The 144,179-nt window shown below is 38.7% G+C and overlaps 4 protein-coding genes, 1 non-coding gene and 2 pseudogenes across 9 annotated transcripts in view; all 7 read left to right on the plus strand.

The window, feature by feature from the left end:
• Positions 1–17,810: 17,810 nt before the first annotated feature.
• On the plus strand, positions 17,811–28,716 carry LOC116587774 (annotated as a pseudogene).
• Positions 28,717–29,692: 976 nt separating this feature from the next.
• On the plus strand, positions 29,693–85,830 carry LOC116588442 (pantetheinase). Of its 4 annotated transcripts, none has more exons than XM_032339487.1 (9): positions 29,693–30,212; positions 55,415–55,558; positions 65,913–66,163; positions 67,459–67,589; positions 74,305–74,497; positions 75,325–75,616; positions 76,053–76,411; positions 84,204–84,374; positions 85,365–85,830. In XM_032339487.1, exons 3-9 carry the CDS (start codon positions 65,951–65,953, stop codon positions 85,545–85,547), a joined length of 1,542 nt encoding a protein of 513 aa, XP_032195378.1. In that variant the 5' UTR covers positions 29,693–30,212; positions 55,415–55,558; positions 65,913–65,950; the 3' UTR covers positions 85,548–85,830. The 4 variants fall into 4 exon arrangements, with proteins under 4 accessions (XP_032195378.1, XP_032195379.1, XP_032195381.1 ...); XM_032339488.1 differs by lacking the exon at positions 29,693–30,212 and adding an exon at positions 37,302–37,339; XM_032339490.1 differs by lacking the exon at positions 29,693–30,212 and adding an exon at positions 51,416–51,431.
• LOC116589575 lies at positions 70,068–70,172 on the plus strand. Its single transcript, XR_004285345.1, has one exon. It is a non-coding gene; the product is annotated as a U6 spliceosomal RNA (small nuclear RNA).
• LOC116589524 lies at positions 75,023–75,204 on the plus strand (annotated as a pseudogene).
• A 16,594-nt stretch (positions 85,831–102,424) lies between the features above and the next one.
• Positions 102,425–115,337, plus strand: TAAR1 (trace amine associated receptor 1). 2 transcript variants are annotated; one of them, XM_032339493.1, is made up of 3 exons: positions 102,428–102,505; positions 103,160–103,185; positions 113,734–115,337. In XM_032339493.1, exon 3 carries the CDS (start codon positions 113,839–113,841, stop codon positions 114,853–114,855), a length of 1,017 nt encoding a protein of 338 aa, XP_032195384.1. In that variant the 5' UTR covers positions 102,428–102,505; positions 103,160–103,185; positions 113,734–113,838; the 3' UTR covers positions 114,856–115,337. The 2 variants fall into 2 exon arrangements, with proteins under 2 accessions (XP_032195383.1, XP_032195384.1); XM_032339492.1 differs by lacking the exon at positions 103,160–103,185 and having other exon boundaries at positions 102,425–102,505.
• Positions 102,456–144,179, plus strand: part of LOC116588443 (trace amine-associated receptor 3) — a 55,940-nt gene continuing 14,216 nt past the window's right edge. Inside the window, exon 1 of the mRNA XM_032339491.1 lies at positions 102,456–102,505. The gene's annotated coding sequence lies outside the window, so the exon portion shown is untranslated. The remainder of the gene's footprint in view (positions 102,506–144,179) is intronic.
• TAAR2 (trace amine associated receptor 2) lies at positions 136,623–137,603 on the plus strand. Its single transcript, XM_032339494.1, has one exon. The coding sequence runs from the start codon at positions 136,683–136,685 to the stop codon at positions 137,601–137,603; it is 921 nt and encodes a 306-aa protein (XP_032195385.1). The 5' UTR covers positions 136,623–136,682.

A 144,179-nucleotide genomic window follows, 5' to 3' on the forward strand; every position in this document is an offset into this window, starting at 1 on the left:
AGAATCTTGGCATCCGTATTCATGGGGATATTGGTCTGAAATTCTCCTTTTTGGTGGGGTCTTTGCCTGGTTGGGGATCAGGGTAATACTGGTTTCATAAAGAGTCTGGAATTTTTCCTTCTATTTCTATTTTTTTTAAGGTTTTTTATTTATTTGACAGATCACAAGTAGGCAGAGAGGCAGGCAGAGAGGGGAAAGCAGGCTCCCCACCGAGCAGAGAGCCCAATGCAGGGCTCAATCCCAGGACCCTGAGATCATGACCTAAGCTGAAGGCAGAGGCTTAACCCACTAAACCACCCAGGCCACCCCTGTTTCTATTTTTTGAAACAGCTTCAGGAGAATGGTATTATTTCTTCTTTGAATATTTGGTAGAATTCTCCAGGGAATCAGTCAGGTCCTAGGCTCTTGATTTTGGGGAGGTTTTTGGATCACTGCTTCAATCTTGTTACTAGATATTGGTCTATTCAGGGTATAAATTTCTTCCTGATTCAGTTTTATAAGTTTATAGTTTTCCAGGAATGCATCCATTTTATCTAGGTTGCTTAACTTATTGGCATATAACTGCTGATAATAATTTCTGATGATTGTTTCTATTTCCTTGGTGTTAGTCATGATCTCTCCCTTTTCATCCATAATTTTATTAATTTGGGTCCTCTCTCTTTTCTTATCGATCTTATTGATTCTTTCAAAAAAACAGCTTCTAGTTTCGTTGATGTGTTCTACTGTATCTCTAGTTTCTATTTCATTGGCCTCTGCTCTAATCTTGATTATTTCCCTTCTTGTGTATGGGGTCGACTTAATTTGTTGTTGATTCTCCAGTTCTTAGGTATAAAGAGAGCTGGTATATTGTAGATTTTTCAATTTTTTTGAGGGAGGCTTGGATGGCTATGTATTTCTCCCTTAGGACCGCCTTTGCTGAATCCCATAGGTTTTGGACCAAAGTGTCTTCATTCTCACTGGTTTCCATGAATTCTTTAAGTTCTTCTTTTATTTCCTGGTTGATCCAAACATTCTTAAGAAAGGTGGTCTTTAGCTTCCAAGTGTTTGAATTCCTTCCAAACTTTTTCTTGTGGTTGAACTCCAGTTTCAAAGCATTATGGTCTGAGAATATGCAGGGAATAATCTTAAACTTTTGGTATTGTTTGAACCCTGATTTGTGACCCAGTACGTGGTTTATTCTGGAGAAAGTTCCATGTGCACTCAAGAAGAATGAGTATTCTGTTGTTTTAGGGTGGAATGTTCTGTATATATCTATGGTGTCCATCTGGTCCAATGTGTCATTCATTGCTCTTGTTTCTTTATTGATTTTCTACTTGGATGATCTGTCTATTACCAAGAATGGCATGTTAAGATCCTCTACTATTAATGTATTCATATCAATATGACTCTTTATCTTGACTAACAGTTGTCTTATGTAGTTGGCTGCTCCCATATTGGAGGCATAAATATTTACAATTGTTAAATCTTCTTGGTGGATAGACCTTTTAAGAATGATTTAGTGTCCTTCTTTTTCTCAGACTACAGTCTTTAGTTTAAAATCTAATTTATCAGATATGAGAATTGCTACCCCATTGGCATGAAAGATCTTCTCCATCCCTTCACTTTCAATCTGGATGTAACCCTAAGTTCCAAATGGGTCTCTTGTAGACAACATATGGATGGATCCTGTTGTTTTATCCAATCTGCAACCCTGTGCCATTTTATGGGAGCATTTAGGCTGTTCACATTGAGAGCCATTATGGAAAGATACATTTTTATTGACATCATGTTGCCTGTGAAGTCCTTGTTTCTGTAGATTGTCTCTGTAAATTTCTGTTCTATGGCACTCTTAGGTTCTTTCTTCTCTTATAGTACTCCCCCCTAGTATTTCTTGTAGTGTGAGCTTGGTGGTCACATACTCTTATACCTTGCCCGTCTTGAAAGTTCTTTATCTCTCCATTCATTTTGAATGTCAGCCTTGCTGGATAAAGTACTTTTGACTGCATGTTCTGCTCATTTAGTGTCCTGAATATGTCTTGCTAGCCCTTTCTGGCTTGCCAGGTTTCTGTGGATAGGTCTAATGTTATTCTGATGCACTTTCCTCTGTAGGTAAGGAATCTCTTCCCCCTAGCTGCTCTCAAGAGCTCCTGTCTAAAATTATGATTCACCAGTTTAATAATCAGGAGTCTTGAGGTCTTTCTAGATTATATGATCTTGGGGAGAGTCTTTCTGCCTCTAGGACATGAAATCTGGTTCCACTATAGCACCAAGAACCATAAGATACCTGGGAATAAATCTAACTAAAGAGGTAAAGGATCTGTACTCAAGGAACTACAAAACATTTGTGAAAGAAATTGAAGAAGACACGAAAAGATGGAAAACCATTCCATGCTCATGGATCTGAAGAATAAACATTGTTAAAATGTTTACACTGCCTGGAGCAATTTATACTTTCAATGCCATCACGATCAAAATTCCACTGGCATTTTTCAAAAAGCTGAACAGACAATCCTAAAATTTGTATGGAACCAGAAGAGACCCTGCATTGCTAAGGAAATGTTGAAAAAGGAAAACAAAACTGGGGGCATCACATTGCCTGATTTCAAGCTTTACTACAAAGATATGATCACCAAGACAGCATGGTACTGGCACAAAAACAGACATGTAGACCAGTGGAACAGAGTAGAGAGCCCAGATATGGACCCTCAACTTTATGGTCAAGTAATCTTTGACAAAGCAGGAAAAAAATATACAGTGGAAAAAAGACAGTCTCTTCAATAAATGGTGCTGGGAAAATTGGACAGCTACAAGTAGAAGAATGAAACTTGACATTCTCTTATACCATACACAAATATAAACTCAAAATGGATAAAAGACCTCAATGTGAGACAGGAGTCTATCAAAATCTTAGAGGAGAACATAGGCGGTAATCTCTTTGATTAGTTTTATGACATGAAAGATAATTCGTAAATTACACTACATACAAAGGGCTGATATCCAAGATCTATAAAGAAATCCTCAAACTCAACACACACAAAACAGATAATCACATCAAAAAGTGGGCAGAAGACATGAACAGATACTTCTCCAAAGAAGACTTACAAATGGCTAACATACATGTGAAAAAATGTTCATCATCATTTGCCATCAGGAAAATTCAAATCAAAACCACATTGAGATACCACCTTACACCAGGTAGAACAGCCAAAATTAACAAGATAGTTAACAACATGTGTTGAAGAGGATGTGGAGAAAGGGGAACCCTCTGACACTGTTGGTGGGAATGCAAGTTGGTACAGCCACTTTGGAAAACAGTGTGGAGATTCCTTAAGAAATTAAAAATAGGGGTGCCTGGGTGGCTCAGTGGGCTAATCCTCTGCCTTAGGCTCAGGTCATGATCTCAGGGTCCTGAGATCGAGCCCCACATCGGGCTCTCTGCTCGGCAGGGCGCCTGCTTCCTCCTCTCTGCCTCCTCTCTGCCTGTGTCTCTGCCTACTTGTGATCTCTGTCTGTCAAATAAATAAATAAAATCTTAAAAAAAAAGAAATTAAAAATAGAGCTTCCCTATGACCCTGCAATTGCACTACTGGGTATTTACCCCAAAGATACAGATGTAGTGAAAAGAAGGGCCATCTGTACCCCCATGGCCACAGTCACCAAACTGTGGAAAGAACCAAGATGCCCTTCAATGGACGAATGTATAAATAAAGAGGATATGGTCCATATATACAATGGAGTATTATGCCTCCAACAGAAAGGATGAATACCCAACTTTTGTATCAACATGGACAGGACTGGAAGAGATTATGCTGAGTCAAATAAGTCAAGCACAGAGAATCAAGTATCATATGGTTTTACTTACTTGTGGAGCGTAAGGAATAACACGGAGGACACTGGGAGATGGAGTGGAGAAGTGAGTTGGGGAAATTGGAGGGGGAGACAAACCATGGGAGACTGTGGACTCTGAGAAACAAACTGAGGGTTTTGGAGGGGAGGGGGATGGGGGGTTGGGTAAGCCTGGTGGTGGGTATTATGGAGGGCATGTGTTGCATGGAGCACTGGGTGTGGTGCATAGACGATGAGTGCTGGAACACTGAAAAGAAATCAAATAAAATAAAATGAAAAAATAAAATAAAACTATTTGAATGACTTTTACTAAAGGGTCCAAATTAAGGGTGCCTAGGTGGCTCAGTGGGTTAGGGCCTCTGCCTTTGGCTCAGGTCATGGTCCCAGGGTTCTGGGATGGAGCCCGAGTTGCGCTCTCTGCTTAGCAGGGAGCCTGCTTCCCCTCCCCCACCTCTGCCTGCCTCTGCTTACTTGTGATCTCTGCCTGTCAAATAAATAAATAAAATCTTTAAAAAAAATTTAAAAGGTCCAAATTAAAAACAAACAAACAAACAACAACAAAAAACAAAGCAAAAACAACTAGAAAAATCTCTTGCATGGTAGGATTGGGATCAGGGAAGGGAGAATATGGATGTCTTAGGAAGGCATCAGAGGTCACACAATGTATGTGTATTCTTAAAACCCTTTTATGTGATTAATTTGTCTTTAACAAAATGAAAGTTATATCTTATCTGGATTATAATAGAGATTATTTTTATGATTACGAGCCTGAGATACTTCTTCCTTGTATCTACTTCAGAAGGAAGGAGTGATGAAGGAAGGAAGGGAGGGCAGAAAGAAGGGAACAAGGAAGGGAAGAAGGAATGGGAGGGAAGGGAAATAAGCTCAGGTCCCTGAGGACTGGGGCTGGCTACGCAATGGCCTTGATTTCTTCTCTGGCTTAACACCAGAGAGAAGCATCTCTCAATCAGTGCTTTGGACACTAGGGATTCAGCAGTGAATAAACCAGGCACAAAACCATGCTTTTATGGGACACACATTCTTAGTCTTTAATAGGTAAGTTAGTGTCAATTTGGGTGAATTTTGTTCCTGATAGCATTTTCCTACTAGTAAATATTTTAAAATCATTCTCCTCTTCTAAAAATAACATGATGTTGGGGCACCTGGGTGGCTCAGATGATGAAGCATCTACCTTAGGCTCAGGTCATGATCCCAGGGTCCTGGGATCGAGCCCCACATAGGGCTCCCTGCTCAGTGGGTAGTCTGCTTCTCCCTCTGCCTTTCTCCCTGCTTGTACTCTCCTCTCTCTCTGTCTCTGTATATCTCTCAAATGAATAAATAAAATCTTTAGAAAAATAAAAATAAACATGATGTAAATCATGTAATAGAACAAAGGAAATTGTTACCTAATTTTTGTAATTTCATAAATGAAATGTTTATTGTATTGTGATGTTCCTCATAAGAGTTCATTTAGTTTTTTTCCCCCTATCAATAAAAGGGTAGAATTTTATTTTTTGAGGTTTTTTTTTGGAACTTGATATCAAATCTTATCAATAGTACATGTTGCACAATCCTTGTAATCCTTTCTGATTGTATTCTTTGAACTGCGATATTTTTTCAACAAAAATGTTCAGGCATAATATTCATAAGATTATAAAATAAGAGCCCACTAGCTGGTGGACTTTTTATGTTATATAAATGTTTTATGTTATATAAATTTTATGTTATATAAAATACTATAAATACTAAGTTAATGGTACTTTCTCTTTTAGAACTCACCAGATCTTGGCCACGATCACTTTCTCTCTTCAAATCTCTGTGCCAATTTTTGCCCTCATCACTCTGCATGTGAGTGCTCTGGATACTTTTATAGCTGTACTATATGAACATGCTGTTATATTGCCAAATAAAACAGAAACATTCATGGGGTGCCTGGTGGCTCAGCCAGTTAAATGTCTGACTCTTGATTTCAGCTTAGGTCATGAGAGTGAGCCCTGTGTTGGGCTCTGTTCTCAGTGGGGAGTCTGCTTGAGATTCTCTCTCTCCCTCTGCCCCTTCCCCCATAAATAAGTAAATAAATAAAATCTGAAACAACACAGAAACTCTTGTGTTTCAGTACAACGACCTGCTCCTAATGAATAAGAATATAGATTTCTAGAGGGAGTGATTAATCAGGCAGCTGGGTAGGTATTCTTTTTATTTCTGCTAATCAGAATTTGTGGGATGGAAAGAAGAGCTAGTAAAAGATTGAAGTGTTGAATTGTCTATGTTACATATGAAGAAATAATTTTGATTTCACTTGTTTTGAACAGAATGCTCAAATTATTGTGACTCCCAAAGATGTACTTAATAGGTGGAATTTACCAGGGAAACAGCTTTTTCTTATGTGGAGGATATCCTGGGACCCCGGATGAATTGCATTCCATGTCAAGACCCCCACGGATATTTTAACTATACTCATCGTTTGTGTAAAAATGCTGTAATTCTCTACAATGTGCATGTTCACTAGAGCAAAATAATGAATCCTGAATTATGACATAAGTGGCATACGGTATTGTTATATTTATCTCGGCATTTGCTTAAAAAAAATTGTGCTTATGGTTCTTTGAGAAAATTAATAAGATTGATAAACCCTTTGCCAGACTTATCAAAAAGAAAAGAGAAAGGACCCAAATAAATAAAATCATGAATAAAAGGGGAGAGATCACAACCAACATCAAAGAAATACTAACAATTTTAAGAACATATTATGAGAACTACACACCAGCAAATTTGACAATCTGGAAGAAATGGATGCATTCCTAGAGACGTATAAACTACCAAAACTGAGCCAAGAAGAAATAGAAAACCTGAACAGACCCATAACCAGTAAGGAGATTGAAGCAGGCATCAAAAATCTCCCAAAAAACAAGATCCCAGGGCCAGACAGCTTCCCAGGGGAATTCTACCAAACATTTAATAAAGAAGAATTAATTCCTATTCTCCTGAAACTGTTCCAAAAAATGGAATGGAGGGAAAACATCCAAACTCATTTCATGAGGTCAGCATTACCTTGATCCCAAAACCAGAAAAAGACCCCATCAAAAAAGAGAATTACAGACCAATATCCTTGATGAACACAAATGTGAAAATGCTCACCAAAATACTAGCCAATAGGATCCAACAGTACGTTAAAAGGATTATTCACCATAACCAAGTGGGATTTATTCCTGAGCTGCAAGATTGGTTCAACATCCACAAATCAATCAATGTAATACAATACATTAATAAAAGACAGAAGAAGAACCACATGATACTCTCAAAGATGCTGAAAAAGCATTTGACAAAGTACAGCACCCTTTCTTGATGAAAATTCTTCATCAATCAGAGAAAAACAATTATCATATGATCTCCCTTATGTGAGGAATTTGAGAGGCGAAGTGGGGGGTTTGGGAGGTAGGGAAGGAAAAATGAAACAAGATGGGATCAGGAGGGAAACAAGCCATAAGAGACTCTAAATCTCACAAAACAAACTGAGGGTTGCCAGGGGAAGGGAGGTATGAAGAAGGTGGTTGGGTTATGGACATTGGGGAGGGTATGTGCTTTGGTGAGTGCTGTGAAGTATGTAAGTCTGATGACTCACAGACCTGTACTCCTGGGGCTAATAATACATTATATGTTAAAAAACGAAAGAGGGGTGCCTGGGTGTCTCAGTGGGTTAAAGCCTCTGCCTTCGGCTCAGGTCATGATCTCAGTATCCTGGGATCGAGCCGCGCATTGGGCTCTCTGCTCAGCAGGGAACCTGCTTCCCTTCCTCTCTCTCTGCCTGCCTCTCTGCCTACTTGTGATCTCTGTCAAATGAATAAATAAAATGTTTAAAAAAAAAACAAAAGAAAAAAATTGTGCTTAGATACCACTTAACAATCATTTATGATTTAATAGCTTTTTTTTTAAAAGATTTTATTTATTCATTTGACACAGAGAGATCACAAGTAGGCAGAGAGGCAGGCAGAGAGAGAGAGAGGAGGAAGCAGGCTCCCCGCGGAGCAGAGAACCCGATGCGGGACTCGATCCCAGGACCCTGAGATCATGACCTGAGCCGAAGGCAGCGGCTTAACCCACTGAGCCACCCAGGCGCCCTATGATTTAATAGCTTTATTAAACTTGGAGAAAATATGTGAACAAGATATTTTTGGCAAGGATTAGAAGCTAAGGGGAAGAGAATCTCATGAAGTCAAGTAGTAAATTAATTTCTGAAGTGGACAGTAAGTTGTGTTTGGGAAATATTCCAAGGTCTCCAGTGAAAGTATCATACTTCAATCTCATGGAGCCTTTCTATTCTAAAATCTATTTCCTAGAAACAAAGACATCACTATGTCCATTCTTGTGAATTATAAGAGCTTATGCTTTGAAACTTTGTGTTTTCTTTTGCTTATAAAGCTAGTTTTCCTGGGACGCCTGGGTGGCTCAGTTGGTTAAGCAGCTGCCTTCGGCTCAGGTCATGATCCCAGCATCCTGGGATCGAGTTCCACATCGGGCTCCTTGCTCCACGGGGAGTCTGCTTCTCCCTCTGACTCTGCCTTCCACTCTGTCTGCCTGTGCTCGCTCTCGCTCTCCCTCTGAAAAATAAATAAATAAAATCTTCAAAAAAAAAAAAAGCTAGTTTTCCTGAGGAAAAATAATCTAGAAACTTTCTAATAATAAATACTTAATAAATGTAAGTGCATATTGGCACATACTCTCCTGTCACCCTCTCTTACTCTCTCATACTTGCATGCTTTTGCCATTTTTTTTTGTTTTGATGGAAGATTATGAATACCATACTTTTTCAAACATACCTGATTATTCTGACATTTCTATAAGGGTTATTAGGAAACAGCTTTTCTTAGCTCTAGAGAGACACAAAAAGAAAAATATTGGATGTTGTGATAGTAGACAGATAATTTTCCCATTTTTCTTGTCCTGAGTTGATCCTCTCTATGGCATTTGTAAATTTTCTTTTGTACCTGAAAGAGGTCAATATCTGGATGGTCTTCCTGCATAGAAGTTTTGAGAATTGGGGCAACTCTTTTATTTTTTATCTTATGGTAGGATTGAGTTCTGGATTTCCGGTTAAAAATAATGTATGTTGTAAATTTATGGACTAGTCAAAGATAACAGTAGCTATGGAAATTCGTGAAGGTTAGGGGAAAGGTTTTTACATATGGTTAGTAAAGAGCTCTGTCACAGCTCACAATAGAAAGAAGGAATTTTGACAGAAAATGGGACTTACATCATCACCCAAGATAATCCACATTTAATTCCCTTACCTTTTCATTCAGCCATTATTTATTGAGCACCTATGATGTGCCAAATACTATTCCAGAAATAGGAGATGTAGTGCTTAATAAAATGAAGTTTATGCCCCCTTCACCATGGCTTATGAATATTTAGTTGAGAGAAGATAGAGGTAAATAAATGCACTTATCATATAGAATGTTGTATGGTGATCCTAATAGATAGGTTTTAGATTTCAAGATGACAGGATTTGTTGCCAGACTGTGGGAGGATGAGAAAAAGACAAGCATCAGGAGTGACTCCCACTTTTTAAAAAAGATTTTATTTATTTATGTGTGAGAGAAAGCATGAGAGGGGAGAAGGTCAGAGGAAGATGCAGACTCCCCATGGAGCTGGGAACCTGATGCGCAACTCGATCTCAGGACTCCGGGATCATGACCTGAGCTGAAGGCAGTTCCCTAACCAACTGAGCCATCCAGGTTCCCGTGACTCCCATTTTCGACTTGAGCAACCAGAGACATGGAATTGCCATTTAGAGATAGAGAGAGTCTGGGATACAAATTAGGAAACCAACATTGCACATCTTGAGTGAGAGCTTCCCTTCAGACATCCAGGTGAAGGTTTCAACCTGGCAATTGCATATGCAAGTCTGGTATGAAAGGACAAAGTCAGGACTGGAGGTGGAAAACCAAGAGTTTGAGCACAGAGATGATTTTTTAGCACAGTGATGGTTGACCAGTGGAGTAAATTACAGAACAGAAGAGATCTAAGGTTTGAGATATAGGGAATTCCAATGTTTAGATTCAGGAGAGGTGAGGAAAAACCAGCAAAGGAGCATGAGAAGAGCCGCCAGTGAAAAGGGGAAGAGAGAGTGGGGTCCGATAAGCAAGGTGAAGTGTTTCCAGGAAGAGGGCGTAATTAACTGTATCACATGCTGCCGGTATGTAGGATAAGATCAAGTAAGATGTGGAGATCATCACTGGCATGAGTAAGAGCTGTCAGGTGGGAAGCTGATTTGATTGCTTCAGGAGAGAATGAGAGAGGACGAGCTGGAAACAGCAAGATGGACAACCCCTTCCAGGAGTTTTTCTGTAAGAGGGAGCTGAGAAAATATTTAGAGGGGCGTGTGGGTTCAAGAGAGGTTTTTATTTTTTTAAAGATGAGAAGTACTAGAGCATATTTGCATGTCGATGGAATGCTCCAGTGGAGAGGAGACCACCAATGATGTGGGGGAGTGAAATAAGGAATTGCCAGAGCAATGGTTACGATGTGGAAAAAATTCATCAAGTTTAATTTGTGGCTTTTAATTATGCTCTTTTTCATGAATTGTTTTTATATTGACTTGTAAATTGACTTACTGTTAGGTTCTTGCTATTGTTTGTTTCTGAATGAAGTGAATAAAATATTTTTTTAGGTTAAAATGTCTTCTTAACAATTGAGATGTAATTGACATATAACATTGAATAAGTTCAAGGCGTACATCACGTTGATTTGATACTATATATTGTAATATGTTTACCACCACAGTGTTAGCTAACACTGCTATCACTTCACATAATTATTATTTCTTTTTGGGGGTGAGAATAATTAAGATCTAGTCTCTTAGAAACTTTGAAGTTCATAATACGGTATCCTTAACTATAATCACTATGCTATGCATCAGATCTCCAGTACATATTTATTTGTTAGTTGCAACTTTGTACCTTTAAACAGTATCCCAATTCCTCCTTCCCCTGAGTCCCTGGTAATCACTATTCTATTCCTTTCTTTTATGAGTTCAGTGCTTTTCTAGATGCCACATATAAGTGATATCATACAGTATTTTTCAGTCTTTAACTTACTGAAATACCTTAATTAAAATTTCATTTGGCTAAGTGTCTGCTTTCGGCTCAGGTCATGATCCCAGAGTTCTGGGACTGAACCCCATGTTGGGCTCTCTGCTCAACAGGGAGCCTGCTTCTCCCTCTCCCTCTGCCTACTGCTCCACCTGCTTGTGTTCTCTCTCTCTGTCAAATAAATAAATAAAATCTTCTGTTTAAAGAGATTTTTAAAAAAGATTTTTCTAAAAAATCTTTAAAAAAAAATCTTTTTGAGGGGAGCCTGGGTGGCTCAGTGGGTTAAGCCTCTGCCTTCAGCTCAGGTCATGATCCCAGAGTCCTGGGATCAAGCCCGGCATCGGGCTCTCTGCTCAGTGGGGAGCCTTCTTCCTTCTCTCTCTCTCTCTGCCTGCCTCTCTGCCTACTTGTGGTCTCTGTCTGTCAAATAAATAAATAAAATCTTAAAAATAAATCTTTTTAAAAAAGATTTTATTTATTTATCTAAGAGAGAGAATGAGAAAGAGAGAGAGCATGAGAGGGGGGAGGGTCAGAAGGAGAAGCAGACTCCCTGCAGAGCAAGGAGCCTAGTGCAGGACTTGATCCTGGGACTCCAGGATCATGACCTGAGCAGAAGGCAGTCACTTAACCAACTGAGCCACCTAGGTGCCCCTAAATAAAATCTTTTCAAAACTAGTGTATCTTTGTCAATCAATTCTTAAAATGCTAGTAAATTTCAATTTCTTTTTAAAATTTTTATGTAGAAAATAAATGTAGAGAGAAATTTTAATAGTCTCATTCCCAAGCTTTGGCATTTCCTACTTTGCAGACCACTTTATTAAACTCTTGACCCTGATTATTATGTTAGACTGAGTTAGTTTTTCACATTTACCTGCAAGGAATCAAGGAGAATTGAATAAAACATTCATTTTCAACAGCAACTTTGAAAGCTGAGTAGGGGTCTCTAAAATTATTTTGGATGGAACGTGGTAAAGATGGAGGTGGCATTCCTCATCTGGTTAGCAGATACTTAATGTGCAGAATAACATGCACTATTCTTTGAATCCCTGATACCTAGAAACAAAAACGCTTCCTCAGCTTTCAAGGAGCTCATAGTTTTGGGGATTTACGTGAATGTATTTGGCTCCTAATTGGGCGGAAAGAGTAGGGACAAAGACAGACAGACACACACACACACACACACAGGAGTGGGGGATTAACGGGGGATAGACAGAAACAAAGACAGAAAGAGAGAAACTGCATTTGTCCAGGTTTTCCTTGGAAATCTACTTCCAGTCACCAGATTCATGCACTTCCTGTAGAGTTCCTGCTGTTGACTATAGCCAGATCACTCATTCTTTCTCTTTCCCTCAAAAAAATTTATGAAAATGTTTCAGACACACAGAAATTATAAAGGATTGCATAACAATCACCTGTGTACCCACTGCCCAGTTTATGCAATGAAGCAGGCTCCCCCTTGTATTCCCTTCCAATCATTCTCCTCCTTTCCCTGGTCCCTTCTCTGGATGAAATCACTATCGTAAGATTTGTCTAGATCATTCTCATGATTTCCTGGTAGTTTATTACATATATACATATTCCTACTTAGCACTATTTTGAATCTTTTTAAATTTTGTATATATGCATATTTATTGCACAGAAATAACATTTCTTATTTCTATATAAGAAATTGTGAGGTTAATCTACATAAATAAGCATCACTTTAATTTCATGCATTTTCACTGATGTACAGTGTGCAGTTAATGTGCTAGTTATCAATGTGCTAGTTATTAAGCTGTTGTCACTCAGCTCCAAACCCACACTTCTGCATTCTTCTGATGGTGCGCTAGGACTAGGCAAACCTGTTTCTCCTTTGCAACCTGGCTCCCTATTAGACTATGCCGATAGGGGCCATAGAAGAATACCAAAGGTTGGAAGAGAGGGGACAGGAATTTCTGGTTTGCTCACTATCAGAGTTAGCCCATCATACCCGGTGGTTATAGTTTGTTCCCATAGTGGATGCTCCTAATTATCACTTTGTTCCCATTCAGACAGAACCAGTGTCACTGCCTTCGTCAGCTATTGCCTCCTCCACAGATTAGAGTCCTAGGTCACTGGGGATCCTCTTCTAGGGATCTGGCTCTCAGCTCCAGCTGGAGAGCACACCCACCTCGGGGTCCACTGGGGGCTCCTCTGGAAGCTCCTAACCCCTAACAGCCTCTGTTCCCTCTGTTCACCGACACTGGGAGTGGTATCGGCTTTCTGCAGTTGTTCTCTTTGTTACCCAAGGGTTGCTTTCATGTCCTTCATTCATCAAGTACTTCTTTAACTGAATTCCTATGTTAAATTCTCTTAATTTATGGGTGTGGATTCTGCTTTCCTGTGGCATCTTGTCTGGTACATTGGTGAGAACAATATTCATGGGTCCTTTCTGTTGTTGATGAATATAGTGAGCATGGCTAGGATGGCTGCCGTGAGATCTCGGGTAAACTCCATGAGGTAGGAACAAACAATGTGGAGAGGAGGGCAGTGGTGGTTCCAGGCATCCCCAGCCAACAGTAAAAAAGCAAAAGGCCCATCATCTAACTTCCTCTGACCTGCCATATTCACTTCACAAGGACTGTGGGAACCATGAACTTGGGAGGCACATCTGTGAGAACACAGGCTTTGTGGCCACATGGAAGCAGGTATTTGTATGATTTCTTAGTAACAAGCTGAACCAAGAAGCAGCATTAGCTGACTCTGAGTCATCATTTTTGATGGACTTTGTCCCTGGACCTTTTTCTGTGGTCTAGCCTGTTTAACAGATGCTTAGGTTTTCTAATTTGGGGTTATTTATTTATTATAGTTATTATTACTATTAATTCCTATTATAAATGACATTTCTTTGAACATCCTTGCATATGTTTCTTTAAACTTAAGTCAAAGAACTTTTTGGATGTCTACTATATGTCAGGCAAGCCTTGAGCTGGATGGTGATAATGAATAGCGTGAAATTTCAGTTTCTTAAGGATCACAGTCTAGAAGAGGACACAGAGCATTGTTATCAACATCATTCATTACCATGGTAACCAAATTTGAATACTTAGAAAATGCCTCACATTGTGCTAAGTATTTTCAAACATCTCATTTATTTTTTTATTTATTTATTTTTTTAAATTTATTTATTTGACAGACAGAGATCACAAGTAGGCAGAGAGAGAGAGAGGAGGAAGCAGGCTCCCCGCCAAGCAGAGAGCCCGATGTGGGGCTCGATCCCAGGACCCTGAGATCATGACCTGAGCCGAAGGCAGCGGCTTAACCCACTGAGCCACCCAGGTGCCCCCAAACATCTCATTTAACACTGTATTAAAAGTCATAGAATGTGGGTGCTTGGGTGGCTCAGTTGGTTAAGTGACTGCCTTTGGCTCAGGTCATGATCCTGGAGTCCTGGGATTGAGTCCTGCATCAGGCTCTCTGCTCAGTGGGGAGTCTGCTTCTCCCTCTGACCCTCTCATTCTCATGCTCTCTCTCTCTCTCTCTCTCATTCTCTTTCTCGCAAATAAATAAATAAATAAAATATTTTTAAAAATCACCTTTAAAAAGAAAGTCATAGAATGATAATGCTATGATCAATATAAGGGCCAGGAATGGGTCCATTTTACACTGGAAAACAGCAAGGATCCCAGGGGCCAGCTGGGTAAATCAGTCAGGGCCTTCTAGGTAGACTTAGTCATGCGTACAAAGATGTGGAAGTACAGCATCCTATAAAAGAGTCCAATATATTGAGGTGGGGTGGGGAGGAGAGGAGTAGAGGAGTAAAGGAGGAAGGGGAAGGAGAAACAATAAAAATAAGAGGCAAGGGGGACCCCTGGGTGGCTCAGTTGGTTGGACAACTGCCTTCGGCTCAGGTCATGATCCCGGAGTCCCAGGATCGAGTCCCGCATCGGACTCCCAGCTCCACGGGGCGTCTGCTTCTCCCTCTGACTTTCTCCTTGCTCATGCTCTCTCTCACTGTCTCTCTCTCAAATAAATAAATAAAATCTTTTAAAAAAAAAAATCTTAAAAAAAAAAAATAAGAGGCAAGGGCCAGATCACTGACGCACAAAGGAAGTTCTGAAACTAACAAAAAGACACGTTGAAGGATTTTAGACTATAATACTATGACAAATTAAAGAGTTTTAAAAAATAACTTTGATTGTGGTTTGGAGGATAGAGTAGATGGAAATAGAAAGGGAAATTCTAAATGCGACGTGACCATAGAGGAGACAGTTTTCCTCAGGATAGTGGTGGCAGAACAGCCCTTGGGGACATGCTTGAGGAACAACAAGGAAACCAATACAACTGGAGCCACATGAACGTGGTGGAAATTACTAGGAGTTGATGTTAGAAGGAGCAGGAGGCTGGATCATAGTGAGGCTTGTAGGCATTGCAAGAACTTGGCTTTTTACTCTGAATGAAGTGGGATGCCATTGAAAGATTTTGGGAAGAGGAGTCACACAGTTTCATATTTTAATAGGACCATTCTGATTGCTGTTGAGCAAAAGTGGAAGTAGTGGTACCAAAACCAGGCAGGAGGGCACTGGAGTAATCCAGGACAGAAATGATGGTGGCTTGGACCAGGACTGCAATAGCAAAAGGTCTCCTGACTGAGCAGAAATGAAAAGAGAGACAAAGAGAGAAATAAGTATAACTCCAAGGGCTTGGGCTGAAAGTCTAGAGGACTAAAAGCCATTAACTGAGATCTGAAATCCAGGTTGTAGAAGAACTTGAACAATGTCAGCTTTTCCCAAATTTCAGTTAATCATGTCATTATGTCATGATCTCCATGATTTTTGCATTAACCAGACACTATTTATTACTTACTTGGTATTGAGATTGATGGACATTTTCCATGTTGCCTCATCCTAAACTCTACAATCTATGAGTTTATGAATCATAAATTCTCTTTATTCCCCAAAAGGTTTTATTTATTTATTTTTGAGAGAGAGAGAGAGAGAGAGAGAGAGTAAGCTCAAGCAGGAGGAGGGGTTGGGCAGAGGGAGAAGCAGACTTTTCACTGAGCAGGGAGCTTAATGTGGGACTTGATCCCAAGACCCCAGGCAGAAATTTAACTGACTGAGCCACTCAGGCACCTCCCCCCACCCTTAAAAGGTTTTATTTATGAGTCATAAATTTTCTAATAAGCATGGTATCTATAACTTTTTAAAAATATTTTATTTTATTTATTTATTTTAGGAGAGGGAGAATGAGATAGAGAGACAGAGCAAGCAGGGGGAAAAGCGGAGGAAGAGGGAAAAGCAGACTCCATGTTGAGCACGAGCCCGACTTGGGCTCCATCTCATGACAAGGAGATCGAGACCTGAGTCAAAATCAAGAGTTGGTTGCTTAACTGATCGAGCCACCCAGGTGTCCAAATCTGTAACTATTGAAAGTATTTATCTGTATATCTTTCAAAATCAACTTGCTTACCCCTCATGAAGCATGGACCACATTTGTAGAATTAATGTTTTATTTTTTAAAAAATTAAAAAAATTTCTTTTTAATTTATTTGACAGAGATCACAAGTAGGCAGAGAGAAAGGCAGAGAGAGAGGAGGAAGCAGGCTCCCTGCTGAGCAGAGAGCCCAATGTGGTCTCAATCCCAGGACCCTGGGATCATGACCTGAGCCAAAGGCAGAGGCTTTAACACACTGAGCCACCCAGATGCCGCTTTTTTAAAATTAAAAAAAAAATTTTTAAATTAGAATTAATGTTTTAAACAATAGAAGATTACTGGCTCTTTTGGAGTCTAAATGATGTAACAGGAGCTGGACTTTAGAGAAAATTCATTTGGTGGCTATGGTGGAATGAACAACTTTGGCCATTGTGGCATATAGGGAGACAAATTTAAAGCAAAATATGGCTTGGCATAATAAATCAGAACATGAAGAGATGTTTAAAGGAAATTTTATGATGAGATGTGGGAGCAAAGGGAGAAGATAATGTCAGAAACTTGGGTTAAATAAATGACAACTATATCTAATATCTTAAACACTTTTAGCTTTTTAGAGGCACAAGGAAACCATCTCCTGAAAATGAGATTTTGGGTGACGTAGTAGTACAAGTGTTTAGGGATGTGGACTTCACTTAAAAATGGGCACGTTCTATAAAGATGAAGAAATTACCCAAAGCCTAGCTTCTTGATTTTCAGCACACGAACACTACAACGTTAGCCAGGTTCTGGAGAGACCCAGACACTCAACTCAGTGGATGTTCATCGTGATTAAACATTTTATAATCTGTGTTTTACAAAACGGACAAATGCAATCTACATTTCAGACTATTTGATGGTCTTTCTAAGGGAAACTAGCAACTGTGGCTCCTGCTGAAATCCTTTTATAATGTGAAAGTTGAGAGTCACTGATCATGAACAAATGAACAGAATCACAAGCACGTATTTCTATTTTCCCTTGGTGTCTTGTGAGCTCTGTTAAAACTGTTATATTGCCTAGAGTCTGTCTCTGTCTGCTCCAGCCACATACATAAGTTCTCAACAAATGGTTGTTGTGATGGCTACCTTCTAGAAGAGTTGAGTATTGGCTCTACTAATGGAAATGTCGAATTGCCAGGAAAATGTGTTTTATTAAAAAAAAAAAAAAAGAGTCCAAGAGTTTTTTGGATTGGGGAGGACTCATCTGATCAGCTCATTAGTTGTACTTTGAGAGCAGAATGAACCTCTGAATCAGTGTCAGCAATAGCACTGCATACCTGGGTCAATCCAAATATGTACTTTCAGCTCTCTGTTTTCTTGTGCAATGTTCTTTCTTAATGTGTTGTGTAACGTATTTGTGAGAAAATACGAATAGCTGGTAGCAAGAGGGCTTTACCCTGAAAGTTTCTTCGGTGATACCACATATGAGGATCTGAACTTATGGAAGGTCTCTAAATTTTAACTATGATTATGTCATATTTTCCAAAATATGTGGCAATATTTGCCCTCTATCCTGAGTGTGGGTGCGCTGGACACTTTTACAGCTGCAGTCTATGAACGTGCTGTTATATTACCAAACAGAACAGCAACACCAGCTCCAAAAGAAGAAGCTTCGCTCCTGATGAACAAGAACATAGATGTTTTGGAGAAAGTAGTTAGGGTGTCTGTGTGGCTCAGTTGGTTAAGCGACTGCCTTCAGCTCAGGTCATGATCCTGGAGTGCCAGGATCAAGTCCCACATTGGGTTCCCTGCTCAGCAGGAATTTTGCTTCTCTCTCTGACCCTCTCATGCTTTCTGTCTCTCATTTTCTCAAATAAATAAAATCTCAAAAAAAAAATAAACTGGCCACCAGACAGATATTATGCCCTTGCTTGTGGTCGTTGGGGTACTGTAAAGGAAACTTGAAACTTGGAAAAAGTGTGGGTATTTCGGATTTATGAAGAACCTTTTTTGCTGTCACTTGTTTTGAACAGGGTGCATAGATCACTGTTACTCCAGAAGATGAAATTTATGCCTGGGTCTTCACAAGAGAGACCATTTACCCCTATCTGGAAGATATCCCAGACCCTGACGTGAACTGGATTCCATGTAGCAATTCCCCAGAGGTAATGTCATTACCCTTTGATTTTTGAACCCAAACTTGTGATACTGTAAAATACATATAACAAATCCATTAAGCTTGACTAGTTTTCTTGCTGGTAATCAATCTACGGCTCTGGACTTACAAGCCTCTAATGCCTCATAATATGTACCATCTGGCATGACGTGAGACGATGATGCTTGGTTGGTTATTTATTATAGTCTTCTTAATGAACGGTAGGTGCATATAGAGTTTTTATAATGTGCTTAATTGGGTTTCAATAAAATGAAAAAGTTATAATATCTGGGACCTCTGATCCCAGATAAAGGAAGTTCACCCATAAACACTTGCCTCCTTTGCAGGAATGGTAAAAAAGATAAATGAGCTTATGTTTCCAAAGAGCTTCAAAGCTCTATCACTATCATGTGCAATGTGATCAGTAGAGTGAGTGGGAATTGTGAGACCACAACCCACCACCTCCTAGTTGAGTGATGTTCGGCAGATACCTATGTACTTGACCTCTCTGTTTCTTTATCCATAAAATGGAGATAGTAGACAAGACTGTCAAGTGAAGTAATACACATAGAATCTAAACACTGTTGTGCTGTCACCAACATCAGCTGTCACTGTTACCTCTTTTTAACAAAAAGAACTGGATCTGCACATCTTTGTTTTCTTGTCTGAGAGATGTAAGTAATTATTAATAGCTGTAGTTTCAGCATGACTTTCTTAGGGAAAATCTGTATAAAACTTAAAAAGGATCGAAGAAGTTACTGTAGGTGTATTTACTTTGTTAAATAGTTCATATGTAATTCCTTCAACAGGCAAAATCTATGCATTATAAAGTAATTTAATTTGCAGATTAAATTAGCAAACCTATACACATCTGTTCAGAACTATATCTGTTGAGCACACACACACAAAAGGAACGTCTTTAATAATTTTGACATTTGAAATTGACTGGGCAGTCAAGTCCAGTGTTGCAACATGGGAGCTCTACTGTTGTGAGTCAGTCTCGCCCCAGGATTTTCATCTTTGGAAAAATATTCTCTGAGTGTTGCAAGGTCTGTGTTTACAGTAACCAGGTAACTATAATCCAATGTTTATTTGGTTATAAGTTTTTTTTCCAGAGCAGGAAGGACTCATTATTTGCATAATTCAAGAAGCTGATACTAAAATTCACTCTATTTTCCTGGGCTAATAAAACTGACTTTCCTAGGGCAAAGATGTTCCGAAGCCTAGTAATTAATCTCAGATGAATTATTTTAAGTTGGGAAGGTAGGTGACCAATGAAATTTTAACTTATTAGCATCTTGCAGACATTTATTCAAATGGTAAGCTTTCAACTCTGAGTTATAAAAGAAGAAATCCAATATTTAATATAATTGTAATATTGGTTAAAAAAAGCCACCATTTCTTCCCTACTAATATTTATCTCTAAGGGAGATATTAGAGGGCCACATGCCCATCCCTGTGTATTTAAATACTATCGTTTAGAATATTGACATGTCCTATATATCCTTGAGCTTTACCCTTGTGAAACTAACAGGAGAAATACCTTAATTATTTATCAGAAAAAAAGAAAGAAAGAAAGACATGTGGTAGTTTTATTGAAGGTCTTAGTGAATGTCAGCATTAACAGTATTGCCCTGTTTTTCCTAAGGGTGGGAAAGAAAAGAAATGGTCTGAAACAATAGTCATAAATCTGTCCTTTGTATTTAAAGATTAGCTCAACATGAACTGTAGAGGAGCTGAGAGATGATGGAGAGAACCCAATGGCTTCTAAAGGCAGTGAACCCATCAGTTTCCTGGGTTGTCTTCTTGTAGTTACAGAATCCATATTGGCCATTATTTTTTTATTGAGTACCTACTTGGTTCCAGGAACTGTACCTGGTACACTATACATATTATCCCATTCAATATATGTGGCAGGTGTAACTATTTCCCTTTTATTTTTTATTTTTATTTTTTTTAAAGATTTTATTTATTTATTTGACAGAGAGAGATCACAAGTAGGCAGAGAGGCAGGCAGAGAGAGAGAGGAGGAAGCAGGCTCCCTGCTGAGCAGAGTGCCAGATGCGGGACTCGATCCCAGCACCCTGAGATCATGACCCAAGCCAAAGGCAGCGGCTTAACCCACTGAGCCACCCAGGCGCCCACTATTTCCCTTTTAAATATCAGGGGAAGAAAGGAGGCTTAAGGTCTCATATTTGTAATTAGCATGGCAGAAATTCAAACACAGGTAATTTCCATTTGAGCCCTGTAACTTAATAGACTCTGAGTGCCTGGATGTGCCATATTATATATGAAATTACCAGTGACCAGTGAATCCACTCCTTTGACAGAATGCTCTGGATACTAAATTTTTTATTTTTTTCTGCATATCTGTCTCTATAACTTTAATCTTTCTTCTGCCTTTATTTTATGTTCATACATATGACTCAGTCCTTCAGATTAGAGCCTTTCAGATATTGGAAACCACCTATCATTCCACCCATTTCATCACCTCACTCCCTTATTTCTCAGATAATGCCCCCAGTGTGGATGGATTTGACACTACTTTGAGAAGCAATTTCATAGTATGTATTTATCTTGGGGCTTCTCATGAACACCCTCTGGGGCAGGAAGGAAGCTTTTATGTTGTACTGACAGAAGAGCCAGCTGTACTGAGCCAGCATAATGAAGCCCTTTTCTTTCTCTTTTCCTCCCTCCCTTCCTTCCTTTCTACCTCCCTTCCTTCCTGAAATATTTTGAGTACCTAATGCTGCGTTGGCTCTCTATGGAATATAATTGACATAATATTTATTGCTTCCTAGTAAAACTATGACTTGAATTATAAAAAAGATCCTCCTCATTAGAAGAGTATGTTGGGTGCCTGGGTGGCTCAGTCCATTGAGCATCTGACTCTTGGTTTCCGCTCAGGTCATCATCTTGTGGTCATGGGATCAAGCCCTGAGTTGGGTTCTGTGCTCAGCAGGGAGTCTGCTTGAGATTTTCTCTCTCCTCTCCCTCTGCCCCTCCCCTTGCTCTCTCTCTCTCTCAAATAAATAAGTAAAATCTTGAAGGAGGAGGAGGAGGAGGAGGAGGAAGAGGAGGAGGAGAGTGTGTTCTATTTCAACTCCTTCATTTAACTGTCTGGAAGCACTTTATGAGAGAAAGCATTGCTTCTCTTCTTTTTCCTCTTCATCCACCTTCTTTCCTGTGCTTCAGTCTCACATGGCAGTTGAGAGTCTGGTACACTAATAGATTAGCTTTTAGGGGGCCTGGGCAAATCAGGTGAAGGAGTGAGAGGTACAGGCTTCCAGCTATGGAGTGAGTAAGTCATGGAATAAAGGCACAGCATAGGGGATGTAGTCAGTGGTATGGTAATAGTGGTGTATGGTGCCCAATGCAGCTGCACTGGTGGTGAACACAGCATAGTGTATAGAGTTGTCCCATCATTATTTTCTACACGTAAAACCAATGTAATATTGTGTGTCAATTATACTTCAAAAAATAAACAAAATAAAAGAGATCAGTTTTCATAAAGATGAAGATTATGTTGCTTGTGAAATGTTAGATCTTTTCTGATTAGGTTCTTAACCTAGAGCTTGTGTTCTAACTAACAGGCAAATAAAGTGCCATTTTGGAAGATTAGAAATCACTAAAATATAGTAAGCTTGAGGCAATATGTATAAGTTAGGTTTGGCTACACCCCGGTGCAACAAAGTCTCAACTGTCTGGCCAAGGACAACTCTATCTACATTGTAGCAAATACTGGGGCAAGAAGTCATACAGTGCCAGTGACCCTCAGTGTCCTCATGGTGGTTGTTACCAATACAACACTGATGTGGTGTTTGATTCTGAGGGTGGGCTGGTGGCATGCTATCGTAAGGTGAGAATTTCTTCATTTGCTTATCTGTGGTATATGGTATGTATATATACTCTTCTGTTGAATGTGGGTGAAACAACTATAATGAATGAATTTCTTAATTATTATGTTTTAGTTGAACAGGGGGTTTTATTTGCCTTGGTCTCATATAAGGGTTCTGAGTTTGAATTAATTATTAAACAGAATATGGCAGAATATTGAAACAATGGGATAGTATTCTCACAAGAATTTTAATAGTCTCTGAGAAAGAAGGCGAAATGTAGTTTCATCCATGATTTAATACCAAGGTTAGTTTTCTGGCTCAGTTTGTTAATATTTTACTAAGCTGTAGTCAGTCATTCATTCCATTAGGGCTTGTCTTTTCTTCTCTCTCTTTTTAAAGTTCAAGTAAGTTCTATGCTCAGCCTGGGGCTTGAACTCATGACCTAGAGATCAAGAGCCATATGCTCTACCAACTGAGCCAGCCAGGTAGCCCCTTTAGGACAGTTTTTATTGCAACAATAGAAAACTCCAAACAAAATTTACTTAAAAACACTCCATGTAATTTCCTTATGTATCTGAAAAACTCTAAAACGTAGGAAGGGTGGGTCTAGTTTCAGATGTAGTGTATCCCTCAGAGGCTTAAAAGATGTCAGCCATTCCTCTAGCTCTCTTAGCCTGTCCTCCTGCTCTTACTCAGGCTGTCTTTTAGAGGCCACATAGTGTCCAACACAGAGCTTACATTCTGTAGCAGCAAAATTGAGAGGAAGAGTGCATTTCTTACTCTTAGAACACTGGCGAAAGGCTCATCACACCATGAGTCCAGTTAGGCTTTCTGCCGTCCCTGAGCTGATCACTGCAGGAGGGAGGATCATCTACCACCCAGACGGAGCAGGGAGGAGTCAGCTATCGAAGGGGAGGACATGTTGCCAGAATATGTGTAAGTACACATTGAGCCTAATCAAAACCTGAGCAAATACTCCTGAGCCCAGACAAAGTGGAATTTGGGAAACATAATCAAGCTGGGAAAATCATAAATGGCTTACTGCTTAGCAAGGTTTCACTATGACATTGTCTAAATTCACTTTAAATTTAAATGTACTTCATTTATATAAACTTAGCAGTATCATAGGGAGATATGGCAAAGTTAATCTTACTAACAAGAATTAGACTTCACACTGCCAGTGCTGTTGGTATTTAAAGAATATACCAATAAAAAAATCTGAAATTTGTAAGGTTCAAAATTTCAACCTGTGATGTTAAGACAGAAATACTCACTTTTTGAATATCATTTGTAGATATGATTTCATTCGTTAGTTGAGGGAAACTGATTTTTGATCAATATCATGGTAATAAAACTCACAGTGGTGGCTGGGTGTGATTCATACAAATCTTTTGTGTAATTGTTTTAAATATGTACATCAGCATGAAGGGGAAAAACTTTATGGGTACAGAGCACCTCTATTTGGCAGTTTTCTTACTAATTTTCCCCTTCTTTGCTTTTTGTTAACAGTACAATCTTTTTGCACCTGAAATTCAATTTGATTTCTCCAAGGATCCAGAATTTGTGACTTTTGACCCTCCCTTTGGGAAGTCTGGCATTTTCATCAGCTTTGACATTTTCCCCATGACCTGGTGTAGTGGTGGTTGATCTTCACGTTGACAGCGTTCTCTACCTTGTGGCATGGTACAACACGCTGCACCTTCTCTCAGCTGTTCCCTTCCACTCTGCATGGGCCAGAGCCATGAGATTCAACCTCCTTGCTGCGAATACCCATAACACCATTGTGCATGTGACAGGTAGTTCACACCCATCCCGAACCCACTGGCCATTACAGTCTCAGGAAATCTTCATTGATTTTCAATCCACATTTTTCTTTAATAATGCTTTTATGAGCTTTAATGTCACAAAATTAATAATAGCGTGGATTTCTGTACTGACATTATTTAAAGAACATTATCCCTGAGTACAGAAGGAGGTGGATGTTATTATCTCAATTTCATATGAGGGAAAATTGGAATTAAAGAGAAGTCAAGGGGTGCCTGGGTGGCTCAGATGATAAGGCATCTGTGTTTTGGCTCAGGTCAGGATCCCAGGGTCCCTGGATGAAGTCCCGTATCGGGCTCCCTGGGAGCCTTCTTCTCCCTGTGCCTCAGCCTCTCTCTCTCTCTCTCTGTCTCTCATAAATAAATAAATAAAATATTAAAAAAAAAAAAGAAAAGTCAAGTGACATAAACAAAAGGAAACAAAACAACACAAAAAACCAAGGCCAGATTTAAAGAACTTTGCAACAAGCATCCATTAGTCATATTGAAATATATCTTGTTGAGGCGATAAAATCTATTTAAACTTAAGCAGATCTTTAGAATTTATCCTTCATAGCATCTGCGTTTGAGGTAAGGCAGGCTCCTCTCTTGACTGCTTGGTTACTTGTTGATTCAGTGGAAGAAACTTAACCACAAATAAATAAGACTGGTCGGTGAGGAGCTAAAATTATTCTTTGTATTTGGGGAGTTTTCTAATTGTTAAGTTGGCTGAAAAGGGGGTAGTTTACATAAAAAAGATAAGCCACCCAAGTCAATTGATAATTTCAGATCATTATGGGGGGTGCAGAGTCAAATTGGAACTATGCCAGTGTAACAAGCTATCTCCTTGATTATCCTGAAAGTGCTTATGGCTTGATAAAGTTGCACCTATTTTCTAATGAAAATGATTCCATTTGTTTGAGACCATGCAAAATTTGGAACCAGTATTTGTGTGACTTTACGTTCACTTCTGTAGGGAGTGGAATCTGCTCATGGGAATTGGTCCCAGGGAACAGAGAGTTGGCCTGCTGACTTCAGTATTGAAGTCCAGCTTCCAAATGAACCCACCTACCCAGAGGCTGTGGATTGGAGTGCTTATGCCAGAAGCTTCAATCCATTCTTGTCCCAGCAGTCAGATTTTCCGGGAATGACTTATTTTGGTGAGCTCACCTTCACTGAGCTTAAGAGAAACAAGGGACATTACACAGTTTGTCAGAAAGTCCTGTGTTGTCACTTAACTTACAAGATGTCTGAGAAGTGAACACATGAGATGTATGTATTAGGGGCTGTTGATGGACTGCACATGAAGATCAATATTACTTGAGGGAAAAAATGCTTCAGTGTATTAGAATAGAAATTTTTATTTATTAGTTTTTTCTTTTTCTTTTTCTTTTCTTCTTTTCTTTTTTTTTAACTAGACCATCACTGCATTTCTTTAAAAATTGTGCTGGATTCAATTAGTTGGTATAATGCTAACATTGATTACTGAAGTTTTTCCCCCAGAATGCCTTATTTGTTTAGCTTTAGCAAAAACAGAATTAGTTTTCTTGGCTGCAAAAGAAAACACAAAGCAGATTGATCCATTCTTGGTCATCCAGACTCAGGAAGTTTAAAAGGCTGCAACTTCCGTGCTTTCTTGTTTTGTGTCAGGTGGCTTTAGCGCAGTTGTGTTCCAAATGGTCTTCAACTGGAGTCCAGAATAGGAACTTCATTTCCCACCTCAAGGCCATTTCCCATCACGAGTCCAGAATAGGAACTTCATTTCCCATCACAAGGCAGTGCAGTCAAGATGTGTGAATGACTTATAATAGATTGGTTTTAAACAAATATCTTATTAATAATTTCAAATTAGAATTAGAAATCTTACAGGATTTTTTCCCCATGGTGCCCTGGGATCTCGGTCATGCTGCTTTGAACAAGGAGGAGGTAGACCAGATGGAGTGATGAGCAGCAAAGCAAGGTTTACTGAGTGAGAGCAAAGTGATAGTACAAAGCTCCCAAGGAATCAAGGGACCTGAGAGGGTGGGTTGCCACCGGTGTTTCTAAGTCTAGGGGTTTTTATGAGCTTGTTGGCAGGCTGTTTTCATCTTATTAACCCTCCCTGCACCTGTCATCCAATCAGATTTTTTGTCACAGGGGAAAGGGTGGAGGGCTCTTTCCAGGGTGGTGTAAAATCCTTTCAAGGGTGGTTTCCTTTTAGGGTGGGGCCCTTCTCCCAGCTTGCCTTCCAACTATCCTTCATCAGAACTCTCTCTCAGGAGGCGTGGGTGGGAGGCATGGGTGGCTCAGTTGGTTAAGCGTATAAGTATAAGTTCCACTCAGATCGTGATCCCAGAGTCCTGGCATCAAGCCCCACAAGGGGCTCCTGCTCAGTGGGGCGTCTGCTTCTCCCTCTCTGTGTGTTGCTCCCCTGCTTTGTGCTCTCTTTCTCTGACAAATCAACATAATCTTTCAAAAAATAAAATAAAAAAAAAGTATCTCTAATTATGAGCAATGGTGCTCTGAATTTTTAAAATCTAGTTTATTGTTTTTCACTTTATTAAAAAAGAGTTCATCTTGACCCACTGAATTGATTGTAGGATTCACTACTGGCTATGACCTGCAGTTTGAAAAGACTGCTTCAGAGGTGTAGGAAACGAAGGCTGACCACACCAAGATGAGCCATTTTAGCATGAAGATTATTGTGAGATAAAAAGAAATCAAAAGTCCGCAGACTCAGAAAAAGCTCTTGATCTCCCCCACAACTGCCTAAGAAGAATTCAGATAGAAGATCTCCTCTGGGAGGAGATCTATCACTGTAGATAACTCTGACTGTGTTGTAACATGAATGAAGAGTGACAGATAGGGAGGAACCAAACCCCTCACAAGGCCTATTGGAACAAATTATCTCTGTCCCTTGTTTCTGAGTGGCCCTGCAAACATTTGTTTACCAAATGGTTATTCTTTTTTTTCTTCCTCTGAATTGCATTCCATCTCTTTGAAGTCCAAGACGCCTATGCCCTTCTCCTTACTTCAGAATGTCATGTGTACCTCATTTCACCTGACTGCCTTTGGAATTTCCACGTCTGTGTGGATTCCCCATAAGTACAAAATTCAATTAGACTTTCTCCTGTTAATCTGTCTCATGTCAACTCAGTTCTTACTCTGACTAGAAGGGCCATGAAGGGGACATGAAAGTCTTCCTCCCTGACAGATGCAACTTAACAAATTTTCCTCTATTCCTTGAGATTGTGTCTCTTCTGGAGAAAATATTTCCAAGATTTCTGACCACTTCTATCTCTCCTTTGCTAACATAGATATGCACATTAATGAAGTGTCAAACCGCTGACCTGAGAACTTGTGGGGAGTTTGTGGGGTCAGCTTTCACCACGTTTGAAGAATTCTCCCTTAGTGGCACATTTGCCACATGTTATGTTTTCCACAGATCATTCTCAGTGGAAGTCATCTTGTTCCTGAGAGACATGATGAGGTAGGAGGAATTCAGAATGATAAATTTCTTTGAGCAGATCGGGTAGACTTGGCATCATGAAAATCTTTGAAATTATGAAGCAGTTTTGCAGTGCCGTGACTCACATTATATGGCAAAACTTTAAAGGCAAGGGGGACCTATAATATGGAAGCAAAGTTGTGGTTCTAGATGTCTTTTTTTTTTTTTTTTTAAGATTTTATTTATTTGTCAGAGAGAGAGGGCACAGGCAGGCAGAGGCAGAGGGAGAAGCAGGCTCCATGCTGGACAAGGAGGCAGATGTGGGACGTGATCTCAGGATGCTGGGATCATGACCCGAGCTGAAGCAGCTGTTTAACAGACTGAGCCACCCAGGCATCCCAGTTCTAGATGTCTTTAGGCTGTGATGGAAAATTTGGGGTTCATTTTTCTACATAAATGTGGGGTTGAGATCCAAGGCAATAGTAGGGATATGGAGAATTATAAAAAGAAATTACTTGTGCATAATGGCAACAAATGTTCTCTTTATTTGTGTGGTGTAGAAGGCCCAAGTTAAATGCGCCTATAGCTTGCTTCATGGATATGTTATTTTATGAAGTTGTTCTAACAGGAGCAATAATGATACTATTTCATGAGTTAAAAGAATTTTTTAATACATTTTTTTAAAAGATTTTATTTATTTTATTTGACAGACAGAGATCACAAGTAGGCAGAGAGGCAGGCAGAGAGAGAGAGGAGGAAGCAGGCTCCCCGCTGAGCAGAGAGCCCGATGTGGGACTCGATCCCAGGACCCTGAGATCATGACCTGAGCCGAAGGCAGCGGCTTAACCCACTGAGCCACCCAGGCGCCCCTTTAATACATTTTTTTAAACCACCTCTGCCATAGTTTACTTGATGCACTTTCACCCAGCTCGCTCTCTTATTCGACCTTTAAATCTGGCAGGTGGGTCTTCTGACACCGAATCCTGTGTGTGTGTTACTATTTTAGTGAAGTTGTTGGAGAAGAGCCTCTGGGCTGGAAACCAAAGCTCTGCATTGGAGTTAATCCTTTGATTTCTTTGATCAGGTTTCAGGAGATGGATGTCCCAGGAGCCAGAGCGAAGCTTCTGTGCCCGTCTGAGTTCGGGTCCTGTATGGGAGAGTGTTTGAGAAGGACCCTCCGCACTTAGGGCAAGGACCTGGGAGATGATCATGAGCCCCTCCCCCCGGCACACTTTCAGGATTGCACTGGCAAAGAAAAGGAGAAAAAAAAAAAACAAAACAAAAAACCCCGCTTCATGTCTGTTTAGAAGAGCTGTCACAAATTGGCCGAAACAACAAACTTAAAATTTAAAAAGCAGTGGATCTGTCTCACGTGTTTGACATTTTACATATTTGATTTAGCACAGACTCATCTGTGGGAGGTGCCTTTATCCTCCATGGAGAGGCGGCATAAGTCTGCGTAAGCATGGGTGTGTATATGTATTTAAATGGAATAGGTATTTAAATAGAGGGGCGCCTTAGAAAACTTATGTATTAACTATTCTAATGAATGCAAATGTTTTTCTATCATTTGTCAGCACACCAGGGTGAACACCAAATATGCAGAGGGTAATTGATCCTAGCTGACTAAGACACAGAAAGTTGAAAAACAAGGTCCTCTTGTAATTATGAATAACTTTTTAAAAAGTTATGAATAACTTTTTAAACTAGTTAAAAGTGTTGCATTATCTCTTTATTCCACTCTTAAGTTGTATTTGTATGGGAATTAGTTACTTAGAATGGAAATAAAAAAAAATAAATGACCTCCTTCAGACCACACCCTGTTCCCTTCTGACATTGTCCTATTGTAAAAGAAAGCCTCACCCTGGATACTCAGATTTGTGGCAGTCTGAGTTAGCCAGGGAGCCTCCATATCAAGGGCCACCCTCTCACCTTTCCCCTAGTCACTGTTGGTGCCTCAGTCCCAGGGTCCTCAGCTCTTTTTCTCTCCATTGGTCACTGATTAACTCTGGGAAGAGATAAACAGGAGGGCTGGGGAGCTCTCGGGTTCATGTGGGAGTGGTTGAGGCTCCCTTGGAGGTGGAGACACCTTTTTCTCACAAAGGATAGGATGATTGCTCTCCTAGACTTTTCCCAGATGTTTATTTCCATTCCATTTAATTCTTCACAGTTCTGGTAGGCTAGAGATATTCTGGTCAGCAGATATAGCCCTTATCTCTGCTCCCATCAAGTCAGGATTCTCTTTCCAGGGGCTATGATACTCAGATCCTAAAAGCCTCGTGCTGGTTCTAGGCTTCTTTCCTCTGTCTTCTAGACTGTTGTCTGGGGGCTACATTGGTACCTGACGGTCCCAGCCTCCTCATCACCCGTCGGCACCCCCAGGCACTGCTACTTCCTCTCTCTAGCCCCGGAAACTGCAGAATCACCTGATCCCGATGGTTTCCCAGCTTAATCACCATGACTAAACAAACAAGCTGCCTCTTGGCAACTTATTTTGATCCTTATCTTTTCACACCGCAAGCTTTTTTATTACTTCTAGCTATCTTATCTCCGCCCCTCTCGCCTACCCCTCTCATTTTATTTACCAGGACTTATATATGAAGACCTCTGACACACCACAATCCCCAGACCATTCTTTCTTTGGAGAGACAAGTCATTCTGGCTTCAACTAGTATTTCTGAGGCAGCAGAGTATAATTCACAGGTGAGCAAAAATAATTTTTAAATTTCTTTTCTCTTTATGGGAGCCAGTTCAAGCCAGAGAATAATGGTTAGGTACCGGTAATGTTAAAAAAAAAAAAAAAATTAACAAGTTTTATTAGGTCCTATGGCAAATCTATAGATACACACATAGGTATTTTTATTCTTACACTGAACCTGACTATCAGTTGGATTAATGTCCATAAGGAAGCCGCAAGTATGCTAGTCATTAAATATTACTAAGTACCAAGAAGTCAGCTGAGTCAATTTAAACATCATGTTGGCTTCGTTTGATGATTCTTGAATCTGACAGCATTTCGTCTCTTAAAAAAGTTCTGTTGAGTTTTCGAAAAGGGAAGGTTTTTGAAGACAGAGAGGGAGTGAAAAAAGAAATTATTACCAAAACAATGCATTATTTTAGGCAAGGTGGCTCTCTTAAGGAGAACTTAAAGATTAATTCCTGGAGTGGGCACCTGGGGAAATTCTAGGTTGGCTGGTTAAAAAGTCCGCATTTCTGGGAGAAGCTGAAGCTGCAATGAGGTTAGACATTAAGTCTTAGTTGGTTTAGAATAAACGACTCCATTTTGGGCCTGTTGTCGTGTTTTTAACAATTTAATATCTAGGCATATATATTTATAGCAACCCAGAGGCACATTTCTCATCTTTTACCATACAGAACACACAGTGACTCTCACTCAGTTTTGACAACACAATCCCGATGTGTTTCCCACACCATTAATTGTCCGATACTGGCTGTGGGGGGGGGGGTGTCCTATAATTCAGCTCTATTCTGACAATGTGTACCTGGAGAGCGTGTCAGGTCAAACAGGTGAAGGGTCAGTCCCTCAGTCCCACAAAACTGCCCTCTCCCCACTTTAGATCCCAGTTGTGAGCCCAGATTGTGTCACCCGTGCATCTGACTGCCTGGCTATGGAATGGAGGGTTCAAGGACCCCCCTCTTTCAGTTTGGTTAATTTGCTGTAGGGGCTCACAGAACTCACACATTTTACTGACTGGGTTACCAGTGTTAAAAAACAAAAATCGACCTGGTAACTTTGAAGATCTAATTTGTCTTTTTAAATGATCCAGGAATCAGGCAGACAGCATCCCATCTAGCAAGCAGAGGGGAGCTCCCTTGAGCTCAACAAGAGACAGTTTTTAAAAAATTATTATTATTATTTTAATATAATTTTAAAAAAGATTTTTTTTTAAGATTTCATTTATTTATTTGTCAGAGAGAGAGAGAGAGCGAGAGAGAGAGAGAGAGAGAGAGAGAGAGCACAAGCAGAGGCAGAGGGGAGAGGCAGCCTCCCTGCCAAGCAAGCAGCCTGATGTGGGACTTGATCCCAGGATGCTGGGATCATGATCTGAGCCAAAGTCAGCTGCTTAACCGACTGAGCCACCCAGGTGTCCCAAGAGACAGGTTTTTAAAGGCAGGGAAGGGGTATAAAAATAAAGAATGTATTAGCAAGGAATTCATTGTTTAGGCAAGGTTGCCCCCTTAAGGGGGAGTAATAGGGACCTATCAGAAAATGTTCTAGAATTGACCAGGAAATTCATTGTTGACTGGTGAAAGGTTACATTCGTGGGAGTATTACAATTGCATTTAGGTTAAATGTTTAGTCTTGGTTTATTGACTTGGAGCTTTTACCTAAGTAATGCCATTTTGGGCTGGTGGTTTTCTTTCCAACAATCCCCTCCTTTTGATCAGACTTTCAGTTTAACTGAGAGACAAGATCAAAATTTAAGGCATGAATGCCACTCATAGCTACTGCTCTGAGGTTCTTGAAACTTTTGCTGATCCCTTGTGTGGCTTTCACAGATCATGACCTTTGTCTCTGGGATATTTAGAGGTAATGAATTCAGGTTTATATTTTTTAAATCAGTTATCCTTGGTTCCTTTTCTGATGTGCTGCATTTAAAGCTTTTGAAAGAATATAATGTACCAGGAAGATTATTCTGATTACTACAAGTGAGATAATTCTCATTGTTTGGAGTGGGCTTTGAAGCCGTGGTCCCTAATGCAAAACAAGAATTCTAAGAATTCTTGGGACATTTTTACTACAAAAAGGTGCTTTTATTAAAGCATGACAACGGAACCCATGGGCAGAAAGAGATGCACTTGTGATTGTGACATGTAATTTTGATTATATATTTTGGAGTTGGGAGGCAGTAGAGGTAACAAGTCTCTGAAGGTATTTCTTTTCTTTTCTTTTTTTTTTTTTTTAAAGATTTTATTTATTTATCTGACAGACAGAGATCACAAGTGGGTAGAGAGGCAGGCAGAGAGAGAGAGAGAGGAGGAAGCAGGCTCCCTGCTGAGCAGAGAGCCCGATGTGGGACTTGATCCCAGGACGCTGAGATCATGACCTGAGCTGAAGGCAGAGGCTTAACCCACTGAGCCACCCAGGCGCCCTCTGAAGGGATTTCTGATGTTAAAGAAGACTTAAAGGATCCTGGAAGTCTGGTTGTTGTCAAGCTAAGAATGCTTTTAGTCTCAGGCAAAATGGCAAAGCAGGCAAAGCGTTAATATTAAGGCAGCTGTGAGTTCCTTGAGGAATGTCACACTCTGCATGCCCAGGTATTTATCAGTGGGCTGCAAGTGGTAGGGAAATTTAATTTTATTTACATTTCCCCTACCTTTGTTCTCCTCCTTGGTCCCTAAGAACCAATCCAATCAAAAATCAAATAAAAAAGGGAGACCCCATGGAGGGAGTCACTTTGTTAAGCCAAACAGCTTGCTTTGTGAATCGTATATGATTGATTGAGTTTTAACTTCCCTAGAAGTGTTAATCCGGACTAAAGTTGTATCCAACAGAACTGAGGGCTATTCTATTATCAAGAACAACTTTGGTCAGAGTGCCTAAGGATCCTAGTTGGGCACCTGTTGCTTCGCAGTGGTTTCAAGGATTAAGGAGAAGTTCCCCATCACAGCCTTGTTTATATTTATACCCTTGCCCAGGAAGTAGGAACCTGCCCAAAGGAGTGAATCCTGAATCCTGAAAGCCTCCTGGTAGATCTTTTCTAACTTGATTATGTGAATTCAGGGGAGTCAACCGATGAGGTGGAGTGGCTCAGATTTCAGGTTCCTAGTGTGAAATAAATAGTTTGCTCTAAATTCCAGAGGTTACTGTAAGGACCTATTTAGAAACGGTCCCTATTCCCCTTCCCCCCAGGGGATTTACTTGGAGACAAGTCCCGGAAACCAGCTTCAGGTAACAAAGCCCAGATACTAAGGTGGGTCAGGCCAGGTGGAGACATCCGATCAGTGGGGGGGGGGGAGGGGGGGATGCGTGCTGTCTCCCTGGTTACCAAGGAGTATGGGCCCCGCCCTTTGGGAGCCTTTTGGGCACCAATCCCAATCAAGGTGTAATAGGCTGGTTCAAATGTCTGCTAGGGTAAATTGTAACTCAATTGGTCACCTAGCATCACTCACTTTGTCACTCACTGTGAGTTTCCTCACAATGGAGTTTCCTGTGTGTGTTACAATCTTATTGGCCACCTGTGCGAGACCAGGCCTGACTGCATGGCCTTTGTCCTTAAAAGCTAGTCTGTGAAACAGAGAAGGGTCGCCCTCTCTTGTGAGAGATGTGGCCCCGAACGTTTGGTTAGATTCTTGATGCTTGGCGTAAAATAAAGCTTTGCTTGACCTTTGCTTTGTATCAGTCTCGCTCCTTTAATCACGGACCCATTATTGGGGCATAACATATGGGGGCTCTGCCCGGGATTAAACGACGAGAACTGAGCCAGCATTAGAATTTCTGGGCAAAGCCTCGAGGTAAGATCTCACAGATTTTACTCTGTGGGAACCGCCAATTTCCAGGTACTCTGTGAGATCGGTTGGTCTGTCTGGGTGGAGCTCCAGGTATAGCCCACCGGGGTGAAGCCGGACGTGGCCATGCTCCCCCGGGCTGGAGAGGATGCGGGTGATAAGGGAGCAGGAGGTTGGCTGAGGACAGAGCAAAAGCTGGCGCCTTGCACCCCCCTCTCCACCCGCTCCCCTCCGTAATATATGTAGCATTCCTCAGGCACCCCTGACTGCCATAAAACGATAAATAGTTAACTTGCAGGGATCACAATCCTGCAGAATAGGAATCTCCCTTGCTCTGCAGATGTCCTAGAGATCTACAAACAGGGAGGTTACCTTATCAATAGCACAAAGTTCCAGAGGCAAATAACTCTCAGTTCCTGAAGCCCTAATGTCTCCCTCCCCACCATAAACAGGAGGAGGCTGAGGTAGAAGGGAATGTAAACGATAGCAGGATCATAACACCCCACCAAGAATCTCCCAACTATCTTGATGTTAATGACTTAAAGACAACATTGATGAAGCCACAAGGACAAGACTTCCTCCGGGCACCTTGTAGGCCCTCTTTAACATATGAAAACTCCGTTGAAACCTCCCTTCCCTTCTTCTTCCCCCCACTGCAAGGTATATAACCTGCCATCCCTCACCACCCGGGGCAGCAGCTCTTCCTGCCCACGGGTCCTGTCCCCGTGCTTTAATAAACCACCATTTTGCACCGAAGATGTCTCAAGAATTCTTTCTTGGTCATCGGCTCCGGACCTTAGCCCACCGAACCTCACCTAGGTTCTAGAACTTCATCACGGGGATGCCCCTTCCCTCCACTGGTAGATTGCCAGGGGGTTTGAGTCCCCCTAGACAGTCAGGGGGGTTCGAGTCCTCATAGGCAGTCACCTAGGCTGTCAGGGGGTTCGAGTCCCCCAGGTGGTCACCAGGGGTTCGATCCCCCTAGGCAGCCAGGGGGTTCGAGTCCCCCCGGACGGCCAGAAGATCATAAAGTCCCCACCGGTGGCAGGTTCTGGGTAAGATCTGCTGGGCCTGCGGTTGTCTTTGTCTTGTCTTTTTGTTGTCTGTTGTGCTGTTTGTTGTGTTTGAAGGAATGGGGCAAACAGAGTAAGGAACTCTGACTTTCAAATGGCTATAGCTGGAGCCACCTGGGGTTAGTCAAACTCGAGACAGAGACTTTAAGGAGTATTCCCAAGCAGCTGCAGAAACAACTTTGTTTCGGGGACATTCCTTGCCCTCTCTGGCCCGACGGAGACTGCCCAGCCCCTTCCCTTTGCTGGCAGGAAAGCATGGTGTGTGCTCCTCTCTTGGAGCTGATGAGCCCTAGGACTGGGAACCCTTTCTCTGCCTTCTGGTGGCACTTTTTTCTGTTCTTCACTGCCGGGAAACAAGAAGAGCGCTCCTGGACCCAACACCCCCCACTCCGGATCTTCCCACCCGGGTCTCAGGTAAACATTCGAAGTGGAGTGGGCCCAGGTGGAACGTAAATCAGTATTGGAACTAAGTTAAGCTTGTTGGGTTAATTAGGATAAACATGTCTTTTGAGTTAACAGTAGTAAATGTGAAACTTAAAAGAGTTTTTACTTAAGGTAAAAAAAAAAATCTTTAAAATCTGTATTGAAATCTGTTAGCAAAGACATGACTAAACTGGTTGTCTGTCTCCGAGTTTCAGTGGGTAATTGTTAAAGTAGCTTTCAAAGTCTTTGCTAACCTGAAACTTCAACCAAATGGAATAAATGCTAGAGCGCTGGTTGCTGGAACTAGGTTTGTGCTTTTGAAATCTGTTGGTAAACATGTTTTATTCTTAACTAATTGATAAATTTGCCATCTAAAGAATTCTGTTGTAACAGTTCACAAGTGGTTTATATTTAATCTTCAGTAGAGGTTAAGGTATTTCTAAGAGTACAAAATTCTGCTAAGTGTAATTAAGACTGATGGAAATAAGGGAAACAACTCTGTAGAAAAGTAGGAAATCGGTAAAAAGGAGAGAAAAATACCAGATGCCTGATCCTGTTTGAATAAGAAAGAAAAACTGGCTTGGGGCCACTGTTGGAGCTACATCCATTCCTACGGAATGGAAGGGGAGACCTGGTGGGGGGAGGTGTCCAACCTGTTTGAATCTGAAGAGTGCCTGACTGTGAATGTGTCTGTGTGGCTCGACCGCTTCGGCTATGGAGTCTGAGTGGGCTGCACCCTGAGTCTCGCGGGGCGTCATATGGCATAACGGTCATCTACTCCACGGAGTAGCCTGGTCCGGGGTTTATATGGACAGACCTTAGCTAAGACGCTCCTAAGTTCCCGAGAGGGATGCGAGCAGGACAGCATCTGCCCTCCCTTTTTCTGCGACATCATTCACGTTGGGAGGGAAACCCAGAAAACTCATATATCTTAAGGATGCACACTTAAAAATAAAAAAAGGAAAGACACGGGTATAGAAAAGCTGGTTTTCTCTGTTTAAAAGGGCAAAGTCTTCCTCGGTTAATTGAAATGTAAATAGTTTCTCTTTGCCTGCCCAGAGTTGTAAATGAGATCTCTTTGGCTCCTAAGGCTTCCTTGATCTGCTAAGTCACTGATAAACCTTGGGTTGCATTTGGGTAAATGCTGTTATTCTAGAGGTTCTATACATTTCCTAAAATTTTAATGTCTTGATAAGGGTCATCATTTGATATTTAACTATATCTGTTCTGAGTTGTTTCATTTGTAATTGTTTTAGTTCTCTTGTAAGATGAGTTCCGCCTTAAAGGAAATTCATATGGGAAGACTTTCAGGACAAACACAGGTCTTTGATATGTTAAAATCCTGGGAACTGAAATGGGTAAAGATTTATGGAAGTAAGGGCTACATTCAGACTAAACCAGAAATTAGAAATATGGGACTAGATAAACTGAAAGGTTGTAATGTTGTGTCTCTTCATGTTCTAGAAACATTACTAGTTCTGTAATGTTTGCTCCTCTAAACTAGGGAAACTTTTTAAGTTACCTGTAACTTATAAGAGATGTAAAGGTGTTCATTTGTAAATGAATCGAGGTATTCAGCTTTTTCTCTCTATCTGAACCCTCTGAAACCAAAGGGCTCAATAAGTTCTTCCTTGGCAATTAGTCATTTACATAAGTTCAATAAGAATCTGTTCTTTCTGGAACAGGACAGCATTGGACACTGGTTATTTTACCAAGGCTTTGACTGGAACGTCATATTTAAAAAGACTCAGATATGGCCAGCTTAAAGGAACTAAGGTTGACTTTGTAAAACCTGGAGCTGTAAAGCCCTTTGGAACTGTTGGCCTCTTACCTTGCTTACAGAGTTCCCAGCAGCCTCACCAGGTGAGTAAAGAAGGTCACTCCCTGGTAGGAGGAGGAGACTCAGATTACATTGGGCACCTCAGGAATTTGCCCAAATCAACAGGTATTGCAGGCATGTCTGATGGCAAGTACGTGGCTCGGCTTCTGGCCTGGAGAGGCTACGAAAAGTTCAACCTAGAGATTCCTTATAAAAAGTTCCAGCAAAGCAGATTCTAAAAGATCTATATGATCACACTTCTGTTCTTGGTGAGCTTATGTAAACAATTAGGCCAAGTTTGTTAAAACTGGACTTGTTTTTCAAACAAGTTAGTCCTGATTTGGCTATCTCTGGAAATAAGGGTTATTTTAGAGAGAAAAATTATGTTTTAATAACATGACTTTATGGGTGTTAAATTCTAGATTAGATTGTTATTAAATGTTTGTTTACCTAAGCTAGACAACTTAAGGTAAACTTCAGAGAAATTGGATGATAACTTGTGTAGGCGATCTTGCCTTGCCAGTCAGCTCCGGATATAAGGGAGAAACTTCAGAAAATTGAGGAATTTATTTATTTATTATTTTTTAAAAAGATTTTATGTATTTATTTGATAGAGAGAAATCACAAGTAGATGGAGAGGCAGGCAGAGAGAGAGGGAAGCAGGCTCCCTGCTGAGCAGAGAGCCCGATGCAGGACTCAATCCCAGGACCCTGAGATCATGACCTGAGCTGAAGGCAGAGGCTTTAACCCACTGAGCCACCCAGGCCCCCCCAGAAAATTGAGGAATTTAAAAGGAAGAATCTGACTTGAGTTAGTGGGAATAGTAGAAATAGCCGCTGAGGACTACGGGTCTTGTTTGCAGGGGATGAGAGCTTTTTTACAGACTTTGCAGGAAAAAGGTATTGGATGTCAGCAATGAAAACACAGCTTTGTAAGAGCCACACCACTTACTTAGGCTTTGGTCTCCATGAGGGAGTTTCTTGGGACGTTGGGCTACTACTGCAGGCTGTGGATACCGTGGCTGGTGGAGATGGTGTGACCTCTATGAACTGACTAAGGGAGGACTCACTATGGTAGAGTGGACTAAATTAGACTATAAAGGAGATTGGACTAAGACTAGAAGAAAATTAGTAAGCCAGATCCATCAGGGCACTCATTTGGGGACATGCAAGTTTAAAGAGCTTATGGGCAAGCAGTTCTAGGTTTCTAAATTAGGGCGTATGGCTCAAGATAAGGTTGATGTGTTCAATGTCAGGCGGTAAATGCGGAAAGAACTAGAATGGGAAGAGGGAAAAGAGAAAGAGGTTGCTATAGCAGAAAGGACTGTTCAGTCTGTACTCCAGTCACTGCAGGCATTAAGTCTGTCTTAAAAGAGCCCATACAGGGATCTGGACTGCCCACACTGGGACAGAATCGGAGGTGGAGCCACATCCTCGCCAACCCCGGGGACTTAGTTTGGATGCGCTGCTGCCAAGTGGGAGGCTTGGAGCCTCGCTGGAAGGGACCGTTTACTGTCATTCTGACCACCCCCATGGCAATAAAAGTAGATGGCGTCAGGACCTGGATTCATGTGGGCCACGTCAAATGAGCTGAGGACGAGAACGCCCCCCAGAGGTGGATGCCGCTGCCAATGGACCCTGCCAATCATGGACTAAAACTAAGACTCAAAAAAAAACGATGAGTTCATTAAATTCATTTTTGGCCCTATTGTTAAGATATAGGTGGGAGGTATAAGCAATTGCGAATAAAAAAGGGGGGCCTTAACTTACTGTTTCTAGCAGCTGTTAAAAGGAGGGTATAGAACTAGCTAAAAAGTCAAAGATTTGACTAGTCTCCAAAGAAAAGCAGGAATGTAAGGACCTATTTAGAAACTGTCCCTACTCCCCTTCCCCACAGGGGATTTACTTGGAGACAGGTCCTGGAAACCAGCTTCAGGTAACAAAGCCCAGATACAAAGGTGGGTCAGGCCAGGTGGAGACATCTGATCAGTGGGGGGATGCATACTGTCTCCCTGGTTACCAAGGAGTATGGGCCCTGCCCTTTGGGAGCCTTTTGGGCACCAATCCCAATCAAGGTGTAATAGGCTGGTTCAAATGTCTGCTAGGGTAAATTGTAACTCAGTTGGTCACCTAGCATCACTGTGGAGTTTCCTGTGTGTGTTACAATCTCATTGGCCACCTGTGCGTGGCCAGGCCCGACCGCATGTCCTTTGCCCTTAAAAGCTGTCTGTGAAACAGAGAAGGGTCGCCCTCTCTTGTAAGAGGTGCGGCTCGAACGTTGGGTTAGATTCTTGATGCTTGGCGCGAAATAAAGCTTTGCTTGACCTTCGCTTTGTATCAGTCTCGCTCCTTTAATCACAGACCCATTATTGGGGCATAACAGTTACCCATCTTAGCAATGGCCTGGGGGATAAAGATGAGGATGTAACCTTTCCAGGCCAATGCCAGAGTGAAGGAAGGGAAAAGAAGGGGTTTCAGTGTTCGGTTTAAGTAGGAAGTCTTGTTCTGGTTTCTTGGCCAGAGCAGTATACCTCAATGTCAGCTACTTTTCTTGTCAGTTTGATTCGGAGGTCTCCAGTGTCTGCACAGGACCAGGTGTCAGGTGGAGTCTTTTTTTACCTGTGCGACATGTACCCAAGGCTGAATACATTCTAGTTTTGCAGCAGTGTTAGTGGTCAGGAACACTTGGTAAGGTTCTTTCCAGAGGGGATTGAGGTCTTCCTCTGATGATGTGTTCAGAATACTTGGTCACCAAGCCCTAAATTGTGATAAACAAGATCCTTTGAAATGGCACCTGGGAAGGCTTCTCCAACCCATTGATGACAGGCTTGAGCATAAGGCATTAGAGACTTAGAGTAGTGGTCATCTAGCACGAGACAAGGGATCAGCAGGAGGTTATATTTGATAGAATTCAGGTCGGCAAGGTTTTCATTAAGGCCCATATGATTGACCCAGTGAAGTGGGTGCCTTGATCACTGGAGATTATAGGAGATACATTAAGTGGGAATCACATTTTTTAGTAGGTCCCCTCCCATTGTGAGAGCATCGGTCTTGTGGTAGAAAAAGGCTTCAACCCATCTGGAAAAACATGCATACAGTAACAAGGACATACTGATAACCCATACTTAGTGACAATTGAATGAGGTCTAGCTGCAGGTAGGTGTTCAAAGGGTCTACAGCGAGGAGGTTTGAGGACACTGGAGACAAAAATCAGTTTTTCCGGATTATGGATCTGACAAATGTTACTGGCAGACTGGTTGTTTTGTTTTGTTTTCAGTTTTATAGACATTTCTCCACGAATGGCTATAACTCAAGTCATCATCTTAAATGCCTTACCGAGGATAAAGGAATGCAAAAATCAGAAAAGAGGGTTTTCAAGCTGCTTGGGAAAAAGCAAGCAGCCACCTTGGGTTTCCCATAGCCCCGTCAATTCATTTAATTTACAGTCATTGTTTACCCATCTCATTTTCTCCAATTAAGGAGCAGACTATTGCCACGTATAAGGAGATCAGGTTGGCAAAAGCCTGGCAGCGAGGAGCCATTTTTGAAGAAGCAGAATGGACCTCATCTGGGTGTATTACAATCATTATAGATTCTATTGCTGCTGCATTTCAATGGAAGTCAGCTGATCACATATTCAGAGTTCCAAAGATTCCTTTTTCACAAAATTTCTACAATTTTTTTTACACTCTGATTTTGTCCTAAGTTTTCCCTCTTTAAATAGCCAGGCTCACTTCAGGACAAAATTACTTTGTTTTTCCTTAACAAAAATGTTATCTCTATTCATCATAATTTTTTTCTTAAAAAATGCATCTTACTTTCTTTGCATATAAACTTACTTTCCCTTATTATTTCCAGTGGTCTAATAAATTATTACATTTACTAGAATTTTTAAGTCTTAGAAATCTCAATTTCTAGTGAAAAGTAGTAAATGAACTGTCCCTTTAAGCACAATTCTTTAGATTTGCAAATTTATGAATATATCTCATAATATTTAGAAGCATATGCCTTTTTAAATCTTCCAGTATAGCGCAAACAGTTCCAGATATCTTTTAGTTTCTCTGTAATTAGAAGCCAAAAATAGATAAGCCTAAGTTTAATAATCAATGTTTTAGTATTTTGTAATAGGATTTTTTCTGTCGGTGCCCCTGGTTCTTGGTCACACCACTTCGCAGAATGAAGAGGTAGACTAGACAGAGTGGTGGGCAGCAAAGCAAGATTTATTGAGCTGTAGCAAAGTGATAGCACAAGGCTCCTGAGGAGAGAGGGGACCTGAGAGAGTTGCCACCAGAGTTTTTTTTTTTTTTGCTTGTTTTTAATTTTTTTTATTTATTTGAGAGTGAAACAGTGAGAGAGGAACATAAGCACAGAGAGTGTGGGAGGGAGAAACAGGCTTCCTACTAGGCAGGGAACCCCACTGTGGGGCTTGATCCCAGAACTGGGACCTGATCTGATAGCAGATGCATAACGACTGAGCCACCCAGACTGGAGTTTCTGCTTCTAGGGGTTTTTATGGGCTTGTTGTCAGACTGTTTTAATCTGATTAACCCTCCCTGTATCTGTCATCCAGTGAGGTTTTTGTCACATGGAAAGGGTGGAGGCCTCCCTACAGGGTATAAAATCCTTTCAAGGGTGGTTTCCTCTTAGGGCAGGGGCCATTTGTTCCTGCCTGTTCTCCTTCATCAGTTTTACTTGGAAGTGATCTAGATACTAAACAACTTTAGCTTAACTCATCATTTAACCTAACTCTGCAAGATTTTAAGGTTTTAGGTTACCAGTAAGATTTGAGAAAACAATTTAAAGGGTTACCTAAAATTTTCTTATTTACGTCTATTAAATTAACTTGCTATTAACAATTATGCTTAGATTACTCAAAAACTAGTCAGTCGTTCTTCCAAGCTATTTTTCTTTTGTATAGTCTGTAAAAGAGGTAACATTGACTTATGACTTTTAAGTAAATGCAGGTAGAATAAAAGTTTCAGTTTTATTGCTGATAACTTTAAAGACATGTCTATTTTAAGTAAACCAATAATCTTTTTTTTTTTAAAGATTTTATTTATTTGACAGAGAGAGAGATCACAAGTAGGCAGAGAGTGAGAGAGAGAAGCAGGCTCCCTCTGAGCAAAGAGCCCGATGCGGGGCTCGATCCCAGTGATGAAGTTCCAGAACCTAAGTCAGGTTCGGTGGGATGAGGTTCGGAGCTGACGACTAAAGAAAGAATTCTTAAGACATCTTTGGTGCAAAATGGTGGTTTATTAAAGCACGGGGACAGGACCCGTGGGCAGACGGAGATGCTGCTGCCCCGGGTTGTGAGGAGTGGCTGGTTATATACACAGGAGTTGGGTAGGTGAGGACAAAGGGTTGTTCAGAAGGGCTATTGGGGTAAAGAAGACTGTCAGGATATTGAAGGCCTGGTTACTATCAAGCCAAGGCCACTTTCCCTCTAATGAGGCACTAACATAAAGACAACTGGGAGTCTCCTGGTGGAATATTACATTCCTGCTATCAAATGTCCTTGTTAGTGAGATTTAGGTTTTAAAAGAAATTTAACTTTATTTACTTTTCCTTCTACCTCCGTCTCCTTCGGTTTTTTTATGGAGGGGAGGGTGACGTTAGGGCTTGAGGAACTGAGTTATGTATCTTTGGAAATTGGGCTATTGATAAGGCAACTTCTTTGTTGTAAATCTCAAGGACATTTGTAAACCAAGAGAGACTCCTGCCTTGCAGGACTGTGATCTCTGCAAGATAACCATTTGCTCTTCTTTTAGGGCAGTCAGGGGTGCCTGTGAAATGTCACACATATTACCAAGGGGAGTGGGTGGAGAGGGGGTGCAAGGCGCCAGCCCCTGCTCTGTTCTCAGCCAGCCTCCTGCTCCCTCATCATTCCCCCCTGAACAATTTTGACCCTTAAATCTTTAAGGTGGTTGAAGGTGGAAGGTCTCATCTTCTGTAACTTCTTCCTGCTGAATAGGGGTGTAGAGCTGTCCCTACCTACTCAGGTCAACATTGATCAGTGGAGGAATGTATAGGGGAGTCACAAAAGGCGGAGGCAGCTGAATCCAGCACTGACAGTGAAGGAGTGTCTTTGCGCGTGGTAAGGATCATCTGTCGTGGTGAAGTCATTGCAGCAATGGAGTCTCGGCACCAAGTAGAGAAACACTGAACAAAGCAACATATTAAGGTTAATAAGGCGATAAGAATGAGAAGCCCGAGAAGGAGATTTGGCCATAGTCCTCCTTCAAACCAGGAACTTAACCATTCACTGAGAGAGAGAGAAGGATCTTGTAGGGCCTTAATCTGGGTATTCATATCTTAGTTCTGTGAGTTATGTGGTAGTGTGGGATGAACACACAACATTCTGCTTTCATAATTGCACATGTTGCACCCTGTGCTGCTATCAGGACATCTAAGGCCATCCTATTTTCTGGAGTGCCTTGGTATCTGTGAGACTTCGGTATTAAGTAGGGAGATTAGCTGGAGTGGTGATAAGTTTTAGTAATGCACCCATGAATCTAGGCAAATCCTCTATAGAGAAAGAAGTACAGTGGTCAGGTTCAGGCATACAGGTAACTAGGTTTAAAGTTTGACAAGTTTTAAGTATTATTTCTGGCATATCTGTTAGTGTAGCCCAGTATTTAATAAGTCGGCCTCCATCATCCATTGGTGGCCTTTGGCTTCTAAGACAAATCTGGACCTGATGTGACATCATTACAGTCAGGGACTGTCCCATATTGAGCTTTGAGGCTCTTTTTATGAGGGCTGTTCTATGCTTAGCTAAAGCATCTGTTTGCAATCGCACCTCAACAGAGGTGGCCTCTAGGATAAATATGACTAAGGGATGAAACCAATAAGATGACCTTTGAGTGGTCCAGCCTTAACAATATCCTGATTACAGAGGATCATTGTCAAGTGGGAGAAAACTTGTCAAGAGATAAGGGGAGTCCCCCATGCATCATACAATCCACTCATAAAGAAAGTGGGGTCATCCATTGTCTCCACAAGTCCATAGTTAATCCTATGGAGTGCATAGGCTGGCTTTTAGGCAATTTCATTATCCCAGCCACACATAAGGTGTTAGTTAAGTTATACAATCGTAGGGGAATCAATCCCATTTTCCAGTTGTTTAATCATGTGTGAGGGGGTTCTACTAATATCCCCACAAAATAAAAAAGCAAGAAGATCATCTAAATGAGCTATTGTGTAACTTCTCTGAAGTTTACCTCAAATTGTTTAGCTTAGGTAAACAAACATTTAAAGACAATCAAATCTAGAATTCAACATCCATAAAGGTGTGTTATTAAAACATAATTTTTCTCTCTAAAATAACCCTCATTTACAGAGATAGCCAAATCAGGACTAATTCACTTGTGAAACAAGTCCAGTTTTAACAAACTTGGCCTATTATTTACATAAGCTCAGCAAGAACAGTGAGTGTGATCAATAGATCTTTTAGAATCTGCTTTGCTGGAACTTTGTATAAGGAATCTCTAGGTTGAACTTTTAGTAGCCTCTCCGGGCCAGAAGCCAAGCCCTGTACTGGCCATCAGGCATGCCTGCAATACCTGTCGATTTGGGCGAATTTCTCAGTGGGCGAGTTCCTCTTCTGAGACCGCACCTACCAAGGAGTGACATTCTTTACTCACCTGGTGAGGCTGCTGGGAACTCTGTAAGCAAGGTATCAGGCCAACAGTCCCAAGGGGCTTTATGGCTCCAGGTTTCATAAAGTCAACCTTAGTTCCTTTAAACTGTCTGGTCATATCTGTGTCTTTTCAAATATGACATCCCAGTCAAAGCCTTGGTAAAATAACCAGTTTCCAATGGTGTCCTGTTACAAGGAGAACAGATTCTTATTGAACTTATGCAAATGACTGATTGCCATGGAAGAATGCTTACTGAGACCTTTGGTTTCAGAGGGTTCATATAGAGAGAAAATTTGAATGCCTTGAGCACTTTTACATCTCTGTAAGTTACAGATAACTTAAGAAAAAGTATCCCTAGTCTGGAAGAGCAAACATTAGAGAGAACCGGCAATGTTTAAAATAAGACAAAACATTAAGAGACACAACACTATAATCTTTTAGTTCATTTAGTCCCATGTTACTAAATCTGGTGAATGCGGCTTTAGTCAGTTTTGGAAATTCTTACCCATTTCAGTTTTAGGATTTTCAAGTACATCAAATATCTGTATTTGTCCTGAAAGTCCTTTATAGGAATCTCCTTGAAGATAAAACTCATTTTACAAGAAAATTAAAACAATTATAAATGACAAAAACTCAGAATGGATATGGTTAGAGCTAAAGAGACACGGGAGTTTACAATTTAGCTGCAAGAAAATCAGGTTACAATTTCTGTGACACATAACGTTCCCATAATTACAATTACAAGCGATGATCTCTCAAAACATTAAAACTTTAGGAAGTGCATAGAATCTCTAGAATAGTTATAGCATTTTCCCAAATGTAACCCAAGGTTTATCACTGGTTCAGTAGTACTTCACATATCAAGGAAAAGCCTGAGTTAAAGAGATTTACAATTTAAATCTTGTCAACATTTGCTAAAACCTTAGAAAGTTTAAAAACACATGCCTAAATATAATTAGGGATGTTAAACACCTGATAAAACAAAACATAGAAACTGGTTTTTCTGGGCAGGCAAAGAGAAAACCATTTACATTTTCTTAACAGCAGATCAATTGATCTAAGAAAACATTGTCCTTTTGAACAGAGACAATTTCAGTGTTGTACCAATGTACCTTTAAAACCCATTCATTTCGATCTTAGTCCATTCTGGACCATAGCTAAAATTCCTTTTCTGAAGATTTCCCTTCACAAACCTTCTACAACTTTCCTTTGCATTCAGGTTTTGTCCCAAGCCATTTCCTTCCAAACAACCATCTCATTTAGGACAAAATTACCTTTTATCTTTAATAAAATGCATTTCCCTTCTTTAAATCTTTCTTACATATCATCTACTTTCCTGCAGAGTTTCTCTTATTTCCATCAGTCTTAGTTACACTAAGCAGAACTTTGTATTCTTAGAAACACCTTTAGTTATTAACCGATTGTGAACTGTTACAACAGAATTCTTCAGGTGGCAATTTATGAATCAGTTAAGTGGAAAACAAATTTACCAACAGATTTAAATACTCTTAGTTTCTTTGCAGTAAGAAGTCAAAAGCACAAACCTACATCCAGTAATTAACGACTTAGCATTTTATCCTGTTTGGTTAAGACCTAGATGTCCACAATTTAATTCCATTTGTCATCCAAGCAAAACTTTAAAACTTTCAGGTTACCAAAGACTTTGAAAGTTACTTCAGCAATTACCCATTAGAACTTTGAGACAGACAATTAACCATCAGTTTAGTCATTTCTTTACTAACAAATTTTAACAAATAACACAAGCTTATCTGACCTTCAGTAAACTTTGATAGAATAAAAGTTTCACATTTACTGCTGTAACTTCAAAGACACGTCTTATCTTAATTAAACCAACAAACTTAACTTAGTTCCAACTCTGATTTATGTTCCACCTGGACCCACTCCACTTTGAATGTTTACCTGAGACATGCGTGGGAAGATCTGGAGTGGGGAGGTGTTAGGTCCAGGGGGTGTTCTTCTTGCTCCTTGACAGTGAAGAGAGGAGCCGTGGTGCATGATCTAGAGGCCAGTCATGCAGGCTGCACACACGTTGGTGCACAGAAACAGAAGGGGAAAACAGAGGAAACAAAGTGCTTCCAGGAGGCAGAGAAAGGATTCCCGGTTTTAGAGCTCATAAGGCCCAACAGAGGAGCAGATGCCATGCTTTCCCACCAGCAAGGGGGGAGGGGTTAGGCAGTCCAAGTCGGCCAGAGAACACAGGGAAACTTCCCCGAAACAAAGAGAGTTTCGGCAGCTGCTTGGGAATATTCCTTATGGTCTCTCTCTCGAGTTAGACTAACCCCAGTTGGCTCCAGTTATAGCCATTAACACGGGAAGTGAGTGAGGGAGAAGCCCCCACATCTATTAGGAGAAACAGAGAGAAATAAAGCCAGAGTCCCCTTTGCTAGGGATGGCCCAGCAACCTGGGTTTACTAGAAGAAGGCTTATTTACGTAGTTATCATCGAATATGTCAGGAGAAAGTTTACTAGCTGACTTATTTGGGCAAACACATTCCGCAAAAGCCCCTTAGTCTGGAGTCCTGGTGCAGAGCAATAAAGGCCTAGGTATGAGCAGTGAAGGTATCCTAGGTCCATTTGCCCTGTTTCCTGCAGAGGAGACCTAACTGATAGATCACACTGAGGCCATGCAGTGTTACAGGAGCTCAGTCCTTTCCTAAGTTTTGCAATCCAAATTATTTCCAGTGGGTTAAAAGGCACCCCAAGGTAGACTCCTTGGGAACTGAAGAAGCCTACTGAGGCCATGCTTCCAGAAAAGTAATGAAGGTCCATTACCAAATCCCCCGACTCCTGGGTGGCGTCCCACACAGGGTATGTCGAGGTTTCTGTGTGTCAAAAGCGACCAGAGGCGTCCCTCAAGATATCGCTATTGATCACCATCCTGCCTTCCCTGGGAAGACATTCCTGCCATAAAAGGCCCTGGAGGGGTGCCGGCGTCCCTCCACTTACCCATCGCATCCTAGGCTACAGATGGGTGCCTGGTGAATGGACCAAAACGCTGTGCCATGCCATGCTCATTGTCTGTCCTGAAGACTGCATACTGTTTTGCCATTTTAACCCATAGAAATACTAGAAAAGTTTGGCAAGGGGAAATTACCCAATTTCATATCTTTAGGCAGTTTGTAGAAGACACTGACAAGAAACAGTAAAGTCTGAAATCCATCATGGTCTAAGCGACATTCCAACACATGTGGTCCTTACAGCCAACTTCCCTAAGAAACGGTCCCCGGTTGCGTTTTAATTCAATCGGGTACTGGTTTCGGCCGGCTCCCAGTGGAGGTCTCGCGGCCAGAAGTGGCTAGACCAGGGATGTGGAGGGGATCACATTAGATCAATCAGGAGGAAACCTCACACGGGAGTCTTAAGATTGGCAGCCGTCCTGGTGACTTAGGTGGCTGTCCCGTGCCCAAAAGAGACAACTTTCTATAAGAACAGGAATAAAGAGAGGCCATCAAGTTTCTGGGTCTTATTGCCATTCCGGCCAGGGTACTAACTTACAGCCAAAAGGCAGACGTTCTCCTCCCCGTAGAGTAGCCACGGGCTAGAGGATTACAGCCTGAGCAATTGACATGCAAGTGTTCCAATAAGACCATACTCCTTGAAAAAACCCTGGAATGAGAGTAAAGGAAAAGGAGAGAAAGTACTCACCAATTTTGCACCGAAGCTCAGAGTCCAAATGTAAAGACTCATAAATCTCCTGGCTGGCTCGCCAAAAATGATGAAGTTCCAGAACCTAAGTCAGGTTCGGTGGGATGAGGTTCGGAGCTGATGACTAAAGAAAGAATTCTTAAGACATCTTTGGTGCAAAATGGTGGTTTATTAAAGCACGGGGACAGGACCCGTGGGCAGACGGAGATGCTGCTGCCCCGGGTTGTGAGGAGTGGCTGGTTATATACACAGGAGTTGGGTAGGTGAGGACAAAGGGTTGTTCAGAAGGGCTATTGGGGTAAAGAAGACTGTCAGGATATTGAAGGCCTGGTTACTATCAAGCCAAGGCCACTTTCCCTCTAATGAGGCACTAACATAAAGACAACTGGGAGTCTCCTGGTGGAATATTACATTCCTGCTATCAAATGTCCTTGTTAGTGAGATTTAGGTTTTAAAAGAAATTTAACTTTATTTACTTTTCCTTCTACCTCCGTCTCCTTCGGTTTTTTTATGGAGGGGAGGGTGACGTTAGGGCTTGAGGAACTGAGTTATGTATCTTTGGAAATTGGGCTATTGATAAGGCAACTTCTTTGTTGTAAATCTCAAGGACATTTGTAAACCAAGAGAGACTCCTGCCTTGCAGGACTGTGATCTCTGCAAGATAACCATTTGCTCTTCTTTTAGGGCAGTCAGGGGTGCCTGTGAAATGTCACACATATTACCAAGGGGAGTGGGTGGAGAGGGGGTGCAAGGCGCCAGCCCCTGCTCTGTTCTCAGCCAGCCTCCTGCTCCCTCATCACCAGGACACTGAGATCATGACCTGAGCCGAAGGCAGCGGCTTAATCCACTGAGCCACCCCGGCGCCCCCTAAACCAATAATCTTAAACAAACTTTCAAATTGAATCTTTTTCCAGATCATATGAACTTAAAAAAAAACATTTGGGTTAGTTTCTTTTTGATAGGTTTAGAATGGTCAATCCTTATTAGCACTTGTCTTCAACTAACAGAGCTCTTTTGAAAATTAGCAATACCATCCAGAGGTAGAAGAATATCTCACATTTGTTTATTTTATTTATTTTTTTTCATTTTTTTAAAAGATTTTATTTATTTGCAAGAGAGAGCGAGAGAATACACACAAGCAGTCAGAGAGACAGGCAGAGGCAGTGAGAGAAGCAGGTTCTCTGCCGAGCAAGGAGCTCAATGCAGGACTCTATCCCAGGACCCTGGGATCATGACCTGAGCCGAAGGCAGTGGCTTAACCAACTGAGCCACCCAGGCGTCCCAATATCTCTCATTTATGACAAACCCACAAACACATGGATGCAAGAACATTATCGTTACAAACGTTGGGGAATATTTTTAAGATTTGTACTTGTCCCTGGAATTCATCTTAAAGCTGTGCTAGAATCTGGGCACAAGAGACTTTAGCAGTTTATTTTATTTTTTATTTATTTTTAAAGACTTTTTAATTTATTTGTCAGAAAGAGAGGGAGAGAGCTCTCGCTGGCACAGCAGGGGGAGGGGCAGGCAGAGGAGGAAGCAGGCTCCCCGCTGAGCAAAGAGCCCCATGTGGGACTTGATGCAAGAACCCTGGGATCATGACCTGAGTGAAAGGGGACCCTTAACCCACTGAGCCACCCATGCATCCCTAGCAATTTATTTTTAAAAAGACCTCTCTCTCTGTCTTTTTTTTCTCCCTCCCCCTTCAGTCTCAGGTGATAGTGGGCTGTATTTACATTGCTTTTAGGATGTTTACATAACTTTAAGGCCAAAAGAAAAATAAGTTCTTCCAAGAAGAACTTTGGTTTTCTAAGGCCAGTAATTTATAGTGTGTTTCAGATAAACAAGGGAAGTTTGGGGATTGGTAATTTTGAATTGCCTGTATGCTGATTTTTGTTTCATAAAATAAGGATGGTGTTTTCGGTTCCTCAAAGAATTGGGTTATAATTTAAATGACATCTTCTGTCCATTCACCTATCCTACTACATACATTATCTTCAATTTGTTGCTTTCCCTCTGGGTACGTAGTTTTGTTGGTTTTTAATTCCAGTATAATTAGCATACAGTGTTATTAGTTTTAAGTGTGTAATACAATTATTCAACAATTTTGTACATTGCTCAGTGCTCATTATGTTAAAAATACTTTCACCTGTTTCACTCATCCCTCCACCATCAGTTTGTTTTCTATATTTAAGAGTGGGGTTTTTTTTTTTTTTTTTTGGTCTCTTTTTTTCTTTGTTCATATGTTTTGTTTATCAAATTTCCACATGAATGAAATCACATACTGTTTGTTTTTCTTTACCAGGCTCATTCCACTTAGCATTATACCTTCTGGATTCATCCATGTTGTTGCCAATGGCAAGATTTCATTCTTTTTTATGGCTGAGTAACACTTAGTTGTGCCTGTGTATACACACCACTTCTTTCACAATTCATTCATCCACGGACAAGGGTTGCTTCCATAACGTGGCTATTGTAAATGGTGCTGCTGAGTACATAGTTTCACTTTTAAATATTTCTGAGAGGATTGAGAAACACTCCGCCGGTGTCTGTCAGATCCCCAAAGAGGATGCAAAGGATACCATGTTGCACAAATCCAGAGTGACTCCCAAAGGCAGCCAAAAGAAAGAAAGAACTTGCCAGTACCAGGCAAGGAGAAAGTCAAGCCTAGTTATGCAAAACGGGACAAGCAGGAAGGCCGTTGCTGTCTCTGGGAGAGAGGAGAACCACCCACAGTGGGCTTGAATATGAAAATGGAGGGACAACTGTGAGATTGCCTTTTCCTCTCCAGACTGGGCACGGCAGACAGAGATTCAAAAGAATAGATTCTGGTAAGAGTTTTCATCCTTCACTGGCTTTTGACAGTTTATCCAGGATCCTGTCTGTAAGCTCTGTTACCCACCAGAGTTTTCTCTTAGCTGTTGAAGGAAATAATATAGCAACTTACCAGAAAAGTCCTCAGTTTCTTCCACTCTGGGAGGGGGACCTCAATGGGAGCCCTTCTTTGAAGGTAGATGTGGGAGTATCTGTAAAACCATTAACTGGCAGACTTTTGCTTAGAATTATGTCTCTTTCCAGAGTGGAAAAACAATTCAGACAGACCATTAGTAGAATGAGTACTCAAAGACCGATAGAGGTGAACCTTAGAGGAGTTCTTTTGTTGTCTGTATGTCAGGGAGCAAGACTTTCCTGTCCCTTTCAAGGCTCATCTAGTATATTGGGAATTAGACTGATATGAAAATTAACAGTAGAAAATCAGATTTCATTTCGGATGTATGGGGAATCCACATGCATGTGAAGTTTCCAAAGAATCAGGCAGAATGAGGTATATCTGTCATTCTGCAGGAAGAGGGGGTTCTGGGACGTCAAAGCAAAGGAATGTAATTCACAGGAATATGAAAAAGAGTAAATGGCTGGTAAACATGTTTGCTGGACCACTCAGAAAAAAGGAGACCTGGGGAACTTTGACCCGATAGTCCTACAAGTTTCCTCCCTGTCTGCCACACCTAGTTCATGTTACAACTTGCAGTTATCTATGGTGATCTCACTCTTGCTGGAGCAGATTCTCTATCTAAATTCTTGTTACGCAATTGAGGGGGAGGTAAAGGGCTGTTCCTGAATCTGCTGGCTTTTGGTGACTTTTTGGGTAAGATTTTATTTATTTGATAATTAGAGAGATGGCTTGAGAGGGAACACAACTAGGGGAAGTGGGAGAGAGAGAAGCAGACTCCTGTAGCAGGGAGCCTGATGTGGGGCTCCAGCCCAGGACCCCAAGACCATGACCTGAGCCAAAGGCAGATGCTTAACAACTGAATCACCCAGCTGCCCCTTTTGATTACTTTTTAAACTCAAACTAACTTTCATGCAAAAGTGGCCCATCTTGGGGCTGACGGCCTTTTGCCACTATACTTCCTTCCTCTGAAACTTCCCTGAAGTTTCACATATTAAAAGTTGAGTTGGTAGATTCTTTGATCCTGTTGAGCCAGTGTCTGTCCAGGCAAGAAGTCCAGTTTAGCTAAACTCATTTCAAGAGGCGGTGATGCAGGTGTGTTCTCAAAGTTAGGCCTATGGCTCAAGAAATTAGGTATTAAATAAGAGGCATTTTTATAGAAACAAAAGAAAAACAATGGTTAATGGTTAGATCCTGTTATAAACCAATTTCTGAGTTTTAATGGTAGCTGGTCAAGAAGATGTCAGGCTGTGTTTCTGAGTGACCCCCAGCGAAAGAGTCATGAAGATTATTTATAAATGAGCTATTGTGGTGATTTCTCTGAAATTTATATCAAGTTGTTTATATTCCATTTGTAGACCTTTGGGGAAAAGAGCATTTTAGTTTTTAAATGATTCCAAGTCAGAAATATGAGAGAAAAATTAAAACATGTTAGTTTGGAGACTGGTAGCTAGGCGTCGGAGGACACTAGAAGAAATCAGGATCTAGTCCAGTTTATAAGGAGCAGTATTAAAACCTAACATTTACGAAGGTGTGTTGAGGAAAAAGAATTTCTTCTGCTATCCAAGGTCCTTCTAGCTGGACTAAGAATCAAATTGACATGAGACAGACAAAAATCAAATTTAACTTCATACATACAAGGGTCCACAGAGGCATGAAATTCCATAGACTTCCATGAAACTTATATGAGTTAAGAAGAGGGGTAGAGGCCTGAAGAGAGAGAGAGGTGAGAAAACCATCAGCAGGAAGTTGAGATGTTTGGAAAACAAAACTTGTCCTTTTATGCAGATGGATTTATTAGGTAAAGAGAAATCTCCATTAATACCTATTTTCCTAGTACAGGGAGGCAGTTGAGGGGGGAGATAAAGAGTTTTCCTGAATCTGCTGGGTTTTGATGGCTTTTAACTCAAAGTAATATTCATGCCAAAGTGGTCTCTCTTGGGGCAGCCTGCGCTTAGCCCCTACAGGTACTTCTTATATATTAAAATTTTCATTAGCCTTTTGCAATGGATCTTTCAATGAAGCTGTTGGAATTTTGAAACTTTCTGGAGGCTTCTTCTTGCCAGTTAAAACAGGTAGCCCATTCTGTTTACCTTGGGAGCCCTTGCTTTCAAGTGCATTCCTTAGATGACCGTATTTAACTGAAATGTTCTATCAGGGCCCTGATAATTCTGTCTTGTTTTTAGTAAAATTTTACCATTTCTGTAGATAATCACAGCTCCTGGCACCATAGTTTTGTTTGTAGACATAAAGTAAGCAAGTGTGCCAGAAGGTAGCATGCTTGACTCTTACGATTTTAAGGATCCCATTAGCTAAGCTTTTGTTTACACAAAGCAAGCAAACTTGGGTTCCCGAATGCAACGGCAATAACCAAAAATCGTCATTGTGGACTGGCCAGGAAAAGGCTGTGTCCACCACCTGCAATTCCCAGTATGGACTAAGCCAGTGACATCGATTATGGAGACTGCAGACTGGAACTGGGGAAAGGACTAAACCAGCAAACCACAGTCCATGGGGACTGCAGGTGGGAAATCAAGAAGGAATTCCAGCGTGGAACTGTGGACTGAGCCAAGGGCGGAGGACTGGCACTCCATTCGACTATTCTATCTACACTGACCTGTTAACCCTGGACGAGAAAGCCAATTAGGTCAGGAGCTGGAATGCAAAAAGAGCTCAACTGAGCGAGATTTGCCCGTGGCTCTCAGAATCAGCGAGAAAGATCGGGAACTCAAAAGTGTTCACAGACCACCACCCCTGTGTTTCCTGTTGTTTTCAAACCCAGTCAGAATTTTGCTTCAGATCCTGATGCTGCCACCAAATATGTTTAAAAAAATAAGACAACCAAGTAAATCTGAGGATCTGGTTGGCTTTATTAAATGACTCATGACTTGGGCAGCACATAGGGGGAGCTCCCCTGAGCTGAACAAGAGACGGATTTTGTAACTGAACCAATGCGAGTTTGCTCTTGGGTGGGTCAGAAACTACACAAGGTTAAGTCGTCACACAAAGAAAGGTTTATTTGGGGGCACCTGGGTGGCTCAGTTGGTTAAGTGCATGCCTTTGGCTCAGGTCATGGTCCCAGGGTTCTGGGATCAAGTCCTTCATTGGGCTCCCTGCTCTGCCTCTCCCTCTCCCACTCCCCCTGCTTGTGTTCCCTCTCTCCCTGTGCCTCTGTCAAATAAATAATATCTTAAAAAAAAAAAAAGAAAGAAAGAAATAGCCAATGCAAAAAGAACACTGACTTCTGGGTACCTGGAGGGCTTAGTTGGTTAGACATCTGCCTTCAGCTCAGGTCATGATCCCAGGGTCCTGGGATCAAGTGTGGCTTCAGGCTCCCTGCTCAGTGGAGAGCCTACTTCTCCCTCTGCCTGCCACTCCCCCTGCTTGTGCTCTCTTTCTCTCTCTCTCTCACACTCTCACTCTATCTCAAATAAATAAAATCTTTTTTAAAAGTCTTAAAAAAAAAACCAAAACACTGACTTCTTTATCTTCAGAAAAAAATAAATAAATCTCTTGTATAAAAAGTGGCCAATCTGTACCAGGAGATAAAGAGATTCTTATTACGAGGCATAGGAAGTTTAGAGTCAAAAAGGCTATATAAACAACCCTTGCTACCTTTTTAAATTTACTACTGCAGCCCACATTCTGTTTATAATTCCTTACTAACTGAAGCTTCCCAAGTTAAGTTTTCTTTGTCCTGTCAATTCCTCACAGATTTATTGCTTCTTTGTCTAAAAAGTGTAACAACTGCCTCCATTGGTCATTTTTTTAGGTCTCAGTGTCATTACCCCGTCTCTGTGTGCAGGTAATAAAACTTTTTTTCCCCCCTCCTGTTACTCTGTCTCATGTCCATTTAATTCCTAGACCAGCTGGAAATCCTTGGGAACACAGGAGTTGGTTCCTCCCCTCCAGTTGGCGTGGCCAGTGGGATCAACTTCCGCTGGATATTTGCTCTGAAGTTTCCATAGTTTCAAGATCTTGGGAGAACTGACATACGGCCGGCAGAAGGTAAGATTTCTTACCATGTCGGCCTCCCTGAATCTGTCTGTGAGGTCCGGTGGAGTGAGAATGATGACAGTCTTTTACTCTTTCTCTCAAATTAAATTAGCAGGAGAAAATATCTGTGGAACTAGTTCCTTTGGCTTAGCGACTCTCAGAAAAAAGTTTGGTAGAGCACGGTTTGCTAAGTGATCCGTTTCCTTCCAGAGATGGTCTTTGTTTTCCTTTGTCTGTGTCTTTTGTCACAAAAGGGGAGTAAATCCATAAAGCGTAGCGTTCATGGCTCACATCAGACAGTGTCTGTGTGGACATACTTCATACTTCGCTGTGGGTCCCCTGTGTAAAGACTAGATGAGGTTTTTCCTTTTATCGTGTTCTCTGTCCTAAGAGCTTGGCTTTGTGACCAGTGAGAACATTTCCTCTGGTCTCGGCCATCTGGAAGGTGCATTTATTGGGGTGCTCTTTGGTGGCAAGTTGAATAGACTGGGGATTGGAGATGCCCATTTACAAGCAGCCTTCTCTTGGCCCAGGTGAGCCGGCTCTCAGGGGGGCTTGTCCTAAGAAGTCCTAGACTGTAAGGGCCTTGGTCGTCTCAACCTTCATTGCTTGTGAGTGCTAGAAAAATCCCATTCCAGTAGCACCTGCCTCCTGTCACAGATTGGTGAGTCTGCGACTGGAAGCTTCGTACCTTTGTGGGAGACTGGAGACAACCTAATAATACCACGTCATTCCTCCCACCTGTCCCTGACGATCTTTGCTTCCTTAGACTATTCTTGGAAGTAGACTGTTAGATCATGGGGGCTTCATCAACTATGCCCTCTCTAGGGACATCTCTTGTATCTTTGGTCAAACCATAAAAAGGCTTACTGGTTTGAGTGGTTGTGAATTGACATTAATAACAAAATCCTATTCATCATGGCCAGAGGATGGATCCTTGAAATTAGCTAAATTAAGGACTGCCTGGGTGGCTCAGTCGGTTAAGTGTCTGCCTTTGTCTCAGGTCATGATCCTGGTGTCTTGGGATGGAGTCCTGCATCAGGATTCTTGCTCAGCCAGGAGCTTGCCTGCTTCTCTCTCTGCCTGCCACTCCCCCTGCTTGTGCGCTCTCTCTCTCTCTCTCTCTGACAAATGAAATCTTTAAAAAAAAAATTTTAAATTGGCTAATTGTCTTATTAGTATAAGGCTATCCTTGACAAGATAAAAGAACAGACTCAGACTCAAGACAAAAATTAATATCTACATCCATTGTAGATTTCTCTTCCTCAAATCTGACCCCATCTCTCGGTTTTAACTTCTCTTTCCCTACAAGATTTTTCGTACAGTACTCCGGCTTAATCTCAAGTTCAAAGTATACAAACTACTCTTATAAATGCTAGAGGCCAAAAAGTGAATTTAGCATAAGAACCTGGGACAGACAGTAGGGTTTGCTTTGCTGTAATCAGGTTTTGCCAACCTTAGGCATTTCTATGCAATGACCTTGGCAGATGTAGCTTAGAACTGTGCACTCCCCCAGCCTGCCCCCAACTCACAGAGAATTCATGTCCCTTGAACAGCAGCAGATCTTGTAAATTGTAAATTATAAAGCCCCTTTTCCTCCACTTTCAAAAGATCCCTACCAAATTTAGAGGAGTTAGAAAGGTTGATGGCTATTCACAAGCTCACTGAAAGAAAACTTGACTGGCAACTAAGGGAAGGTTCTTTCAGCTTCTGATTATGCTATGGGTATGAGGCAAGACAGAAGGGCCCCAGAACACAGCCCCACTTCACAGAGGAAGCTGATGACCAGAATTTCTCCTAGGCCCTCCTGCAATTAATCAGTGGAAGACTTATCTAAGGACCTAATATCAAAAAAGTCCAAGGTTAAATTACATACTTAGAAAAAAAGCTTTTATTAAAACACTTTATACAGAGTTTATCAAGGCATAAAGCTCTTGATTCTTGTTTTAGTTAAAAATCTCCCTGGTATATATACATATATAAAGTTTAGTTAGGCAAATCCATCCCTTGATATTCAGGCTGCAATCCATGATCTTTGGGGGAATTAAAGGCAACTCTCTTTGTCTTACAAATCCCAAAAAGCAAAACTAGAAATAAACTCTAAAAACAAGTCAAAGCCCACCTATTTTTACCTTAGGCAAAACCTTGCCTATTCCTCTCTAAATGCTTTATAGCTATTACAAAAGATCGAATGTTGGAACAGAACTGTCCTGTACCTAAGAAAAGAAACAGTTTTTTAAATAGCAATTATCTCAAATTTCTTTAAAACAAACAAAACAACTTGCATTCTTTCTCTGTCCCTTAGAGTTACAATTTCAACATATCTTTGAAATGAAAACACAGTCCACAATTGTTTGAAACTGAAGAAAAAAGGCAGGGAAGGGAAGAGGGCTTTTTTTTTTTTTATGTCCTTTTTTAAATTTATTTTTTATTTTCAGCATAACAGTATTCATTGTTTTTGTACCCTCTCTAATACCCCCCACCTGGTACCCCGACCTCCCGCCCCCCCGCCCCCGCCCCCGCCCCTTCAAAACCCTCAGATTGTTTTTCAGAGTCCATAGTCTCTCATGGTTCACCTCCCCTTCCAATTTACCCCAATTCCCTTCTCTCTAACACCCCTTGTCCTCCATGATATTTGTTATGCTCCACAAATAAGTGAAACCATATGATACTTGACTCTCTCTGCTTGACTTACTTCACTCAGCATAATCTCTTCCAGTCCCGTCCATGTTGCTACAAAAGTTGGGTATTCATCCTTTCTGATGGAGGCATAATACTCCATAGTGTATATGGACCACATCTTCCTTATCCATTCGTCCGTTGAAGGGCATCTTGGTTCTTTCCACAGTTTGGCGACCGTGTCCATTGCTGCTATAAACATTGGGGTACAGGTGGCCCTTCTTTTCACTACATTTGTACTTTGGAAGAAGAGGGCTTTTTAAAAATACAGAGTGCTAAGGGGGCAACTGGGTGGCTCAGTTGCTTCAGACTCCTGATCTCACCCCAGGTATGGATCTCAGGGTCATGAGTTCACGCTCAGTGATGAGCTTTATGCTGGGTGTGGAGCTTACTTAAAGAATAAAAATACAAATTGCTAAAAGGGCTATGCCCAGGCTCTAGCATCTCTAATGGATAATGTGTTCCAAAAAGTCCACCTTGGAGAAAACTTGGGTACTTTGTGCCTTTGTGGTAAAAATTTTCTACCACCTTTTCTAGGACCTAAGAGCCATTCTTTGAAATATAAACTTCAAAAAAAAAAGTTTCTCACCAGAAGGAAAAAAAAAAAGAGCAAGAAAAGGTATATAAAAATCAGGCTTATAATGTTCTCTCCACAAAACAAAAACTATAGGATCTTTGTTTACATCTGTAAGTATGTCCATATTGTTAAATAAGAGAAATCCATCAAAGTAAATGTTAAAGATTGAATTGGCTTATCAATCAGTTCATGAATTGGGCAGCATCCCATCCAACAATTAGAAAGTAACTCCAAAGTGCTACAGAAAAAGAACTGCTTTTAGAGGTAGAGATGGAGCGGAAAAAGACAGTTATTAGCAAAGAATCCATTGTTGTAGGCAATTTGCCCTCCTAAGGGAAATGGGAGGGGTCTGTCAATAAACTTCTTGTGCTGACCAGGAAATGTCATGTTGCATGGTTAAAGGTTACATTCCTGGGGAGTTGAAACTGCAGTTTATTTAGGTATTAAGTCTTGGTTTACTGACTTGGAGCCTTAAAACTAAGCGACGCCATATTGGGCCTGTGGTTTTCTTTTTAACAATAGATATGTTGTAAGTGTGAGATTTGCCTACATGTGGATGGTAGTACTAAAATTAGTTCATAAAAGAGCCCTGTTTAGTCAGTTTGAAGGCAAGAGCTTATTTTCAAGAACACATGATTTCAGAGAATATTCGTTGTTAAAGCTAATTTAAGGCTGTCAGTGTAGTTAAAATAGACATGTCTCTAAAATTACAATATTAAAATTAAAACTTTTATTCTATCTCAGCTTACTTAGAGTCAAATAGGCTGCTACTATCTCTGTTTTTAAAAAATAATTGACTTGGAGGGATAACTTACTTTGATATCTCAGAGTTTTTTATGGGTAATCTAAGTATAATTGTTAAGAACAAGTAAATTAGATATAAATTTTAAAAGGTTTTTTAGGTAAACTTTTAAAATAGTTTCCCTCATCTTTTTGGCAACTTGAAACTTTGAAGTCTTGCTAAGTGGTGAGTTAGGTTGAATCCACTGAGTATCTGGGTCATTTCTAAATAGACAAAATAATAAGCATTAAATACTGAACATAGGTTTATCTACTTGTGGTTTCCTTATTACTTTAACAAAACTAAAGATTTGAGCCTCCTAGTAAACATGTTCTGTTCTTTATTAAACTTTTATACTATGAAGAAACATATGTTGGGGGCCTGGGTGGCTCAGTGGGTGAAAGCCTCTGCTTTCGGCTCAGGTCATGATCCCGGGGTCCTGGGATCGAGCCCCACATTGGGCTCCCTGCTCAGCAGGGAGCCTGCTTCCTCCTCTCTCTCTCTGCCTGCCTCTCTGCCTACTTGTGATTTCTGTCAAATGAATAAATAAAATCTTAAAAAAAAAAAAAGAAACATATGTTTCTAGAAATTATGAAATATATCCTTAAATTTGCCAATCTAAAAAATGCTGGAGAAACAGACAACTTACAGTTGTTTACTACTACTTTACTAGAAATTAAAGTTTCTAAGGATTAAGAGTTGTGATTAACATATGACTAAAGCTGCTAAAAATTATAAGGGAAATAACTGTCTGATGCATGTTTCTGGTAGGAAAAAGTATGAGGAAAGGCAATACATTTTTGTTGAGGGCAAAAATAAGTTTTCCTAAAGTGAGGCTAGTGATTTAAAAAGGGAAAACTTAAAATCTGAGGTCCTTTGAAAAATAATTTTATATATAGCTAAGATTAGAATAAGTATATTTAAAAGTGGGTTTTGGAGAACAGTGTGGAGATTCCTCAAGAAATTAAAAATAGAGCTTCCCTATGACCCTGCAATTGCACTACTGGGTATTTACCCCAAAGATATAGATGTAGTGAAAAGAAGGGCCATCTGTACCCCAATGGTTATAGCAGCAATGGCCACGGTCGCCAAACTGTGGAAAGAACCAAGATGCCCTTCAACAGACGAATGGATAAGGGAGATATGGTCCATATACACTATGGAGTATTATGCCTCTATCAGAAAGGATGAATACCCAACTTTTGTAGCAACATGGATGGGACTGGAAGAATTATGCTGAGTGAAATAAGTCAAGCAGAGAGAGTCAATTATCACATGGGTTCACTTATTTGTGGAGCATAACAAATAACATGGAGGACATGGGGAGATAGGAGAAGGGAGTTGAAAGAAATTGGAAGGGGAGGAGAACCATGAGAGACTATGGACTCTGAAAAACAACCTGAGGGTCTTGAAGGGGCGGGGGATGGGAGGTTCGGGGAACAAGGTGGTGGGTATTAGGGAGGGCACATATTGCATGGAGCACTGAGTGTGTTGCAAAAACAATGAATACTGTTACGCTGAAAAGAAATTTTTTAAAAAAGTGAGTTTTAATATCAAAAGAACACTGATGGAAAGTTAGAATTTGTTTTATCTCTCTGTTAAAAGAAATACTTTCTTAGATGATTGGTTTGGTTTTTATGAGAAATTACAAACAAAATTTTCTTTACCTTTTATGTAATCTGCCTAGAAAATGATTCTATGTTTTGTTTTTTATCAAATTTTTGATCATTCAAGAAGACAGTCTTAATATTAAAATAGCTAAGATTTGTTTACAACTATGAAAACTTCTGTATTTACCTCTCATTGTCACTTTGGTTAAATCATTTAATAGTTTTATAATCTATGATCCTTCTTTTTTTTTTTTTAAGATTTTATTTATTTATTTGACAGAGAGAAAGAGATCACAAGTAGGCAGAGCAGGAGGCGGAGTGTTATGTTGGAGGGGAAGCAGGCTTCCCGCTGAGCAGAAGCCTGATGTGGGGCTCAATCCAAGGATCCTGGGATCATGACCCAAGCCAAAGGCAGAGGCTTAACCCACTGGACCACCCAGGCGCCCCATGTGATCCTTCTTTAATTAATGCTTGAAACTTTTGATGTTTTTGACATATTTCCCATAATTGAATTTTCTTAATGGTCTTATATTTAAGTAATCTCTACACCCAACATGGGACTTGAACTCATCACCCCAAAGTCAAGAGTCACATATTCTTCCAATTGAGCCAGCCAGGTGCCTCCCAAAATCAAATTCTAAAATAAAGTCTTTTGCCTGCAATCTAACTGAAATGTTCCAGAGGGCCCTTGGAACATTTCAGTGATTTTTTTTTCTCATTGTTAAAGAGAGGAATTAGGCTTGTTTGGTATGTGAAATTACATGGGAAGTATTGTCAAACAAATATTACTAAACTGTCTTATATTTGTGTAGATATATGCTATTAAAGTAACTATTCTGGAAATTGTATGAAACTTCTAGAAATTTGATATGTCCTGGTATGTTGTTATCTTAAAATGTTATGTGTCACAAAAATAACCAAATTTCCTTGTCAATTACATTGTAATGAATTTTAATCAGATTTTTAATCATGGGCATTTTTAAAGTCCTTTGTCATTTGTAAACAGTTACACTTTTACTCAGATGCTTTTACAAAAGCTTCCTGCAACTGTGTTTCATCCTCAATGAGAGAGAAAGAACCTTGAGTATAGGTTTCTGAAACCTTAAGATCATAAGACTAAATTTGTTAAGAATTTCTGGAACTAGTAGAAAAACCAGATTCAAGCAGAAAAAATATTAATAACACGAGACTAAATGAACTGAGGACAGTTATAATTTTTTAAAAGATTTATTTATTTATTTGTTTGAGAGAGAGAGAGAGAGAGGGAGAGAGAGTGGAGTAGGGGAGGAGCAGAGGGAGAAGCAGGCTCCCCACTGAGTAAGGAGCCCAATGCGGGGCTCGATCCCAGGACCCCGAGGTCATGACCTGAGCCCAAGGCAGATGCTTAACTGACTGAGGCACCCTAGGATGATTATAATTTTTATGACTTTCTTGTTTGAAACATTGTTGATCTTTTAAGGTTTTATTTTTCCAGATTTAAACAAACGTCCTCTTAAGCTAATTGTGACCTGCAATAATATGATAAAATAAGAACTTTTCAACAAATTAAAATACTTACTTTTTCTTTCTGTCTTATCCCTCCAGAATTTTCAGTGAATATTCTTATATTTTCATGGCAATGTTTTCATTTGCATAAATTCAACAAGAATCTGTTCTCCTTGTATCAGCACATAATTGGAAACATTGATTATATTACTGAGGCTTTGATTGGCATGTCATATTTGAGGGAAACCTGCAAAAACTTAGGTATGACCAGACAGCGTTAAGGAAATAATGTTGGTTATATGGAGCCAATAAGGCCCCTTGAAAAAACAGCCCAATACCTTGCTTATGGGGTTGCTAGCAACCTTATAGGTAAAGGACATCACTTCTTGGAAGGTGCAGGAACCTCAGGCTATTTTGTAGATCTCAACAGAGAGTAATTAACCCGAATCTAAAGGTATTATAGCCAAAGTCTGATGGCAAGTATTTGGCTTGGCTTCTGACCTTGAGAGGCTGTTAAAAGTTCAATGTAGAGATTCTCTGTAAAAAGTTCCAGCAAAGCAGATTTAAAAGAGTATATATGATCAGTTGCTATTCTTACTGAACTTACATATATAATCAGGCCGACATTGGTTCCCCCCAACCTTGGTTTATTTTATAAACAAATCAGTCTTAATTTGGCTATCTTTGGTAGAATGATAGTGATTATAAAGAAGAAAATTATGTTTTCATAACACACCTTTATGGATATTGGGTTCTAAAACCGTTCTTTATAAACAAAACTAATTTTTTCTAGGTGCCTTCAGTGTCTGGCCACAATTCCTAGTTATCATCTCCAATTTTTTCCCGTAATTTTGACTGGAATCATTTCATAAATAAACTTCCCCTTTTCTTGAAGCCTTGCAAACTAATACAAACAACTTCATGTAAACTTGAGTGAAATCATAACAGCTCATTTATAGACCATCTTCATGCCTGTTGTTCTTTGGGAGCAGAAGGGTCACCAGAGACATTTGATGTACAAACTTAAAGTCTTCCAGATTACCACTGCCTGCCCTCACCCAGATTGAAAATGCATTTAGCCTGACATCTAGAAATCTCCACTGACTACTCAGAAATCAGAAACCAGTTTTATAATTTATCTAATCTTACCCATTGCTTTTCTTCTGCTTTCATAAAAATGCCTCTTATTTATTATATAATTAATGAAATCATAGGTTTAACTTTGAAAATACATAAGCATCACAGCCTTCTGACTTGAGTTTTATTAAACTAACCTATTGTCAGAAATAAAAGACCACTGAAGTGAGATAAAACAGTCTGCCAGCTCAACTTCCTTTGGAAGTTTCAGAGGAGGGAATCATAGGGACCAAGAGCAGGCCACCCCAAAAGTGACACTTTAGCATATTGATTATTTTAAATAAAAGTTACTTAAGAAACAACCTATGCAAAAAGAATATTCTGACACCCCATCCGCCAGCGTTGTTTCCCGAAAACATGAAATAAATCTCCCTGTGCAAGGTAGCCTGTCCATATTGAGAGGTAAAGAGATCCTTATCCCCAGAGACAGAAAATTTAGAGTCAAAAAGGCCATATAAACAACCCCTGTTACTTTTATTAATTTATTACCCCAGCCCAAACTCTGCTTAGAATTCCTTACTAAATGAAGCTCCTCAAGTTAAGTTTTCTTTGACTTGTCGATTCTTCACAGATCTATTGTCTGTTTGTCTAAAAAGTATGAAAACTGCCCACTTTGGTTATTTCTTTAGGTCTCAACTTCATTTGGGGGCCTCCATGCACACTCCATAAAATATTACGTTTTCTCCTGTAGATATGTCTTATGTCATTTTAATCTCTAGACCAGCTGGAAGATCCTGAAGGGTAGAAGGAAATTGTTTCTTCCCCACCAAGACAATTTCCCCAAGCTCTCTCCTCTGTAAGAGCAGAAAGGCTACCTTTCAGGAGTTTGGCTCTTGGTAGGTGGCTTAGCAAAGCTGACATGGTGACAGTACTGATCAGGGGACACAGCTCAGGTACCACAGTAGGGACTGATGGTCCCCAACCAGTTACTGTTTCAGCCAATAGTGTTCTACTCCAAGAACTGGTTATTCATCTGAAGACCTTCTCTTGATGTAATATATGCTACATAGGCCACAAATGATAGATTGACTAGGTGGTAACACATGAGGACAGGGGAAGGGTTATTTAGTCCAGTGATTAAATTTCTGTCATGTCTTGAGCCTGAGCTTCTGGGCTGTGACCTCCACTAGTGCTTCTCAAGTTCTCCCTCACTTGAGACAAGAAGGCTAGGAGGGCTGCAGTTTCAGTTTGAAACTTCCCTTTCCTCAGGTTAATTAGGCTCTAGTAAATAGTTTCCCTGGAGGCAGCCTTTTGTTAAGGAGAACAAAATGCTCTCCTTTTGTTAGGAGAACATTGGGCATATTTTCCCCCTTCCCCTCTAGGAAGCATGATGCAGAGGATTTGTCTCCACTGTTCTCCAGGGGATCTGTAGGGTTCTTAGAGGTAAAGCTCACAAAAGTGTGATGGCCTCTCTAATACTGGGACCTCCCTAAGTTTTTTACTCTTAAGCTTGTCCACACAGAGTGTCTGGCAATTAGTCAGTGGCAGTTAATGTGTTCATACCAGTTCTGGCCCCAACCACCTATACCTTAGAAAGTGACCTCATTTGGAAACAAGATTGTTTCAGATAGAAGTTAAGATGAGGTCATTCTGGAATAAGGTGGGCACTAAACCATATGACTCTTGTCCTTTTAAGAAGGGGAAATTGGGATTCAGACATGCATACAATTAGAGTGCCATGTGCAGACACAGGGAAAAGGCAGCCATTTATGCAGAGAGAGAGAGAGAGAGAGAGAGAGAGAGAGAGAGGTCTTGAACAGATCCTTCCCTTGCCGTCCTCTGGGAGAACCAACTCCACAGACACTTTGATCTGAAACTTCTTGCCTCTAGAACCATGAGATAATAAATTTTTGTTGTTCAAACTGCCCAGTTTTGGGCACTTTGTGATAACAACCCTAGAAAACTAAAACATACCTATCCTTATTAGATCCTCACAGATCCTTGCAATAAGAGTCCTTTGTTATGTAAGATTTGTTTACATCTGTGTCTACAATGCAATACCATAAGGCTTGCTTAGAATAGATTTTGTAATGTATTTATAAAGTAACAGTCCAGGAAATCACATGATTAATTGTGTTTTCTCTCTGTACATGTCAGGACTTGGCTCTGCTCATCAGTGGTCATCAGACTTCAGCATGATCACCTCTAAGTTGCTGGCTTATGTGGCAGTTTCAGTTCTCTGTGTCTTCAGAGTCAGCTCCCGGGATACATTTATTGCAGCTGTTTATGAACATGCAGTGATATTACCTAATGCCACCCTGATACCAGTGTCCCATGAAGTGGCATTAACATTAATGAACCAAAATCTGGATCTTTTGGAGGCAGCGGTCACTTCAGCAGCAAATCAGGTACCATCTCTCAGGCATGCTGGATTCCACCAGGAGAAGGGGTAGGGTCTTAGGAAGCAGGATCCCTATCAGGTTTGGTTAATACTTTTGGAAGACATATGTGTCAGGGTAGCCAACAACTTTGTTATACAATCAGACTCCTATCTCCTTCTCAAAATTATTATAGCTGGGGCTCCCAAATAATGAGACCAAGTTAAGAAAAGAATGGCTTCATCGTCATGAAGGAGGCAGCAGACCTTTGAGGAACTTGCTGTACATTCAATGATTTAGTTGCTCTATTTTGCTACACATGGAGAGTGGAGGACAAATGAGTCAAGACCGGATGCTCTGCTCAGAGTATCAGTAGCCTTGATACACTTTTGTGCTCCTAAGCTTGTGCAGGTTTTTGGATTAATTCATAACATCAAAATAAAGTTAAGTTGCAAACTACTTAACAAGATGTATTATGTACTTCATAATTCATTCTAATTATAGATTAACTGTATATTAATGCATATAAGTCCTGAGTTGAATGAAGGGTTAGGTATAAGTGGGTGGTTTGAATGGATATGATTGAAACAAGGTATTTGTAGATCAGGTGTAGAGGAGGACTTTGCGAAGTGGGATGAGTCATGACTACATACATATCACTGATATCTACCAATACATATTCTTAGACAATACAAACATTTTAAAGATTAATGAGAATTCTGAGGTTCTTTTTTATCCTTAGTAGGACTATTTTCTTAAAGACTGCAGCTTTCAGGGTGACTCTTCCATATGAAGGTGCCCAGGTGCATCTGGGGTGTACCTCTGGGCTTGGCACCTTTAAGGGGAATCAGTGTCTGAGTGCCCTCCTCCTGAGAAGCCAGAGTCACTTTTGCAGGGTACAGAGCAGGGAGGGCTGGAGTGGAGCAGGAAGTAGAACAGAGACTTTGAGTATAAATCGATTCCATGTCACCCGGGTACAAAATCTACCCAAAGGCCAGGGAGGGGGCCAATTTTAAGAAGAGTTGGGTTTATGCTTCACAACGGCAGTGGATAGCAACCCTGTGAATAACCATAACCTCTTGATGTTTATGAAATAATGGAAACATTATATAGAAATGGTGATGTGGAATTAGACAATGCAATTGTGCAAAGAAAATAAATTTTAAAAATATAGAAAACAAAAGATTAAGATTGAAAGGAAAAGAAAAAAAAAAGGCCTGGATGGCAGTTGCTCATCCACCCAGTTCCTCAGGGCCCCTTACAGACCCTGTCTTGGATTCTTTGCTTCTCCGAGAAATATTTTAATTAAGCTACATTTTTAACAGGGTGCAGATATTATTGTGACTCCAGAAGATGGTGTATATGGCTGGAACTTTAACAGGGAAACTATCTACCCATACCTGGAGGATATCCCAGACCCTGAAGTCAACTGGATCCCTTGTATTAATCCCAGAAGGTATTAATCCCAAACAGGTAGTAGACAATCCAATCATGAACATGCACTTACTTTACCTGGGAGGACTTTTTAGTAGATCACCGCTTAAGATCCACTATCAACTCTAAGTTCAAGATAGTTCTATTTTTCCTCTTCTGTGGATACATTTATTAGGAAAGTGATAGGAATTGTGAAATCACAGAAATCAGTGCTGGAAGGTAACATAGAAATCATCAAATTCTATGTGAATATATTTCCATTGAGGGAAGGAATCTGGAGAGACAATAGCATAACTTGCTTAGGGTTACAGGGGTAGTTGGTTAGCAGGAGAACCAGAATCAAACTCTAGTCTTCTGACTTCTTTTTTTTTTTTTTTTTAAGATTTTATTTATTTATTTGACAGAGAGAGATCCCAGTAGACAGAGAGGCAGGCAGAGAGAGAGGGAACAATAGCTAGCCCCTCAAGATCCTGGAGACCTTGCTTCCTTAGGGACTTACATCATCCCTCATCCCCTTTGTCCTTACCCACCGCTGAGTCCACTCCTACTCTGCCTTTAAAAACTGACTGTCGTCTGGTTCGGGGTCCAAGTCCCTACTCCGCTGTGCTGGGTATACTTGGGCCGAAGCTTAAGCTTGTCAAATAAACCCTTGTGTGATTGCATCGGTGCTTGGCTCCTTGCTGGTCTCTCTGATGGGAAAACTCAGGCATAATGTGTGTGTGTGTGTGTGTGTACATATTATGTACAGATACTATTCTGGACAGTAGGTGGACAAAATACATTAAAAATCTATCTTCTGGGAGATTATATTTTAGTGTGGGGAGATAATAAAGAAAAAAGATACTATCTGTTTAGTTATCTATTAATCTATCTACATATCTATGATATGTAGTAAAGGTAAATGCTGTGGAGAAAAGGAGGATAGGCGAATATGGCAGCCAGCGTGGGGCCTTAATTTTTGGTCATCAGTTGTCTTCATGGTGACATCTAAGCAAAGACTTGGAAGAAATGAAGGAGCAGGTCATATAGGGTCTAACAAAGGTTTTTGTAATCTTTCCTGGATATAACAAACAGTCTGAAAAATGTAGTTTAAATATATATATATTTGAATATATGATGCACTTCCAGGATTAATAGAGACAGGAGGGAAGTATGTAATCAATGTTTAAGAAATATCAATACCAAATATATACTTCATGTACCAATATATTCTGCGAGTTGTGGTGATTTGAAAAGACTTCGGCTAAATATGTTTCAAGGTTTGATGTGTTGTGTTTACATCTGTCTTTCAGACATTAATTGAAGCAAATGAGAGAGAGGAACTATCATAGTCATTTTTTTATGTAATGCATTAGAATAATTCTTTGTAGTTTCTCATCCTTCTTGGTCTTTTTCAAGGATATGTTTTTGTAGATAATTGCTATGATTTTGCTTATATTAATTGTACCAATTAGTAGATTTGGTACTCAAAGCTTTTACTACTATTGCCAGCAGATGGCACTAAATCTCCATACATTCAACAGTTACTTTACCCTTCTCAGCTATTCTTCAATAACCTATCTGCTATTAACCATTTATTACTTAAAGGTTGTGCCAATAGAGTTTATTAAATATGGCTATAATGTTACATGTAGTGGGTTTCAGTTTTGAGGATTGCATTTTAATTGCTTTATTGGGACAACTACAGTCAACATGATAAAGAATAGAGAAATCAGAGGCACCTGGATGGCTCAGATTTCTTAAGCATCTGCCTTTGGCACAGGTCATGATCTTGGAGTCAGGTCCTGTGGTTGAGCCTCAGATTGGTGTCCCTGCTTCTCCCTCTCTCAGCCTATCCCCCCTGCTCATGTAGTGTTCTCTCTCTCCATCTTTCTCTATCTCTCAAATGAATAAATAAAATCTTAAAAAAAAGAATTTAAGAAATCAATTAACAAGTGTTCCAGTATTTCCATTTTCCCATACTGTCTGGCACTGCCCTAGCCCAATTCTTGTTGCCTTTAATCTGAGCCAATGCAACAACTTCCTAATGATTTCCTGCATTTAGTCTCTTAATCATTCTAGTACATTCTATACCCTAATGGCCTATTATCTTAAAGAAAATTCAGATTATGTTACTTCTCCCCTCAAAATCTTTTTCTCTTAAATTTGAAAGAAGTTTTTTAAACTTCTTGTTCTGAGCTCTACCTTTTATGACCCCACATGCATCTTTTAAAATTCCCTTTTTGCTTTTTCTACCTACCAATGCCTCTGCTCCAACCAGATTGACTAGTTACCTGAACAAGGTTTCCCTTTTCTTAACATCCAAGGGTATTTTTTCCTAATTTTTTTTATTGTGGTGAAATACACATAATCTAAAGTTTACTATCTTAACCATTTTTAAATGTATAGTCAGTGGTATTAAGTTCGTATTGCTAATTCAGCCATCACCATCCCTCACTTCCAGAACACTGTCTGTCTGACAAAACTGAAACTCTATGCCCATTAAACAATAACTCTACTTGTGCTAATTTTGGCAGCACATATACTAAAATGGGAGCAATACAGATGATTAGCATGTCTCTTGCACAATGATGACATGCAAATTCCTGAAGCATTCCATATTCCTAGAAATGAAAAGAGGAGACATTACAAGTGATACCACAGAAATACAAAAAAATCATAAGAGACTACTTTGGATAATTATATGACAACAAATTGGACAATTTAAAATAAATCCATGGATTTCTAGACACAGGCAACCTACGAAGACCAAATCATGAAGAAACAGAAAATCTGAACATAACCATACTATCTCAAAAAGATATCCGCACCCGAATGGAGTATTATGTCTCCATCAGAAAGGATGAATACCCAACTTTTATATCAACATGGATGGGACTGGAAGAGATTATGCTGAGTCAGATAAGTCAAGCAGAGAGAGTCAGGTATCATATGGTTTCACTTACTTGTGGAGCATAAGGAATAACACAGAGGACATTGGAAGATGGAGAGGAGAAGTGAGTTGGGGGAAATCAGAGGGGGAGACAAACGGAGAGACGGCAGACTCTGAGAAACAAACTGAGGGTTTTGGGGGGTGGGGAGAATAGGTGAACCTGGTGGTGGGTATTATGGAGGGCATGTATTGCATGGAGCACTGAGTGTGGTGCATAAACAACGAATTTTGGAAGACTAAAAGAAATAAAAAGGAAAAAAGGAGAAAAAGAAAAATCTTTTTAAAAAGGGGAAAAAAAAGATATCTGCACCCCTATGTTTATTGCAGCATTACTTAAAATAGCCAAGACATGGAAATAACCTGCATGACCATCAACAGATGAATGGATTAAAAAAAGGGATATATACATATATTCAATGGAACTTATTCAGCCGTGAGAAAGAAAGAAATACTGACATTTGCAACAACATAGATGAACATTGAGAACATTAAACTAAGTGAAATAATCCAGGCAGAGAAAGACAAAAACTGTATGATTTCACTTATATGTAGAATCTAAAAATGCTGAGCTTACAGAAGCAGAGAGAATAGTAGTTGACAGGGGCTGGTAGTGGGGGAAATGAGGCACAGTTGGGCAAAGGGTATAAACTTCTAAGTAAGAGGAATAAATTTTAGAGGTCTAATGTATAGCATGATGACTTAACAATATTGTATTGTTTACCCGAAAGTTGGAATGGGAGTACATTTTAAATGTTCTCACAATAAGAACAATAAAATGGTACTTACACTAATTAAAAATGTGCTAACCTAATTGTGGTAAACATTATTAAAATATACATGTATCAGATCATCATATTTTACATTTTGAACTTACACAGTGTTATAGTGTTTTATTTCAGTAAAGTTGGGGAAAGAACACAATAACTCCCAATTTCCTTATCTCTGCAGCCCTAGGCAGCCATCATATTACCTTGTATATCTATGAATTTGATGACTATAACTACTCTAGTTACCTTATAAGTGGAATTGTATGTTTTTTTTTTTTTAACTTTTTGTAATTGATTTATTTCACTTAGCATAATATCTCCAAAGCTCATTCATGTTGTGGCATGGGTCAGAATTTCCTTCCTTTTTAAGTTGAATAATATTCTACTGTGTATATATGCCACAATTTGCTATCTTTCATCCTTTGATGGAAACTTGAGTTGCTTCCACATTTTAGCTATTGTGAATAAAGCTGCTGTGAACATGAGTGTACAAACATATCTTCAAGACACTGCTTTCAGTTTTTTTGAAATCTACCCAGAAGTGTAACTGCTGAATTATGTAATGGTTCTATTTTTAATTTTTTGAGGAATTACCAAACTGGTTTCCTGGCAGTTCTTTTCCTGACCACATCATTTTTATATTTCCAACAATAGTGCCTTTGTGTTCCAGTTTCTTCACATCCTCAACACTTGCTATTTTCTATTTTCTTGTTTTTTTTAATAGACATTCTAATGGGTATGAGGTGATATTTCATTGTGGTTTTGATTTACATTTCCCTAGTGATTAGTGAGTTTGAGCATCTTTTCATATGCTTATCAGCCCTTTGTGTGGCTATCTTTTTGGAGAAAAGTCTATTCAAGTCTTTTGCCCATTTTAAAATCAGATTGTTTTTATTGTTGAATTTTAAGAGTTCTCTTGTATTTTGAATTATTAATATATAATGTCTTTCCCCAAATCTTATAATCTTTTTTCTTAATTTAAAGTCTATTTTGTCAGATATTAGCATAGAGTATCTTAATTTCTCCCTCATATTTGAACAGTGTTGCTGGATACCATATTCTTAGTTGACAGGTCTTTTTTCTTTCAGTGCTTCAAATATATTGGCCCCTGCTTTCTGGTCTCTAGTGTCTGATTAAAAACTGCTGATAATCTTATTGGGGAATCACTTACCTCTCGTGGCTTTCAACATTTTTATTTTGTCTTTGGCTTTTGACAGTTTGATAGCAATGTGTCTTGGTATGGGTGTCTTTGAGTTCATCTTTCTTGGAGATCATTGAACTTCTTAAATCTTTATATATTTGTGTCTTCAAATTTGGAAAATTTTTGGACACGATTTCTTCATATAATCTCTCTGACCCTTCATTTCACTCTTTTTGGACTCCTCTAATCTGTATATTATTCCACTTGATGATGTCTCACAGGCCCCTTAGGCCTTGTTCACTTCAATCTTTTTCTTGTTCTTTTCTTTTGACTTGATCACTTCAACTAGCTTAACTTTAAATTTATTGATTCTTTCAGCTCAAATCCATCTTTGAATCCCACTAGTAAATTTTTCATTTTAATCATTTTTAATTTTCAGCTCCAGAATTTCTTTTTGCTTTCTCTTAGGTTTTTCCACCTCCTTATTGATATTTCCATTTTGTTCATATATTATCTTCTTGACTTTTTCCACATTTGCCTTTAGTTCTTTAAGCATCTTTAGGATAGTTGTTTTAATCGTTAGTCTAGTCTTTAGTCCAGGTTTGTCATCTGGTCTTTCTCTAGGATGGTTTCTGTAGGTTTATTCTTTTTTAATTTTTTTTATTATTTTCCCCCCTTAGAGTGGGCTATCCTTTCCTGTTTATTTGTATATATTATGCTATTTTTGTTGGTAAGTTCATATTTGAATCTGAAAATGTGATCACTCTGAAAGTCAAATTATACCCCCACGGTTTACTGCCTTTTGCTTGCTTGTTTGTTTTGATTCCTGTATACTGTTTCTGTGCTAGGCATAAGCTTGATGTGTAAACTTAAGATCTTTTGAGGCATTGTCTTAGACTGTGTCTCCCTGAGAACATGTGATGACCTTTAAATTCTCCTATATATACGATTGCTTTTGTATGTCTTAGTCCTTAAATGTCTGACTTCAGAAAAAGAAAAGGAAAAATTAAGGAAGAAGAAGAGAAGCACCTCTGGCTCTTTAATTCCTCTAGAAATTACTTCAGCCAGTAGGGGAAGGACTTGCAACTATATAGTGGTGATGGTGCTGGAGTGTAACAATGGCTGCCTGCCCCCGTGTTTGCTCTCCATGATCAGAAGCAGTTATCAGTGATGAGAACGCAGATCTCTGATATTCAGAGAACAGATATTTGGAGTCCAACCTGGTTTTGTAAGCTGCCTGCATGGTGCTCCAACATGGCTGTCTGCATGGGCCTGGGTGTGGGGTAAAGCATGGGTAGCCACTGCTGAGCTAAGAGCTAAAATTGACTGAAATTGACTGTGTTTTGCCTTCCCAGCTTTCCCTTGGAACTTACAAGCCTTGAAATAGACTCCCAGATTTCAAAATAGTTATCCATCAGATTCTGCCAGTACAAATACTGTCTGGGTAGAGGGATGTATTTCTGGTGCTTCCTACTCTGCCATTTCCCAGAATTCTAATTCCAACCTGTTACTCTTTCACTTGAAATATTTTTTTCTTTAATTCCTCTTTTTTGCCAGGGTTAGTGAACAGAAGATGTGTATCATTGCCCCCAAATATCTGAGATGTGCCACACATAAGATAAACACATAGTGAATACATTATTATAAATGATGTTAAATGCTATGATGAAAAAAATACATGGATTAGAAACTTATCCTAGAATAGTTTTCCTACAGCCGAATTCCCACAAGCATGTACTTTCTCTGAAATCTATTCTTGTTTTAATCCTTCTCTTCTATGATGTTATTTAGAATTATTTTTGTGTATATCACATAATAGGTTCAGGCAATATAATTCTGAATTTTATTAAAGGATAAGCTTCATTTTTGCTTTCCTTTTCTAATGAACCTGTATCAGGTTTGGCTACACCCCAGTGCAAGAAAGACTCAGCTGTCTGGCCAAGGACAACTCTATCTACCTTGTGGCAAATATTGGAGACAAGAAGTCATGCAATGCCAGTGACTCTCAGTGTCCCCCTGATGGTCATTACCAATACAATACTGATGTGGTCTTTGATTCCCAAGGAAAACTGGTGGCACGCTACCATAAGGTAAAATTATTTATAATTTTATAACAAAATTTATAACAAAATAATTTTTGTATGATTATAATTTTGTATAATTTTTATTTATAACAAAATAATTCAGTTCAGTTACTGAATATTTAACAAAATAAAGTGGACAAGAAGGAAAAATCATTAGTGTTGATAATAAGCATACTTTAGAAGCAGAATAGAGACAATACATAGAAAGTAATGATTAGGTATGGTAAGCTCCTAAAAGAGTATCGAAGGGTTTTCTGTGCATTTACAAACAGGAATGTGTCTGGAAGTGTATGAGAATCAGCAGGAGGTACCTGTATAGAAATACAATGTTGCCTTTTAGACCTTGTCCCTTTAAAGACATACCCTGGCAAATGGGTCACGCCAAGAAGGAGAAACTACCCACCAGACACTTGATTTTGAAGAGAAAGGAGCAAAGAAAGTTGTTTGTCCACAGAAAATAGTTAAGTGTTCTTGGCAAATAGAAGTTATCTATTTCACTTCTATGTCTTGTAGTATTCAAGAGGGTCTTAAAGCTTTGCGCAGTGGCAGTATCATAGCCAATGAGGTTTGTTCGAGACGTGATTACTGCTAATCAAGAGGGTCTTAATAAATAGGGATTCCCATCGACATATCTATAAAATGTGGAGGTTGAGCCAAAGGCTCTTATCAGCCATAGTAATCTCTGATTCTCTTACACTTTTTCCCTGTGAAGACAGTGCTCATGGATTAAATTGGCACTAAGAGATGTTGGCTTGCACTTTTTCAGACCCAGTAACACACAGGCTGGCTTCTGAAAGGAGAATTTTACTCCCTTCATCTTCTGTTTATTACAGCACAACCTTTTCATGAATGAAAATCAATTCAATGTACCCAAGAAGCCTGAGGTTGTGACTTTTGACACTGTCTTTGGAAGATTTGGCATTTTCACGTGCTTTGATATACTCTTCTATGATCCTGCTGTTACTCTGGTGAAAGATTTCCATGTGGATTCCATAGTCTTCCCAACAGCATGGATGAATGTTTTGCCACATTTGTCAGCTATTCAGTTTCACTCAGCTTGGGCAATGGGCATGGGGGTCAACTTCCTTGCATCCAATATACATCACCCCTCAAACAGAATGACAGGTAACATGTAAACTCTAAGATTTACAAACTTTAAGTAATCAAAAAAGTAAAAGAAAAAGTAATTTTTTTCTAGCTAACATGGACTCTTTAATCTTTTCCAACTCTTAATTTTTGCATATCTAGCTGGTGACATACTGTAGAATCCATCTCAGTCTAAATTGTTTTGTAGATTTATTTAGTTTTATTCAACTTATATGCACATTTCTTCTTTTTCCCTCTAAAGTTCACCACTTCCTACATGGAAGTTTCTCTTACTGGCTTTTTGGTACCATACTTTGTTGGATTTCCTCTCACTTATTGTCCTTCTCAGTATATTTTACTGAAATTAATGACATAGATAGCTTAGAGAGAGAGAGTAAATGGTAACAATAAAATAAAACAAACAATAACAACTATGCAGTCCTTTTTTCACTTCCATTTCAAATATCCCTTTCAGGAAGTGGCATCTACGCACCTGATTCTCCACGAGTATTTCATTATGATATGAAGACAAAGAAGGGAAAACTCCTACTCTCAAAACTGGATTCTTACCCACACCGCCCTGTAGTGAATTGGACTTCTTATGCCAGTAGTATAAAAGGGTTTTCAACAGGAAATCAGGAATTTAAAGGTACTGCCTTTTTTGATGAATTCACGTTCTTGGAGCTCACAGGAGTCACGGGAAATTACACAGTTTGTCAGAAAAAACTCTGCTGTCATCTAAGCTACAGGATGTCTGAGAAGAGAACAGATGAAGTTTATGCCCTAGGGGTGTTTGATGGACTACATATTGTTGAAGGGACATATTATTTGCAGGTAATGATCATTTTGGTGGCAGGGGAATTAACCAGATAAAATACAGGATACCTACTTGAATTTTAATTTCACACGAACAATGGATTATTTTTATTATAAGTATGTCTCACTTTTGAGGATACCTGTACACTAAAAATTTTGTTTTGTTTGACATTCAAATTTAGTTGGGCCTCCTGAATGTTTGCTAAAACCTGAAATCCTAGATGTCAGTCCATTTTAAATTGGCTGGAAAAAAGGCAGAAAATTTATTTACGGTACCTGTATATAAAATGATAATCAAATTACAGATGATTTTAATGGATGATTAGCCTCTGGTATTTCCTGCCTGAAGAAATTTATCCATTTTCTTTATATGTTCACTGAAACTTAGCTCGTTTCATTAACTAAGTATGTCTTGGAAACGTATAGGGTTGACCTCTGGGATATGTGGTAGAATAGTTTATTACTGCAAAGCTTTGGGTATCTCACAGCCCCCAACACTAGAGGAGGAACTATTTATAGCCCAGTGAGGTGTCACTCCTAAGAACAAACAACTTTCATCTTCTTCTCATTCTACTTGCCTCTTCCTGATCTATCTCCCAACTGATTTCAGGGCTTCTTGCTTACAATTTCAGCTCCATCCAATCTATTTCCTACACTCTAATTATAAAAATTACTAAAAGCCGGGCGCCTGGGTGGCTCCATGGGTTAAGCTGCTGCCTTTGGCTCAGGTCATGATCTCAGGGTCCTGGGATCGAGTCCCTGCATCGGGCTCTCTGCTCAGCAGGGAGCCTGCTTCCCTCTCTCTCTCTCTGCCTGTCTCTCTGTCTACTTGTGATCTCTCTCTGTCAAATAAATAAATAAAATCTTTAAAAAAAATTACTAAAAGTCATTTCTCATTATTTCATTCTCTTGCTTAAAATTCCTGCAGGTTTCTAGTTGGTTTCTAGTTTCAAATTTCTTAACAAGACATACAATTCAAATTCTTAAAATGTGCCTTTTCCTAATGTCTGTTCTCTTCTGTCATTTCTACTCACATATGCCCTGGGGTTCTCTCTTACTGAGACATTTCCTCATCCCCAATGTGTGGGCAACTGCAGACCCTCGGGATGTGTTGTTTCCTTTATCTGTGATGGCCCCACCTACTCATCATTCACAGTGCTTTTCAGGTGTTGTCTTCACCAAGAAGGCTGGCCTAACACTTTCTTTAGTACGGCTCCCACCTCCTCACTGGGGCTAAGTGCTTCAGACATCCTATGCTCAGTTTTATCAAGGGCATATTATGTGAAATTTTGCACATGTTGTCTGAAACTGAACCTTTGAGTGCTAGAACTGTGCCCACTGTACAGTATTCTGTTTGCTGCTGCATGATGAGACTTTACGAATGCTTGCTGATTTGGTAAATGACGCACTTATTGACTGCCTACTACACAGTAGATATATATTTGGTGCTAATGATACGAAGATGAATAAGTAAAGGCCCTCTTCTTGAAGCATTTAGTAGCGAGGAAAGACATAATGAACAAATGATGTCAGGATAGGTTGGCATGGAGAGAACATAGAAAGCACATTTTGTTGTAGGAATACTAAGAAGCAGTACCTATCCTAATTTGGGGATTCAAGGAAGTTTCTGGAGACATGATGTATGAGCTTATGCCATTATCCAGATGAAAAGAGCAGGAAAAAATTCTAGGTGGGGTGGAGTATGAGCAAGGGTGTGGATGCTCAAGAAGTAGGGTATGCGGGTCAGTGATACTAAGGTGTATTGTGAGAAGCAAGAATTAATGGAAGATGAGCCCAGAGGAGGCTCACATCTGACAGCTTCTTACCTGTCATTCCTAAAGTTTGGACTTTACTTTCTGGGTAATAGTCTTCTACTGGAAAGTGTTCAGCAAGGGCATGATGTGATCAGATATGTCATTGAATAGATCACTATGGCAGCACTGTGGCTGATGAAACTAGGGCAAAAAGACAAGTTAGATTATTAAAATGGTCCTAGATAGTCTCTACCAAGAGTAGTGTTAATAGAAGTGCAGGGTATGGAGTCAAGCAAGAAATAGAAAACTTGACTTGTAGCCAATTTGGTACAGAGCAGGAAAGCATAGGCACCTGGATGGCTTAGTCTGTTAAGCATCGGCTTCTGGCTCAGGTCATGATCCTGGAGTCCTGGGGTCGAGTCTCACGTTAGGCTCCTGCTCCCTGTTTCTCCCTCTGCCCTTCACCCTTTTTGTGCTCTTTCTTACTCTCTCTGACCCCAAATAAATAAATAAAATATTAAAAAATAGAACAGGAAAGCAGAATGAGGGGATTAGGTTTCTGGCAAAAGCAGCTAGCTGGGTGAATGTAATTCTCTGACAGGTCAGGATGCTAGAGGGGGAGCAGATTGGATGGCAGTGGGGAAATGCTCAGTTCACTTTGGATGTTCTGGTTTTGAGGTATTTATGGGACATTCAGCTGTAGCCACAGTACTTGATATCACCAGCAGAGCCTGGGGCAACACCCCAAATCAAACATGTTAATGTCTGCTGGAAAACATGGGACTACTCATCCTAAATAGCTTAAAAAAAAAAAACAACAACATAGCTTTATGTTGGTTCAAGTTAGGTCTCAGTGTCAAATGTGCTACACATCCTTTATTTAATTTAGAGAAGCTTGTCTTAGAATTGAGGATGAGGGAGTTTGGTGTTGTATTATATTCATAATCTCCCAAAGTCTGTGATGATATTTAATGCTAGAAAAATCTCTGTAACACCAAAATCTATTTCTTAACTAATGAGAGAAGAGAAAGAAAAGGAGATAAGGGTACAAAAACTCTGCATCTTGCCACAGAGATTTCCCGAGTGTTCTAGAGTAAATTTTAAGGATGTGGGGAAAGAAGGTGCTTGTAGCATTTTCTAGAGTAGAAAATGGTAAAATATTGGGTACAGATTTATAGTAGTTGTTATAGAAGAGTGGGAGAATGAGCAGTCTACATATTTTAAAGAATCATTGTGGTAACCAATGAATAAAGAAGGAATAAACTAAATGAAAGAAGTTCATTGCCTTTACTCAATATACTTAGGAAACTTTCTTCTCAGATTGCTTTCTCTACCCTTTGCCTCTCCATTTCCTCCCACCAAGGTCAGAGTCATCCAAATCACTGGCCTATCACTCCTCTAGAATATAAAGCTATTTCCCAACAGGGTAAGAAACTAGGGATAACAACTCTACTAAAAACCAAAGATTAAGTTCAGGGGCTCAACACAACAGGGTGAGAACATAGATTCTGGAGTCAGAAGTTCTGGGTAATGGTTACATGGCCTTGAGCCAGCCTTTTAGCCTCTCTAAATCTCTGGTTTGTCATAATACATAGATTATCTTCATTCACCAAATTTTTATGTAATGCTTTCTGTGTTCAAGCATTTGATAGAGACTGAAGATATTAAGATGGAGGAAGACAGATACAGTCACTCACTGTCTTCATAGAACTTAACACTTGCGGGAAAACAGGATTGAGCAGAAACCTAAGAAAATCACTAGTTAATTTTAGTTGGTGACCAATGCCATAAAAGGAAACTACTATGGACAATTAAAGCATATAACTGGAAGATGTAACCTAGTCAGTCCTAAGAGGGGAATTAGGATAATTAATAATAGAATTCTTTAGAGTTTTTGGCATGTTTGATTTCATAAATGTAAAGGGTTTAGCACAATGCCTAGCACCTAGAAAGTCCTTGGTAAATGTTAATTATTATTATTATTATTGTTAATAAAAGTAACATAAGATAATTATCAGACCTATACCATCAGGTTTTATTTACATAAACACTGACTTCATTGCAAGCAGCTCCTGATTCAACTCCTGTGTTTCTTTAGTCCTTCTCATAGTCTCAATGTCCTATCCCTTCCCACTACCTGGATTGGTCCTATCACTTCTTTCTTCATTTTAATCAAAATAATGCATGAACATAACTAAGAAGACAAATAGCAATGAAGGCTTGTAAAACACTAGTGCCTTCCATAATCCATCCAATTCCTCTTTCTTTTTTTTTTTTTTAAAGATTTTATTTATTTATTTGACAGAGAGAAATCACAAGTAGTCAGAGAGGCAGGCAGAGAGAGAGAGAGGGAAGCAGGCTCCCTGCTGAGCAAAGAGCCCTATGCGGGACTCGATCCCAGGACCCTGAGATCATGACCTGAGCCGAAGGCAGCGGCTTAACCCACTGAGCCACCCAGGCGCCCCCAATTCCTCTTTCTGAAGGCAAAACTTTTTGAATCTTTTAGCTGTTTCTTCTTAAATTTACTCATCTGACACCATCTACCTGGAGCTAATGCAAAATCCACAGATTAAGGGCTCAGTCCCACAAGACTGGTCCCTTACCCACTTGAGGCTCCAATCGCAAATCTAGGTTGTCACCTGTGCTTCTGACCTGACTGACTATAAATCAGGTGTTCCCATCACCCTTGCCTTGGATTTGTTAATTTTCTGGAATGGTTCATAGAACCCAGGAAAGTGCTTTATGTATTGCTAAGAATTTATTGCAGAAGATATTTTAAGGAATATAAATGGACAACCAGAGGAAGAGATACATAGGGCAAAATCTGAAAGTATCCGAAGCATAGGGGTTTCTGTCTCCATGGAGTTTGGTGTGTTCCACCTTCCTGGCTTGTAGATAAGGCATTTTTGTTTGCCAACCTGAAATCTCTCTGAACCCCATACTTTAAGGATTTTTATGGGGGCTTCATTTCATGGACATGATTGATGAAATCATTCACCACTGGTGATTAATTTAACCTCTAGCTCCTTTCCTCTCCAGAGACAGAGGTAGGTATGGTGAGGCTTAAAGTTCCAACTCTGTTTCCATCCTGTGGTTGTTTGAGGCTTTCCAAAAATCTCATCATTAACATGTACTCAGGTGTGGTTGAAAGAGGCTCCATTATGAGTGACAAAAGCCCCTCCTTTCACATTTCCCCTCTTATCACTAAGGAAATTCCAAGGACTTTTGGGCCTTCTATGTCAGGAACTCGATAAAGACCAAATATGTATTTATTACTATAAATCGCAATACCACACACTTCCTTTGTTGTTGCACATTCCAGAAAGAGAACTTTCTGAATGGGTGATAAAATGTTTTCAACTTACAAGACTGAAAATGTCTTTCCTTTCATATCTGATGGAGTATTTTTCTAGGTATGGAATTTGAGGTCACTGTATTGCTACTGTGAATTCTTGAGTTATTTTGATTCCTGATCTTTTGTATGTGTGTCTCTCCTCCTCTGGGTCTCTTAGAAACCATTTAGAATTTCCTCCCCTCCATTTCTTTTTCTGGAACTCCTATTACTGGGATCATGTGTCTTTTGGATTGGTCTTCTAATTGTTTAATCTTTTCTTTGCTATTTCTTTTCATTTTTTCCATTTACTTTCTGATAATTTTTTCTCCTTGATCTTTAAAGGCTTGTGTTAAAAGTCTTTTATTTTCACTGACATGTTTTTTTTTTTTAATTTTTATTTTTTAAAAGATTTTATTTATTTATTTGAGAGAGAGGCAGAGATAGTGAGAGAGAGTGTGAGCAGGAAGGGGAGGGAGAAGCAGGCTCCCCAGAAAGCAGGGAGCCCACTGCAGGATTGGATCCCAGGCCTCTGGGATCATGACTGGAGCTGAAGGCAGATACATAACTGACTAAACCACCCAGGTGCCCCCATGTTTTTATTTTTCAAGAACTATTTTTTTCTTTATAAGGTGTTTTTTGTTTCTTTACTGGTACTGTGTTGTGGATACAGTTTTTTTATCTCTCTGTGGCTATTAAGGAAATTTTTTTTTTCCTTGAAGCTTCTGCTTTAAATACTCTATTTTTTACTCAAGTTTCCTGTATCTACTTGTTTTGCTCTCTTGTGTTAGAAGCTGTCCTCATGTGGTAACCCTTTAACATTACCCAAAACTGACTGATACTTGCCAATTTTAAGCTTCACAGTAGGGTAATCTAGGCAGGCCTTTTGTCAGAGGAATCTCTGAGTTAAGCATATTTGTATATTTGGAAACTGCCTCTTAGGATGGGTCAGGTTTCTCAGGTTTTAAAATTCTCATTCCCTTCCTGAATAGTATTGTCTAATTTAGGAAATAAAAGTACAGGATGCCATAGTAAATGCAAAGTTTGGATAAACAACAAAAGTTGTTTTGATCCCCCCAAACCCCCCCCCCCAAAAAAAAAAAACATTTTGTTGAGGGGCTTTGGGGAAAGGTCGAAGGGGAGGAGGACAGGGAGATCTGATGTCCTCAGCTCAGGTAGAACCTCACTTTTCCAGCGTCAGAGTCTCCAAAAGCAACAACAAATATTTTAAAAAAATGTAAGTATGTCCCATGCAATGTTTGGGACACACTTAGACTAAAAACCATTTTTAGTACTTTTATTTATCTAAACTTCAAATTTAACAGGACTCCTTTTCTGTGTTTATCTGGCAGTTTTATTTCTGAAGTATTAATTATTTGCTGGCAGGATTTAGAGAGCCAGGTGGGAGCAGTGATCTTGTTGGATGTGGTCGTGGTGTTGGAGATAGTTGCAACATTTAGTAGGTTTCATTCTTGTAATCCCCTTCCACTAGGTTTTTCAAAAGCTCCACTCAACATCTGCTTTACCATCTCTGGAAATAGATGCCCCATCTTTTATGGAAATAGCGGAAGGACAGTTGCCCATCCATGGTGGGGAACTCAGTATCTGAGGCATCCTTAACAACTTCCCACCAATTTTCCTTATGTTAGCCTCTACTTTACCAGCCCCTGAGGTACCTCATGCTCCCAGTGATGGAATCTTCTGGGCATTCTGTGATGTGGATAGCATTAATTCTTGGTTCTTCCATTGTCAGTTTAGGACTTGGCTTTCTTCAGGTCTCCTAAATCATTGGCTGCTCTTGCATCCATCACCCCAGCTTCCACCATTATACCATGGTCTGTCCACCTGTTCTATCCATGCGGGTTTATGTCTTAAAAAAACAAATGTTGGTTTCAGTAAGAGGTTAAGGGAATAAAATAGGATGTGTTCGTGCTACCTTTACCTAAAGCAAATTGTATCCCATCTCAACACACTTGCTCTAAAGCGTGTACTCTCCAACTTCAAAAGTAGAAGCAGGGAGACCAGTTAGAGACTATTGCTTTAATCAGGCAAGTGGTAAAGGTGGCTTGAAATAAGGCTTGGAAGATGCATTACAGATAGAATTCAATAAATACAGATCTTCCTTTTGTGGACTTTGCATCGACATAATGAGATGACTCATAGATGACTCCTATACTTAGATTTTACATTCAAATTACGTAGTAGTATAGTGTAGTATAGTTTAACTGTGTAGAATAGTAAGAACTTTTTCAGTTCTTGCTCAGATATAAAATATGTAACTTTTCCAATTCATAGGGATTGCCTCTAGATCAACTCCAGGGTTCATCACAGTTTTAAAGTAATTTTGTTGTGCAAAATAGACAAAAACAGAGAGATTAAACTCCTGCCTAAATTTAACCTTTTTTAAAAGAAATAGAACACTTGATTATTAAAAGCATTGCTAGCTTGAACAATGAGGGTATAGTTATGGCTATCAACCAAAGGTCTGATTGTTTCTTTAAGCGATTTAATCTGTTTGGCTGAATTAGAGAAAGCACTAGGGACTGAAGTCCTTTATTTTTATGACTAGTTGAATTAGCTGTGTATCAATGAGCTAGATTAATCTAATTAAAAAAACATTTTACCAAACAAAGGGGAAAAGGCATTGCATAGGCATTACTTCTAGGTCGGGAGAGTATATTAATTGGCTTTCTTAGGACTTACTGGTTTGCATTGACTTTCCTAGATTTGTACTCTGCTGAAGTGTAAAACAGCAGACTTAAACAGTTGTGGTGGTGCAGTTGAAACTGCCTCTACCTGGTTTGAAATGTTTTCCCTCAGTGGCACTTTTGGAACCCAGTATGTCTTCCCTGAGGTGTTGCTAAGTGAAAATCAGCTTGCCCCTGGAGAATTTCAGGTAAGAACCTTTGCTTAATATTGATAATTCATTTCATGTAAGAGGAAGTGCTTTTTGAGTACAAGACCTACAAATACCAAATATAAATATTTACAAATATCATACAACTCTCCTCTCCATTTGGAAAGAATAATATTGTTCTTGGGGAATCATGAAGGACACTGAGCAGGTTGAATTTCTTATCTGGAAATTTGTAGTATAATGATTAGTGTATCCTAGAGAATACATAAATATATTATTGTGGAGAGTATTGGGAAGAGGCTGGGCTCTTTTGGGTCTGTTGAGTAGGAAAAAGACTCTTGAGAGGGTTTCAGGACTGGTCCCACCAGAGGAAACCCCTTCACATCATGGGCAGTGATAGCCTAGCAGAGTTAAAGGGAATTCCTCTCACTGTGTGGGTAAAGACCCAGTGGCCGAAATAGGCAAGAAAGCAAATACTTTTTTTTTTTTTTTTTTAAGTCCAGAAGTACTTCTTACCTCATAAACTCTGCCCAGTCATATTGTTTCCCTGACTTACCTGTGGGTTTTGCTCTTATTCCGCCTTCCTTGTAGGAATAGGTACTGTGGGAGTACTAGGGACAAACAGGTTGGGAGGCTGTGGTGAGTGAGTGACAAGGATGACAGAGGTTCTGCTCAAAAGCCCTCAGTCACTCCCTTCTGTCCACTTGGAGGAGCCTATTATGTCTGAGAGGACTAGATTTCTCTATGACACTCCCAAACCCATTGCTGTATGCTAACTGATTCATGGAATACCTCCTCAAATAAGTAAATGATAAGATATTGATGATAGCCATTTCAATAATCATAAATCAGTGCCAATTCCATAGCTGCAATTTTTCTTATACTCTCTACCATTTCAAAATTTCTTTTAGAAGAGAAGTTAGCCATTATTTTTTATTTCTTCATCCAGTTGTGCTGATTTTTAGAAGTTGTTGTGCGGGCATATAACTTAATGGGAAGACCCAGCCAACTACTCTGTGTTTTAATTAGGTGTCAAGTGATGGACGCTTGTTCAGTGTGAAGCCGCCATCTGGACCTCTCTTGACCGTGACTCTGTTTGGGAGAGTGTACGAGAAGGACCAGACATTAAATGCTTCATCAGACCTCCGGGCACAAACACTAGAAATAATGCTCTTAGTCATAATACCAATTGTGTGCTCATTAAGTTGGTAGAATATTTCCATTTGCTCTCTTTTATTTTGTGTAATTAAAAAAATGATGGCTGAGAAAAGAAGGATGAAGATCATAACAATGGTCATGGTCTCTTGTACAAGTAATTACAAATACATACACATATATAGTTCACGGATTTTGTACACACACACACACACACACAGACACACACACATATACCACCCCCAGGTAATAGAAGCCAGATAAACAGTGACATCATTTTGAAAGGTTAAAATCTATAAAATGAGGGTAACAGTTTTACTCACAATTTTAGGTTTTTTTTTTTTTTTTTTAAATTAAATAATTGAATACATTTAAAGTCCTTAGACAAGTTTCTGGATCATGGAAAGTACTGGATATGTGCTAGCTATTCACAACTGTGTAATTATCACAGTAAAACCATGTGTGATAGTTTTATTGCTAAAATTACATCACCTGTGATTGTCTAAATTTTTAAACATCTTCCACAGGCTTAGCCATCCTCCATATTTCAATTAGAAAATCAGTGAACTCAACATCAGATAATTGGTTTAGGCTTGATACGTAGCAATGACGTATTCTGGAAGGCAGCTGGACATACAGCTCTAACAACCTGTTAGAGGGCCTTCACTTTTTTGAGTGTTTTTCAGTGCCTCTTTAGTGTTTTACCTATCTTGTTAGCCTGTAAGCATATCAATAGGGTGGTTCTTTTTTTTTTTTTTTTTTTTTTGATAGGGTGGTTCCAAAGCAAACATTTTACCAAATCTGTACTGTGATAAATTTTTGCATGGCCTTAGGTTTTTATGTTTCTAAATGGTTGAAAAACAAAGAAGAATCAAAAGAAGAATAATATTGTGTGATATGTGAAAATGATCTGAAATTCAAATTTCAGTCTCCTACCTAAAAGTTTTATTGAGTACAGCCATGTTTATTTAAGTGCTGCTTATGTTTTTTTTTTAAATTTATTTTTTATTTATTTTTAGCATAACAGTATTCATTATTTTTGCACCACACTCAGTGCTCCATGCAATCCGTGCCCTCTATAATACCCACCACCTGGTACCCCGACCTCCCACCCCCCGCCCCTTCAAAACCCTCAGATTGGTTTTCATAGTCCATAGTCTCTCATGATTCACCTCCCCTTCCAATTTACCCCAACTCCCTTCTCCTCTCTAACTCCCCATGTCTTATGGTTGTTTTTATGCTATGGTAGCGAAGTTGGGTAGTTGTGACACAGGCCCTATGGCCAGAAAAGCTGCCATTGCCTTGCCCTTTACTGAAAAAGTTTGTTGACTCCTGACCTGACGTATAAAATAACAGTGGATTATAGTATTGAAAACCTTTAAAACAACTCAGGGGGGAAATTGTCTTTAAGTGTCTTTCTTGTAATTCTTTCACAAAAGGAAAAATAAAATATCTTTGTTTTGTATGATATACCATCACACACACATAAGACTACACTGATTAACTTACAACCGGATGTGCTAAGTAAACTAATACCTTGAATAAGTAAGTAATTTTTATGAACATTATTATTTATTCACTAAAGGATACACACTGCAAAGTTTTGTTTTTTTTTTTTTTGTTTTTTGTTTTTTTTGCATTTGGTATGTTCTAAAATTCCTGAAAGAAAGCATGTTAGTTTTTATTTTCAACTTTTTCCTGGAAATCAACTAAGAACTACTCATCTGAACATACTATCTGATATTTTCCCCTGTGACAAACTTACTAGCTTGCCTTAGCATGATTTTTTTTTAAAGTTAAACATTACACATAGTGAGTTTACCTTTTAAAAATATTTACTATGTCCATACGCAGCTCTGATTACTAGATTTCTTTAAGACATATGTATTTTATGATAGCTTTGATACGCTTCCTAACTGTGATTTTTATTTCCTCTGCATAAAACATTTGTGATGCTCTTTTAATACAAACAACCCAGTTCCAAAAAAGATCAATGTTCAAATATGTTTTCCTTAATCTCTTTGTACCTTGATGAATTTGAGTGGTCTAAAGAGCAATTTTTGATACTCCTTCATTTAAAGATATAACTTATTATCAATCTCCTGCTGATGTAATACCCAGACACACACACACACACACACACACACACACACACACACACACACAGTGTCTTACTGTAGTAGCCCTCTTCCAAGATGGTCCCCAGTGATCCTCACCTCCAGGCTCCATGGAGAGAAATTCTCCCTGATTGTTTTGTTGCTATTGATTCTTGTATTCTTTTTTTTTTTTTTTCCTAAGAAAGAGAGATATAGATAGTGAGCACATTAGTGGTGAAGGAGAAGGAGCTGAAGGGGAGAGAGAATCTTAAAGGCTCCATGCCCAGTGCAGAACCCAACACAGGGCTCAATCTCATGACCCTGAGATCATGACCTGATCTGAAATCAAGTCTGATGCTTAACTGCCTGAGCCACCAGGCACCTGTGATTCTCATTTTCTTATGTAGTTCCTGAGCCTTGTCATTTATAATAAATCTGAATCCATTGCCACTTTTACTGTAACACATATCTGTTACTCAGCTCTGCTTAAGTGTTCTAAAGATTTTACTTATTTGTTCTTTTAGTTTTTTATCTAAACAGTATATTTCAGGTCTCATAGACCGAATTGTGTCCCCTCTCAAATTCGTATATTGAAGTCTCAACTTTATACCTGAGAATGTGATTGTATTTGGAAATACGGTCTAAGGAGGTAAAATGATGGCATTAGGGTGGACCCTAAGCCAGTATGACTGGTCTTGTCAGAAGAGGGGATTAGAACATAGACATGCACCAAGTGGAAACTATGTGAAGACACAAAGCAAGATGACCATCTACAAACCAAGGAGGGAGCCTCAGAAGAAATCAACCCTGCTGATACTTGATTTGTATTTCTAGCCTCCGGAATCTTGTAAATAAATTTTTATTGTTTAAACTAATCCGTGGTACCTTATTATGGCAATCCTAGCAAACTAATACAGGTTCCAACCCCCTCTCTCCTCCATATCCGCCATAAGTTGAAGCTTAAAATGGTTGTCCAGTTAAGAGTATCCAGCTAGCCTGCTTCCCCAAGACTCAGCCAGATCCTCCTAGAGAAGCATTGCTGATGAACTGATAGTGAAACCATCAGATCACTGAAGATCCTCTGGAGTTTGGAAATCAGAAAGTCATGTTGATGAAATCGTGTAATTAATCTGACCTTAAATGTTATTTTTCTGTTGACATCATACAATTTAGTGAAATGAAGAACATCTTTTAAGTCAAAATATCTCTCAACTGGTAGACTATCCACTATCCACAGAACCCTGAAATCAGCCCCACGCTGTGCAAAATACACCCTTCTGCAAAGGAGAGCAGTGATCCCTATCAGCAATACAGCATTTTGAAATAAAAAAAAATTTTTGGCAGATGCTTTTCTTAAAAAATACTATATCATCCAATAAATATTTGAGTAATATTGGAGTAAAATTAAGTAAAATTTGGGGTGGACTTAACTGTCTTTAAAAAAAAAAGACTCATTAGAAAATAAACCCGTGTGTATTTAGGAAGCAAGCCTCAATTCCATCATACAATTTTAAAGAAGAGAATTTCAACAGTGATAAGTTTAAAATATTAAAGGCTTTAATAAACTCTATATGCTTTTTTTTCTGTTCAATTTTCACAAATACATTATATATCCATTGTAGCATAACAAATTACTGTCAATATAACAACTTAAAACAATATATTATCTATACACAGTTTCCAGGAATCAGGATCTGGAAATGGTTTCAATGGGTCTTCTAGCTTAAGGTCTCAAAGTTGTAGTGAACCTGCTCAGGGGTTCAGTCATCTCAAGTTCTGCTGGAGCTGAAGACTCTGCTTCTAAGCTTACTCACATGGCTGTTAATGGGCCCCAGTCCCTTGCTGAAAGTTTTCTGAGGCCTTTGTTCCTTATGCATGGGCTGCCTGAAAGTCTTCACAAAAAGGCAACTGGCATCTCCTACAGTGAGTGATGAGATAGATAGGTAGAATAGAGGTAGAGAGAGAGAAACAGAGATGGAAGGACGGAAGGTTCAGTCTTTTATATCTTAATTATGGAAGTGGCAACAGTTCTGCCATTTGCTATTAGCCACCCAGACCAACAGTGGTACATTGTGGGAGAGAATTACCCAAAGTTGAGACTATCAAAGAGACAAAGATCCTTGCAGGTCAGCTGGGATGTTGGTCATTACAGTTAGTATACATAATATATTATATATATATATCTATCTATATATAAAATACAAACATATATACACATATATATATGTATTTGCTACATAATTTTAAAACAGGATTTTCCTTTTCTTTTTGCTGTATATGTAATAGATGCTTCAAAATGGACTCTTAGTATTTATATCTAAAAGGTATTGTGCCAAAGAAATTTCTACAGTTACTTTCTATGATAAAGATTAAATTTGGTGAGTTTAGCTTTTGGTCTGTAATAAAATTCAAATTGCCTGGTTAACTCATTTGTGGCAACACCATCTTCTCCCGATATACACCTGTCAATTTTACATTCATGTCTCAGAATTCTACTTTATAAGAATATACATTAAAAAGTAAAATAGAACAAACAGCATAAATTCCAGAATCATTAATTCATGAAATGACACTACTAAGAAAAAGGTCTTAAGAACATGAACATATTTACTTTTTTATAATCAGAAAGGATTTTTTCCAATAATCTATAAAAAGGAATATATTAAAGTGGAAAAAGTTGACTTAGATAGTTAAAGCGTTCTGAATATCAAGAAGGATATGGTAACAAATCAACCAGAAAGTCATCAGTGTCAAGAGCCATTCTGAAACCTATCACTTGGCTCTTATACTGAAAATTAACACCACATTCCTCACATTATTCTGATTCTTTATTCTAGATGTCTTGGGCATACTCTAAATGCATCACCTTAATTTTAGTTTTTGAACAGAGTCCTAAATGTGGAAAATATTTCATATCCACTAGCAATACATAGGTAGCATGTTCTCATGTATAATAGGTTTAGTATCTTAAGTACAGACAGTGCAAAACCAAATTTCTTTCTCTGCACTGAGCTTCCTCTTTACTATGGGTATTAGTCAGAATAGGTTAGCTTACTGTGCAGTAGCAAATAAAACCAAAAATTCTGCTGACTTAATAAGACAAAAGTTGCTTATTCAAAGTTGCTCTTGTTTATTTAAAGTCTACTCTAGGGAAGCCTCCTTGCCAAAGCTCAGAACCTCAGACTTTTTCATTATGTATTGTTTCCTTATCAACCAATGCTCCCATCATTGCTGGAGCATGATAAAAGAAAATGGAGCAATTGCACACTGCCTTTTAAATGGTTTCATCCACTTGTATTTATTGGCCAAAGCAAGTGAGATGGCTATGCCAAATTTAGCTGCATAGGAAGTATAATTTCCCTGTGTGTCCAGGAAAGGGAAGAGATTGATAAATGTTGGCTAGTACTAGTAATGATTATCACTGAATGTAAATTCCTTAAAGGCATGTATCTTACATTCTTCTTCCACTTTGACATATAGAAATCACTCAGTAAATGATTGTCTGCCATGAGTCACCAGGGCTGCTATTTATCATTCCTTTCTTCTCCAACCTATAGTGATATTATACCCCTTGCCTCCTACCCCATTTTTTTGTTGTCAGCCCTCTGACCTGTCAGTTGCAAGCCGATACCACCAGTTTCTTTAAACCTTTCTTGCCTTTGCCATTATTCTGAAGGAAATTTTATCTCCTTACCCAGAGTAGTAAAGACATCATTAATATCTTACGCATAGTGTTTTATAGTTTACAGGATGTTTTAACGTACATTTCTTTTATTTCACAAAGTTGGTGTATTTTTCCCCATTTTTACCTCAGAGAACAAAGTACTGTTTCCTAATCTCCTAAGTTAACGTGTATAAGATCCTCAAACCAGAATCTTTCAATTTCATGTCCAGTGCTTTCACTAGTATTTTAGGTTACAAGTGGTTTCTCACACAACCACACTAGACTGTGGCTTTCTGGGAGACTCAGGGTTAATCCTGTCAGTTGAAATGCTGGACATTGATTATGTACTCTGATTATTAAAGCAGTTTTTAATTGCATCCTTATGCAATTAAAATGCAAGAAGGGCTAAGGTGAAAGTATATGATTAATATTAAAGTAGATATATATATATCCCAGAACAAAGATTGAACTCAGTCGGTCATACCTGTTGAAGTGGCATGGAGAATAAAAATTTGCCTTGAGAAACTGAGAGAAGACTGAACATAAAGAGTGGGAACTTTTCAGTCTTGGGAGGTAAGTTTAGAAGTATCAATGAATATGCTAACAGAAGGGTGAGCTCTTTTATGCTTTCTATTCGAAATTGGTTCCATATGGTGGTCTAGCCATAGAATTACAGCAAGAGCTCTTAGCAGTGTTAAGAGCTATTTAGTTATCAATACCTTCTAGAAACTTTGAACTCCGGCCAAGGCAAATAAGGTCCACCTGTCAGGATCGTGGTAGATTACCTAATAAAAAGTTAATGTTTGGACAATGTGCTTTGTAGACATGTTGACTGGATAAACTTTGAATTGAGTTATGAAAACATTAGTATCCCCAAATACTCTTTTAACAGATTATGATGTTGATTTAACTGAAATTCATTGTGAACCAGTTGACTTTTTTCTTTCCATCTATGATAAAATTTCATCTTGCTCTATAAAAGACAATTACCGAGAGTTTATTTACTATTGCAATATGAGTAAAAATTGATTGAAAAACATGCCATTGTGTGTAGTTAGTTCTAGGAAAGTAGTTGTTGTAGAGATGGATTATAAAAGCATTATAGCAAGAAAATAAAATCTGATAGCCTGCAATTTTTCCTTAAGTACATATATAATTTAATTTTAACTGAAATAAAGATGTGAAAGTTGTCTTCAGAGATTGTTGATAACAGTACACTGTAATGATGTTACTGATTAAGACAATTACAAATACTATTTTGAAAAAATGTTCTTTTTAAAAAATATTTTATTTATTTGAGGAGAGAGAGAGAGAGAGAGAGAGTGAGCACCGAGCAGTGGCGAGGGGCAGAGAGAGAAGCAGGGAGCCTGATGAGGAACTCGATCCTGGGTCCCTGGGATCATGACCTCAGCTGAAGGTAGATGCTTAGCCAACTGAGCCATCCCGGTGCCTCTCCCCCCCACCTTTTGAAAATGTTCTGAAATTACTATTTAGTATGTTATAATGTCATTTTGCTTAGCTTATAATTAGTAAGATTCCCTTCTCCACCTATCCATAGATGGATGTTAGGTGAAATTTTCATTAATGTAGTAATTATTTCAGTTTTTCCCTCTCCAGCTATTTGGAGGGTATTGGCAATAAACTAGAGACTTCATGTAACGCCCTAGGCACAGTGATGGGCCCAGGTTCAGTAAGTAATTCTGCCTCCCCTTTCTTTCTTCGCTCCTCTTTGTTTTCCTCCTCCTTTTCTTCCTTTTCCTCCTTCACCACTGCTCTTTCCCCTCCATTTCCTCCTTATTTCTTTTTATTACTACTGACATTAACCAAGCTTAGGCTGCCCACTTGAGATGTTCAGGTTCTATCTTCAAGAGTTCCCAAAATGTGAAAGCAGTTTCCCAGCAGCACACGGTGGGAAATTCACTATTGTAAACTGTTGTCCTAGTTTATCCCTCTTCTCTGCCCCATGGGGAAAACAAAAAGGACAAGAGAGTTGAAGTTACTTCATACTGGGTCATACTTCATTCTGGGGCCCTGGGGAGTAGAGATCCAGTATAAAAACCCAAATGTTGCCTTCTATAGGTACAAGTGGCTATAATATCTGGGTCAGAGATTCAAGTTCAATAAGAAATTAACATGCAAAGTGAGTGTCTTAGGATAGGTTCAAAAAGAGAGAATATCCTTCCTGAAATGTATAAGCTAAATTCCCCCTGTATTCCATTCTTCTATTTGTGGTGCCAAGAGAATAGATATACAGACAATCCTCTAAGTCTTCTTCCTGTAATAGTCATATAAATATTCAGGGTTGGTGACATCAATATGCTTTCAGTTAATAGTCAACCTCTTTTCTGAAAGAAGTTTTCAGAGATTTTACGAGACCAGCTAGCATTTGGTCTGTTCTCAGGGCTTTGAACTGAACACAATTTTTTTAAAAAAGATTTTATTTATCTATTTGTCAGAGAGAGAAAGAGAGAGAGCGAGAGCACACAAGCAGGCAGAGTGGCAGACAGAGATGGAGAGAGAAGCAGGCTCCCTGCCGAGCAAGGAGTCCAATGTGGGACTCGATCCCAGGACCCTGGGATCATGACCTGAGCCAAAGGCAGCAGCTTAACCAACTGAGCCACTCAGGCGTCCCTTAAACACAATTTTTGAAGTATCACTTTGCTTTTTAGCTTCTATACTATCATTAGTTTCCATAACTAATATTTACCAGTTTAGAAATTCCAGGGGATGTGCTAGGGCCTTAGGATATAAATGTTTCAGATATGCTGAGACACTTAGATATAAGTGGCCCCAGATACAATATTCAGCAGTAATGTAGAGATCTGCATGAAGATTAGTTCTATAGTCACATGACTCCCAACTAGATTCCATGCCCAAGGAGGGCTGCATGTCTTTTTCTAGGCTAGTAAAAGTCATTGTTGTCATATCCTGTAACTAAACACTGTCTGCTAATACAGTTAAGAAACTGATGAATTTTTTTGAAGGGGGAAGTGTTCTATTTCCTGTCTGGATCTCTAAACTGCAAGCTCTACAACTCAGTTCTGTCAAGGCCACTGGAAGTGAACAGGGTGTGGGAAACTGAATCACTTTAACGGAACTCACTGAAGACAATTTATAAATCAGACTGTTTCTAGGTGTCTGCATAATGAGAGAAGTAAAAGAGTAGAGGAGAAAAATGGAACTCCAGATTGGGACCTGCTTTTGATTCCTGGCTTTGCCCCTTGCTGTTCTGAGACCAAAATCCTTAGCCACCTTGAGAATCAGTCTTTTTTAAAGGTGACATGATAGCATAGTGTCTGGCATACAGGAGGCACTCCATAAGGGATTGAGTGCTTATTACTAAGCCAGTTGGATACTCATATCAGAATACAGCATCTTTCAAGAATCAAAACCTGCTTGGGAAACCCGAATACACTTGACCTCTGAACGACATGGGGTTGAAATGTGTAGGTCTGCTTATAGTCTTTTTTTTTTTTTTTTTGGATAAATACACTACAGAACTATAATTGTATTTTCCTTTATAATTGTATTTTTATTTATAATTGTATTTCATTATGGTTTTCATAATAACATTTTCTTCTCTCCAGCTTCCTTTATTGTAAGAACACAATAGATAACACATGTAACGTGCAAAGTGGGAGTTAATCGACTGTGTTCTCGGTAAGACTTCCAGTCATACAGTAGGCTATTAGAAGTTAAGTTTCTGGAGAGTCAAAAGTTATATACAGATGACATGACAGTAGATTCTTATAATACATATAGATATGCTTGCTTAAAATCATTTTAAAATGGTAGTACAGGTGCCTGAGTAGCTCAGTTGGTTGAGCGACCGACTCCTGGTTTTCCACTAAGGTCATGATCTCGTGTGCTGTGGGATGGAGTCTTGCTTTGGGGTCCACGTTCAGTGGGGAGCCTGCTTGGGGATTCTAGCCTTCTGCCTCTCTCCCACATGCCTACACACATGCTCTCTCTCTCTCTGAAATGAATAAAATAAATCTATAAAAAATGATAGTAAATCATTGGAATACTTTCTGAAGTGGAGTGGAAAAATATTGTGGAATACTTTTCAGGAGGCCGTGATGGTTTGCTGAATTGGTTTTCTGTGCAATAGAAATGGTGCTGCCCAACTGACCATAGGCATGGCCCATGTCAGGACATGTCTAGGTCATGGCTATGTCCTAGACAATGCCAGGGCTCTGCTATGATTTCAGGGGCTTGAAGTCACATTGCTTAAACCAAGATCTTTGTCCCAACTGCCCCAAATTCCTTAAGTTGAGACATTCTTTTATGCATTGAAGACCTGGTTTGCTTAAGTCCTTTTCAATGGCAAGTGTCTTTGGGCATGGTTGTATTTGCTTTGCTGTTGAAAACTTGCCATCATTGACCATCATTCACTGAAAAGATGAATTCACTGAAAAGATGAAAAGATGAATGGAAGGAAATGGGAGGGCATCTGAAAATAATGAAAGGTGGAAAGGCTTCATATAAGTATCTTTGCTACATTTACTTTAAAAAATTGAGGGATGCTTAGGAAGTGAGAAGGCCCCCCACATCCAAGAATATTCCATAAGTCTAAGATGTTTCTGGAATAGTTTCCAAGTAATGACAAGTTATGCCTATGGTAACCTTACAAAGATGTTTATATAAATGATTTCTTGCTATGATGACATTGTTTCCTCTTTATGTCAGTAGGCAATAGCCCCAAATATAAAATTCAAATGGAATTGTAAAGACTTTCCTTTTCCTTATTTTTGCCTTAATCAACTGATTTTTCCCCCACTGCAAGTGCTATTTCTACCATAGTAGAAACATGTAGGTGTAGCAGAATGGAAAGAAGGATCTTACTAGTAAAATGGTTTTGAGTCCCCATCATTTTGCTTTGATTGATGATATGAAACCCTATAGTATCTCTTCTATAATCTTTTCTTTAAAAGATTTTATTTATTTATTTGACAGACAAAGGTCACAAGTAGGCAAAGAGGCAGGGAGAGAGAGAGAGGAGGAAGCAGGCTCCCTGCTAAGCAGAGAGCCCTAGGCGGGGCTTGATCCCAAGACCCCGGGAGCATGATGAGAGCTGAAGTCAGAGGCTTTAACCCACTGAGCCACCCAGGTGTCCCATCTCTTCTATAATCTCTATCAAGGATCAGTAAGCTCTTTCTTGCAGACAAAGTTTTATCAGACAGAGCCACCCCCACTCATTTATGTATCGTCTGAGTACTTTAATGTTACAGTGACAGAACTGAATAGTTGCCAGAACCCTATGGACCTCAAAGCTTAAGGTATTTAGTATCTAGCTCTTTACCGCAACAATTTTTTTGACTCTTCACTTATATGGTAAGGAAAACCTCTATGAATCTAAAAGTGGGTATTTTACTCCTTACTTATGCATTTCATGACTTATGACCTTTTCTATGAATTTGATTAATTTATGGCACTAGCTGGTTAAAGTACTCTTCTTTTCCCATTATATTGGAAAGGAGATCTTGTGCCAACTACATTCTACCTCAATACATCTGCTTTCGGTACATTTTTAATAGTTCGGAGCATTTAAAGTTATCTGCTTTGATACCTTGATTTTCTCTATGAGAACTATCTTCAAATCTAACCCGAAATCTTTTACCCACCTTATTACCTTCTTCCCATCTCTATTACCCAGAAACTCTGTTCTCATAAGTTCACTTGTGTTAAAGGTCTATTCATGTTAGTGGGTATAATCTTCTGAGAACTTTACTTCATTCCTTGTTTATATTAATGTCACCGTAGGAAATGTGAGATAAAAGATACAGTTCCAATCAATTATTATAAGAAAATACAACAGAAGATATGATACTTGCATTTCAAAAGAAGATTTCCAGAGAGAACAACTTAATCCAAAGAAGCTATTGTAAAGAGGTGATTTCAGATTCCCTTGCTCGTTGCTGGGAAAGATGGCTCAAGGCAGGTGTATTTGGTTTCTGGGGCATTCAAATTATATCTCATCATTCTATCTAATTGCTTAGTATTCATGTGATGTGTATTCATGGGATGTATAGAGGTCAGAGGACTGTAGAGTATCTAGCTTGAAAACTAAAAAGTACTGACCACACTTACAATAGGAGAAAGATAGTTAGGAAAGACTCCTTGAAACATGATTTTTGCGAAGTGAGCCATAGATGTAGAAGCTGAGAAACAAGAGTAGCCAGACAAACCAATGGGTTTCATGGCAGCTCAGAATTAGAATGTAATTCTTTTACCTTGAGGATAGGAACTCAGTCTTACTCATTGTATTACACACCCTGAGCTCTGGGTCTATCATGTAGCAGGTATGGTTGTCGCCTATGGCCTGTCTCCCTGGCTTGCAGTAGACGGCCTTCTTTCTGTGTCCTCACAAGGCCTTGCACATCGCTGATGTCTCTGTGTGTCCAAATTCCTCTTCTTATAAAGACACTAGTTAGATCACGCTGGGGCTCACACTATCGGCTTCACTGTAATCTTGGACTTCCAGTTCCAAAATGATGAAAACACAAATGTCTGTTCTTAGGCTTCAGAGCTCGGCCTGTGGCATTTGTTATGGCAGTTGTAGCAAACTAATTCACTGGAAAGAAGAGGAAGAGCAAGATGGGAGGATTCCTCTTATTTTTAATGCTCATCGCTGCTTGTATTTCTGACCTCAGCCTGTGTCCCATCCAATTCCTCCCCTTTGGTCTGTCCTGGTGGCTGAGAAATCCTTTCATGCTTATTCTAATCCAACTGATGTATTATTGCTTCTGCTGGGGGAAATAAAACCAAAACCATCTCTCAATCCAGAAAATCACCCCACAAAGCTAGAAGAGAAAGAAAACAATTTTGTTACTGAATAAGCATTGAACCAGAATGTAACACACACCACGGGCAATCTGCTAATAAACCGCGAAGACAGAACAAACTCTCACTCTTCTGTGTAGCCCAGCAGATACCCCAGCCCACTGTGATGGCCAATTTTATGTGTCATTTTATGTGTCAACTTGACTGGGCCATGAGGTGCCCAGATATTTGGTAAAACATTATTCTGAGTGTTTCTGTAGATACATTTTTGGAGGAGATTAACACTGAAATTGACAGACTGAGTAAAGCAGATTGTCTTGCCTAATGTGGATGGGCCCCAACCAATCTGCTGAGGGACTGAACAAAACAAAAAGGCTGACCCTCCCTGAGGAAGAGAAGATTCTTTCTCCCTGATGCCTTTGAATCAGGACGTTGGCTTTTTTCTGCCTTGGACTCAGATGGAAACGTTGGTTCTTTCTGGATCTTGAGCCTGCTATCCTTTTCATTGAAACCCTGGGTCTCCAACAGGCTGAATCCCCACCCCCTGCAGATCCTGAGCCTGGTCAGCCTTCATAACTGCATGACCCAACTTCCTATAATAAGTCTCTTTGCATATATATATGTGTGTGTGTGTGTGTGTAACCTATTGGTTTTGCTTCTCTGGAGAATGATGACTAATACATAGATGTTCTCAAGATAAACAATCACTAGTCCTCAAGGAAAAGCACTGACATCATTGTTTGGCCCACATAGTTCATCCTAAATTCACTTGGTCTTTGGGGTGACCATCATGTGAGCTAAGTGACTTCAACCAAAGGAAAATTAAACTCTTTACGACAAGAGGTGGTCTTGCACATTGAGAGTGAGGTGTCCACTGAGGTTAGGCTCATCCCACAGAAACTGGGAGATAAGGATATTATCTTCCTTAATGTTTATATTTCAAAGAGTCGGTTCTCAGGTCCTTGAGCAAGACAGCCCTGGGTCATAAAGTTGGCAAGAGGATTATGAAGATTTTAAAAATATTTATATACATTTCAAGGAGAGGGAAACGTGCACATCTTCTAAAGTAAATGCTTTAAGAAAAGGGAGCAAGCATCGGGGGAGGTAGAGTCTCTTATATTCAACAAGGAAAATTAAGCATCTGATTTTAAATTTATATTTGTCCTTCTCTGAACCTCCCATTCCTTCAAACTAATATCCTATTTTTCATCTTTCTTTCACTGTCACATGTCTCAAAAAGTTAATTTAATCTGGCCACCTCCCTTTTCTCACTACACACTATCTTCCTAATCTCATGAATCTAGCTTTTCTCTTACCCTCTGACCCCTCCCCATGGCCCATAATACCACATTGACATTGCTCCAAAATCACTAATGACACTTTCTTTACCCTGTGGTCTTATCCTCAGTCCATGTGCTTATGTTGTCACTTAGTATTTTGTACTGTAACTCCATCTTAAACATTCTTTTTCCTCCCCTTGGCTGTATTGTTTTATTTTTCTTCTCAATATCTAGAATTATTTTCCACACATTTCCACCTTCCTCTCTCTTTCTTTCTGTCTTTGGGATTTTTTTAGTCCTCTATCACAGACAACTTCAACTGTGACCACAAGAATTATGCCTTCCACAAGTGCCTGAGTGGCTCATGTGGTTAAGAGTGTCTGCCTTCAGCCCAGGTCATGATCCCAGGGTCCTGGGATGGAGCCCTGAGTCAGGCTGTCTGCTCGGCAGGGAGCCTGCTTCTCCCACTCCCTTTGCTCCTCCTCCTGCTTATGCTCGCTCTCTTGCTCTTGCTTTCTCTCTCTCAAATAAATAAATAAAATCTTAAAAAAAAAAAAGATGCCTTCCGAATCATACTGTGGGTTCTGACTCATCTTGTGCTATACATATAAATATTCAGCTAAACTGCTAGAAATCCCAGGCAGCCAACTGACCAGTCATTATTGAGCACACATTGTGTGCCAGGTCCTGGGAACACAGCAATAACAAAGCCTATATGGTCTCTGTCGTCATCTGTATGTAATCATGTAAAACACAATTGTTCTAATTAAATGATTTAATTGTCCACTATTAAAGTGTTTTATTAAAATTAAATATGAAGTTCTCATGTATATTTACCTATTTTAAATGTAGTCTGTTTGTGAAGTTCTCTGAGATCTTTCCTGATTCAGCTATATGTGACCACCTTTTTGGTAATCTTTCCAGGTTACCGCATGAGGTTTCTAGATCTCTTAGGTGCTCCCCAAATTCAACCTTTCTAGTTCAAGTCAGCACTTTCTCTATGATACTGTACCTGTTTGCACATCTAACTCACCATTAGCTACATATTCCTAGAAGGAAGAATCATAATTATATTTTATCTCACAGGCTTGCCATTCAGGGATTGTCAGCTAAATAAATGTTCAAGTTAAAAAGAAAGAACGTGACATAAAGAAAAAAGAAGTCTTGTGGAGCAGTTTTGTAATTAACACAAGTGAAATGATGAGAATCCCATATTCATGTAATACTTGGATTAAAAAAACCTTTAAAACTGAATTATTAATTAGTAATTTATCATCATTCAGCCATCGAATATCTATGGAGCAAATGATTTGCAGGCACCATTTTAGGTGATGAGACAGAATGAACAAAGCAGACGAGAGCTCTGGTTTTCTAGAGCATACTAAACTCCACTACATGAGGCATTGTGCTTGCTTGCAAAGAAAACTCACAAAATGACATGTGTATGTTTGATTCAGGCAAACCTGGAACTCATGTTTGGAAAGATGAGTGATATTTTCTATTTATTGTTATAAGAAGTGAACTTGTATGTTATTTCTTGAACCAAGTTTAGTATCTGGAAGTTTCTGAAACAGGAGTTCTATTCACCTGGTAAAATGTCAGCTTCAACTTAGTAAAGGGTAATTTTCATTTTATGTTTCTTTGTTTTTGCTGTGGCAGCTTTTGTTAATGGCTATTTAGACCATAGGTGACCCATCGTGTCGTGTCAGTGTTTCTGCAAGATGGATCTCGGTGGCTTCTTTCAGAAACCAATTAACCTAATAATCTGTTGCCATGAACATGCTGTATAACCAACCACCCCAAAACTCAGTAGCTTAAAATAATAGCAACTTATGTTCATGAATCTGTGGGGTCAGCTAGGGTGGCTCTGCCATATGTTTCCTATCCCTATGACCCAATCTGTTCCACATGTCTCTCATCCTTTTGGACCAGCCGGCTTCCCTGGGGCCTGGTCTCATCATGGGAGGGGCACCGAAGACATTTGTAAATATGGGAGTCCTCCTCAAGACAAGGCTTAGAACTGGCACACTTCTATTTCTGTCTATATTCTTTTAGCCAAAAAAGTAAAGTGGCAAAGCTGAAGTTTGAAGGACAGGGAAGAAACGTCCATTCTCAATGAAGAAAAGACCTATGTGTAGACGCTAGGAGAGTGAAGAATCGGGAACAGTAATAGTCTATCATAATAATCCTATGATTTCCTGTGGCAGAATAACAAATAGACATAGATGAGAAACTGCACTTGTGAAGCTAGTTATTTGGCTATTTTGAAGGATCTGGCTCCATGTGTGAGAGGGTCATTTTAGAAGTTTTGTTTAGAGGAATTAAAAAATTAATGACATCTCACCTCTAAAGCAGTGTTTCTATAATTGTGATTAGTAAAATTATTGGGATATAAATCCCAATTATTAAAAAAAGAAAGTGGAAAATATCAGAACGGGTTGAATGAAGCATATTTTTAATGAAAACATTTAATAAGCATAAATAAACACATATTTTAATGAAAACATTTGCTTCTGTTATGGATGCTTACCTACATGTATATTGAGTCATGATGTAAAATATTTTTCTTCCTATTGTGATTAAAACAAAGTTTGGGAGAACCGTTGTTTTAATTTATTTTCTATCGACAAGATGTTATTGGGTTTAAATACATATTAATTTTCCAAACTAGTCCTTTGGCAGGTAAAGTTACCTGTTTTGAAACTAAACTGCTTTTTTAGTGCTAGTTATTTCTTTTGTAAAGATATCTAATGCAGGAGTACTTTTCTTTCAAATCCATCCACAATTAAGGCAGTTTTAATGGATATGTATTTTTATATATATGCTGTTAACACCCATGACTGTGGTTACTGGTGGCCCATGTTTGAGATTTTTTTAAAAGTAATGGTAATATTTACTTTCTCTGTTTAGCTTGTTCACTGCTAGCTTCCTGATGCTGGTTTAGAATAAAAGCACCTCCCAGTTCCATGTATTAATACTATATTGTTACCTTGTTTCAGAAAGATTTATTATCAGCTTATCTTTTCCAGATTTTAATATTTGCGTCACTTGCCTATGTGAAATGTGGCCTATTGGAGCACAGCAGTGGCTCTAGCCAGGAGCAGCCGTGCTGGGGACAGATGCAGTAGGTCTCCTCTCAAAGGCTGTTTCTTCTCCCAGTTCATCCACGCTTGTTGACTCTTGCCGGAGAAGGTAGGTCTCAATGCACTTAAAAGCCACAGCAAAAAGCAGGGACTAGCCTGGGGGTCTAGGGGATCTTTTATTGAGAGAATGCTGAAGACCATAAAAGTTATCCGTGGTTTGGTACTTACTCATACATTAAAATTCATGATTATTTAATAAAAAGTTAACAAGGTTTCTGTAACTTAGTTACTTAAAACCTGTGTTAGTAAGAAAAGCTAAAAAACTAGTTATATATCTTTAAATAGCTTGCTTTATATGTGCTTTTAAAATGTTTCACGTTTATGAAAATTTCACCTATGGAAACCTAGGAGACTTAAAGTTGAAACATGATTTTTTATCTCCTCTTCTTGTAAATGAAGAAGGGCATTCCTTCTGTATATGTTGGCTAGTTTTAACATTATGAAAAGGAACTTCACAGAGATTTGTGCAGGTTTTAAAATTAAATTATTTGTTATTGTTATTGTATACTAAACTACAGAACTAAAATCTTATTTGCACAAATATTATTTGGTGGGAAAAATCCTGGCCCATTGTTGAATGACTTCACTCTTTAGTGTATTGTGTGTGTGTGTCTTTTTGTGTCTACATGCCATATATTAGATTGACTAGTTTACGAATCTTTTAGTATGATGACTTAAATCTGATACATATTATCTTATGCAGATCTACATAGCAGGAAAAACTTTCAGGTATATTCTATTTACCTATTCATAATATTGCTGGAAATGGTTTTTTCTCTTATCTGTCGGGCCATGTTGATGGGTAAGCAAACATGGAATTTACCATGCTTCCTGTTTCTTCAAGATGGCAACAGATTGCTTCCAATGATGTTCCCCATCAAGACTCATGCCTTAAATAACATTAACATTAAATAATTTCATTATTTCTTTTGCCCCTTGACTCTTTCTCACCTTTAAAATAAGTATTTTTGGGGTGCCTGTGTGGCTTAACAACTAAGCAACTGCCTTAGTTGTTAGCTGGCTTAGTTGTTAAGCAACTGCCTTCAGCTCAGATCAAGATCCCAGGATCCTGGGATCGAGCCCCTCATTGGGCTCCCTGCCCAGTCTGAAGCTTGTTTCTCCCTCCCCCACTTCCCCTGCTTGTATTCCCTCTCTTGCTGTCTGTCTCTCTCTTGTTTTATCAATCAATCAATCAATCAATAAATAAAATCTTTTAAAAATAAGATAAAATAATTATTTTCCAGGGTGTCTGGATGGCTCAGTGGCACTGGACTCCCGACTCAGTGGAGAGCCTGCTTCTCTCTCTTTCTCTGCTGCTCCCCTGCTTGTGCTCTTTTGCTGGCTCTTGCTCTATCGCAAATAAATAAATAAAATCTCAAAAAAAAATAAGTATTTTTCAAAAATATTTTAGTATTTTATTAAGAAATACTGGGTAAATTACGGAGCTGCAAACATACTTTTAGAATAAAATTGTTATCAACTTTATTTCTAATTAAATTTCTAAATTTATATAGAACAAAAACAGGATATGGGTTCAGCTCAGAAATTCAGCAAAAATTTAATTTTAATATAATGTTAAAATGGATCAGTAACTCATATAGAGAATTATACAAGCACAAAAAGCACAAATTGTATAATTTGTTACTTGTTATTCACCAATAGTTTTTTTGTTTCATTAAACTTTCATTTAGAGCAATTCATAGACAATCCATTTAATTTTATTAAATATTTTTTTCTAGTTATGAAAGTGAAACATTTTCATAGTAGAAAATTTGGGATATGTAGAAATTAGGGAGAAGAAAGTAAAACTCACCTGTTATTTTGCCACCCAGGAAAAGTTTTGCTACAATTTGATATTATTTCTTTTATGTTGTTGTTTAATTTTAATTTTTTTTTTTAATTTTAATCTTACCATCTCTGAATTAAGGATACTAAGCATTTGGAGTGTACCATTTCATATGTATTTTCCATGCTTATACAAATATGTGTGTGTGTCAGTATGTGTGTCTCTGTACATGGTATTTTAAAACATTTTGAAAATTTTTTTTTTCTTACTTGACAAGATATCATTGACATCTTTCTATACCTGTACATTAAAAAACCCAACTCATTTAATTAACATCTTATTTTCTTAGGATTCATTATTTATTTATTTATTTATTTGAGAGGGAGAGAGAGAGAGAATGAGTGGGGAAAGGGGCAGAGGAACAAGCAGACTCCCTGTGGAGCAGGGACCCCACTGTGGGGCTTGATCCCTGGACCCTGGGATCATGACTTGAGCCAAAGGCTGATGCTTAACCAACTGAGCCACCCAGGTGCCCTAACTTAACATTTTATTGAACATACATCATGTCTACTGATGTGTGTATCTGATGGAAGTTCAGACTATTTTAGTTTTTACTTCTGTTGCTGTTACAAAAACTACTGCTGGGTTGAACAACATAGGCATTTTAAACTTTAAAAAATACTGCTAGAGAAACTTGCCAAAATAAAAGATTAGCTGTACATTTTGTCATCTTGTCAAGATGTTTAACTAGCTAGCCCCTAACCAACCTGATAAAAACTGGAGGACATTGATATAGTTGAAAATTTAAGTTACAGATTAACATTAAGTGTTTTTTTGAAATACATATTTTTAATTTCAAAAATCCTTATGTAACCAGCATTATTTGTGTCCTATAATCACAATTCTTTTTGATTTAAAATAAATCTTAATTTAGATAATATTACTCACAGTTGTTGCTTTTATTCTTCATCTCTTGTTAATTAGAAATTTTTGGTTTGGTTTAGTTTTTATACTGTTAGAGTATTTCCTAGAGTTTCTCAGAAGGTAGTTATAAATGCGTATTTGTTATCTTTCTTTTGCCTTCCTATGACTACCATTTTGGCTGAATATAGGACTGTTGAGTTGCTATTTCCTGAAGAGTTTCTAAACTCATTCCACTGTCTTCTGGTTTCTAAAATTACAAAGAAGGAAAGATGATTGGGCTACCATAGGATTTATTTGTAATTTTATTACAAATTTTATTACAAATAAATCCTATGGTAGCCCAATCATCTTTCCTTCTTTGTTTTTTTAAAGCAGCATGTTGACATATAATTGATATTTAAAAAACTGTATACATTTAACACACATGACTTGAGAGTTTGGAGATATGCAAATATCTGTAATACTATCACCACAATGAAAGAATTTCTAACTGGTTGGTTAAAACATTTTCTTTCTTATCTTGCTGGACTAAGTGCATGTGCCTTACTTTACTAGGGCCCCAGGGGGAACAGAAATGAGCTAATGAATTCCTCAGCTCATTGGGTCATTCATTCAAGCCTTTATTCATTTTTGTTCTCAGTGCATGTTCTAGACATTTTCTAGGCCCTGAGGCTATGGCAGTTACTAAGACAGCCCATTCCCTTATGACATACTAACCCCTCTTTGTTTTCTTTCATCTTGTTTCTTCCCTGTTTATCTCCCTTGTCCATTCCTGTTCCTTTCCTTCTGCCTATAATAACCCTTTAGTATCCATCTTTTTCATATTGATTTAAATATATGTATATTCTTGTAAAGGCGCAGGATGCTGTTGTAAACACTTTACGAATATTAACTCATTCCAGACATATAACAGCCCAGGAACTAGATTTCCTTTTCTTTTTTTTTTTTTTTTTTTTTTTTAACTTTTTAAACTTTTGTTTGCACAAGAAAACTGTAGCCCCAAGAGATTGGATAACCTGTCCAAAGGCAGAGAATGGGTGAATGGCCAGGCCTGCCTGGACTTGAACAGACACAGTAGACACTAGAGGCCACACTCTTCAGCACTCAGCTCCAACTTCACAAATTCAAAACCCAACTCCTGATTTCTTTCTGCTCCTTGCTGTTCTCCAACCACCATCTTTTCCATCTCAGTCAGTGGGAGGCCCCCTTTCAAGCTGCTCAAACCAAAAGCCCCGTTATTTCCCTGGAAAACTTCCTCCCACGCTCAGTCATGTGTAAATCCTGCCTGCTGTACCTTCAGAACACTTCCAAACTTGGCCACTCCTCTCCACACTCACCACCTCTGCTATGTTCAAACCATCATCTTCCCTCACCAGAGTATAGTGGCAGCTTCTCTCGCCTTCGTCCTTACCCTCTGCCTCTGTTCTCAGCACAGCAGTCAGGGTGCATCTGTCAGAACTTGTCAGATCATGTTGTTGGGTTCAAAACCCACCAGGAACTTCCTTTTTCACTCAAAGGCAAAGCTAAAATTCTTACTGGGACCTGTAGGGCCCTACTCAGTGTAGTTTTGTACAGCATCCCTACTTTCCCCATCCTTTTTTCTCTGCTTTGCTGGCTCTGCTCCAACCACATTGACATGTTGTAATTTTGCAGACACATCTCAGGGCCTTTGAGCTGGCTGTCTCTTCTCTCCAGATTGCTCTTCCCCTACATATCCATGTGGTTAGCTCCTCAGTTCCTTCAGGTATTTCATTCAGTCAGCTTCTTATTTAAGTTTTCCATGGCTCCCTAATCCTGAGGTTTGGTCCTCTCCCCAAACATTGCAACTGTCTCTTCTCTGCTTTATTTTTTTCCCTTAGCAAACACTACAATTTAACTTCTTATTTATTGTTCATGTTTATTATCTATGTCCCCCATGCACACTGGAATGTAGGTTCCTCAAGGGGCAAGAAGTTTAGTTGTGTCTGTTTACCCCAGGACCTAGTGTCTGATGGAGCGAAGTCATTCACTCCATATTTGTGAAAAAGAATGAGTGAATTTCTCTTTCTTTGTATTGTAGCTTAGCATGTGTGATACTCTTCCATTTGAATCCCAGGGTCAGTGATTTAGTCTTTAGCTGTGATTATTCTCTTTTATAAATTCTTTATGGATACCAGATATCATTTCTTTTGGTTGTAAAATCTTTTCTGTCTGCTAATTTGATGTTCTTGTGTGTTTTTAGTAAACGTTCTTTTTAAAGTTCTCACTTTTCTGCCTCTAGAGTAGCCGCCCACCTTTTCTAATTGACTTGACTCCTCTCGGTGCTGCTACTGCTATTTTCTTAAATGAATTGTGAACTCTGGGGTGTACACATAGTTGGCAGGCCAGGCTGTCAAAGTCTCTTGGGTGGAAGCTTTTCTCTCACTGGCAAGGCTGTTTAAAATACTTGCTTCCAGTTTGTAAATGGTATTTTAGAGGTATTTTTCCTCAAACTTGCTTTTAAAAAATGTGCCTCTTCATCAATTGCATTTCAATTTTAAAGGAAGAACTATTTTATTGTATTATATATTTGAAAAGATTTTATATATTTATTTGAAAGAGAGTCAGAGAGAGCACAAGCAGGGGGGCGCTGTAGAGGGAGAGAGAGAAGCAGACTCCCCTCTGAGAAAGGACTCCTCTCCCCAACATGGTCATGGGGTTCGATCCCAGAGTCAGATGCTTAATTGACTGAGCCACCCAGGTGCCCCTGCCAGAATTATTTTAAACTCGGTCCTCTGATTTGCAAAAGCTAATTTTTAGTCTTTTTACGGCTTCATTTCCAAATTCTTGAGACTAATTCTCATGACTTGCAAAAGCAACTGATGTTTCTCAGCAAATATATATATATATTTTTTTTCCAAAAAGAATACATGGGTAGAATGTTTTATGAACACTGGAATATAGTAAACCATCTTTCACAGTCCGTAAGTACATTTCCTGTGTATAAAATTCTCTTGTTTCAAATTTTTCTCCTCATAGCTCTCTATATACTTGAGGTCAGCCTTAGTTTTGTTCCTGTGAAGGTACATTATTTTGGGGTTTTGGATTTGTAGGAAGAAAACAAATTATATTTACTGTATTCTCAAGTTAAATTTTCAACTGTATTGATAGTGAATAAAAGTATTACTTACCAGGTAACTTTAAATAGAGAAGAAAATGAGCTAACCCGGCAAATATCAGCCATCTTAGTTTCTCCAGAAACTCTGACAGGGACACACAGCCTCTGGCCACAATCTCATGCAGAGTGGGGTCTTGCTAGATTAGAAAGTTTAGGCGTGCTACACCTAAACTCTTTTAATGAGGCCTTGAAAACACTTTCGGAAGATTTCATTCTAAGCATTATTTTTCCATTTTAGGGCTGGTTAATAACATCCTGCTTTCTTGGTTCTGGAACCAAATGCAGGATCAGCAAGTTTCCGGTCCCATCTATTTGGAGAGGGCAATTATGGTCTCTAAACAGACTTGAGGACTATTTACTGGATTCACACAGATTGTATGGCTTTTTCCTAGCATACTTTAAATCCTTTATCTCCTTTGAGCATCATAGACTCATTAGCTCAAGTGGTCGCATTGGGTGACAGTGTTTTTTTTTATGACACTCAAAGGTCACATACTGGTCAAGCAAGAATCATCTGAAACTTTGAAAGTTTACCAAAAGTTTGAGTACAATAGTTTATGTAGGACCATACAATTTTTTATAACATTATCTAGGAGCAGTAGAATAATCATAAGACAACAATCTATTTGGGTTAAAACAAAGTTTAGTTGCAATTTTAGGTCCATATTACTTTTAAATTCCCTCCCTCAAATCAGTCAGGGTATTATATACTTCAGAGATTTTCTTATAAAAAGCAAGTACAGAATATCCATGGAAATTTCTAGAACAAAAAATGAAATCCTGAGTTATAATGTTTCATTTCTCTATCCCTCATTTTATATTATGTGCTAACTACAAAGTCACCACCTAGAGGAAACACAAAGTGAGTGGAAAAATCTGAACAAGCCAACAAGGCATTGACATTCTGGCTTCTATCTGGATCAAGGACAGTTGTTTATTCTTAGTTTCCTTTAAGGTATCAAGTGGTCTTGGGCTTGAATTCCCCAGGAATTCAACTGCTCTGTTTCCTGCTAGGAAACTGCTTTTGCATTTCTATTTGGCTTTGTGTGTTTGGGTAAGGACATACCAGAAGGTTCTAAACTATTGCAGCTCCAGGACATTCTACTGTTGTTTACCTTGAATAACTGCCAGTTTCCTTGGGTTAAGGGGTGGAAGTTCTTGATGTCTCCCTAACTGTACTTTGAAGCTCAGATCACTTTCTCCTGTAGGGTTGTGACATGCTGAGAAATTCCTCATCTAGGCTTGTGTGGCTTCTGCCTCTCCCTGGTTCTGTTCACGTGGACAGCCGTGATTGCTGTTTTAAAAGTTATGACTTTGGAGGTGGGCCCGGTGGCACCCCAAGTCCCCAACCTCGTCTTCTCCGGAGCTCCACTGTAAGTGCTGGACGCCAAAGTACCAGACCTGGGAGGCGTTCAGCAGTGCTAAGAAACTACCTCGCCGGCCCTACGAAGGCGTGTGTGGTTCTCAAAAACTGGCATTCTGATGGGGGAGTTCGTGTGTTAAAGTTAACAGGTGATTTAGTTTGTTTGGTGCAAAGAACAGGCCAAGCCCAAGTCCAAGATTGAGAAATTCCACAGTCTACTAATGCGACTTCTGGGAACCAAGGAACCCTGCACTGTTGCCATGGAAACGGACTGAAGGGTTTGAAATGAAGATCCTCAAGTTCTTAGGAAGTAAATATCTTTTGAATCTGAAAAAAGTGTTGTGAAAGAGAATACTTCATGTAACTAAGTGGACTCTTCAGAAGCCGGGAGGTCATTTTTTGTACTTGTTTCTTAATGTTTACTTTAGAGAGCTAGAAATGTTTTCAGATAGAAAGCCTTTATTTATTTTTGGAACTTGAACATGAAATGCATCTGTGTTTGGAAACTTTTTGCAGTTTGATGTTGGGCAAAATACATAATTATTCTCTGACCAGTTTGTATCAGTAATCTCAAAATGATGTATCAATAGAAAACAATTTTAAAAAAACAAAACAAAACCAAATCCTATGACTTTCTCCTCTGTGCTCCATGATTACTTTTTCAAGGAGCCCTGTGGGTCCCCTTCCTTGACTTTTTAACTGATTATTACAGCTGATAGCAAACGAAATGAGTTTCTCCTCTGCTTAACATCGTCTGTGAAACACTTTCCACACCATCCACAGAATGGATTCATATTCTTTACCTTTTCTGAAAGAATGGTGAGGAGGGAACCAATCCTCTCCTTGGCTTTGAAGCTAGGTGCTCAAGTCAAGACTCTAGAATTAAACTAGGAAGGCAGGGAAAAAAGAAAAGAATCAGGGAAACCAGTCAAGAGGCTACTAATTTGAAAGTGGTTAGTGGCTGGGACCATGAGAACTGGTCCGATTATGGATATATTTTCAATGAAGTGTCAAGATACTTACTGATGGATTAGCTATATTATTGAGTATGAGAGAGAGTAGTCAATAATTACTTCAAGGTTTAGGACTGAGGATTTGTAAGAATGGAGTTGCCACTTTCTGAGATGTGTGGAAAGGAAAAGGAGCTGGACACATGTTGTGGAGAAGACTGGAGGCTTTATATATAGTAAGGGGTGATATTCTCTAGACAGCAGGAAATGTTTGTCCAGAGTGTGGGATTGGGGGAGGTCATGGCTGGAGTTATTCATATGAGACTCCTCAGCGTATAGATTAGTTTAAGGCCAGAAAACTGTAAGAAATCACCTAGGGAGCAGACCTCAGTAGAGAAGAGAACCAAGGACTAGCCTCAGGGCAAGTGAGTTGAAGAACAGGCAATGGAAACTGAAAAGAGTAGCCATTGAATTCAGAGCTGCAAAGGAAGGGATTGTTTCAAGAAGCATCTAAGGGGTCAAGTGAGAAGAAGCCTGAGAATTTAGCACTGGAGTTAGTAACCTAGGACAACAAGATTAAAAAACGGTTTGGGGCTCTTGGCCTTAGTGCCATCTTCTTGGAAACCTCTGCACCATGAAAGCCAAGCAGAGGAAGCAGCACAAGCACAGGTTGAAGGGTAAAAGAAGATGGAGCAGAGGACCAAGTAAAGCTCTGGCTTGTACACCCATGGAAGCCACAGGAGCAGAAATAAAGAAAGCCAGAAGCCAGAGACACTGGTACCAATTTGTGGACTGCATGCCTATTGTCTAGAACTTGATTCAGTGGATTCAGAACATCTATTGCCATCTGATCACAATGACCACCTTTGAGAGACGCATGTCATTCATACCAGAACAGTCCCTTTTGGTCCTTTGCCCTGGACCCGTGACTTTCTGGACTAATTCTCTTTTCATTTGTGCCTGAATGCAACACATGTACAATAAACCATCTCTTCTACTGTCTTAGCTGAAAAAAAAAACCCAAAACTGTTTTGGTAGAGTGTTGACAAAAGTCCGTTAGAGCTAGAGCGTATTCAAAAGGCTAGTAGATGAATGAAAGACAAAGAGTGTAAATGACTCTTTCGAAGAGGTTTTGTTTTGTTTTCCTTTCTCATAAAGTGGAAGTAAAAGGGGATCTTCTGAAGATGGGAAATTAAAAGTAATTCTTTTTGAGGAATTTATTGTTTTTATGGAAGAGTACTACATATTTGAAGGAATTGGAGAAGAAGTGTTTTAAATTTATTAAAATACGCATTTTCATAGCTAGACATTTTATTTATTTTTATTCTTCCAGTTCCAGTTATGGGTACATTTAAATTTTTATGTAGTCTTGATCTAAACTGTTAGCTCAGAGGCAATGGGAGGAAATGAAAAGGAAGGCAGACTGAGAATATTCTAAGACTTGTTGCTCTTTTCTAGCATCTCAACACAGTGCAGGTTGTTTACTGAGTGCCAGAAATTCCCATTCTTCTTCCAAATTCTCTCTCCTCTTCATATACACTTATACATACATATATATTTATATATACCATATATATACACATATACATATTTCAAAATATATTGAAAATTCCAGAATTTAGTTGAGAATTACAGAATCATATAGAATCAGAGGGGATTTTTTTTTAAAAGACTTATTTATTTTTAGAGAGACAAAGAAAGAGAGTGTACACTTCAGGGGAGGGAGGGACAGAGGAAGAGGGAGGAGAGAAACAGACTTGGGTTAGGGGGAAGGGTCTCAAACTCATGATCCTGAGATCCTGACCTGAGCCTAAATCAAGAAGCTCATGCTTAACTGACTATGTAGGTTGACAGGTGCTGACAGGCACCCCCAAAGGGGATATTTTTAAATGAGCTCTCATGGAGCCTTGGGTTCTTTAATGGGCATGAGGAGGAAGAAGGTGCCATCTCTGTTTTAACCAGATTTTACTTTGGTTTTAAAATTGGGAATGAATGAAAAAAAAAAAATTAATGGGCTTCAGAGCTTTAAAAAAAAAAAAAAAAAGAGCTCCAGTGCCATGCCCACAGCCTATACTCAGCCATCTTTTCCCTGTGCCACATCATGTCTTTACCACAGACTTTGGTCTGTGTATTTAAAAGCCTTAATAACTGAGACCACAATATCACACTTCATTAATAGATATCACTTTTCAAGAGATCTTTTGTTCTTATATGAAAGTTCAAAGTTTAATGAAAATAATTTATCTGAATTGATCCTTTCTGCTGTGGGAAAAAAATGTGGATTAAAAAAAAAAGAATGGAAAGAAGAATTGATTCTTTCTGCCGCGGAAAGAAAATGTGGATTAACAAAAAAGAAACTATACTAGTAATTGAGACCTCAGGTCATATTCTACTTTCAGTGGTTTCATGAATGAAAGCTCAAATTCTTGCCAGTATAATTACACTAACAAAACATGTCGTATCTTTCTTATAAGCAATAATGTTTACATTGTAGATGCAAAAATGTTAAATGAAGTAATGCTTGGAATATATGTATAAGTGCTTTGCAAACTAGAAGTAAATGTATGTAAGCTTCTTTCCATTATAGTTAATTAGAAAATAAGAAATATCTTATATGTTATCAAGTACAAAAGCATGCACTAGCAGATATTACTGTGTACAAGAGATACATTTAAAATATTTCACTTTTCCTCTTGAACATATTTGAATTCTAAAATCTCTGGCAATTTATATGTACCCTTTAGAATATAAACTTTCCCCACAAGACATTCTTTTGAACAAAGACTATTTGTTCAAACAAATATTTGATTTGCTTGAAATTTCCATAGATTGAAGCATATGAAAAATCCATCATTTGACCTTCTCTAACCAAAAGAAGTGTCAGTTTCATGTGTTTCAATCTAATAATTCAACTTTTCATTTCTAGCACCATTATCCAACGAGGAGATGTTAAAAAAGTTATTGAACTGACCTATGGAACTAAACTTAGGAATAAAAGCTCTTTCTAAATTAATGATTTTCAGCCAGAAGTAATAGGGAGTATGCTCGAAGTGAAAAGAATCAAATTTTCAATGATTCTCTCTTCTCTTTTTTTTTTCCTCCCGGATTTCTGGAATAGGTATATGGAAGTAAAAGAAGGAACCCAAACCTGATTATGGATTTTAAAAAAAGATTCCTCAATACACAAAGGAAGAAATAAACTGGTAGAAAACCCTCAGGAACAATGTCTTTTTGCCACAATATAATTAATATTTCCTGTGTGAAAAGCAGCAGGTCGAATGATGTCCGTGCTTCCCTGTATAGTTTAATGGTGCTCATAATTCTGACCACACTCATTGGCAATCTGATAGTCATTATATCCATATCACACTTCAAGCAACTTCATACCCCAACTAATTGGCTCATTCATTCCATGGCCACCGTGGACTTTCTGCTGGGGTGCCTGGTCATGCCCTATAGCATGGTCAGATCTGTTGAGCATGGCTGGTACTTTGGAGAAGTCTTCTGTAAAATTCACACCAGCACTGACATTATGCTGAGCTCAGCCTCCATTTTCCACTTGTCCTTCATTTCCATTGACCGCTACTATGCTGTGTGTGATCCATTGAGATACAAAGCCAAAATCAATATCTTGGTTATCTTTGCAATGATCTTCATCAGTTGGAGTGTTCCTGCTCTTTTCGCATTTGGAATGATTTTTCTGGAGCTAAACTTCAAAGGAGCTGAAGAGATGTATTATAAATACATTCACTGCATAGGGGGTTGCTCCGTCTTCTTTAGCAAAACATCTGGGGTACTGGCCTTTATGACTTCTTTCTATATACCTGGATCTATTATGTTGTGTGTCTATTCCAGAATATATTTCATAGCTCAGAGACAGGCAAAATCAATTCATGATGCAAATCAGAAGTTTCAAATTGGATTGGAAGAAAAAAAGGGAATGTTACAAAGCAAAGAAAGGAAAGCTGCAAAGACTTTAGGGATTGTGATGGGAGTTTTCCTAATATGCTGGTGTCCTTTCTTTGTCTGCATGGTCACGGATCCTTTCCTGGACTATAGCATTCCACCCACATTGAATGATGCATTGATTTGGTTTGGATACTTGAACTCTATGTTCAATCCAATGGTTTATGCTTTTTTCTATCCTTGGTTCAGAAAAGCACTGAAGTTGATTCTATTTGGTAAAATTTTCCAAAAAGATTCGTGTAGGTATAAACTATTTTTAGAATCACATCCATAGAATTATTATATTTACTGCTTACTGTTTTGCAAAACAAGTGGCGATCATATTTATGACCACAACATAATCAACCACATGGACCAATTGCAGGGTTTTTATCAATTATTTGAACCAAAGAACATATAATAAGATAGAATTCTTACATTTTGCTTCCTGTTTGAGATTCAATATGTAATCTTTGCCATTCTTACTATCCACACTGAAGCTTTGCGAGTCTAGAATTAGAGGCTCTACATGAAAGAATTTTCCAGGCCTTGCATGAACTGCCATGAAATTGCCAGAAATACCTTACTCATCTGTTCAGGGAATGCATTTGGGAATGCAAATTAGAATGGATTTGTCATTCATTTTCTTGACTATAAATGCCTTTTTGTAAAATCAAAGAAAGTACACATTAAATGTTATTGAATAATTGTTTATACATGATTTGCCATTTTTCATGAATCCTTATTAATATATATTCCAATTTTTAAATATCTTAATTCTCCTCTTTTTAAAATAGGTTTTCTTGATTTCAGAAAAGTTGCAAAAAAATCAGAAAATAAAGAAAAAAATAAAAATAAAAAATCATACAGAAATGAAATGAAAATAAAGATATCACTCATAGCTTATCTCCTGAAAGAACTATATCATTTAAAATTCTTAAAAACATAATATTTTGGTGACTGTATAATGTTACATTGTATGAATCTACAAAGATTTTTTTTTCCCCCCAAAATGCGGGGCTTGAACTCATGGCCCTGAGATCAAGGCTGGACCTAAAATCAAGAGTTAGATATTTAACTGACTAAGCCAACCAGGCACCCCCCAATTTTTTTTTAAAACCATTTCCCTATTGTTGACCACTTAGATTTCAATTTCTTTTTTTTTAATGATAGAAATTAAACCAAATTTCTGTCTGTTACTTGCTATTGAAGGTTATAAAAGTGTCTGGAAGGGTTTTACCATAGTTCAAGGTTGTGCCTGGTATGATAGGACTCAAAATACAAGCTCTATGAAGTAAAACAGAATCACTTGTTGGACTCCAGGCTGCACCAAAAGAGAAGCAGCCACCAGGGATGAACACGAGGTATAATCAGAATAGACATGCTATACCTATGAATATGGCATATACAAAAAGACAAAGAGGAACAAATGGTGCTTTCAAGTAAGATTCCTGATTATAAGCATTGATTTCCAGTTGTACTGCTTCTCATACAGACTTCATGCAGTCTGTTGCATGTTGAGTAGCCCTAGTGATTTGGATTTATTTATTTAATAACAAAGACTTAGGTTCATGAGTAGATTAAGTTAAGGCAGCTAATTTTAAATGAAATTACAGAGCAACTTCCTGCATCCAAGTTTCTGTTCACAGGCTGGATGATCTCTGAGGATATGTTAAATCCTTCCATTGCTCACGGTCTGTTTCAGGACTGTGTATAATGTTTTAACTATCGGACTAGATTTTTGTTCTGGGACATTTACTTTTTCATCTAATTTAAAGTAAGACAAATTGTTGCTAATTACTCCTAGTGTCAAAAACTACCTTGACTTTTTTCACGCATGAGATCACTTCGTCAGATTTTAAAAAATGAACAAAAGGGGTGCCTGCGTGGCCCAGTCGGTTAAGCATTTGACTTAGGCTCAAGTCATGATCCCAGAGTCCTGGGATTGAGACCCCCATGTTGGGCTCCCTGCTCAGCTGGGAGGCTGCTTCTCCCTCTCCCTCTGCTCCTCCCCCTGTTCATGCTCTCTTGTTTGCTCACTCTCTCAAATAAATCAATAAAATTTTTTTTAAAAAGGAGCATAAGTATTTAGACAGCTTTCTGTACCTTACAGCAAGTTTCTGTGGTGTTCTTCATTTGCTTCCACATGTTCCTCTCAAAATTATTCACAGACATTCTGTTCTTTTGTGTATGTGTGTTTTACCTATTGTGAGTAAATCTTTTAAAAAACAATATATTTTCTATGTAACCATTATTGCTGGCATACATACAATAAAAATTATTTTAACTCTCCAGTTGATTTGTTTGGACTTTTATTCCATGTAGTTATATTTTCCTCAAACAATGCTAAGTTTTATCTTCTTTCCAATAATTGATTCTTATTTATATTTTCTGCTGTACTGTATTAGAATTTCTAGAACAATATTGATAGTGGTGATAAGAGTCATCCTTGTCTTACATCTATTTTAAATTACTATTCAGGTTTTACTATTGATTCCACATTTTTCTTGGGACAAGTTCATGACTCAGATAATTTTACCTTTTTTTACTCAATACTGCAGCCCTATAGCCTATCTTTTTTGGTAACTTCTATTTTTAATACTTACAATAAGAGATAACCCATAACCCACTTTCTTAGCACAATAAAAAGACAGGCTCACTTTGTCTTTCTATATTCCCAGCTTCGCTCTAACTTCCATCCCCTCATGCAGAAAGTATTTTTCCCTTTTGGTTGTCCAGAGTTCACTTTCCAACTGGCATCCAATTAGCCTTCGAGAAATTTTCCACTCTGCCTATTGGAACTGTAGCGAGAAGATAGACCCCTGCTTTTCCCCTTAACTAAATAGACAAGTGGGTAAGCCATGCTAACATTTCCAGAAAGTCTTTCTTTAGAATTTGAATCTTTAGCAGAGGGGAAAGACAGTGATCTTTAGCAGAATCATTAGCAAGAAACAATGAAGACATGTGGAGTTCCATTCCATCCATGTGGTAAGGTCATGACCAGACTGCTCTTGGTGTTATTGGGGTTCATGCTTACCAGACTCCAGGGCTGCTTCATGGTCTTTCCGTTTCCAAGCTAAGTTCTCCAGTCTCTCAGGTATTCCATGAATCCTAGATAGTATTCTAATAAATTCTCTTTGAGAATAATTTTTAGTTGAACCCATGGAAAGGACCTTAACTTGATACACTGTATTATGGTAAATGACAAGAAAGTGATTGCAGTGACATGACATTCTTTACCAAATCCAGACAACTTCCAATCAAAACAGTCTCATTTTCCACTTACTCCCTCTCAAAGGACAGATTTGTATAAAATACCACTCAGGAAGTGATAAAAATAGATGCATTAGCAAAGAAGTTTGTTGGAACTGACTTGTTAATAATAATTATAAAGCCATCTTAAGACATCAGTAAACTGGAAGGTCCATCCCCATATTTAACTGCACTCTTGAACTCAATAATCCAGTCTTTAAAGAGTCATAGATTCTAGTCAAAAGCATAAGGCAAACCAAATGAACTCTAATCCATTGTAGATTCTGGTGAGTCACAGTTTCTGTTTATTTGTACATTGTCAACAAGAGCTTGTACTTTAACTTCAATGTGTAGATATATGAAGAATGATTTGTTTTTAAGTCTAACAGACTATGAAATGTACTAACGAAACAACTCTCCAGAGAGATATTTTGAATGCTGCATTGAAATAATCTAGATGATGTAAGAATCAGATTGAAGTATTTTTTCAGATAAGGTATATATGCATCTTCCAAAGTGTTTCAATACAGGTTATTGAGTATATGGCCAGCAGTAAAAAGTATTCAAAGAAAATAAATTTATCTTTGACAAGTCCTGACCTTCTTTTCCACATTCCTCCTCTTCCTAAAACCCCTTTCCCAAGTCTTTAAGCTCCCAGTAAATTTACACTACTCCAACATTTTAACTTGGTTGAGGCTGGTTCTCCTGTGAAGTCAGATCATCATCAGCATCTAATTTGTTTCTGTCTTTGACTTTTCCTGGAAGAGAGAAATCTTTGGCTCATACAAATTGAAAGTGTTTAGCATATTTATCAACTTAAGTGACTTAGAAGCTTAAAGTGAAGCCACTCACAATGGTTTATCAATGGCAAACCTTCCTCCCCATAAATATACAAGTCAGATAAATAATAACTGAGATAGAGGATAAACTCTAAGATCTGTTTATTGGTCAGTGTTTTCACAATGTGTTATGTTAGAAAGTAGTGTCTCTCAACCCTGGCTGCTGCTGGGGAGCAATAATATAAATATAAATTATGTGGATACTCAGGTCCTATGCCAAGAAAATGATCTGTGTGAAGAGGGAAAGCTTAGCTGTCAGAAACCATGGGTTTGAATTCTGGCACCATATTTATCTAATAATGTTTGGACAAAGTTACTTAAAAACTCTAAGCCTTAGTTCACTCACTTACAAATGAGAACAATATTACCCATCTCACTGGACTGTTATTTATTAGATGAGAGAAACCATCTAGCATGGAAACTTGCACATAAAAGAAAAAAAACACTTAGCAAATATACAATATTAGTATTACTCCTTGTCATTTTATTGGCATATGCTATGGTGGTACTCACTCAGAATATGCTCAGGCAGAGAAGTTGACATAGGCAAACATTACATACTGGATTGTTTTTTCTTTTAAGGTGGTGCAGAATTATATCATCCTCTTTCCTAATGAATTTCAAAGTTACAATTATGCAAAAGAATAGCAGAAGATTTAAGGCAAGGTCTACACAGAAGGATATTGAACCTGGGGCCACATTTTCACATCACTGTTCTGTGATGTGTCAGTGTTCTGCATGTAGTATGTTTGAGAGGCTATGGGAATTTTTATTTCTTTAAAAAATAATGTATATAAATGTGTATATTATATATAATATATACTTAAAAACACACGTATAATACTGACATCCATTTGCAAAGTAAGTATTACCTACCTATCTGATGAGTTTGAATAGAAACTTTATGTAAGTCCGGAAGTACAGCAGAATAGAGCAGAAGCCTGCTGCACCCCCTCAAGGACATCCTCAGGCTTTGGAAGCAGGAAATTCTGAGTTCAAATTCCAGTTCTGTTCCTAGTTCCTATGCTTTCTCTCCTTTGTGCCTTTGCTCTTGTAGCCCCCCATGCCTGAAATGCTGAAATGCCTCCTCCCTAACTCCACCTCCCTTAACTGGCTGACATTTACTCATTTTAAAGGATTCATCTTGAGTCCTCCAGGAGGCTGTCTATAATTTCCATGGATCAGGTAGATATTTTTCTCTGAACTCCCAAAATATCCAATGTGCTTCCTTGTTGGTGCCCTTACTCATTGTACTAAGATGTCCTCTGCCCCCACTGAACTGTGAATTGCTGAAGTTAGGGTGTGTGTTTTATTCATTGTTGTATAACTTGTGCTTAGCACAATGCCAGACACAGACAAGACACTTTATGCTTGTTTTTAAGAGGGAATAAATGAATAAGGGATTATAATAAGGTATCCAAGGGGATCACGCTAATAAAAGTTAGAGATAAATAAATAAATAAATAGATAAATGTTAGAGACAGATGTGAGTCCCAGTCTCTTTGACTACAATCTCCACCCTCCAGCAAATCTATTTTTGTATGGAATCAGAAGAGACCCCAAATCACTAAGGAAATGTTGAAAAGCAAAAATAAAACTGGGAGCATTATGCTAGCTGATTTCAAGCTTTACTACAAAGCTGTGATCACCAAGACAGCATGGTACTGGCATAAAAATAGACACATAGACCAGTGGAATAGAGTAGAGAGCCCAGATATGGAACCTCAACTATATGGGCAAATAATCTTCGACAAAACAGGAAAAAATATACAGTGGAAAAAAGACAGTCTCTTCAATAAATGGTGCTGGGAAAACTGGACAGCTATATGTAGAGGAATGAAACTCAACCATTCTCTTACATCGTACACAAAGATAAACTCAAAATGGATAAAAGACCTCAACGTGTGACAGGAATCCATCAGAATCCTAGAGGAGAACATAGGCAGTAATCTCTTTGATATCAGCCACAACAACTTCTTTCAAGATATGTCTCCAAAGGCAAAGGAAACAAAAGTGAAAATAAACTTTTGGGACTTCATCAAAATCAAAAGCTTCTGCACAGCAAAGGAAACAGTCAACAAAACAAAGACGCAACCCACGGAATGGGAGAAGATATTTGCAAATGACAGTACAGACAAAAGGTTGATATCCAGGATCTATAAAGAACTCCTCAAACTCAACACACACAAAACAATCATATCAAAAAATGGGCAGAAGATATGAACAGACACTTCTCCAATGAAGACATACAAATGGCTATCAGACACACGAAAAATGTTCATCATCACTAGGCCTCAGGGAGATTCAAATTAAAACCACATTGAGATATCACCTTACTCCAGTTAGAATGGCCAAAATTAGCAAGACAGGAAACAACATGTGTTGGAGGGGATGTGGAGAAAGGGGAACCCTCTTCCACTGTTGGTGGGAATGCAAGCTGGTGCAGCCTCTTTGGAGAACAGTGTGGAGATTCCTCAAGAAATTAAAAATAGAACTTCCCTATTACCCTGCAATTGCACTCCTGGGTATTTGCCCCAAAGATACAGATGTAGTGAAAAGAAGGGCCACCTGTACCCCAATGTTCATAGCAGCAATGGCCATGGTCGCCTAACTGTGGAAAGAACCAAGATGCCTTTCAACGGACGAATCGATAAGGGAGATGTGGTCCATATACACTATGGAGTATTATGCCTCTATCAGAAAGGACGAATACCCAACTTTTGTAGCAACATGGACAGGACTGGGAGAGATTATGCTGAGTGAAATAAGTCAAGCAGAGAGAGTCAATTATCATATGGTTTCACTTATTTGTGGAGCATAACAAATGGCATGGAGGATATGGGGAGTTAGGAGAAGGGAGTTGGGGGAAATTAGAAGGGGAGGTGAACCATGAGAGACTATGGACTCTGAAAAACAATCTGAGTGTTTTGAAGCGGCAGGGGGTGGGTGAGAGGTCGGGGTACCAGGTGGTGGGTATTATAGAGGGCACAGATTGCATGGAGCACTGGGTGTGGTGCAAAAATAATGAATACTGTTATGCTGAAAAAAAAAAAAGAAGCGGGGCCAACAATGGAGAAACTCTAGGATTTCATACTTTGATCCCCAGCCAAGTCTAAGAGCAGATGTGCCTAGATGGGTTTAATTTTGGCAGTAAATGTGTACTTGATATGAATAGAAATTATCTTAAGAGTTATTTTTTAGAATTGTATGTATTTGAGAGAGAGAGAGAGAGAGCCAGCAAGCATGAGTGGGGGGAGGGGCAAAAGGAGGGGGAGAAGCAGACTCCCCACTGAGCAGGGAGCCCCCACATGGGGTTCTATCCCAGGACCCTAAGATCATGACCTGAGCCCAAAGCAGACATTTAAACAACTGAGCCACCCAGATGCCCCAAGAGTTAAGTTATTAAAACATATCTAGACTTAGCTTACAGTGTACTGCCTAAGCTGATGTTTGAAGCCCTGCCTTGGAATTCTGAGGGGATATTTGGACTGAGACTCAGAAGTCTTCAATTTCAACCCATAATGTAGGTTCTTTGGGTTACATCTCTTCTGACAACCACTGACTTAGCCTCTTAAGAAAACAGAATTTTAAATTTTTCAGTTTGTATAGTACGGTGAAAATGTAGGAAGATACTAAATACGTACGCACATGTAGAAAGGAGTTCAGAAGTCCTGACACATGAATCTCCAGCACCTGCCACAGGCTCCAGCACAGGGTAGTTGCTCAGGAATGTGTGTCCAAGGAAGGCAGAGAGGAAAGATAAGTGATTAGAATGTGATGTTTTTAAAGCAGCAAGAAAAAGATTATTTCTCAAGTTATCTCCTGAAATTTAGGCATTTTAATGTCATTTTCTCAAATTAAGGGTGCCTTGACAGTCCAACTCAGGGTTTCTCAAACCCTCTCAGCCTGTGGATTAGAGCTGGATGTGACAAACATTTTACAGATCATTGTGAAATACGAAAATAAAAACAAGGTAGTGAGTTTTTCATTTTGGAATACTTACCTAACTTAATTGATTACCTTTCTTTCTTTCTCTCTCTCTCTCTCTTTCTTTCCTTTCTCTCTCATTCTTCCTCCCTCCCTCACTCTCTCTTTTTCTTTCTTTCTTTCTTTCTTTCTTTCTTTCTTTCTTTCTTTCTTTCTTTCTTTCCTTTCTCTCTCATTCTTCCTCCCTCCCTTCCTTCCTTTCTTCCTTTCTTTCTTTCTTCCTTCCTTCCTTCCTTCCTTCCTTCCTTTCTTTCTTTCTTTCTTTCTTTCTTTCTTTCTTTCTTTCTTTCTTTCTTTCTTTCTTTCACTAAGTAGGCTCCATGCCCAGCATGGAACCCAACACAGAGCTTGAACTCAGTGTCCTGAGATAAAGACCTGAGCTGAGATCAAGAGTTGGACACTCAATCAATCAAGTGAGACACTCAGGTGCCCCTAATAAATTTTCTTTTATTTAAGGTCATGACCTTGCTAAATGTTCAGGATTAAGATGTTCTTTTCTTTTATGAAAATATGGTGATAATAGATGGAAGGTTTTTAATTTTTTTAATTTTTAATTTTTTTAAAGATTTTATTTATTTGACAGAGAACACAAGTAGGCAGAGAGGCAGGCAGAGAGAGAGAGGAAGGGAAGCAGGCTCCCTGCTGAGCAGAGAGCCCAATGCGGGGCTCCATCCCAGGAGCCTGGGATCATGACCTGAGCTGAAGGCAGAGGCTTTAACACACTGAGCCACCCAGACACCCCTGGAAGGTTTTTTAAATGACTATTTGACAAACCTACATTTACCACCGATGTTTTTAAAATTTTTATTTGTGAAATATCCACTGTTCCACCCTATTACTAACTAATCCCAATGGCAAGAAACGTGTTTTGGGCAACAAGATCTTATGGTAGGCCTGAAACAGGGCAACTGGTCAGCTCCAATCACTGAAGAAATTAATGTCATAAGGACTGCTAACAATCCACAATCACAGTCAGTAGTACCAGATGACAAAGGCAACAACCAAACGCAGAATAATTCTTGCTACAAAAACAAAATTAGCCTTTCTTTTTTTTATTTCTCCTTTCACCACAGGATCTTAATTTATTTCACCTGTCTAGCTCACTGATAAATTTAAAATCTAAAATTACCCATTAAGGGACAAAGAAAATAAGTATCTAGTTAAGAGTTCTTTTGTTTCAGCAACCAGGGCTAAGGTGTGATACTATTTGAATGGTTTTGCTGAGACTTCTGAAATTTTCCAGATAGCTGGTTCTTTGTTTTGTTGCTCATGATGCCAACTCTGTAAACATATTTACATCAGATGAGAAAAGTAAACTAAGGTAGAAGTCACTATTTTGCTTCTCTTGCATCAGCTGAAGTTTTTGTCCTCAGATTTCCACTTTGTCTTTGCTTAGTAGTCTGAGAATCCCCCAAACATTTGATTCCTCAAATAAAGTTCTGTGATAAATGTTTTCCTATCTCTAGCACAATTGCTTCCCTAATGACTTAGAGTGTGAAATTATTTCCCATCATGACCAAGACAAACAGCCGATGTGTTAATAATGCCCTCTGGTCTCTATTTACTTGGAAGTTTGGCAAATGAGAGCAAAGCAAAATAGATGCTGCTTATACTTGTCTCTTTGGATGCGGACTCAAATTGCCTCTTCAGAGTGTCAAACTGTAAATGAATTGCGGTGGGCATTGGCAAATATCCAATCAACACATTTAATTACTGTTATTAGCAATTCTCACAAGACTTTGAACAAACAAGAGTTTGAAAACAGTGATATCATATGCTTGAAATATTTTAGCTTTATTTTTAAATGGCTTAGGATTTTCATCTTATCTGTATATTGTCCTAAGCATGGAAAATTTTAAAAGTTTGAAGAATAAGGGAAACCATATAGATCCAACCATTTGTTTTCCTTCCATGGTTCAAATTACAAGGAACAATAAAATAAAACTCAAGAGAACAAACACTGCAATAGCACCCGTTTTCTATCATGCAGTAGACTAGATGTGGAATTACTACCAAGCTAAATTTGATTATGTACAACTAGGTGACAGGTTAGTTCTGTATAAAAAAAGGAAGTGAAAAACATGGTCATTTCCTGGGTGCATCATCTAAACTCTTCCTCACAACTCCTGTTGCCACCAAATAAAACCACAACCAAAAGAGACCAGAATCATTGCTTGTGATGTACACTAGAAGCATACTTCCCTGAATTTACATTCAAACACTGGTGATTATTAGCTCTTTAGCCATGTTCAGTAGCAGAAAGTAATCTTTTAAACCTCTTTAAATTTCAGTTTTCTCACTTGTAAAGTGGGTAATACATAACTTCTAGTGTGTTTTGAAAATTTATTCTTTCATTAAATCACTTATTCATTCATATAGCAAGTATTTATTGAGCACCTGTTATAGCCCATTGTGTGAGCTACATGCTAAAGGTACAGACAGGAATGAGACCAACATGTTCCTAGTCCCTCTGAAATTTTCATGGAAAGAAAACTAAGCTTTTGGAAATGAAATGAGATTATAGTTTATCATATGTTTGCATGATGTACAGTACAAAGTTCATAGCACATGGTCAACAAATTAGCTATGGTTATGATTATGATTTACAATTCATTTAGGTATGGCCGACTTAGTCCATACCATGGAGAATTTTTTTTTAAAGATTTGATTTATTTGACAGAGAGAGAATGTACAAACACACAAGCAGGACGGAGCACCTGGCAGAGGAAGAGGGAGAGGCAGACTCCCCACTGACCAGGGAGCCAGAAGCAGGGCCCAATGACCTGAGCCAAAGGCAGATGCTTAACCAATTGAGCTATTCCAGCAGCAGAGAGAATTTAAAGATGTATCCCTGATATCCATCTTGAGCTCAGATCTCTTTCTGTTTAGCTGATATGTCAAATCCTCAAGGTCATTGCTATGATGGTACAGTCACTGCCTCCTACTCTGTTTCTATTCTTTTTTGGCCAACTTACATAAAACACATGGGTGTCTTTGTCTGCCTATTAGACAGCTCCATTTCAGCAGGAATCAAAATTCTGTATGTACTAATTAAACTGATTTATCCCATTATCCCACCTTCTCCACCCATATTCAATGTTGAAAGACACCACTATTCTTGCAATTGCTCAAGCTGAGTCTGGGAGGAGTTCTTGGTTCCTCCTCTTCCTTACTCCTCACATCCTGTCAAATATGGGGTATGTATCCTAATTCAGGACCCAAACTTTCCTCCATGAACTCTGGATAAATCCTAATACAGGTTTCATTCCTCAACTCTTAACCATTCTAGTCCAGTCTCCACACAGTAAACATTGATTCATGTAAAACCCGTATTTGGCCCCTTGTCCAAGTATCTTTTTGCTGTTGAACATCTTTATGTCTTTTGTAGTACTTTTTGTATTACTTACATCACAATGTCCCAAATCCCTGGCTAATGTAAAAGACTGTGGTCTGTCCTGCCTACTTTTCTATCTGTATGTTCAACCCATTTCCTACAAGCATATTATATTTCAGCCACATCAAGTTACCTAAATTTCCTGAGAATTCTGTCTTTTCAGAACCAGGTTTTTCAAAATGTGGACTTTCAGCACCCTATTTCTGCTGTTCAAAATGTCCTTCATCATGGTGAGTGGGTGATTCAGTCAGCTGAGTGGTCAACTCTTGGTTTTGGCTTAGGTCATGATTGCAGGGTCCTGGGATTAAACTCCTCTCTGCCTCAGGCTCTATGCTCAGCTTACTAAATCTCACCATTGATAGTATTCTTTGCATATCAGTGCTTGATTCTCTCACTCTTTGTCCCTCTGCCCCTACCCATTCTCTCTCTCTTTCTCTCTCAAACAAATAAATAAATAAATCTTTAAAAGAAAAACTAATTTCTTTTATCAAATTGTTTACATCTTCATTCTCAAAGCCTTGCCATGGCCTCTTTCCCAAAGCTTGCCTGCTAGAAACCACTTTGCCCCTGATGGTACTTGCTTCTCTGATCTCCAGAGGCAACTCAGGCATAGTTCTATTACTGCACATAATTCAGTGCAGCGTGATGATCTTTTTAACAAATATTGAATAGAATATTTAACATACTATATGTAAGGTACAAATGTTAGGCAAAAAACTACTACTACGAACACCCATGCAGCCTATACTCAGATTAGAAAAAATAACATTATTTAAAAATTTTTTTACTAATTTGTAGTTCATTACATATTCCTTATGCTAACCTTTGTCAGTTACATGTGTGACAAATACTTTCCCCCAATTAGTAGTTTATTTTTTCAGTTTCTTATGGTAACTACTGTTAAACATAAATTCTTTATTCTCATGTAGTCAAATTTATCAAGCTTTACTTTTTGTTCCTTTTGTGACAGCAGTAATCCTTTACTATGATGAGATCATAAAGAAATTTTCCCAAATGTCTTCTTTGAGTTTTATAGCTCAGCTTTTCATACCTAGGTTTTTAATTCACCTTAATTCTGGAATTGATTGGTGCATGTGGTGTGAGATAGGGTCCGATTCATTTATCTTTTCTATATAATTGTCCTAACCCCCTTAACCATTCTCCATTAATCTGTTGTGAGCAATTTCATAAATCATATTTCCATATGTATAAAGGAAAATATGTAATTTTAGGCTCTTTGAAGCTTCCCTTACTTGTATCAACACCACAATGTCTTACTACTATAAATTTACATTGTCTTTAAATGAGGTAAAAGAAAATTCCCTTCATCCCATTTTCATCCTCCTCCTCTTCTTCCTTTTTCTTTTTCTTCATTTGGAGAATTTAGGTTTATGTGGCCCTTTGTAATTCCTTATAAATTATTGAGATGACTTGTCAAATAATACACACACACATGCACATATATATGCACACTCATACCCTCTGAAATTTTGATAGAGTCTATATTAAAGATATAGATCATTTTGAGGAAAATTAGCACCTTTACCAAAATGATTCTTCCAATCCCAGAATATGGTATATTTCTTCATTTATTTAGGGCTTCACTTACGTCTTTAAATAAAATTTTAAACCTTTTCCATAAAGAATGTTCACATCTATTTTTAAAGGTATTTTATATATTTTTTGATTATGTTGTAAAGATAGACTTTTTTAAAGTTATGATTTCTAATCTTTTATTGTTATAAGTGATATATTTCTGTACACTGATTTTTTATAACAACCTTGTTAATCTCTCTTATTAATTCTAAAAACGTAACATATATTTTGAATATTTTATATAGATGTTTGTATCATTTGTCAATAATAATTTTTCCCATTTCTAATCCTTATACGTTTTTCTTTACTGGCCAAAGCCTTCATCAAAAGAAGGAAATGAAGTGGTTTTAGAGGGTTTCAGAGGGTTTTCATCATCCTCAAGGGAATAATGTTTCATAATTAAGATAAGCTGTCCATTGAAAACTTTTCAGTTTTTGCAGAGATACTCTTAATTGGGTTTATAGAAATCATTTCCCCCCCTAGTTTGCCACAAGTTATTTTTTAAAATCATAAATGGATTTGAATTTTATCATGTGTCAGTTGAGATAATTGAATGATTACCTGCTCTTATTCCAACACTGTGAATGACTACAAGTCATGTCCTAATGTCAAAATGTCAAACTGTGCTTATATACCTGGGTAAAAATGTAGGCAGAATTTATCTTTTCTTTTAAAAAAATAAATCAGTAGTCTATAGATTGTTACCTTTATGTTTATGAGTAAGAACAAACTTTAATTTTCCTATACTATATATCCTTGTGAGGATTTCATAAGCTCATATGAAGTTTATGCTAACCTCATAAAAATCTACTGGCAGACTGGCCATTTTCTGTATTCTAGAGGTTTGTGTAAGACAGGAATTATTTGGTTCTGGAATGCTCAGTAGGGCTTGCTATTAAAACCATCTGGACATGAAGTTTTCTTTATGAGAATGTTTCAAATTATTCATTTTAATGTCCCCAGACTAAGCACAGATGTTTCTGCTTTAATGTAATGTGTGGGTACCAGAGAAACGCAGGTTATTAAAACAGTGCTCTATGAATGAATAATAGAGCTAATGGAGGAAATGGGATTACTGGCAGACCACCCAAGCCCCATGTAGCACTGTACCTGGGACCTAAAAAGCAATAATAATCCTAACAAAAACATGAGGAGAGTAAATTTCCACTGGAATTTGCACTCAGCTTCTCAGTGAATTTCTTTGATGGGCTTCTGCTTGTGCCTGTGAATTCTGGATGTGTGAATGCATTTGCTTCCAACAGAGAATAGTTTAATGACAAAATAAATATTAAAAATCTAACCTCTGAAAATGCATGCCATTGATCATTAATTAAAAAACCCACAAAAACAAAAAACAAACAAAAAAAATAGCATTGGAGGAAACACGTCTACCATCTTTTCATATGTACTCTTGACTTCCCCAGAAATTCCTGATGCCACCATTTTCAAAACCCCCAAAGAAGCTACTACTTCTGCTTCAGCAAGATCCTTAAGACCTAAGACCTAAGAGAGAGAGGATATATCTATATTCTCTCTCTCTCTATATATATATATCTACTGCTAGGGTTCTTTTTTCAATTGTAAGGAAGCCTGTCATAATTACTTCAAAACATTAATGTGTTGGGAAAGATCACAGGAGAATCAGCATATAATTCTGAATTATACTGACATCATCCTACTATGGATCAATTGGAGATGAGCTAATTTATAGTATGGAAGCACACACTGTCCAACAGACTGTCTCCCATTTCTCCTTGAGTCAAATATAGAAAACTATATTTTTCTAGGAATTTCTAGGGTTTTCCATTGTTTTGGTATAAAGTTGTTCATAGTGTCTTATTACGTTTTTAATATTTGCTGAGTATGTAGTTACACATATTCACATGCTTTTAAATTTCTAATATTGTTTATTTTTTCCTCTCTCTTTTTCTCTAAAATATCTAGGCTTTATTTAACCTTTCTATTTTATGTTGGTTTCCCGAGTCAATTATTGCTCTTATTTTATTATTTTTTCCTTCTTTTTCTTTGGGTATTCCATTGCTCTTTTTCAAACTTCTTAATTTGGATGATTATTTAGCTAATTTTCAGTCTTTCTTCTTTTCTAATATAAGCATTTAAGGAAAAGATTATCCTTTTCAGTTTTATTTTTAGATGACTCTTTCAAGCCTTAATACATTTTTTAATTGCCTAGTTCAAAGTAAGTTCCAATTTTAATGTGTAATTCCTTTTTTTTTTAGTCAATGAGTGATTTCAAAGTGTGTTTTTAATATCCCAAGGTAAGGAATTTTTTTCTAGTTACCTTTTTATTTACTTCTAGCTTAACTGCTCTGTGCTTAGACAACTCTGATGTACATCATGTCAGTCGTTTGAAATTAGTTGACGTTACTTTATATCCCAATATTTTATCTGTTTTTGTAAATGTTTTGTGTATACCCTAGAAGACTGTATGTTCTGCAGTTGTTTTGTTGTGCCTTACCTATTTTCATTAGGTCTAGCTTATCTAAAAATCTTACTGATATTTGGTACTTATTCTTTCAATTATTGATAGATATGTGTTAAAATCTGCCACAAGTGTTGTGGACTTTGTCTAATTTTCCATGTAGTTTGGTCAGTTTTTCTCTTTATAGATTCTATATAGTAGACTATTATTAAGTCTAGACACATTACATCATCTTGGCAAACTGAACCTTTTTAATTTTGTATCCTTTTCACTAGTAATGCTTTTTGCCTTAACATATATATTGTCTGATATTAACATGACTATACAAGTTTTCTTTTGATTATATTTGTTTGGAATTTTTTTTATTTTCAAATGTCTGCATCCTGGTTTTTGATTCTTCTCTTTAAAACAGCTTATAGTTGAGCTTTTTTCTATCAAATCTGATACTCCCTTTTAAGAAGGAGAGTTATAGAAGACAAGATCAAATAGGTAGCTAGAATGGCTAACATTAGAGCTTTGAATGTTATTTCAAGAAGGGAAGCCACTGGAGAGAAGTGAGCATGATCATATCACACATTTCTCCTTTCATGCCTTTCTCATTTCTTCCCCCCCCTTCCCTTCCTCCATTCCTTCTTTCTTTGCTGGTTTCCTTCCTTCCTTCTCTTTTTTTGTAGTACAAAATTTCTTTGTTTAAAATCTTCTCTGTTAGTATGTATTTGTGGTGGGAAAGGATAAAGGTAAAGATAAAGTGGAAACAGAATATAGTAGCATAGGATGAACTGAAAAATCTCAATACAAAGTATTTGAGTGACAAGGAAAGTTGCCACGATAAATGAGTGCTTTAGAAATCCAGAGAAGAGGGGCACCTGGGTGGCTCAGTGGGTTAAGCCTCTGCCTTCGGCCCAGGTCATGATCCCAGGGTCCTGGGATCGAGCCCCGCGTTGGGCTCTCTGCTCATCGGGGAGCCTGCTTCCCTTCCTTTCTCTCTGCCTACTTGTGATTTCTGTCTGTCAAATAAATAAATAAAATCTAAAAAAAAAAAGAAAGAAATCCAGAGAAGATGTCATTATCAGTCTAAAGTAAACATAACTCTATTTTTTTGCAGATTAAAAGAGCTAAGATATATTTTTTAAAAAAATCTTTAATGTGAATTACATTTTTTGAACAGTAAAAAACACTTTAAGCATAGTCTCAGTGATTTGATTGGGTAATAAACTGTGGTATTTATTTTCTAGAAGGGAACATGTACTGTCCTAAAATGTCTAGTGTTTTGTGTCTGAATTAAATACTAGAAGAAAGGAGTTCCTAAAATGTTTTGAGCCATATCATCTCCATAAGACTTTTTCAGTGTCATAAGACATGTGAATTTTGTTTTAAAACCAGCTTCATCATTTTCTAATGGTAGCTTAATCAACATTGTTCTAGAGGTCTTAGCACAATACATTAAGAATAAGAAATTAAAAGCCTAAAGTATGGAAAAGGAGGAAATAAAACTATAATTATTTATATATAGTATGATTAACCACATAGAAAATCCAAAATAATCTACAAGGAAATTTTTCAAATAAGAGAATTCAGCAAGTTGCCCCATTCTTCCAGATCTAAGAGGGTTGATGAGATTTGGTCACTTTTAGTCACTTTTATGTGGAAAAAAGAAAAAGAAAAAGAAAAAGAAGAACAATGGATGGTATAGCCCCTTCTCAGTGACTGGAATGTGAGACAAATGTGGACTCTGATAATCTCGGATTTTTCTAAAGAAATGCAAGACACATGTCCTTTTTCTACTGGAGACACTGGTCCCATCCCTGTGCAGTTGGGATCAGATTCCTTGACGCCACTTGTAATGAACACAGCAGTTCAGATTTGCTTTTACAGTCATTATGGGATAGCAGACTTCGAGACCTAAGGTCAGGTGATGACAACGTAGGTAAGCAGACACTCCTGAGAGGATGGGAGAGTGCTTTAAGCTTATTAAACTGTTCAACGTTAGAGCAGCAAGGGTTTGTTTTTTGCTTCCCCTCCCCACCTTAAAATTTTCAGCCCCAGTTCCCTCAAGACTAATTGAAAGTTCTATAAGAGCATAAGTCACATAGTTCAGGTCTTCTAGTTCCATATAAAAGAAACAAGGCAATAACATTCCTTCTGGAAGGAATTTCATTAACAATGGCATCTTCTGCTGTACAACAGGTATGTGGAAAAGGGATTAAGGATGGACCTGGTTTTTCTCTTTCTTGAGGTTTTGTTAAGAAGTAATTGTCACTCTAATTATGTTATAGCATTACGCATGACTTGATTCTTCTGTTTTGCATTTCTGTCATGTGCAAAGAGTATGTATAGGAATGTTAAAGATGGTGGGTACAGGATTTAATACGAATTTGTAATCAAAGGCTGAGTCAGTCTATTATGTGAATAGGGTAATGTGTTGCCTTTTGGAAGTGCAACAAGTTTCTTGGAAAGAAGATTGGAATCCTAGAAAGGGTTACCTCTTCACAAGTGGCTGAGTAAATTATCACTGGTGTTCACCTAAGTGTAGAGAGAGTTAAGACAGAGCTAGGATTTTACACATAATCCCATTCCTTTACTTTCTTAGGAACAGTATTTTCTAGTCAAATGTATTCTTGAGTGGTGTTCATCCCAACAAGGAAGAAAGATGAGAAGAAAATCACATTGATAGTATTCTTTGCATATCAGGCATTGTGCTAAGGCTGTTCATATGTGTTATTTAATATGTTATGATTCACTAACATGGAATATTTGAGAGAAATTGAAAAACTGAAGGAAACTAAAAGCTTGGGTAAGGGCAGAATAATTCCAGAAAGGTATAAAGAATGATTAGCAGGAAAAAGAACTTTGTATTCTGTTGAAAGTTTAAAAAATGGTTGCTAAAGCAAAGGGATTTTTACTATTTACTGTATTTACCAAATTTAATAAGGTACAGACAAATGAGATTGAGGGTGCTTGGGTGGCTCAGTCAGTTAAGCATCAGCCTTTGGCTCAGGTCATGATCATAGGGTCCTGAGATTGAATCCTGCATAGGGTTCACTGCTCCTCAGGGAGTCCACTTTCCCTATGCCTCTCTCTCTGGGTCTCTCATGAATAAATAAACAAAATCTTTAAAAAGAAAAAGAGAGAAATGAAATTGCATTAGAAAAATCAGAAAATTCCTTATTATTGTGGTCATGGCCCTGCAATTTAATCACTTTCCCAGGGAATGTAGAAAATATTTTTATTTTTAACAATTTAGCAGAATAAAGTTTAGATATGGCATTTATTTATTATTCATGAATGGGCAAGCATTCTTTATGTTCTGGATTGTTAAATTTTGTGCTTCTTATAGATACAGCAATAATGGAGAAAAGACCAGACTTTAATTCTCTTGCCATCCATGTATCTATATGTGCTTATATTAGTAGTTTAAAAAACAATTTTTAGTGTCACTAGAAAAATATGGCTTTGAAAGTATTGTTTTATGTCTTAGCATTCACAGATAATCACTGTGGAAGATGTGAAAGATATGGCCATCGAGAGGTTTAAATTGATGATGGATGTCACTTTACCCAAGAGAGGACAATGATGCTTACAGGGAGCTTACTTAAAAGTCTTGTTTGGTGAAGTCACCAAATAGTCATCTCCTGTGTCCCTTCCTGCTCTATGGCAGGGGTTCGAGGCAGACATATTCTAATGTATGCATCATGCTATGTGTTTCAAAGAATTTTATTATAGTTCTTATAATTTGCTAATTAAGTTTGCTACACGGAAGGGAGGTCAGTTCTGTGCTCTATGATTTGAAGCTTGGAAGGATTGAGTATGACTTTCCAAACATGGACTGTAGGATGATTATTATATCAAAGTCACTAAGCCAGGATCACAAAGAAGTTTGCAATTAAATCCACATATAATTTAAAGGGTCAACTGTACTGCATTTTCTAATTTGTAAAGATCTATGAATTCCTATGTTCATTGCAACATTATTTACAATCGCTAAGAGGTGAAAGCAACCTAAATGTCCATCGATAGATGAATGGATAAAGAAGATGTGATATATATATCTAAATTGAAATATTATTCATCCATAAAAAAGAGTGAATCTTGCCATTTGCAACAAAATGGCTAGACCCTGAGGGTATTATGCTAAGTGAAATGAGTCAGACAGAGCAAGACAAGTACCATATGGTTTCATCTATATGTGGAATGTAAAAAAACAAAACAAATGAATAAAAAACCCAAAACAAAACAGAACATAGACTCATAGATGCAGAGAATAACCCTATGGTTACCAGAAGGCAGAAGGGTGGGGATGTACAAAATAGGTGAATAGAATTAAGAAGTACCATCTTCCTGTCAAAAAATAAGTAAGACGTGGGTATATAATAATGGAAAGCATAGGAAATATAGTCAACAATATTGTAACAACTTGGCTTAGTGACAGATGATAACTAGATTTATTGTAGTGACCATTTTGTAATGCATATAAATATCAAATCACTATGTTGAACACCTGAAATGAATACAATCTTGAACACCAATTATTGAACAAAAAGAAGAATCAGTTGGAGAAAGCTTTTAATTTCAAGTCTGCACTCATTCTCCTGCAGCTATCTTAAAAGCTTTATTTATTTTTCTCTCTTTTAAATCACTACTTAAATTTGACAACAAAATGGGAAAGTTCCTTGGGTACATGATGGCTAAGACCACTGGCTTGAGGGGCAACAGTGAAACTAGAAACCCACCCTCCTCCCACTCTATCCTCTCCTCAACCCCCTATGTTCTCTGTGTTGTTTCAGAGACCCTTAGAATGAAGGTCTCTGAACAACCTCATGTCTCTTTTTCATGTTTCCTTCTGCTTGGAACAGGCTTTCTCTCTTCTGTTTTAAATCCCACTCACCTGTTGAGAACCAGATGGGAAGTCTCACCATCACTGGATCATCTCTTGTCCAATTTTTATCTTTGCACATTTTGCCTCAACCCCTCTTAGGTCAGTTAATCTCAATAGTTGTTTTTTTTTTTTTTTATCTATAGTGCAGAATCATTTATGTTTTAAGTGTTGATGTGTTTTGCTCATCAACTGTTATGTAGACTCTCTGAAGCCAGGGATAGTGATCTAATGCTTTCCTATTCTTTCATTGTGTCTTGTGTGTTGTGGGCACTCAATAAACAGGTATTGATCAGTGTGTGATGATGCTCACAGGGGCTGAGAATCTACTGGTTTGTCTGTTAGTAAGTAGTCATATCTGATATTTATGAAGTCCTTGATAGCCAAAGACTCTACAGTATTAATAGCTAATCCTTTGTATTAGGTAGTGTTTTTTCCCTCAATGTACTTTAAGAAAGTAAAGTCATCCTAATTGTTGAACACGTTTCCTTTCAAATATACATGTAAAATTGCATCATGCAGATTTTTATATGCAGAATGAAGATACTAGACCAACACCAGAAGGGAGTGGAGATGGTTTGTTGTCCTAATGTTCACTTATCATCTGCTCCTAGCTCTCTACATGACCCACACACTGAAACACTGGGCTTTTATTTTTGCCTGCTATGCATTGACCAAGGCTCTGAGGGGAAGCACCATGGAGAAGTGCTTTCTCTTCATAAAGAACTGAAAGTTGTCCAACTTTGGTCTCTTTCCATATATGATTGAGCTCCTCTGGCTGGTGAGATGCTTGCCAAGTCTCCATGCCTGGCTGAAGATGTTCTACTAGATCATTAGATATCTTTAAAAGACTCTTTCCCTTCCAAGCAACCTTGGCATGAACAAAATCAAAACACCATGAAGGGACGCCTGGGTGGCTCAGTTGGTTGAGCGGCTGCCTTTGGCTCAGGTCATGATCCCAGCGTTCTGGGATCGAGTCCCACATCGAGCTCCTTGCTTGGCAGGGAGCCTGCTTCTCCCTCTGCCACTGCCTGCCACTCTGTCTGCCTGTGCTTGCTCTCGCTTCTCTATGACAAATAAATAAAATAAAATCTTTAAAAAAAAACAAAACAAAACACCATGAAAATAACACAACACATGAATAAAACAATTTTCAAATAATAATAAACTCCTGGTCACACAAGGCAGTAGACCTGAATCAAATAAAATCTAATTATTTGTTCAATACTTATTTGAGGAAGAAGTGAATTATTGTCTGATATATATCTCATCTTTCTATGAACATAAAGAACATCGGTTGTAATGAATTAGATAATGAACTTGTTGCTTCTTCTCTTCCCCTTCATCTCCTTCCAGTCTTCTCTTTCTCTTCCTCTTCTTTTTCTTTTTAAGTAAGAGCTTACTAAATGTTGGTGGTATAATTTGTATCTGGGAATGTATAAAGTAAATAATGATCATTTAAGCTCAGGTTAAAAACTCTATGAATTTCCAAATAAAGGTTAGGATAAATAAATGAGAAAGATCATAACTAATACTTCAGCATAAATTAAGTATCTTCTTTGAGTCTTTAATATTTTTCTTGAGTTGTTCTATGAAAACTTAACTAAATTATAGGATGTTTTATGTATTGCTGACAAAATTTCATGTGTTCTTGATTTTTCTGAAGGAAATATTGGATTGCTCTGCATATGGAAATGGATCTTGCCCAGAAAATCAAAGATCACTGGGTGTCCGAGCAGCTATGTATTCATTTATGGCAGGAGCCATATTCATCACGGTGTTTGGCAACCTTGCCATAATCATTTCCATTTCCTACTTCAAGCAGCTTCACACACCAACCAACTTCCTCATCCTCTCCATGGCAGTCACTGATTTCCTCCTGGGGCTCATCATCATGCCTTACAGTATGGTCAGATCAGTGGAGACTTGCTGGTATTTTGGGCTTACATTTTGCAAGATTCATTATAGTTTTGACCTAATGCTTAGCATAACGTCCATTTTCCATCTTTGCTCAGTGGCCATTGATAGATTTTATGCTATCTGTTACCCTTTACGTTATTCCACAAAAATAACGATTCCCCTCATTAAGCGGTTGCTACTTCTCTGTTGGTCTGTCCCTGGAGCATTTGCTTTTGGGGTGGTCTTCTCTGAGGCCTATGCTGATGGGATAGAAGGCTATGACATCTTGGTGGCTTGTTCCAGTTCCTGTCCAGTGATGTTCAATAAGCTATGGGGGACCACCTTGTTTATGGCGGGTTTCTTCACTCCAGGGTCTGTGATGGTGGGGATTTATGGCAAGATTTTTGCAGTGTCAAGAAAACATGCTCGTGCAATCAATAATTTGCCAGAAAATCAAAATAACCAAATGAGGAAAGACAAAAAAGCTGCCAAAACTTTAGGAATAGTGATGGGTGTTTTCTTATTATGTTGGTTTCCCTGCTTCTTCACAATTTTATTGGATCCCTTTTTGGACTTCTCTACTCCTGTGGTTTTGTTTGATGCTTTGACATGGTTTGGCTATTTTAACTCCACGTGTAATCCCTTAATATATGGTTTCTTCTATCCCTGGTTTCGCAGAGCACTGAAGTATATTTTACTAGGGAAAATTTGCAGCTCACATTTCCATAATACTAATTTGTTTACTCAAAAAGAAACTGAATAGATTTCTTCTGTAGGAGTGAATTGAAGCAAAAGGACTGGAACTTAGAAGAATAAAGTCACTTAAAATGTGTGTGTGTGTGGGGCATGGCCATGTGCACAAATGTGTGCACACTTTTGACTATCATGGCAAGCTTTTCATTTCTAAGACTTGAGGGGAAAAAAAAGGAATCTTTTTCAGAATACTTGATATATCCACTACTTCTAGGTAGGTAGGAAAAAGAAGAAGAAGAAGAAGAAGAAGAAGAAGAAGAAGAAGGAGGAGGAGGAGGAGGAGGAGGAGGAGGAGGAGGAGGAGGAGGAGGAGGAGGAGGAGAAGAAGACGGGAAAGAGAGAAAGAAAGAAAGAAAGAGAGAAAGAAAGACAAACAAACAGAGGGGAAGAGGAAAAGTCAGGAATGGTGTGAGGAGAACACATAGGACTTTTACCCCATTTGGAAGGGATCAGGGCACAAATAGACCTTGAGGGTGCTGCTCCCTCTTACCACCACCAATATTTTGTGTGGTATTTCCATTCACTTTTCGTTCCTCAGCATCCAAACAAATGTATTTTGAAACATCAACAACTAATAATTATAGATAAATAAATATAGCAATAATTTAAAAAATACATATTCTGTCAGGAACCAGTCCTTGGTTTGCAGGAAGTTACAATTTACTAGATTTTACTGTGGTGAGGCTAAACATTTCTTAAAAGAAAAGGGCAACTGCACATCAGAGGCAACAGATTTCATTCATATTTTCATATTTCATTCATATTTTCACTCATGTATCACCTAAATCACAGCCACTGACAAGTTTCCGTTTATTTGCAGAAGAACTCTGCTTAGTGTTTCCTTCCTTCCGGAGACTCATTCACATTTTGTATTGCTAATTGGTGTTCTTATTTCTTTTTATTTTGAGAGAGACAGTGTGTGCACAAGTGGGGGTAGGAGCAGAGGGAGAGCGAGAGAATCTTAGGCAGACCCCATGCCCAGCGCAGAACTTTACTGGTAGTGGGACTTCACTGCCCTGAGATTATGACTTGAGCTGAAACCAAGAGTCAGCCACTAAATGGACTGAACCACCCAGGCGTCCCTATGTTCTGATTTTTAATAAATGTAAATATATACCAAACTCTTGTGATTTTTTGTTTGTTTAATATATTTATACGTAAATGTTTGAATCATAGAGTGGTGAGAGGAGGAAGCTAAGAAAATCAGTATTTACGGGGTGGGGGGAGGCTCTAGTACTGGAAACCATATTTTTATATTCAGTGTCCTTTTAACTGTAAGCTGAGACCCATAAATAACTCCTGAAATAAAGCTAGTCATCTGCAGACTGTGGTGTGCTGTTAAGTATTTAACAACTGGCTCTGAAAAGAATGGAAGGAAGGAGGGAGGAAAGAAAAGAAAGAAGGAAAGAGCCACTATTTGTAGAATTTGACTATTTCCTTGAGATAAATAGATATATATAGATATAGATTGCCTTTTATGGTATTCCATGAAAATGATTCTAGCTTATAAAAGGACACTGAATATCAAAAATATGGTTTCCAGTACTAGAGCCTCCCCCCACCCCGTAAATACTGATATATATATATATATGTATATATATACATATATATATATATATATACATATATATACATATCTTCCTTTGCTGATTTATACGCTATGAATGTGATGTCATCTGGGTCTCAGAATTCCTGAAAAATTAATCTCTTCTTGTCAGTGGATTTGAGTGGTGCCACCAAACCACTGACTGCAAACATTTTTCATGAAAAACAAAATATAACAGGAGAAGATAGATCATCTCAGAATATATCAATTGTATTAAGGATAAATATTGCTTTATAATGTTTTAATTTTAGTTGTGTGTGTGTGAACTGCATTCTGCTAAAATTTTTTTGTTAATTTCTTTATTTACATTATAGTAATGAAAAAATTAGCAATTTTTTCTCTTTGTGGAAAAGTTTGTGTAACTGCCCATAAATTTGCTTTGATCTTAGCTAATTGCACAAATCACAATTAAACAGTGACCATTCAGTGGTCAGCTGAAATATTAATTTTGCATACCTGCCCAAAGATGGCCCAGCCACATGTGGTCTAGACCTTTTTTCCTTGCCAGACTGCTGATAGTTTGGTCCCTCCTTATAGCCTTAGAGTAGAGGAGAGGTGGTGGAGATGCTTTGAGATGGTGAAAGAGATTGCAAGTACAAAATAAATAGAAACAATAATTTTCCAAGAAGAGAGTAATTAAATCCAGGTGCAATTAGGAGAGCTAATATGGTGTGTTGGATGCTATTGAGTCTATTTGGTAATTCTTTTTACTGAAATACTGATGTTTGTGTGTTTTGGTATTCGAGCACATACATATGCACACAGATGTTCCTGTTTTTATTTATTTTATTTTATTTTTGCCTTTATTTTAAAAAAATGAGTAAAGTAGATTTTAGTTTAACTGTAAAGTAGAAAAATTTTGAATTAATATTTATTAAATTTTCTCCCAATTCTTTAAAATATGATTTTAAAAAATCAAAGTAAATATCTTGGTGTAAGTTTGTCTACTGACATTTGTTGGAAAGCTTGAGACATTCCTTTCTTTCTTTCTTTTTTTCTTTTTCTTTTTTTAACAGAAAGATACTGTTTGTGATGGTTGTTACTATTTATGCTGATGCTTAGAGATGCAAGAAAAATTTGACAGCCCTGTGTGCACTGTAAAGTTTCTTATAATGCTTCTTTCTTTTTCTTCTAGATCCTATTCATATTTAAAAACATTAAATAGCCCCTTTGTAAAGTTCTGCTCATTAAGTCCACTTTCACTGAAACAGATAATTTTTTCTGTAGGTTTTCATGACACTTTTTGGTTTCAGAATGTAGTCATCCCGACTTATTTACTGGTGAAGAAAGTGATCCAGCCTCCTTTGCAGTGTCTGCCTTTCATCAGTGTCCCACAGTTAATAAAGTAGTTTCCCCTCTGCACCCACAATTTTGTAGGAAGTTGCAAATGAGAAAACAGAACCCAGAGATATTAAATGATTTGCCCTAGAATATATAGCTAATTATAAAAGCAGAAATAGAACCTGGTTCTCTAGACTTCTTATGCAGTGTTCTTTGTTTACTGAACAGATTTTTTCAAGATTTTTGACATTTTATTTATTTATTTATGTAAAATTATACTTATTTATTTGACAGAGAGCACAAGCAGGCAGACAGCAGGCAGAGGGAGAGGGAGAAACAGAACCCCTGATGAGCAGGGAGTCCAATGCAAGACTTGATCCCATGACCCTGGGATCATGACCTGAGCAGAAGGCAGTCACTTAACCAACTGAAACACACAGGCACCCCACTTTATGTATTTTTTTGACAGAGAGACAGAGAGAGAAATAGAGAACACAAGCATGCAAAGCAGCAGGCAGAGGAAGAGGGAGAAGCAGACTCCCTGCTGAGCAAGGAGCCAGATGGGGAATTCAATCCCAGGACCCTGGGATCATGACTTGAGCCAAAGGCAACCACTTAAGTGACTGAGCTACCCAGGCACCCTGGTTTGTGACACTTTAATTGACTGCTCTTACTAAGTATTTTAGTCAAACTAGTATAAATCTTTAAGGCAAAAATAAATACTTCCCTCTTACTCTACTATCTTATTACATTCAGGAGTCAAAGTGTACACAGTCATCTTTTCTGGGTCAGACAATTGTCCCTCCTTTGGATATCAGCCAATGTTTAATTTAGCCTACACATATCTGTATATTCTTTTTCTTTTTTAAAGATTTATTTATTTATTTGACAGACAGAGATCACAAGTAGGTAGAGAAGCAGGCAGAGAGAGAAAGGAGGAAGCAGGCTCCCTGCTGAGCAGAGAGCCTGATGCGGGGCTGGATCCCAGGACCCTGGGATCATGACCTGAGCCGAAGGCAGAGGATTTAACCCACTGAGCCACCCAGGCGCCCCTGTATATTCTTAATATACAGAAAGATACCTTATCTTTGGTAACTTATCTTCCCAAAATGAAGCCCGAATCCCCATACAATGGATATAAAATTGTCTTTAATTTGGAAAAAAAAGAAAAAGAAAAAGAAAAACTGAAAACTACTTGGGACATTAAAAACACACAGAATAGGGGACAAAGATGGTGGGGAGTAAGGGACCCTATTTCATCCAGTCCCCTGAATTGAGCTGGATATCTACCAGGCCAGTCTGCACACCCATGAAATTAGCCTGAGATGAAAGAAGATATGTCTGGATCTCTACAAACAGAATATCCCCAGTGGTTAATTTTGAGGTATGAAGCAGAGAGCCATGATTCTGCAGGCAGATATTGCAAGATAATGGAAGGAGGAGGGAGTCTCTGGGATCCTTGGCCACTAGAGTGTAAAAGTCTCCTGTGCTGAACTGGGCACCCACTCGCAGACTAGTAGTGGCAGGGAAAGGACTTTAGGGAACCTCTCCAGACTGAAAGCTGGAGCTGTAGGACTGTGGAGCTGTGGAGCCAGCAAGAACTGGGAGTGCAGCTGTGGGGCACACAACCCAGGATGCTGCGGTTTCTGGCAGCACAGACAAAAACGGAGTCAGTGTGCCCTGGAGGACTCTCTGGAAATCAGACTGCAATCTCTCTGTTCTGAGACAGGTTTGGATATGGTCACTTCTGCTCTGCCTCTTAGAAGAGAAGCAGAAGTCGTCAGAGAAAGCACCCAGAGAATACCCCCCCCCCAAAACTGTTTTTACAAAGCCCATCCCCACCATAGGAGGCTGGGCAACTCTGTTCAAACTGGGTTGCCTGAGTAACAGCAGGACAGACCCCTCCCCCAGAAGACAGACTGGAAGATCAAGAGGCCAACAACTCAAAGGTCCCTATAAAACAAGTGAATCTTGTTTCAGTTGTGGTCAATAATCTGGACTCTATATATTCCCTCAACCACCCCTCAACAGAATGACTAAGAGGATGAACCCCAAATACAGGAAAAATTCACAGACTATGATCTCCACTACAGAACTCATAGATAAAGATATAAACAAGATGTTGAAAATAGACCTCAGGGTAACAGTTATACAGAAAATAGCTAGGATGGAGAAAACCATTAATCGCAACATAGATTCTCTAAGGACAGAAATGAGACCTGATCAGGCAGAACTTAAAAATGCTATCAATCTGGGGTGCCTATGTGGCTCAGTGGTTTAAGCCTCTGCCTTCAGCTCAAGTCATGATCTCAGGGTCCTGGGATGGAGCCCCACAACGGGCTCTCTGCTCAGCGGGGAGTCTGCTCCCCCTTCTCTCTCTGCCTGCCTCTCTGCCTACTTGTGATCTCTCTCTGTCTATCAAATAAATAAATAAAAATCTTTAAAAAAATGCTATCAATGATATCCAATCTAATCTAGATACTTGAACAGCTAGGGTAAATGAGACAGAAGAATGAATTAGTGATCTAGAAGACAAACTGATAGAAAAGAAGGAAAGAAGGAAAGAAGGAATAGGAGGAAGCCTGAAACAAACAGCTTAAAACCCATAAAACAGAATCAGAGAAAAAAATGACTCCATAAAATGTTCCAATGTCCGAATTATTGGGATCCCTGAGAAGGTGGAGAGAGAGAAAGGACCAGAAGATATAGTTGAGCAAATCATAGCTGAGAACTTCCCTAAACTGGGTAATGAAATAAGCATTTGTGTCCTAGAGGTAGAGAGGTCCCTTCCCAAGATCAAAGAGAACAGACTAATGCCCAGGCATGTAATAGCGAAACTCATAAATCTGAAAACCAAGGAAATCATCTTAAGGACGGTTAGAGGGAAGAGATTCCTTACATACAGAGAGAGGAACATCAGAATAACATCAGACTTGTCCACAGAGTCCTGGCAAGCCAGAAAGGGCTGGAAAGATATTTTCAGCTTCCTAAATGAGAAGAACATGCAGCCAAGAATATTTTATATTGCAAGGCTGTCAGTTAGAATGGATGGAGAGATAAAGAACTTTCAAAACTAGCAAAAACTGAAAGAATATGTGACCACGAAGCTGGATCTGTAAGAAATATTAAGGGGGGGGTGTTCTATGAAAGGAGAAAGACCCCCAAGAATGATATAGAACAGAAATTTACAGAGATAATCTATAGAAACAAGGAACTCTACAGACAACAGGAAGACAGTAAAACCATATCTTTCAATAATCACTCTCAATGTGAATGGGCTAAATTCTCCCATAAAATGGCACAGGGTTGCAGATTGGATAAAAAGACAGGACCCATTCATATGCTGTCTACAAGAGACTAATTTTGAACGTAAAGATATATCCAGACTGAAAGTAAAGGGATTTAGTACCATCCTTCATGCCAATAGACTACAAAAGAAAGATGGGGTAGCAATTCTCATATTAGACAAACTGAATTTTCAGCTGAAGACTGTAGTTAGAAATACAGAAAGACACTATATAATTCTTAAAAGATCTATCCAACAAGAAGTTCTAACAGTTGTAAATATCTATGCCTCCAACATGGGAGCAGCCAACTACATAAGCCAACTGTTAATCAAAATAAAGAGACATATTGATAATAACAGATTAATTGTAGGATACCTCAGCACCCCAGTCTCAGCAACAGATAGACCATTTA

The sequence above is a fragment of the Mustela erminea genome, chromosome 4 (genome assembly GCF_009829155.1).
Source record: "Mustela erminea isolate mMusErm1 chromosome 4, mMusErm1.Pri, whole genome shotgun sequence".
NCBI classification, from domain to species: domain Eukaryota; kingdom Metazoa; phylum Chordata; class Mammalia; order Carnivora; family Mustelidae; genus Mustela; species Mustela erminea.

What these genes read in the sequence shown, in the direction of transcription:
- TAAR1 (XM_032339492.1), top strand. Translation starts at nt 113,839, where the DNA reads ATGTCTTTTTGCCACAATATAATTAATATTTCCTGTGTGAAAAGCAGC.
- LOC116588442 (XM_032339486.1), top strand. Translation starts at nt 62,906, where the DNA reads ATGTCATATTTGAGGGAAACCTGCAAAAACTTAG. An exon ending in CCTTGTATTAATCCCAGAAG is followed by an intron (nt 67,590 to 74,304) that starts GTATTAATCCCA and finishes AACCTGTATCAG; the next exon opens with GTTTGGCTACACCCCAGTGC. An exon ending in TTGCCCCTGGAGAATTTCAG is followed by an intron (nt 84,375 to 85,364) that starts GTAAGAACCTTT and finishes TGTTTTAATTAG; the next exon opens with GTGTCAAGTGATGGACGCTT.
- TAAR2 (XM_032339494.1), top strand. Translation starts at nt 136,683, where the DNA reads ATGTATTCATTTATGGCAGGAGCCATATTCATCACGGTGTTTGGCAAC.